Genomic DNA, 143,490 nt, shown 5'->3' with positions numbered 1-143,490 from the left:
CTTTTCATTCCCACTCATTCCTTGGAGGGGTGCAGAGTGGCTGCAAAGAAAAGATAGCTGGCAAGGTGCAATCAAGCTCATGCCTTCAACGTGAGCACTGTCAGCCAGGCACAGCAGTATGTGTGGTACAGGCCATGCAAGCCTGGGACACTCAGCTGGAAAACTCAAGAGATGATGCCAACACACTGCTGTAGAGTAGTGGGGCTTAGAGTTTTCCCCAAGCTGCGCTTCAAAAAAAACCCCAAACACACACAAGCCCTCAACATACAGCAAAGACAATTCAGATGATTTCAAAAGAGACGGGGGGCAGGGGGAAGAAAATGAGGTTCAGAAATATAGCTTCCAATTATCTTTGATCTTGATTAGTAGTGTCATAGGATCAGTCAGTGCTGGAAGGGACCACAAGGATTATCTAGTTCCAAACCCCTGCCATGGGCAGGGACACCTCACACAAGAACAGTCTGGCCAGAGAACCATCCAGCCTGGTCTTAAACACGTGCAGGGACAGCGCTGCAACCACCTCCCTGGACAACCCATTCCATTACTTACATTACATACATTATGAATACACATTCCCAGAGTTTGAAACAATGAGAGATATGAGAAAAAATAAAGGCATTTAAAAAGTGGGTTTACCTCAACACTCTCTGCTCTGCAATAGGCCAGTCAATGTCTATATCAATATCCACGCTGTGCTCGGCACGCATTTCATAGTAGGCCATTTTCCCACCCTAAATAAAACAGAGACCATTAAAACTTCCTGCGTGGGTTCATAAAAATGCAACACTGCACCACTTAGTGCCATGTAATCATGAAAGCCAAGTATCTGGTTACACAGTGGTCACAAGGGCTTTTGTAACTGACGCCAACAGGACGGCAACTGGATGGCATTCAACAAATCCAAGTGCCGGATGCTGCACTTTAGCCTCAACAACCCCATGAAGTGCTACAGGCTGGGGTCAGAGTGGCTGGAGAGCTGCCAAACAGAAAGGGACCTAGGGGTGCTGATTGACAGCTGCCTAAACATGAGCCAGCAGTGTGCCCAGGTGGCCAAGAAGGCAAATGGCATCCTGGCCTGCATCAGAAGTAGTGTGGCCAGCAGGAGCAGGGAAGTCATTGTGCCCCTGTACTCTGCACTGGTTAGGCCACACCTTGAGTGCTGTGTCCAGTTCTGGGCCCCTCAATTTAAGAAGGACATCAAGACACTTGAACGTGTCCAGAGAAGGGCAACAAGGCTGGGCAGAGGCTTTGAGCACAGCCCTGTGAGGAGAGGCTGAGGGAGCTGGAGTTGCTTAGCCTGGAGCAGACGAGGCTCAGGGGAGACCTCATCGCTCTCTACAACTACCTGAAGGGGGATTGTAGCCATGAGGGAGTTGGTCTCTTCTCTCAGGCAACCAGCACCAGAACAAGAGGACACAGTCTCAAGCTGCACCAGGGGAAGTTGAGCCTCAAGGTGAGGAGAAAGTTCTTCACTGAGAGAGTCATTTGCCATTGGAATGTGCTGCCCAGGGAGGTGGTGGAGTCACCATCCCTGGAGGTGTTCAGAGGGGATTGGATGTGGCACTTGGTGCCATGGTTTAGTAGTCATGAGGTCTGTGGTGACAGGTTGGACTTGATGATCTTTGAGGTCTCTTCCAACCTTGGTGATACTGTGATGGTTCATTTATATAAAGTTTTTACCACTACCACAGTGAAGCATTTGAAACAACTTCCTACAAGCAACAGACAATGAGCATTTTTAGTTGTACAACTAGAAAAAGCATGCAAGAAACATATGATGAAATACAGCCCTTATGTCACACTTCGGTCTTTTCATACAGTAACATAGTAATAGCAATAGCATTTAATCAAGGGAAAGGGACCTGGGAGTCCTGGTGGATAGAAGGATGCTCATGGGCAAGAAATGTTCCCTTGTGGTCAGGAAGGCAAATGGCACCATGGGGTTGATTAGAAAGGGTGTGGTGAGTAGGTGGAGAAGTTCTCCTCCCGCTCTGCTCTGGTGAAGCCACATCTGGAATATTGTGTCCATTTCTGGGCCCCTCAGGGAACTGCTTGAAAGAGTCCAATGCTGAGCCACAAAGATGCTGAAGGCAGTGGAACATCTCCCTGGTGAGGAAAGGCTGAGGGAGCTGAGGCTCTTGAGCTTGGAGCAGAAGAGCCTGAGGGGTGACCTCATTCCTGTTGATAAAGATGTGAAGGGCAGTGTGGGGAGGACAGAGCCAGGCTCTGCTCAGGGATGTATTTACACTTGGTTTTTTTTATTCTGCAGACAAATACTGGAAGTGGTCTGCAAGATGGAGAGCCTGTCCCTGCTGGGAAAAGTGCAAGTCTCTACTTAGAGACAAACAAAATGAGAGCTGAAGAAAACACGTTTGTTCTGCATTACTACACTGGGATATCAACAGCAGCAAAGGGAAAAACAACTGTTTAAGTGACAATACAAAATTGGCATGGGACTAAATCTGTCGATAAGTTTACAGATTCTATGAGAAGCCTATGATACTGCATGACTCAGCTCTGGTGAGACCCCACCTGGAGTACTGCATCCACTTCTGGAGCCCCTATCACAAGAGGGATTATGGAGGTGCTGGAGCGTGTCCAGAGAAGGGCCATGGGGATGATCAGAGGGCTGGAGCACCTCTCCTGTGAGGACAGACTGAAGGAGTTGGGGCTGTTCAGTCTGGAGAAGAGAAGGCTCCAAGGTGACCTAATTGTGGCCTTCCAGTATCTGAAGGGGGCCTACAAGAAGGCTGGGGAGGGACTTCTCAGGATACCAGGTAGTGATAGGACTAGGGGGAATGGAATGAAGCTGGAGGTGGGGAGGAAGTTCTTCACCATGAGAGTGGTGAAGCCCTGGAATGGGTTGTCCAGGGAGGTGGTTGAGGCCCCATCCCTGGAGGTGTTTAAGCCAGCCACCCAGGCTGGATGAGGCTCTGGCCAGCCTGATCTAGCCTGGGGTGTCCCTGCCCATGGCTAGGGGGGTTGGAACTGGATGATCCCTGTGGTCACTTCCAACCCTGACTGATTCTATGACAGTCCATTTTACATCCTTAATAGCACTGAAATGAATTATACTCACATACTGGTGTAATGATGTGAAATTAACTATTGTACTGCTTTGGGTTTCTAACTATATATTCCCTAATATTTTTTGTACAGATGTATTTGCTGTGAAGGGTGCTGTTACTGGACCTGCCTTAGCTACAGCTAAGTTAAGTTAAACATAACAAGCAAAGTGGACCAAGTTGAAAGTGTCGTTACTGCATACTGCCTGCATCAGAAATACATTCTTGAACTCAGAACCCTCTAGAGCAAAGGATGTATTATTCTAAAGAGCATGAAAAACAGAAGCACTAACCTGCAAGTAGCCTTTCTCAATCAAATGTCTCTTAGCAAAATAAAATGAACCATTTTCATACAGCTCCCCAGGCCAATCTTGCCTCCGGTACCGTTTCGCTGGATTCAGGTTTTGGGGCTCTGTCATTTTGTTGTCTGTTAACAGAAAACAAGGATGCAATGATTCCAGGAAATAAGTTATCCAGAATCTCTGTTCAGTCACTTAACTTTATTGAAAGAGCTTTCTGCTGAAAAATTAAAGACACAACTCAGTTCACCAACTTCTCTTGTTACTGCCTCTCATTGTTTAGCTTCACAAACAATCACTGAAGCACTTCTCGTTCTTGGAACTGTGGATAACAAAGTGCAGAATGGCCTTCTAGTTCCAGTAAAGGAAAATTTTCATTCCAATTACCAAAAAGCCAACACAAAACAAAAAAAACCCAACAACACAGACCAGAAACCTGAGAGATCATCAGCTCCAAAATTAGTTACCAAAAGGAGTAGGGTCGACATTCTTCTGGACTCTCTTGCCAGTGTCAAAGAAAGACTCTACCCTCTCTATAGTCTATCTCCCAGTACACAACAGGAAGGGGCTTCACTCACAATGAAGGTAAACACAAAATCCTCATTCAGCTACCTAGACCTAAAACCAGGAATGTCCTGAATGATCTTTGAGAGCTGAGAGGTCCAGCCTGGAATGTGAAAAGAGTCCACAGAAGAAGTAGTTTTGTCTGTGAAAACATCTTGACACTTAGCCAAAACACATCCTTTGTAAGGACACACCTTATGGTAACTTTTCATCAATGTCCACAAATGAACAAACATCTTTGAGCCACTCTGACCCCATCAGAACCAGTCAATGCCAGGAGTGCATGCAGCAGAAACTAGAGAGACTTCTCTCCTAAGGCCATCCAAATTCACACACACGAAGTAGCTAAAATTCAGCAGGTCTCATGATCTAATAACCAGGGGAAAAGCTAGAGGGCATTCTCAAATACCCAAAACATGCTGAGGCTTTAGGATATATACACACCTTGTGTTTCCTAAATACACTACAGCTCTGTGTCTCAATGAAGTAAACATTTGCAGAGAGAGACACCTTTCTCTTTCAGCCTGCATCAATACTAAACCTTAAAGCACAAAGAACAACAGAAACACACAAGAAAAGTGTACATAATCAGTACTTTAGAGCCATCTAGGGGGAACAAAATAAAGCAAAGGATGGAAAAAGAGCACGATGCTAAGCTGTATAATGCTCCCAGGAACCACTGTCACCTGAACCACCACAGTCCTGAAAGGCCATTTGCTTTTAGCCTTAAGATGATCATGTTTGCACAGTGTATTCCGTGATCTGCTTGCATACACTCCTTGCAACTGAATGACATCTTAACCCTTGCCACATGAAGAGTCTTTATATGTTGCATTATATTAAACAGCAATTTGCTCTCACATGTAGGCCTTGAAGCTTTTTAGTTTCAATAACCTACCTACAGGGATAAGGAGGCACACTGTCACTTCACAAAGCCACATGGTAGATCCAAACGAGATTTAGTCTTTCATAGATATCCACTCTAGCCACATCTCAAGGTGTGAAGTGGACTTTCACTTGGCTGCCCAGAGTGCAATCCACAGAATCCTAAACTGCCACCCACTTGTTTGATACTCCTCTTATACTTTATGAACAAACTGTGTCACGTTGTTTTTCCTCTTGCAAGGAACAACGAAAACGTTCCAGTTAGCTGTTTATCCTAAACCAAGGCCCAACTCCTATTCCAACTTAACTCTAACACCAGGCTTCATTCATTTTGCCTGCTTTTTGACAGCATGCTTTGCAAACTCACCAACAGAATTTTCATCAGAGGCAATTCACTCTCCACAGAGTAATTGTAATGTCTGAGGAACACATTAATGTTACAAAAATAACGACGACGACGTGACAGCATCTGAATTAACTGGGTTGAGGGGAAAAAAAAAGCAGCAAATGTTTCTGCTTTAATCACACACACACAAACCCCACCACCTACATGGCTAATGTGTGGAATAATTCTTTGTATGAGGACAAGCTACAAGTAGTAAAGAGTTCAGCCTTTAGTCATCTTGGCAACTGTACCTGGGAGGCATATTTTTGCTGGGAAAACCAGTCATGTTCTTTTGTATGAGCTAACCAACGTGAGTTCAGTCCTCGTGACTCAAAAGCACTTTGCAATTTGCCAGAAGTCAGCAGCCAAATTAGCAGGCTGAAATGAAGCCTGTGTCTCCAGGCTAAAAAGTTCCCATCCCATATTCACTAAGGCTATACCTGGCATTAGCTGTCATTTGCTAGCTACTGCATAGTAAGAGCAAGCAGCTTCCTAGTTAAGACAGGGCCTCAGGGTCATGTTTACAAACACATGGACACCTGCCAAGAGGAAGGCTGGAGCAGTGGACACAAGCCAATCTCATGAGGTTCAACAAGATCAAGTGCAGGGTCCTGCATCTGGGTCGAGATAATCCCAAGCACAAATACAGGCTGGGGAGTGACTGGCCAGAAAGCAGCCCAGAGGAGAGCGACTTGGGGGTGCTGGTGGACAAGAAGCTCCACATGAGCTCTCAATGTGCACTTGCAGCCCAGAAAGCAAATCAGATCCTGGGCTGCATCAAGAGAAATGTGGCCAGCAGGTCAAGGGAGGCGATTCTCCCCCTCTACTCAGCTCTGGTGAGACCCCACCTGGAGTCCCTGGAGCTCCTATTACAAGAGGGATCTGGAGGTGCTGGAACATGTCCAGAGAAGGGCCATGAGGATGATCAGAGGGCTGGAGCACCTCTCCTGTGAGGACAGACTGAAGGAGTTGGGGCTGTTCAGTCTGGAGAAGAGAAGGCTCCAAGGTGACCTAATTGTGGCCTTCCAGCATCTGAAGGGGGCTACAAGAAGGCTGGGGAGGGACGTCTCAGGATGTCAGGTAGTGATAGGACTAGGGGGAATGGAATGAAGCTGGAGGTGCGGAGATTCAGGCTGGAGGTGAGGAGGAAGTTCTTCACCATGAGAGTGGTGAAGCCCTGGAATGGGTTGTCCAGGGAGGTGGTTGAGGCCCCATTCCTGGAGGTGTTTAAGACCAGGCTGGATGAGGCTCTGACCAGCCTGATCTAGTGTGGGGTGTCCCTGCCCATGGCAGGGGGGTTGGAACTAGATGATTCTTGTGGTCCCTTCCAACCCTGACTGATTACTGATACTAAGTTAACATGTAAAGCTCTGGGGAGCTATAATTTGAGCTCAGACAAGTTAAAAATATTGTGATTTTCAACATCTTATCACTCCTACAACACAATTACAGGAAGGTAAAACAATGATCAGTAGTATCAAACCAGCACTACTTAAAAGGAATTTCTAGGCCATCTCACATGTCTTCAAGAACTCAGCCTCTGATATGAGCTCTTAATGTAAAAACCACAGGTAAGAAAATAAACCAGTTGAAAAATGAAGCAAGTTATTAAGTACAACTGTAACCAGAAACAGCTGAACATTGTACTAAACATTGTAAACATTACCTCCTTTTTTCACCTCGCTCCATCTGAATTGATGCCGTCTCACAACAGAGAAGACAGAATCAAATCCCTCCTTCTGGATCATATCTGCTACTTTTATCAGATCACTGGGATGTAAACAAGGAGATGTGGCTTGAATATTTCCTACAATATCAACTTCTAAAGCAAAACAAAGAAACATTTGTGAAACAAGGAATGCCTTTAATACACAGAACTGCAAAGCATGGTATGAGTGGATGCCACACAGACAAAAGGAGAAACTTTCTTGCTTTTATTTGCCAAGGCCTTCACTTATTTTTCTAAGTAAGAAGTGCATCATCCCTTTGGGGCTACAGAATAAAAGCTCAGCAAATTAATTACTGATTTACCATGATGATGATTAAGAAACTCTCTGATAGCTTCTAGAGAAGTTGAGGAGTCTTGAGAAACTTCGGGGCTTCTGCGATGGACTCGAGCACCAAACTGCTTCGCAACCTTCTCGATTTCATCATGGTCTGTAGAAACCCAGATACTGTTGGCAAACAGTGACAGTGATTAATAGAAATAGTAATTCCCAGCTTTGTTGATTTGCCTCCCATAATCTAAAAAGAGCACCCTGACCTTATGTGTGTACTACACCTTGTATTGAAAGGAACCAGTTTTTATTCATGCTAGTAAAACCAGCTCTGTGAGGCCGATACGCAGTTTTTAACAGGGATAAAATACATAAAGAAGCATTGAATCCAAGTGTAACCCAGCTACCATGACCACTAAAACATATCCTGAAGCACCATACCTACACTTCCCTCATGACTCCACCACCTCCCTGGGCCTGTTCCAACCCCTCACCACTCTCTCAGTAAAGAAGTTTCTCCCAACGTCCAACCTATACCTCCCCTGGCACAACCCAAACCCACTTCCTCTGGTCCTGTGGCTGGTTACTCAGAATAGACCAACACCAGCCTCACTCCAACATCCTTTCACAGAGTTGTGGAGGGCAGTAAGATCTCCCCTCAGCCTTTTCTTCTCCAGACTGAACAACCTCAGCTCTCTCCAGACCCCCACCAGCACTGTTGCACTTCTCTGGACACCTTCCAGATCCTCAATGTCCTTCTTATCCTGTGACCTCACCAGGGCTAAGTACAGGGGCACCATCACTGCTGGACACACTGGTTTTGATCCAAGCCAGGATGCCTTTGGCCTTCTTGGTCACCTGGGCACACTGCTGGCTCATGTTCAGCTGTCCACCAGCATCCCCAGATCCTTTTCCACCTTTCCAGCTACTCTGCCCCAAGCCTGCAGCACTGGTTGGGGTTACTGACTAGACCACAAAGTCTCAAGCTTGGGTTGCATTTCAGTTTAATACTGTTGGGTGTTTGCTCTTGCTTCCACATAGAAAGCTTAGGCAACATAAATCATAGAATTGTTAGGGTTGGAAGAGACCTCAAGGATCATCCAGTTCCAACCCCCTGCCATGGGCAGGGATACCTCACACTACAGCAGGTTGCTCACAGCCACATCTAACCTGGCCTTAAAAACCTCCAGGGATGAGGCTTCTACCACATGCCTGGGCAACCTGTTCCAAGTGTCTCACCACCCTCATGGGGAAGAACTTCTCCCTAACACCCAATCTGAATCTAGCCATGTCTATTTTTGCTCCATTCCCCCATGTCCTATAATTACCTGACACCCAAAAAGTCCCTCCCCAGCTTTCTTGTAGGCCCCCTTCAGATACTGGAAGGCCACACTCAGAGCCTTTTTTTCTTCAGACTGAATAGCCCAAACTCTCTCAGTATGTCCTCATAGGAGAGGCCCTCTAATCATCCTCATGGCCCTTCTCTGGACACATTCCAGCACCTCCAGATCCTTCCTGTAATAGGAGCTCCAGAACTGGACACAGTACTGCAGATGGGGTCTCACCAGAGCAGAGTAGAGGGGGAGAATCACCTCCCTCAACCTGCTGGCTATGCTTCTCTTGATGCAGCCCAGGATGTGATTGGCTTTCTGGGCTGCAAGTGCACACTGATGGCTCATGTTGAGCTTCTCATCCACCAACACCCCTAGGTCCTTTTCTTCAGGGCTGCTCTCAAGCCAGTTGCTGCCTGTATCAGCACCTGGGATTGCCCCAACCCAGATGCAGAACCTTGCATTTGGTCTCTGAACCTCATGAGGTTGTCATGGGCCCACCTCTCCAGCCTGCCAAGGTCCCTCTGGATGGCCTCCCTTCCCTCCCAGAAAAATCTCATGTCAGCATACCACCATACGTTAGGCATGCTAACAGATCAATGAATGGTTTGAATGATGCATCTGAAGTAATTTAAGAGTTCAGAAAGAAGGCTGACAAGCAAAACTGCCAAATAGTTTGAAGATCAGCTTATCCTGCAAGTTTTCAATTGTGTTAATTAGGCTCCACACATTTGCAGAGAAAGGGCTGTTCAAATTACCATCCCATATGTTTTTTGGCACAGAAAACCTTCAATACTGGTAAAGCAAGATTACCATTGTTCAGGGATAATAAACATTGACAAAAGGCAGGGCTCAGCCTGAATATTATGTGATGACAATAAACACTGGCTTGAACACTGAGAGGCCATTGTTGCCATCCCTGTGAAAAAAAAAACCCACATGTGAGATACCACTCCAGAATGTATGAAAAATAACCCTTCCCACAGCCATTCTCTAAGCACTACACATAGCAAGTGGTGCTTCAGGGTTTTTCACCCAAAGACATCACAGGATCATCAGAAGAAATGTGACAGTGACAGCAATGTGAGATCACACCCATACAAACAAGTGCAGAAGAGGTATTTTTCCAACAACTGCTTCAGGCTAATTAGATTACATATACCCTCCCCATTCACAGAATGGGTTGGAAAGCACCCTAAAAGTCACATAGTTCCAAACCCCACTGCCACAGGCAGGGACACCTTCCACTAGCCCAGGTTGCTCAAAACCTCATCGAACCTGGCCTTGAACACCTCCACAACCTCCCTGTGCAACCTGTTCCAGTGTCTCACCACCATCACTGTAACAAATGTCTTCCTAACCTCCAATACATTCCCTCTCATGATGTTACCACAAGCCCTTGTAAAAAGTCCCTTGTTGACTTTTTTGCAGCCACCCTTCAGATATTGGGAGGCTGCTCTAAACTCTCCCCAGAGCCTTCTCTTCTCCAGGCTGAACAGCCCCAACTCTCTTAGTCTGTCCCTGTAGGGGAGGTTCTAGAGCCCTCTGATGATCTTCGTGGCCGTCCTCCAGACCTGCTCCAGCAGTTTGATGTCCCTCTTATGCTGGGGGCAGCAGAACTGGACACTGTGCTCCAGGTGGGATGTCATGAAAGCAGAGTAGCGGGGGGGGGGAAATCACCTCCATCATCCTGCTGGTGACACTTCTCTTGGTGCAGCCCAGCACACAGCTGCCTTCTGGGCTGCCAGCAGCCATGGCTGGCTCATGTTGAATTTTCCATCAGCTGACACACCCAAATCAACTAAGAGAGTTTTGCTGTGTAACATGTACCCTGTCAGAGCTGTTTCAGAAGTGACTACAAGATCTAGCACCCTTCATCTAATGCACCTCAAAGTTAGTCTACATAAACCCTAACTGGCTTCCTGTTGGGCAAATTCAAATGGCAATTAGGAAATGAGGTAGGTAGGTTGGTCAAACCACCACATCCATCACAGGTCATTAAGCAATATGGGGGTCACATGCATGAAAATATTATTAGTAATCTAGCTCAGAAGCAGTTTTGATTGTTTCTGTGTTAAAAATAAAACCAAGTCAGTGATGCTTCCTCTACTTTTCAGATACAGTGAAAAGATTTTTTGAGGGTAGATAGTGGTATAGCAGCTATGAGATACTGAAGGCTCATGCTGATTTCCAGCTCTGAATCTAGCTGAGCGACATTTCCACTGGACTATATCAAGTTCCTGCTCTAAACATAATGCAGGAGGTTTGCATTTAGAACCTGCACCTAGGATGCACTTGATGTGTGGCATTCCTAAGCATACACTGGTTCTAATTAATTTCTCCAGTATGTGTGGAAAAAATTCTGTTTTCCCAGGACAAAAGAATAGACAGTTGTAATGCCCAATTTCCTAAAGCAAACAACATGCTTGTTCCAAGCTAGCTCTAATGATTGCTACCAAAGTTTTGTGAACTTTGCCATAAAGTAAGCTTCTGTTCTGTGCCACATGGGCACACATGATTATTTCCTTCCACTCAGCATCTACAAGATTGCCTCTGGCACGCTGCATCCAGCTGTGAGCTCCCTGATACGAGAAAGAAAAACTGAAGCAAGCTCCACAGAGAGCCAGCAGGATGGCTCAGGGCTGGGAGCATTTGTACACCAGGGGATGCTGAAAGAGCTACCTTGATTCATCTTACGAAGAGAAGGCAAAGAATTGACTTTTTTGCTGTCTTCCAGTACCTAGCAGGCAGGTTGAGAGAAAACAGAGCAGCTTTGCCTGGATGAGCACAGCAAAAGGACACAGACACATACTGCAGGAACAGAAGTGCCAATTACATAATTGCAAAACAACTTTTCAACCATGAGAGCTATCAGTTACTGCAGTCAGTGCCCAGAAAGGCTGTGGAAACATCCAACCTCAGCTGCACATGGCCCCAAGGAACCCTAACCAGGCCAGCTTCACACCGTGGGTGTGACCAGATGATCACCAACCAAAGTCATCCTATGATTCATGGGACATTACCCATCACTGGGCAGTTTCATTTAATGCAGCCATCTTAATAAAGTAAAAATGTCAATAATTACTGGCAAACACAAGTAGTGGCTCCTAACCACAAATTGGAGCAACTGTTGCAAGACACTCATTCCTTCATTCCCTCACAGCTCACCGAAAAGGGGACAGCACAATTCATGGCAGGGTGCAGCCTGCTTGCCCTGTGCCATGCCCTGCCTGATCCATAACCTGGGTGCCACACTGACTGCATCCCCTTGTCTTCAGCGAGGATCCCACAGCACACATCTCGCTCAACCACCAACCTGAAGGGGCTAAAGCCAGGCTAAAGACAGCACAGGGGAGACCTGGTGCCCCACTGCTGGCCCACGAGTCAGCTGGACATCTGGCACCATGCCTCGGAGCCTGCCAGGGTGAAGCCAGTTAAGAATCATAGAATCGTTTAGGTTGGAAAAGCCCCTTACGACCATCGAGTCCCATCATTAGCCTCGCACAGCCAAGTCCACCACCAAGCCACATCCCCTGGTGCCACATCGACACATCTTTTAAATACCTTCGCGGATGGCGATTCAACCACTTCCTGGCAGCCTGCTCCAATGGCTAACAACCCCTGCAGGGAAGAAAGTCTTCCCAACAGCTAATCTAAACCTGCCCTGACACAACTTCAGGTAGTTCCCTCTTGCCCTGTCTGTTACTTGGCAGGAGACCGACATCCACTTTTACTGCAACCACCTTTCCAGTCACTTGCAGAGAGGGAGAAGGTCTCCCTCCCCCGCCTCCTCCACTTCCCTCAGCCGCTTCTCCTAAGATTTGTGCTCCAGACCCCCTCGCCAGCTTTACTGGAAAGGGAAGGCTGCCACGGGAGTTAGGACTCCCTCATCCCACTACCCCTGCCCCCGGCTGCGCCTTCCCCCCCTCCCGCAAGGGACGGGAAGGGAGTCGGGGCGCCGATGCAGGGGGAAGCCGATGCAGGGGGAGGCGCATGCGCACCTGTGGAAGACGCCGGCATCGGTGGCGGCGCGCAGCACCCAGCCGATGAGCGGCACCCCCGCCAGCAGCTTGATGTTCTTCAGCGGGATCCCCTTGCTGCCGCCGCGGGCCAGCACCAGCGCGGCCAGATGGGCGCGCGAGCCCCCCGCGCCCGCCTCCATTCTCTGCCCCGCGCCCAGCCTGCACGCCGGGAAGTGTAGTCCCGGCCGCGCCTGCGCGCCGGAGAGGAGAGGCGGGGCGGGAGGCCCTGGAGGGGGCGTGGCGTAAGGCGAGAGTAGCGGTGCAGAGGTGGTGGGTGCGGGTCTAGCAGCGAGCAGCTGTTAGTCTGGGGGAGGTATGGAACCATAGACTCATTCAGCTTGGAAAAGGCGCCTAGAATCATCAAGCCCAGCTGTCAACCCAACACTACGATGGCCATTAAACAATGTCCCGAAGTGCCATCTCTACATGCTTTTGAACACCTTCAGGGACAGTGCTACTTCTCTGGGCAGCCTGACCCAATGCATGACCAGTATTTCAGTAAATTAATATCTAATTTAAACCTATTCTAGTGCAACTTGAGGTCATTTCCTCCTGTTCTATCGTTTGCAGCTTGGGAGAAGAGACCAGCGCCCACCTCTATGGCCTCCTTTCAGGTAGCTGTAGAGAGCAATGAGGTCTCTCCTCTCCAGACTGAACAACCCCAGTTTCTTCAGCTGCTTCTCATAAGACTTTTTCTCCAGACCCTTCACCAGCTTCCTTCCCCTTTTCTGGACATGCTCCACCATGCAGTGAGAAAGCTGAGGGTGATGCCCATCCCTGTGTCTTCACAGGGGTGTGTTACCCCTTTCGGCATGGGGTGCCCTGTCCTGGGGGAGGGGTGTGCTCAGCATCCTCACAGATAACAATTTCGAGACGGCGTGGAGGTTTCCTAGCTTTCTGCAGCACAAGTGTAGCCCGGTATCTCTGCATGTAAAAAACAAATGCTAGTCAAAGGTGTGGCTGTGTTTCCTGTCTGCACAGAGAAGGTTGCTTTAAGGTGGTTATCAGCTCTGGTAATGGCTAGCCCTCACAGCTGGGAGGAGCATGCACCGCAGCTTTTGTCTGCAAAGCTGCATAAGCATCGGGCGACTGGATTCAGGAGATTTTTCATCAGCCACTGTTGTCTGAAAAACAAATTCTTTCCCCCTGTGTGCAGTAATCCAACATGGCATACTGAGACAGGATACTGATTCATTAGAGTGCTGTGCAGGTTTGGGTGTTGGGGAGTATCCCCACTAATCTAGCACACCAGGTGAGATTTGTGGGTATATTTGTACAGTAAAATGTATTTGCTACACCTGATGTTAACACCTATTAATTAGACATTGGTTAGTCTCTATCTTGCTTAATCTTAAAGATACAGCTTCTTTTAAATTCACTATGCAAGCTCAGAGGGTGAGGGGTTTATTTGGGGGGGAGGGTTTCTAGCTAGGAGGTGTGGGTTTTCACATTCGGAGGGTGGGTTAAAGAAAGGGTACCTTTAAGCTTTGTTTTCTTGCCAGAGTCCTGCTTAATGACACATTATGGCAATTTATATTCGGATGTTCCCCATAATATACAAACCCAAGGAGTCTCCTCCAACTAAGAGCTCCTCTTGATATCGTTGATGTTTTACTTTGTTGGGAACTTCCAGCAGAAGCTATCATCAATCCTTTGGCTACTTTTCAAGGACTTAGTTGCTAGCAGGGCATGCTTTGTTTGTTCCAAGTGAGCAGCTTTACACCCTGATCAATCATTCTTAGAAGACCGATGCGGTACATTTAACCCTAACTTCACCAGTGTCACTATAACGCCAAACATTTTCACTTGGCAAATAACATCCTTGCAGACTTCAGTGGTTTCTCCTGCCCGAGGAATCCCGGCAGAGGGCAGAAGAGTCACAGCGGAGCCTTTTCATCTGTAAGGGAAACATCCCCTCTGCCTCTCTTCTGTTCTCCACCTCCCACAAAGTGTATTAAAGCATAAAAGCGCCGGATGTGAAGTTATACGAACTTACTTGTACAATCTGAATGCACAAAATACCGTAGTACACTTCCCATATAAAGCTGCATAGGAAGCTGGGGTTTAACGTGATTTGAAGAATGGCAAGCAGCAGCATCATAAAGCAACTCCTGGAGACTCGAGGTCTCAGTTTCTAATGGCAGTGTATTATGCCCAGTTGACTGAAGTCATCCTCAGGTTGTTTAATGTATTGTGAAGGAGCAGTACCTCACCTACCGCTGCCAAAGGAAACACTCCAAGTTATGTTCATCCAGAGGCAGGCATTTAAGAAGAATCACTGCAAGAGGAGTGTTTTTTTTCTTTCTGAAGTGGATATCTGTTAAAAAAAATCCAGCAGAGATAGGCAGCTTGCTATGCAGACCAATGCAGTACCTTTCAGGCCTCATTTTTTTTCCAGACAAGATTGAAACTACTAGCCATAACTTGCTATGTACCTTAGCCTGGACATGTTCCTGTGTGACCTTCCCTAAGTGATCCTGTTTTGCAAGGGGCTTGGACTCAATGATTTCTGGAGGTCACTTCCAATCCCTAGCATTGTATGATTCTATGATTTTCTGCTTTTCTCAGGAAGTGTCTTTAAAGTTGCCAGAATTGACCCTTTTATAGCATATTATGTTAGAAAGAAAATATACAAGGCTTTGACAAATTAAGAATGAGAAATCTTATCACAGAATCACCAAGGTTGGAAGAGACCTCAAAGATCGTCAAGTCCAACCCGTCACCACAGACCTCATGACTACTAAACCATGGCACCAAGTGCCACATCCAATCACCTCTTGAACACCTCCAGGGATGGTGACTCCACCACCTCCCTGGGCAGCACATTCCAGTGGCTAACGACTCTCTCTCTGTGAAGAACTTTCTCCTCACGTCGAGCCTAAACTTCCCCTGGCACAGCTTGAGACTGTGTCCTCTTGTTCTGGTGCTGGTTGCCTGAGAAGAGACCAACCCCCACCTGGCCACAAACCACCCTTCAGGTAGTTGTAGAGAGCAATAAGGTCTCCCCTGAGCCTCCTTTTCTCCAGGCTCCCTCAGCCTCTCCTCGCAGGGCTTGTGCTTGAGACCTCTCCCCAGCCTCATTGCCCTTCTCTGGAGACATTCAAGTGTCTTGATGTCCTTCTTAAATCGAGGGGCCCAGAACTGGACACAGTACTCAAGATGTGACCTAACCAGTATGGAGTACAGGGGCACAATGACCTCCCTTCTCCTGCTTATGCTGTATTAAACCTCTTTCAGAGTTTCTTAATTGCTACAGTATCAAAATACCTACATGTTTAGAAGCAATGGGTTAAAAATATCTGTATTTTGGTTCATGATATTGTGAAAATTGGATGATTTATCAAAAAGATTGTTTCAACTACATAATTTGGTTCAGTTCTTTCCCATAGTCCAGGAATATCCCAGTGGAGGAACTGGGTCTGGTTTCAAGTTTCATTTACAGAGAAAAGATATGACATTAGAAGATCTGGCATACATAATAAACCTTGGGGGGGGGGATTCATCTTGTAATAATTTTTTACAAGTCTGTACATAATTAAATCCTGCTTAATTGTTTTAGTTTGTTAGAGTACACTTCTGAACTGAGTCTCCCAGTGCGTAAACTGTTACTATGTCTCATAAAGCTAAAGCTTCCTTTCCCCCTAATTTTAACCCAGGGAGTATTTTGTGCTGCCTAGTCTGGGTAACTCTACCTGGTTCTGGGATTTCATCAGCCAGCTGCTTCAGTATCCAAGGATGAAGCTCAGCTCTGAGCTAGATTGAGTACATATTACTCACCTAAATACATTCTGACTCATTTCTTCCATATTTGTACTGATGTCTTGCTTCTGAAGGGACTGTGTGGGGAGCAGTGCTCGGTGAGATAAGAACATTTGCCATTCTAATAATAGAGCGGCAGAGAACAAAACGCAGAATACAATGCTCTCTGCTTCTTTGGAACATGTACACTGCTTTATGGGACCGTGGAGTGGCCTGCAGGCACAGGCTTGCCAGCGTGGAGGAAGGGGTTTCAGCTCTCTCATCCTCACTAGCTAATGCAGCACACATTCCACATCTCATAATGTGGTCAAGGTCTCGTGACTGTGTAGCCTGCCTGTCCTTGGTCTTGTCATGCCTGACTTCCCCTCAACAAACAGGGCCAAACTGGCTCATTTCAAGGAAATAGCAGTATACTGATAAAATTAGTGGGAATAAATCTATATAAAAACCATATTCCATGCCATATTATTCCCCTGGGGATAATAAAATCTGTGAATTTCCTTTCCGGTCACAGCTCAGTTGCTATAAAGTTTCACATTGCAGTTGCTCTCAAGAAAGAAGTCCATTCATTCAAGCCTGTGTATAAGAGCAGATGAACAAAACTGGAGGCATCCAGTAGGTCTGTGCTGAGGTGTTACCCTGAACACTGTTCAAAGGTTATAATCTACTAACAGGGAGCACATTATGGAAGTTAAACTATTAATTTGGGAAATGTTTTGTTACACAGTGTGTAACTGTACTTAATGTGTATCAGGCAAGGCTGAACAAGAAACCTCAGTGGTAATGGTGGCTGGGCTCTGTTTTCAAACTAACACCCTCTGAATTGCCATTCTTGAGAGCTGCTCTGCCCTTCCATCTTCTGAGCTGCCAGTCTTGAGAGTCTCCCTTTCTAACATTCACACTGGTCACAACACTCTTTGTAGGCTTCAAGACAGGAAAACTAAGCAAACTCTTTGAAGCTCACAGTGGAGCTTCAAGAGCAGAGCTTTATGGTGTGTTGGTCAAAGGCAAATGCCTTTAAAAAAACAGTGGTAAAACTGCTGTTGACCTCACTGGGGCCAGGATTTTTTGTGTTCATGGAGTCTAATTACGTTAGTTGGGCTCCATAAGTATCCATGCAAATGGGTGCAGTGTCAGAATCCTGCCTTTTTATCTGTTTATGAAATCTTGATGTAAGTTGATGTTATGCACTAAGATTCCTTCAAACACTGTATTCACTCACATTCCCATACCACAGTTCCAAGCACCTACATGTGTCTCCCTCGCAAGAATCACTTGTGGACAACACAGACAGCAAAGGGCACTGTCATGTGCTCATCATTTCCCTGGAGTTCTTGACTAGCAACAATTAACTTGTTTTTTGACAGATCTTTGCCACCCTTTAGGAATCAATGTTTGTTATAAGGCAGTCCTTTGTTTCGGGCTCTTGTTCACTTCAGCCCCTACAAACCTTAGGTTGTGTTACTGGTTTTGCTCAGCTTTTTCTTGTTTGAAGTGTATGTCTGGTTTTCCAACAAGCCAATGGGAAAAGAAATGCTCTGTGTCATGTGCTGCAGCCTTGTTGTCATCGTCCTGTTGTGAGGATGCAGCATCTTCTGCTGGCAAGTCGTATTGTCCACAGTGCTGGCTGTGTTGCTTTGAGTGCAGGCTTTTGGGCTTGCCCTAATCATATTATGTAATTTTACTGATGAGAACAATGGTCTGGAAAGAGTGTCAAGGGAATGTCTGCCATTATCAATACAGCCTACCTGCTCTGTGTGGTCCTGGTCTGGCAGGAGGTTTTTAATCTTTCCAGTTCCTTTCCAGCCCCTAATATTCTGTGATTCTTTTACAGCTTGTTCTGCTGTCTCATCTGGTGCTTTCATAAATATTTCCATTCATATTGTGTTCATAACACTCTTAATATTTGTTTTTGTTTGTTTTGTTGCGAATGCCTACAACTTTAGCAGCCAGCTTGCTCATTTTATCTGTGTGCTGGGTGATTAAACACTGTATCTGCCTGAGTCCATAAACATCCTCAATCTGCTGCCACTGTTTGCCATCGGTACATGTCAGAACTATTTATGAAAGGCATGTTTCTTTTACACATTACCAAATTCTTTCACAGGAATGTGTATATAGTACCTCCTTTTTGCCTGACACTGAAAATTGCTGACTGCTGCTGATGGTTTTGGTCTGCTGAGTGCAAGGCTTTGCAGGTTGCTCCTCAGTAGCAAAGAAATCCACATTTTGAAATGATGGCCTAATCAGAAGAGAGCTTGCTTTATTTGTACCTAGTCTAAAGCAGTTTATAACATCTGCTGTCTGCAGTAGTAGATTTAATTATAGATTCATACACCTCATAGTCTGCTATGTCTTCTGAAACCACTGCTGGAATACAGCCTGGTATAACCCTCCATAAATCAGCAACCCAATGCAGCATTGGCATGGTGTTTTGGCAGCTGGTGGGAGCAGTGCCATGTAGGGCCATTACTATAGCAGCATTAACACCATGTGGTGCAGAAGCAAGTAATAATCAACTGAGAAAATCCTCATCAGAGGTGCAATAAGAACTGAGCTTAAATTATCCTTCTTATTCAGAGAATGATGCCAAAATGTGTCCATGGAGAGCCCATTAAAATCACCAGCTGTATGTGCTGTAGACAGATTTCCAGGGAGTTACCTGTAATTATTGCACACCAAATACTTTCTGCAGATGCTGGTATGCCACTACTGCTTGCAGGGTTTAATCACTTTATTTTTTGCATCTTTGACAGGATGGATTAGACTAGTTATGGATTTGGATTGGATGTTAGGAACAAGTTCTTTACCATAAGAGTGGTGGAACACTGGAACAGGTTGCCCAGGAAGGTACTTGAGGCCCTATCCCTGCAGATATTCAAGGCTGGGCTCAACAAGGTGCTGAGCAACCTGATCTAGTGAAGTCTGTCCTTGCTCACTGCAGGGGGGTTGGATTAGAGCTTTGGAAGTCCTTTACAACCCAAATGATTCTCTGATTCTACATTGTATTGGAATTCCTATTTCTCACAGAGCAAGACTTGCAGGTATAGAGAAGTTGGTGGTTTCCCTTTAAGTGAGATTAATTCCTTGTGCAGTCATGTTGCTCCTCTTCCTTTCAATGTAAACACCCTTCATTTCTCTAGGCCTCAAGCTGGATGGGAAACGAGTACAGTAGAGTGTTGTTGTTTGGATTGGTTCCTACTTCCAGTCTCATTGCTGGCTGATGACCCACAGAGCAAGCCCTACACAGAAAGCACGTGTGCAGCCTGAACATAAATTGGCAGGGTCAGACAAATAGTCCTCTTAATAATTTCTCTGTGAGCATATGAATTACAGAAGACTCTATGAAAGATCAGGCAGGGATCAGAGTGTCCTGATACTACCTTTAATCATTCACACTGTTGGGAAGTCTACACCCTGCTCCTCGTTGCTTACGCAGCAACTGGCCAACAGAGTCAGAAAGTTCTTGCTGCTCTCGTGGCCCCTTGTTTGGCTAACCATCTTCTCAGACCCAGAAATATTCTGTGTCACGTTCCCCTAGGGTCAGTTGCCTCAGTGAAGCCACTGAGATCATTACAGAGCTCAGGTTTGCACGTACAATCTTCGTGCTTCACTACAATGGCAACTTCTGGAAGATGGTTGTCACGCTCTAGGCAATCAGTTTGCATATGGTTATTCTGGACTCCCCATACTAGAGTATGAGCCACTTCTCACTCATAATTGCTGCTGGGAAGGCAATAATAGGATTTTCTAGGTTATTTTTTAAACTGCTTCAGTCATGCAATTTTGATTGCTTTAAGCCTGAGTTGTGATGATGAGCTTCAACCATGCCTGCTGAGGGGAAATAAGTAACTGAGGTGGCCATATAGCCAAGAGGTGACTAAAAGGAAAAGAGTTGGATACAGAAACCTCTGCTCTATTGAGACAGATATTATCTAGTCATTTTATTCATACCTTTACCCTTGCCTTTCAACCCCTCTGCCATGGGTAGGGACTCCTTCCACTACACCAGGTTGCTCCAGGCCTTATTCAGCCTGGCCTCAAACACCTCCAGGGAAGGGGCATCCACGACCTCCATGGGCAACCTGTTCTGGTGTCAGACCACCCTCACTGGAAATAATGTCTTTTTAATCTCCAGTCTCAATATGCCCTGCTCAAGCTGCAATCCATTCCCTCTTGTGCTATCACTACAGGTCCTTGTAAAGAGTCCTTTCCCAGCTTTCTTATTGGCCCCCTTCAAGTACTGTAAGGCTACCCCAAGGTCTCCCCAGAATCTTGTTTTCTCCAGTCTGAGTGTTTTGCTACTAAAAAGATGGATGACTTAAAAGAGGGAGAAAATGGTAGAAATAATAATAAAAGGCTGTGGGTTTTTTTCATAAGTAAAAATTAAAAACCTTCTAAAAAATACTACACCTTCTAAAAATACAAGTCCTTGTAAAAAGTCCCTTCTTGGCTTTCTCCCTGGATGTTAGGAGCAAGCTCTTTATCATGAGGGTAGTGGAACACTGGAACAAGTAGCCCAGGGAGACAGTTGAGTCTCCTTCTCTAGAAACATTCCAAACCCACTGGATGTGTTCCTCTGAGACCTCCTCTAGGTGATCCTGCTCTGGCAGGGGGGTTGGACTGGATGATCTTTGGAGGTCCCTTCTAACCCCTAACATTCTGTGATTCTGTGACATGGAAGTATTGTGGTGTTCCTGACAGCCTTGAGGAGCAATACTCATGTTTTGTCTGCTTTTGGAAATGAAACACAAGAGTGTAATACAAAGCATTTGTATTTTGTTACCGGTGTGACTGATTCAAGAAAACAAAAAATCCTTGATCAAATAGAACATATAAAACTGGAGACCTGAAAAGTTATATGGTGTTTAGCATCTAAGCTGCAATGCTGCATGCAGATTCAGCCAACATTAAGAAGCCATAACACTGAGTTTGGTGCCTCTGAGTCCACTTAGGCACAGTTGTCCATCAAAGACCAGAAGGTTTGCAAATCCCTGCTCAAGTCTTGTGACACCTTTTATAGCAATGGGGTCTTCTTCTACTCCTCCATATAGAGTTCTTGTCTACTTAGGTTGCCCTGTTGAACTTTTGCTGTATATATTTTCCACAGCAGTTTTCCCCATAGAAACCAGGAACAATAACTTTAAAAAAAAAAAAAAGACATGGAAAATATTTCAGATAATGCTAAGCTTCTACTGCTTCCTCCCTGCCCCCTGCCCCTGCAAGCTCCATCACAATAAATGTTTAAAAGGGACAGAGAAGTTATTCAAAGACCAGGCTGCATTTTCCATTACATTAAAAAAGAAAATGGAGTCATGGAATCAACAAGGCTGGAAAAGACCTCAAAGATCATCAAGTCCAACCTGTCACCCAGCACCTCATGCCTACTAGACCATGGCACCAAGTGCCACGTCCAATCCCCTCTTGAACACCTCCAGGGATGGTGACTCCACCACCTCCCTGGGCAGCACATTCCAATGGCCAACATCTCTCTCTGTGAAGAACTTTCTCCTCACCTCAAGCCTAAACTTGAGGTGAGGAGACTGTGGCACAGCTTGAGACTGTGTCTTCTTGTTCTGGTGCTGGTTGCCTGGGAGAAGAGACCAACCCCCACCTGGCTACAACCTCCCTTCAGGTAGGCACAGTCGTCTGTCAAAGACCAGAAGGTTTGCAAATCCTATTCACGTCTTGTGAGACCTTTTATAGCAATAGGGTTTTCTTCTACTCCTCCATATAGAGTTCTTCTCTACTTAGGTTGCTCTTTGAACTTTTGCTGTATCTGTTTTCCACAACAGTTTTCCCCATAGAAACCAGGAATAATAACTAAAAAAGAATAAAAGACATGGAAAGTAGTCTTTGCTACTTCATTAACATCTTCCCGGTAGATCCATTTCTTTTAGATAAAATGGGCAGCATGTAATTAAACCAAACACAGCAAACCTTTTATTATTAAATAGGGCTGTAAACATAAATAAAATTGATTCATAGAATGGTTTAAGTTGGAAGGTACCTTAAAGATCAACCAGATCCAACAACCCTGCCATGGGCAGGGACACCTTCCACTAGACCAATTCGCTCAAGGCCTCATCCAGCCTGGCCCTGAACGCCACCAAGGAGGGGGCATCCACAACCTCCCTGGGCAATCTGTTCCAGTGTCTCACCACCCTCACTCTAAGGAATTTCCTCCTAATATCCAGTTTAAATCTGCTCTCCTCAAGCTTCAATCTGTTCCCTCTCATCATGTCACCACAAGTCCTTGTAAAAAGTTCCTCCCAGGCTTTGTCCTAGCCCCCTTCAGGCACTGGAAGGCTGCTCTAAGGTCTCCCCGGAGCCTTCTTTTCTCTATGCTGAACAGCCCCAACTCTCACAGCCTGACCCCATAGGGGAGGTTCTCCAACCCTCTGACCATCTTCATGGCCCTCCTCTGGACCAACTCCAGCAATTTGATGTCCCTCTTGATCTTGAAGCTGTGTCAGTTTGACCTTTTCATATAATGGCACAAGTGCTGACATAGAACGAGAGTTCTGTCGCTGTGACAAATTTAGATGTAAAATAAAGACTTGACAGAGTGCATCTTATATAATGTACTTCCAGCATTTGTTTACATTTCTGTATTAGGAAAGAGCACTGATATAAATTCACAGATTCACAGATGGCATTGGGTTGGAAGGGACCCTCAAAGGTCATCTTCTCCAACCCCTCTGCACTCAGCAAGGACACCTCCAACTGGATCAGGCTGCCCAGGACCACATTGAATATGATCTTGAATGTCTCTAGGGATGAGGCTTCAACAACATCCCTGGGCAGCCTGTTCCAGTATTTCACCACTCTTATTGTAAGGAACTTCTTCCTCATGTCCAACCTAAATTTACCCTGCTCCAGTTTCAAACCACCACCCTTTGTCCTATTGCTACATGCACATAAGTTTGTAATGAGCCAAGTGATTTATCTCCACTTGCTCATCACAGTACCCTTGAGAGGTTTTCCCCAAAACAAAAATCAATCAAAGTAACCTGCACCCTTGGGTGAAATTATGGTGAATTCAGGTCATCACCTGAGAAATGGAAAAGACTAGGAGCCTGTATGCAGCTCCCTGAGTGTGGCTAATGACTGGGAGCTTATTATGGGCCAGTAAGTTGATTGTTAGTGTTGGTGTGCCATAAAGTGCACTTAGAGGGTGACCTATAGACTGCTCTGCAATATGGAAAATATGAAAGCAAGCTGTCATCAGCTGAAACCACTATTTAGGTTCCTTTGGGTTCGGCCAGTCAAGCTGATGGAATAATACCACAGCATGGAAATCACTGCCAGAGCTGGGCAGCCCATTTCACCTGCCTTGGAGTGAGGGGCCAAAACTCAGAGCTTTTGTTGAGGTCTGCTTAGAATTTTGTGCCAAACAGGGGAGCAGCAGGGGCCAGGACCTTGGTGGGTAGCAGGGCAGCAACACATCCCTCCCTAGGTGATTGGCAGGGGGCAGCACATGCCTCCCCACACCCCACTGTTGGGGGCTGATCCATTGTGCCTGCCACCCACAATCACTGCCCAGCTGCTGCACCTGGCTCAGGAGGTGCTGGAACCCAGTGTTGGTTCTCAGCCAAGGTAGCTTGAGCTTTGGGAGATGGTGGTAACAGCTCTTGTCTTCTGGGGGCTAAAACTGGAGAACTGGTGACAGATTGCATAGGGGGATACCTGAAAATGGGATCATGACTTCTTCCATTCATTTACAGGTCCAAACACAACCAAGACCATCTTGGATTCCCACTATTGCTGCTTTTTAATTCCCCCTCTCTGTCCAGCAAATTGAAAAGCCTGGACACAAATCCTCATTTCCCACCAGAGCAGAATATTTTCTGACATTTAAGAGCTTCTTGTGTTTCTTCTTCCTTTTAAAAATGCATTTCAAAACATTTTAGCTGGTCACATAGAGGAATGAACGCGCTTCGTTTTGAAGCAGCAAAATGAAACAGGCTGGCTTCTTCCATGGTTTTGGGGGGGGGGTTGTTTGTTTGGTTTTCTTTGTTTGGTTGGTTTGAGGTTTTTTCCTTTTAAAACAATTTGGTAGAAATGACACAGCTGAATGACAGTGAACCCAACTGTCATGTTTTGTTAAAGAAAATTGTGACCACAAATGCTGCTCACCTCTGTCTGAAACGCTCAGAAATGCCACGTGACAACGCTGCTGTACGTGATGATTAAATGGGTCAAAGATTCTATTTTGATATTCTTTAGTAAAACACAGATATACAGGAGGACCAAGAAGCTTTCTATCCAGTCTCTTTTTTTCTACAGTTTTGAACTTCAATGCATAAAAGGGATGGGAAAAAAGCCCTACCACCACCATCCCCCCAAAATAAAAAGGGCAAGTGCCTTGGAAGCATGTTGAGGAATCACAGAATCACAGAATCAACAAGGTTGGAAAAGACCTCAAAGATCAAGTCCAACCTGTCACCCAAGACCTCATGCCTACTAGACCATGGCACAGAATGTCTCAGTTGCTCAGCGTAAGGCTGTGTTGAGGTTTCCACTGAGGTTTCCCCTTTGTTATCCCCACAATCATAAGGTAAGAAACATCAGAGGAAAAGGAGCAAACAGCTTCATTTGGTTCTAACTGAGATAGTCTGGCTAGAAGTTAATGCTGGGGGAAACTTCAACCCACCACAGTTTGCTAAGATTTTGGTGAGTACTGACAGTGTTTGGCTTCAGCCATCCAACTACATTCTCAGCTCAGAGCTCATTGTAATCCCTTTCATAACAAGAAAACATCTTTGACCTCAATCCGTTGAAAACCTTTTGCTCTCTAGTGATCTAGATGCAACCCCTGGATTCTGCAAGATCTAAGCAAATTCTGCCCCAAGGGCCTCCCCTTCTGGTACCTAATGACTGAATAGCTGTGCTCAAAAACACCTTCCAAGCACTCTACATTACACCACCTAGTCCCAGATCTTTGCTATTAGTGGCCTCAAGTTGTAGGGCTTAATCGAAATGGTCATGATGGACATTCTCAACTTTGGTATATCTTGGCTCACTAGCAGTGAAAGAAAAGGAGCAAAGAAATCAAGTGAGGATCCCTTGAAAATAAAGGCTATTGGATTGAAAACTGTATTCCTGGTAGGAGCATCAGACTTTTTCAGAGTTTTATTTCAAGCCTTAAAAATTCTATTTCAAAAGAAACAGCTCTGTGTGATCAAAAAGTGGGATTTGATCTGTATTTTAAGCAGAAGAGCCTGGAGGGATCCAGGGTTAAGTAAAATATTGGAGTAGACGTCTCCTTTCTCATCCAATCAGGATGATAAAAGATGTGCAAAACTGTGCTGTCAAATTCAAATTATCCAAGATTAATTCAAAAGAAATCAAAAGCTGAATCCCTGCACCCCTGCCAAAAGTGGGACTACCTTGTCTAAATCAATTACTTCAGGATCTGCTAATAGAATAGCCCGTGTGCTGTAACACAGCCTCTTGGAATCTTACTAGTCCAGTGAGGGAAAAACGAAAATAAAAGCAAGCAGAAGTCCCAGGGGACTGCAGCTCCAGAAGACAAAAAATTGGTGCTTTTTGCTTGCCTGTCTCTTCCCAGTTTCCTGCCCCCTTCAGTGTATGAGAAAGGCAAGAAGAGTTTGTGCACTTTGGAAACTCGATAGGAGGCAGCAGCTGATCTTCCCATCACCAGCCTAAAAATAATCCACTCCAGGGCTTGGAGCAGCTTCACTAAGTGGAGGAAAATCCTGCCATCGGGATGATATTGATCACATAGCACTACCGAGTGACTGGGTTGGTATTTGGGGGTTTGTGTTTACAAAGGTAAGCTACAGAGTTTGATCTAACATTCAGCAACCAAACGGGGCATGCGGTGACCCTCCCCCATTATTTCCCACTAACCACCTCCTCCTCCTTCCCTTTATATCTGTGGGACAGGGCTGCTCCTCGCTCTTTGCTGGGATTACAACCTCAATCTCTTTTTCCTTTTCCATTCACAGGCATCCTCAGCCTTTACCGCTCCCCTCCTGCTGTTTTCTTTGCTGCTGCTCACAAGGTTCTGTTTCTTTTTTTAAACTGTCCTGTCTTGGCATGTGAAGCCGAAGGGTTTACAGCAGGCAGTGCAGCACGCTGGGGCTGGGAATTGCATTGTGTTAAGAAGCTTACCAAAACCGGGGGGGGGAAAAAACCAAACCCAAACCCCAACGTATTAGATGTGTGAGACCACTGCAGATGCTTGTGTGAAATGCTTTTCAGAGCCAGCAGCCTGTTTAGCACCAGTGCTGTCGTGACTTTTTTTTTTGTGGTGTGTTTGGAGCCTGTACCAAAAACCTGAGACTCTTTGCATTGGCTTCAGTGACACTTGGAGCAGGCTGCTGCTCTATGGCAGTTAACGGTGTGAGTGCTGACAAGTATCAGGTAATTCATCACCTTAAGGCCCAGGGTAACTGGGGCAGTGATTATCAAGGAAATGGGGTCTTTCTAGAATAGGTGGTCACAGCTGAAATAGGGATAAAAAGGGGAAATGCTATTTTGTGCAGATAAAACAGATTTTTAAAGGGGCAGCACATTCTGCCACTACCTCTCTGCAAATCATGCACAGATGGTAGATCAGATCAAATGCATTAGGTCCTGTGCTTTTAGGAAAGTAAGAAGAATGAGCTGGTTAGGTTTGTACTTAGAAAGGAAAAAGATTCAGAGCACTGATCTAAAAATCTATGGGGAAACTCAGAGTTAGGCCTTTCAGCTGTGCTTATCCAGACCTAGAAATTCATAATCGGTCCTTGGCTAAAGTTTTCTCTGTGAAAGTAAAGAAGTAAAGCTAAATTCTTGCTTTTGTAATGACTCAGTTATTCAGAAGATGAGAAGTAATTACTTTTGTAAGTCTCTGAGTGCTTCCAGCAGCCTGTATCTATATGTGTACACATACCTATCTCTATGTATCTATATACATAAGTGGGCATTTAATGCAAATTATATGTAAGACCAAAAAAACCCAATCTGGATTGAGACCCCAGTGTGCTCTGTAAGATGGTATATTCTAATTAAGAAGTGCAGCCATTAGTTTTTGGTTGGTTTTTGGTTGATTTGGTAGATTTTTTGTTTGGTAGCTGGTGGAAGCCCCATCCCTGGAGGTTTCTAAGGCCAGGCTGGATGTGGCTCTGGGCAACCTGATCTAGTGGAAAGCGTCCCTGCCTGTGGCAGGGGGGTTGAAGCTGGATGATCCTTAAGGTCCCTTCCAACCCTGACAATTCTGTGATTCTGTGGTTAGTGTTTGGGTTTTTAATGGCTAATGAATATTTTCCCAGAATTTTTATATTTCCCCTGAAAAAAATCCACCTGAGGACTTTTTTATCCTCTTTATAGTTCTAAATGTCTTGCAGAGCATGCCAAACAGAGCGATAACCCAGGTAAGATGGAACTCTTGTATATCAAGACTTTTAAGTCCACTTTTAAAAGGCCCCAAGGTAGTCAGGCTGTCTTTAAATGGAATTCTTGCAGTTTTGCTCTTGGTGAAGGTAGTCTCACAGTTTAAATGGAAATTTAGATTTTAATGGAAATTTAGATCACCTGCTATTTTCTCATTGTCTTCTTTGCAGCTGCTTATGGAAATTTTATCTCAGGAGCCGGCTTAGTGCTCTGAGAATCCTCATTTATGTTTGTTAAAGTGGAATTTCTAAGTATTTGGACTCAATGCTACATCATAGCAATGTTTACAATTATGTCTTATTTTCTTCCCCAAATCTTTTTCTTCTTTGTGGTGCACATTTATTCCTGAATCTCTTTTGCACTGTTTTCCCTTTATTGTATCATGATTATGTCTGTACACTTCAGCCCCAAACAAGAAAGTCTTAACTTGCCAGTGATGGGGATTTTAGCATGAAAATGTAACTCTTTAAGGGACTTCAGTTTCTTTAGCTCTTTCATTGCAGTGTGAGCTGCTGTTCTCATTAAAATATACCAGCAGGGAATTAGATTCTCAAATGATGCACAGAAGAGCTGGAACTGGCCTCTCATTGGTGCCATCATGGGCCCATCCTTCTGATTGTTCTTCCCGTTCCTCTCCTTTATGAGCTTGTGGCTTCAGCTTGTAGTTGACCCCTCAGCAAAGGCCATTTTCAAAGGGAGAAAGGAAAAAATGCCTCTGAAAATTTCTGGCCAGTTCTAGAGTTTGGGAATTCTGAAGTTAAAGGTTTGTGATGGGCCTAGAGCATATGACCTATGAGGATTTTCTGAGGGAGCTGAGGTCGTTTGGTCTGGAGAAAAGGAGGCTGAGGGGAGACCTCATTGCTCTCTACAACTACCTGAAGGGAGGTTGGAGCAATGAGGGGGTCAGACTCTTCTCCTTGACAGAACCAGAGGAAATTGCTAGCAGTTGCACCAGGGGAGGTTCAGGCTGGATGTTAGGAAATATTTCTTCACTGAAAGGGTTCTCAAACTTTGGAATGGTCTGCCCAGAGCAGTGCTGGAGTCACCATCCCTGGGGGTGTTCAAGCGGATGTGTGGACCTGGCACTTTCGGACATGGTTTAGTGTTGACCCTTCAGTGCTGGGTCAAGGCTTGGACTGGATGATCTTGGAGGTCTCTTCCAACCAGATACATTCTGTAATTCCACAAAGTGAACAATTTGTCAGTAACACTGAAGGACAAAGGTCTTCCAGCCTACAAGTGTTGAAACAAAGCATTTCCTGTTTCTTGGTACCCTTTTTGGGGTGCTGAATGTAGCTGGTATCACCAGAGATCACATGCTTGTTATTCACCTATGAATGGTTCTAGGGAGCCCAGTTTTGTGCTGCTGATGGTGTTACCAAGGAAGGTGTCTTGGCAGGTGTAGAAGGGCAGCTGCCACTATGGAATGTGATAGACTCTCTGAGTTGCAGCAATAGCTGCTTTTATCACTTCCATCCCTTGACAACAGTGGTCTCTTCCAATTTAGACTCATGTGGCTCTGCAGCCAAGTTTTTCCTCTTTGATCTCTCCCTGCATACTCACCATAGTCTAAAAGGTCTATCTTCTCATCTTCAGTGAGGAGAAAGCCACCTTTGACTCCACTGTGGAAAATCTTGAGTCATCTCTTTGTTCTGACTTGCCTAGGATGAATTCAAAGATCTTCAGCATGGCTGATGCCACATTTTCATTTCATTTAATGAAGTCTTATGGGTTTTCTAGAAGAGAAGGGAATAGTGCCCTTCCACTCTCCATTTCATTGCTTATCTACAGTCAAGATCTTCCAAACCCTTCATTTCCAGGCTCAGTTTTTGGAGAGAAAATTGTCAAACCTGATACTCAGGTCAGTATAGATAAGGTCTTTTAAAAGTCTAGACAATTTTTAGAATCATTACAGATCTCTTTAGTTTTAACTCCAAATACTCTTTGAAAACCCAGCCTGGATTCCCAAATTAATCTGAAGCTTTTGAACATGCTACCTGCATTCTTTGCAATCATAAGGATGTGTCCATCTATAGCTACAATGAACTTTACAAGCATGAGATCTGAGTGTGGGCAAGAGAAATTTTGCTCTTACATTGTCAAATATTTCTCTGAAGAAAACTGAAGGTTACACTGTTTCCTTGCAAGAGCAATTTGCATCTGGAAGCCTGTCATGGTCCAGCTCCTATTAACTTGTTGGAGCTATGCAAGCATTGTTTCGAGATGCCCTATACTGTGTAGAGAAATCAAGAACTAGTTGTTCTGCCTTGGGAACTTTTCTGTCCTGTCCTTTGGAAATGAGCATAGTTTGTTAAACCCTGAGGCCAAGGAAAATGAGCTCTAGAGGTATGCCCTGGTGCAGCAGAAAGTAAGGGCTAATTTCAGCTTTGAACCAGACGGGAACCTCACTCACACTCCCTGTAAATGCAAAGTGTCCTCCCTTACATGTCAGTAAAATGCCAACCAATGTATTTCCAATGTCTGTAAAACTTGACTGAAGAAGCAGAAAGTGGATTAACTGCTTTATGCCTAAGGTGATAAACCTGTGCATCAGCACATCTCCAGAGCCTCCTGTCTAAGCTGCCCAAAACAACAAGCTGAACAAACAACAGAGCAAGGTCCTGTGATTTGAGTCACGTGAGCAACAGTGTGGAGGGTATATTGGATTTACCTTCCACACCAGAAATGGATGAGAAGGGAATGGTGGAGTGGTTTCTTGCTCCTTGTGAGGCACACTGGAGATAAAGTTATTTCTTAGAGCTCTAAAGTGATGCAGCATATTTTCATGTGCCACTCTTGAAGTCACAAAGGACCACTACAGCCTGCCTGGGTAACCTCCAGAATGTGTCTATGAAAGCTAATATATGTCAACAGATGCAGAACGTGAGTCCCCCACTACCAGTCACAGTTAATTTCTAGCACAGTGGTGATAAAGAATTGGATTGATGGATGGAATGGAGGCTGATGGATCATGGGACTATTAATGCTCTTCTCTATTCCCTATTAGTGCCATATGGTATTAGATGTGTGTCCTGAAGCTGCTAAAAAGGGAAGCTGTACCTGGTGAGCATTTTATGAGGCCAAATCGTGAGCTGCATTGTGTCAGCACAGCATTATGACACTGATCAGAATGTTTTGATAAAGTTTAAGGCTGTGGAGTTTTCATGGACATGGTCACTGTTTGTGCTGATTAATGAGGAAGTGTGGCCTAATTTAGAAACGTGGCAATGCATTGCCAGTTGCCCTATCTCATTCTATTGGCAATGCAATATTTTTTTACTTTCTGTGGTGCTTTCAACAAACTGACTGACACAGACTCTTTGATGTGCTACCTCATTTTACAAGACAAATATTGCCTCTTTTTTGAAACAAACCTTTAACAGAAGTATTCTAAATATCGTTTATACCTGCTCTTGAAAAGTACCTTGGTATGGTGGAGACTGTTTCTATACATCAGTCTTAACAGGAGGGCCAGATTCTCCCCTCCACCCTGCCAGTGTGCAAAGCAGAGTTGGTTTTAAGAGTGTGTTATTGGACACACCCTATCACAAAATGAGGCACAGCACGGATTCTTGTGAAGATGCAGATGGGATTCTTGAAGAATATCCTGGTCTTGAAAGCTTTTAGGGACTATTGTTTGAGGTGTGATATGAAACCTCTACTAATTGATGGTAGGCCCTAGCTAGCAGATGGGACTCTCCAGTTAATAGTTCTTTCTTCCATGGGAATGTCTACTCCCAATATTCCATTTCCCTTCCAGAAAAAAATGGACAAAACCCAGCATCTCCCTTAGCTTCTCTAGCACATGCTTTTAGTCCTTTCTCCCAAATTCATTTTTGACCACAATCCAAAAGCTACACTGGAAGACAGTGATTCAGTGCTCATTTGAACCCAGCATCCTCCTGCCTTTCACTACCAGTCCAACCACTAGACCACAACAGCTTCTTGTGCTGTCTCAGAAAATATGTCTATTTGTGGGAATGGGAGGAAAATTCCCAGCAGAACTCCCTTGGACTTCTGACCTTTGATAAAAATGAGGAAAAACCACTTCTGATTTTCAAGAGATTATCATTACCATTATGTTTGTTTTTTCCTTAAAGGAAACATGTCAAGCTTTTACAATTTAAACCAAAAGAATCTCTCTGTAGTGTTTTGTTTTTTTCTTCTCAAGTTAAATGTTTGTTTTGCTAATAACTCCCCAGTATTTCTCCTCCAGTGTTTTAAGACAGAACTCATCTTAATATAATGTTTCTTTTTTGTTACTCCTCATATGCACTGATGAACAGGGGTTTTATACACAAATAAAAGATAGTGCTGATATCACTCTGCTCATTGTAGAGCATGGGCCAAGCTCTCCATCAGGTTGTGTTTTACTGAGGAGTAAGGGGGTTGCCTGTCAGGTATTGCACCATAGAAAGTACATGCTTGCATTTGTGGTCCACCATATGACTCCAAGTTATGCTTAACTTCCGGCAAATCTCAGACCATAAATTGCTGATGCATTTGGAAGAGGGGCTGCAGCTGTGTCCAGTTCTGGGCCCCTCAGTTTAGGAAAGATGTTGAGTTGCTGGAAGGTGTCCAGAGAAGGGCAACAAGGCTGGGGAGGGGTTTGGAGCACAAGCCATGTGAGGACAGGCTGAGGGAGCTGGGGTTGCTTAGCCTGGAGAAGAGGAGGCTCAGAGGAGACCTTATTGCTGTCTACAACTACCTGAAGGGAGGTTGTAGCCAGACGGATGTTGGTCTCTTCTCCCAGGCAGCCAGTACCAGAACAAGAGGACACAGTCTCAGGCTGTGCCAGGGGAGGTTTAGGCTGGATGTTAGGAAGAAGTTCTTCACAGAATGAAAGACTGGTCATTGGAATGTGCTGCCCAGGGAGGTGGTGGAGTCACCATCACTGGAGGTGTTTAGGAAGAGACTGGATGGGGCACTTTTTGCCATGGTTTAGTTGATTAGATAGTGTTGGATGATAGGTTGGACTCAGTGATCTCAAAGGTCTCTTCCAACTTGGTTAAGTCTATTCTATTCTATTCTATTCTATTCTATTCTATTCTATTCTATTCTATTCTATTCCATTTACCACTTTCTTTTCAATGAAACTCCTTTACAAACTTCACTGATGTATTTTAGTATGGATTGTGTTTTTCAGATCCAGCATAAAGGGAGCTGAAGGCAAAAAAGGGTTTCTTTGCAAAGGATTAAAATTGGTTTGGTGATCTACACATTTCTGTTCTGTCTAAGAGAGTGGTTTAGTAGTTTATGCTTACCATGTTACGCTTACAACTGGGCTCAGAGAACTAATCTGAACTATTTGAGGAAAAGAAGAAAACCTTTGGTTTTTTAACAGTGATTATGCTCTTCTTTTTTGTTATTAATTATATTGTTATATTATGCAAGGCTCATTACCACCAATGTTGTAGCAGAAAGGTGCATTCACCAAAGCATACAAAGATGTGCTGAATTAAAGATACTATTTCCCTTTCAAGAATGTAAAATCTGGGCTAAAGGATGCGAGGAAATGAGTTTATACAAACTATTCCCCAGCATTATGTTGCTGTGTGTAAGTCTAGGAGAAGGAAACCATCAAGGAAACATTTTGTTTGCAATTTTGTTTCATCTGCCTTTAAAGAACGATTAAATAAACTGTGCACAGGTTGATAAAAGCCAGAAGCTGGTCATAACTCTAAGCCCTACTATGGCCCATACTCTGCAAGCACGAATGCTTGAGTTTATCTTGGTGTACAAAGATAATCTCATAAGAAATCACAGAAGTCAGAGAACTGCTTAGATGAGGCTAAGCACATGCATAAGGGTTTGCAGGATCAAGCACAAATCCTGGCTTTTTCTGCCAATGCAATCTTGAATCCAACCTACTTCAATTCTGAGTTACTGGTGGTGACTGCTGTGCAGGAACATTGGCCTTCTATGGGACAATGAAGAAATGAAAAATACCAGTGAATGCAAAGCTGCCAAATTACACATATCAAAGGTTCAGAGCTTGCACTGAAAATCTAGTGCAAAAGAGAAACATTGCTCAGAGGACATCGGGTCATCAAAGTGCAAAACTGCCAAATTACAAATATTGAGGGTTCAGAGCTTGCACTAAAAATTTGGTGCAACAAAAGATGTTGCACAGAGAACATTGGATCATCAAAGAAGCAGTAACGAACAGGAGCCAGCTTATACGCTCTTGACTTTTCTTATGGGAAAAGAAAATCATCTTTTCAAGTTTTTCTTGTCCTTCTTCCTGCAGCAAAACACTTGAGCATGAAAAGAACAGCAGAAGGCATTGTGTAGTGTGTTTAATGAGTATGTACAGTATAACCACAGCCTTCGTTCTAATGTGTTTCTACCTGACTGGGTTCAAAAGCATTTGCAACACACAACTAAATATTTCTCTACGGGCTGTTCAGTGTGTTCCTTCTGTATCTCCTTGTTTCATTCACTTTGTGTTTAGCTAAAGGGAATGCTGGCAGTTTAGGTAGTCAACTATTCTCTGGGTTTTTTTTGTAGCAATCAGAACTCCTGGAAGCGATGAGGCTCGCGTTCTGTGGTAATGACAATGCTTCAGCCTATAACATCAGTGCTGGTGTGCTAAGGAATGTCTGCTTTGTGGATGCTCTCAACTTGGTCCCTCATGTCTTCTTGCTGTTTATCACCTTCCCAATTTTGTTCATTGGTGAGTGACTCCATGGAGCTGTGCAACCCTATAAACACTGAAACCATGGGCCAGGATAGGCTAGAGACTGACCTGTGGGAGAGCAACATAGGGTAAAAAGACCTGGGGGTCCTGGTGGACAGAAGGATGCACATAAGCCAGCTATGTGCCCTTGTGGCCAAGAAGGCCAAGGGCATCCTGGGGTAGATTAGAAAGGATGTGGTGAGTATAGCAAGAGAGGTTCTCCTGCCCCTTTACTCTGCCCTGGTGAGGCTGCATCTACAATATTGTGTCCAGTTCTGGATCCCTCATTTCAAGAAGGACCTCAGAGAACAGCTTGAGAGAGTCCAGCACAGAGCCTCGAAGATGCTGAAGGCAGTGGAACATCTCCCTGCTGAGGAAAGGCTGAGGGAGCTGGGGCTCTTGAGCTTGGAGCAGAGGAGCCTGAGGTGTGACCTCATTCATGTTTATCAAGATGTGAAGGGCAGTGTGGGGAGGATGGAGCCAGGCTCTGCTCAGGGATGTCCAATGACAGGAGAAGGGGCAATGGGTGCAGGCTGGAGCAGAGGAGGTTCCATGTGAACAGGAGGAGAAACTTTTTCCCTGTGAGGGTGCCAGAGCCCTGGAGCAGGCTGCCCAGAGAGGTTGTGGAGGCTCTGCAGGCTTTGTATCTAATAGTTTTCAAACGGGAGAGAGAGGTTGACCCAGAGGTCTGAAACCAACCTGCTTGAAATGATGACAGTTTTAGATGCAAATCTGAACTAAGATGCACAAAAAGATAGATGAAGAACATCAACAACAAAATAATAATTCCCGAATGCTTTGAAATGTCTCTCTTGAGAACTTTTCTTCAGATTTGAAATTAGCAAGTTATGGTTTGTGCATCATGCTGGAGCAGGCTGCTTTAATATTTTTGCAGGTATTAACCAATTATTTTTGCAATAATGCTGCAGCCACTGCAAAGTCCCTCTGTTGCCCAATGATGCCAGGAAAAAAAACAGATTAAACTGGATGTTATGTGTATGCGTACCCAAGTTGTGTTATGCCTGAGACAGAGGTAACCAGTTTTACTGGTTCAAAGTAAATATTGGTTCAAAGTCTCTTTGAGGTCTCATGGGAGAACACAACTTTTCTACACATTGGAACCTTTGCCTGCTCATGTCTGTGACTGGGAAAACCACAATGATACCTTCTCTTGAGAGCTGTCAGTCCCTATTGTGTGAGGGTAAAACTTTGAGGTGTTTCTTTCTCTTCTCCGGTGGCCTCTTCTCCTAGGGAAGTCTATTGTCCCGCTGTTTATGTGGGCAGATCTAAATTATGGGGAGCTACCTGGCAACCCAGATGCACCTGCGTCATCTTAACAACAGCCCCTATAGTCTCATGGAATTTTTATGTTGATTATATAGTACTAAGAGTGACCTATGGATTAGAAGAAGGAATTGATAACTGCATCATTCACTGGCTGGCTGTATGATAACTTTCTTCTTTCTTTACTATTATTTCCCAGGCTGGGGAAGCCAAAGTTCCAAAGTCCAGATTCACCACAATACCTGGCTGCACTTCCCCGGGCACAACCTGCGGTGGATCCTGACATTCACCCTCCTGTTCGTACACGTGTGTGAAATAGCAGAGGGCATCGTTTCTGATACGTAAGTGATGGTGTTCAGTAGATAACCAAGCTAACTGCATTCATTAATGTATGCTGTTAATGAGTGGTGGGCTGCCTAGGAAGTTTTTCCTACAAAAAAAAAATGATGGAGCATAATCTCATGAACCATCTGGGGCATAATTTCATGAACTCTCTGGATTTTAATGGGATGAAGGTAAGACAATTATTCTTAGCACTTTGTTACTCTTCTCTCAAGCTATAATGGCAAGTAAATACTGGCAAAAGTTAAGGCATTCACATGAAAATAATATTTTTCATAGATTCACAGAATGGTTTAGGTTGGAAGGCACCTGAAAGATCATCCAGTTCCAACACCGCTGCCATGGGCAGGGACACTTCCAACTAGACCAGGTCACTCAAGGCCCCATCCAACCTGGCCTTGAACCCCTCCAGGGAAGGGACATCATCCACACAACCTCCCTGGGCAACCTGTTCCAGTGTCTCACCACCCTCACTGGCAAGAATTTCTTCCTAATCTCCAGTCTCAATCTGCCCTCCTCAAGCTTCAATCCATTGCCTCTCATCGTATCACTACAAGCCCTTGGAAAAAGCCTCTCCCCAGCTTTCTCGTAGGCCCCCTTCAGGCACTGGAAGGCTGCTCTAAGGTTTCCCTGGAGCCTTCACTTCTCCAGGGTGAACAGCCCCAACTCTCTCGGCCTGTCCTCATAGGGGAGGTTCTCCAGGTCTCTGATCATCTTCATGGCTCACTCTGTACCTGTTCCATCAGTTCCATGTCCTTCATCCTGCTGGTCACACTTCTTTTGACGCAGCCCAGGACACCATTTTCTTCTGGGCTGCAAGCAACCTTTGCTGGCTCGTTTTTGTCCCTGTGAAAGGCATATTTATGAAAGTCATATTTGTCCTCTTAAATAGATTACCAAAACATCTAGGAATGTAATAATGGTGGGAAAGACACCAAAATGAATAATTTGTGCCTTATTTACTTTCAGACAAATGAAATCTCGACATCTGCATCTCTTTCTACCAGCTATAATGGGATTTGTGGCTGCCACGGTATCCATAGTCTATTATCATAATATTGAAACATCTAACTTTCCAAAGTTGCTGCTGGGTAAGTCTAAGTGTGGTATGAATGTACTCTTACAAAACCCAGTAGTTTAGCCAAAGGCAGCTTGTGTATATATGTGGTGAAAAGTGTGAGAATATTCAAAGAGGGAGGAATAATCCTCTGCTCTTTGAACCAGTAGTTGTTGCACCTTCTTTAAAGTACACCCTGGAAACTTGTGTTTTAAAGGATGATCACAGGAGGAAAAGCATTGTGTGCCTATTGCCTTTCTAGCATGATTTTTGGGGATGTTTTGTAACACTGATCATTTTGACAAGAGACAAAAACTTGTCTTCCTTCAAAAGGGCTGTTTTAAAAGGCCACTTTTAATAGCAGCCTAATCACAAACCACCCTGTGCAGATCACTCTTCCTCAGCACCCTTGGTCATTGATTCTGAAGTTATGCAGTCTATTGTGTCTGTCAGGAGATGGTCAGGAGAATTTACTAGACGTTAGGGGATAATGTTTCATACATGTATGAACATGTTCCATAACTCAACTACCTGAAGAAGCCCCTGACAGGATGCAAGATATATGAATTCTTTTCCAAAATGAGCATGTTTCCATATGCTCACCTGTCATGCCCTCTGCTTTTTCAAAGAGGTAATATGACATTTGCCAGGTCTCACAGGATCACAGGATGTTATGGGTTGGAAGGGACCTCCAGAGATCATCAAGTCCAACCCCCCTGCCAGAGCAGGACCGTAGAAGCTAGCACAGGTCACACAGGAACACATCCAGATGTGCCCTGAAAGTCTCCAGAGAAGGAGACTCTACAACTCTCTGGGGAGCCTGTACCAGTGCTCTTGTGACCCTCACAGTGAAGAAATTCCTCATCACATTGAGGTGGAACCTCCTGTGCTGTAGTTTATATCCATTACCCCTTGTCCTATCACAGGGTGCAATTGAGAAGAGCCTGTCCCCTCCCTCTTGACACCCAGTCCTCAGGTATTTGTAAACATTTATTAAATCCCCTCTCAGCCTTCTCTTCTCCAGACTAAAAAAGCCCCAGGGCTCTCAGTCTCTCACAGGTTTCACAGTGACTTTTACCTCACTTTAATTACAAAGTACCCTTTCAGATTACCTTCAGTGGACTTTTGTAATTGTATGAAGACCCACCACTGTGGATGTATTTGAAGAGTATTGGTCCAGGAAAGAAAAGAGTGAGTTGGGAAAAGGTAATGCAAAGCCAACCTCTTGAACCCAAGTTGCTGACTTTGGCTGACATCACACACCACCGACCTGCAGGCTGAGGATACAGATGACCACTGTGCTGCATGGGACTAAAGCACAGAATGAGAGAGCTAAAACTCCTGCAGCACTGGTGTAGTTAATTTTTTCTTGATTTAGTTAGTTAAATTATGCATGTGCACCTGTTTTACAGCTCTCTTTCTTTACTGGATAATGGCCTTTGTGACCAAAACTATCAAGCTTGTCAGATACTGCCAGGATGGTGTGCCTTTTTCTCAGCTGCGCTTCTGCATCACTGGAATTATGGTCATCCTCTACGGGCTGCTGATGGCTGTGGAGATCAATGTCATTCGAGTTAGGGTATGTGGTTTCTTTATCAGCATCTGAACAGGTATCAACAGTACCTTGGGGATGAAAAGGAGTCTTTAGTCTCAGTAATTCTGGCTTGCGGCACATTTAGACCCAAGTTTAGCTTAGCAGTAAATGTCTGGTTGATTCTATATGAGTCGATAGGAGATGGCATCCTTGATGTGTCCCCTGGGCATGGTATTTATGTGTCTCTTTGTATGCACACAGAGACTGCTTATTTCACATGCAGTTAGGGTTGGAAGGGACCTCAAGGATCAACCAGTTCCAAATCCCTGTCCATGGGCAGAGACACCTTACACTAGATCAGGTTGCTCAGAGCCCCCATCCAGGGACATCCCTCAAGGGATGAGGCTTCTACCACTTCCCTGGGTAACCTGTTCCAGTGCCTCACAACCCTCATGGGGAGGAACTTCTTCCTAACATCCAGTCTGAATCTACCCATTTCTATTTTTGATCCATTCCCCCTAGTCCTGTCATTACCTGACACCCTAAAAAGTCCCTCCCTAGCTTTTGTGTAGGCCCCCTTCAGATACTGGAAGGCCACAATAAGGTGACCTCAGAGCATTCTCTTCTTCAGACTGAATAGCCCCAACTCTTTCAGTCTGTCCTCATAGGACAGGGGGGTGTGTGTGTACATATATATATATATATGTGTGTGTATATATATGTATGTGTGTATATATATGAATCTTCATGCATGTAAGGGTACATGTGTATGTAATCTACACAGTATATGCTATGTTAAACTCTATGATAAACTATATTCACAGAGAATGTGTAAGTTAGCCTATGTTCTTACCCATGATAATTTAAAATTTGATTATAAGCCATCAATTCTTTTTGTTGGTGTTCAGACAGAGATAGGTAGTACCGGTAGGCTCCATAGCTATGTACACAACCCATAGTCACAGAATCACAGAATGGTTTGGGTTGGAAGTGACTTCCAAAGGTCATCCAGTCCAACTCCCCTGCAGTCTGCAGAGACATCCTCCACTAGATCAGGTTGCTCAGAGCCTTGTCCAGCCTGACCTTGAATATCTCCAGGGATGGAGCCTCATCTTCCTGGGCAACCTGTTGCAGTGTTCCAGCACTCTCATGGTACAGAACTTGTTCCTAACATCCAATCTAAATCTGCTCTTCACTAATTTCAAACTGTTGTCCCTTGTCCTTTCACTGCAGGCCTTTGCAAACAGTCCCTCTGCAACCTTCTTGTGAGTTACTGGGTGGCTGCTAGTAGGTCTCCCTGGAGCTTTCTCTTCTCCAGGCTGAACAACCCCAGCTCCCTCAGCCTGTCCTCATAGCAGAGGTGCCCCAGCCCCCTGATCATCTGTTCAAGTTCTTGACAGCTGTGCTGTCAAAATGTAAATGCTTCTCTTTCCATGCAAATTTATATTTAATCTCAATCTCAACCTTCAAATGCAGATTTGACACTCTAGTTGTATCATACATCATTTTAACTAGAAACATTTCTATTGATAAGGTAACTCCTAAGCATGTGCTGCCTATTTTCTCCTTTCCAGAGGTATGTATTTTTCATGAACCCTCAGAAAGTAAAGCCACCAGAAGATCTACAGGACCTGGGGGTGAGGTTTCTGCAGCCATTTGTCAATTTGCTCTCAAAGGCAACTTACTGGTGGATGAACACTCTCATCATATCTGCTCACAAGAAACCTGTGGACCTGAAGGCCATTGGGAAGCTTCCAATTGCAATGAGAGCTCTGACAAATTATGTTTGCCTCAAAGAAGCATATGAGGAACAAAAGGTAACCAACGATGTCCATGCCACTGGCCTTAGAAATTCTACTGACCTTTTTGTGCTTTAATGAGAGCCTAATTTTAGGAATTTTTAACTTAGGACTGTTTGTTCCAAGGTGAAGCTTGTCCTAGGAAGTTCCAGTCCAACGGATACTGTTTGGTTTTAGGTGAATTTACAGCAGAGGAGAGTTGCCAGACTGAGAGCAACTGGAAACCAAAACCATAACAGACTGGTCACTTGCTGGATTTCATTTTGAAAGGGAAAGCTGTGTTCAAATCTTAGCTAGTTGTGAAAGCATCTTAAATTAGAAAACAGTTTCATCTGGAAACACTCATCTTCACTTTTTTATTTCCTTCAGAAAGAACCAAAAGAACATATCAAGAATAGCCAAAACACTGGTGCCTTGTCAACAGTGTTTTAGTCACCAATCCAGGACACAGCACCACATGGGCTGCTATGAAGAAAATTAACTCCAGTGTAGGCAGACCCAGTACAAAACCATGTTGGACAAACACACTGTGTAGGGCAGGAGTTTCCAGAGAAATTTCTCTATGTATCTGGGGGGTGGGGGAAAGAAAGAAGATTTTGTTCTGCAGAAGGGAGGAAGGGTTTGAGAGCTTATCTCCCTGATTTGTCCATACATATCAATTCTTAAGCATAAACAGAGGGAATGCAAGCACTCGGAAGCAAGCACTTTGGAAAATGCATCATATAGGACAGAAGCATATAAACCCCATCCCTGCACACACCATGTATAGATGTTTCCACTCAGTTTAAAGTTTAGAACTGCAAGGCAAGGAGAAGTTAGGAGGAGCAGCTCTCTGCTCCCAGCAAAGGATGGAGCTGCAGGATCTTTTCTGTGCCCTGTGAAATGAAACCTAGGCAGTACAATTATTTCTGGTTTAATAGATTTAGGTTGCTCCTCCTTCCTTTTGTAATTGCTGCTTACAGAGACTAGAGACCTGCTTTAAGCAGAAAATGGAGTCATTGGAACCGGGCTTTTCACAGCAAAGAAGTGTATCCTTTAGGCCACCTACTTAAAGAAGCATTTGGTGCCTAAATCCTACTTAATCCAAAGACTCTACATGCCCCAAGGATCTGTGTCTCTATGCCATTCTTAATGACAGGCATGATGAGTGGGTGCAAGCATTTATCTGTAGCTCATTTACATGTGCAGATACCTTGTGTGCCTGCACAAAGATGTGGCTCTGCTGCCAAAAGGCAACCCAAAGGGGCTATTGCTCATGTGTGTGAACTTCTCTCAGCATGCCATGCATGTATGAAGACTTGCAGAAATGTTACTCATAGTTATATGTGCCTACATTTATGAAGCTCTTTTACAACAGATTTTGACGCAGTCTCAAGCTGCACCAAGGGAAGTTTAGGCTCGAGGTGAGGAGAAAGTTCTTCATGGAGAAAGTCATTCACCATTGGAATGGGCTTCCCAGGGAGGTGGTGGAGGTGTTCAAGAGGGGATTGGACGTGGCACTTGGTGCCATGGTTTAGTCATGGGGTCTGTGGTGACAGGTTGGACTTGATGATCTTTGAGGTCTCTTCCAACCTTGGTGATTCTGTGATTGTTTGAAGTCTTGAGATTACCACAGCCTGTAGCACATTTGTGCTGATATTTGAAAACAAGCTGTAACCCTGGAGTAAACTGATACTTCATAGACAAGGCGAACCAAAGGGCTAAAGCCAATTCAAAGAGCCAGGCAGTGGAATTCACTGCAGTTCACTCCCATAGAAAAACATGTTGGTTTGTGCATGGTCAGATCAGAAAACAGCCCCAGAATTAGGGAAATTCTTCAGGTTGGAGCACAGTCTGCGATACAGATGAGATGATCCATCACCATCTCTGCTGCCAGGGTGTATTTTACACTAATCTTCTGGAGCTAGCAAGAGGAGGCCCCCCAGCTCCCTTCAGATTAAGTTGAGTTACCCCTGCCTGTGTCTGGAGATAGCTGAGCTGAGCTGTGCTCCATGCCCCTGCAGAAAGAAGGCTTCTGGTCCTTTCCAAACCCTTCTTATCACATGCCTTGAGGAAAGATGCTGAATGTGACCATGAATGTTCTCTATTGTAAAATATCTTTTGGACAGCTCATGTGATGCCTTTCTATCCCTTCTGCACGCCATGAAAACTGAAACCTGTTGAACTTCTCCACAAATAACAGCATGAGAGAAGTGAGTCAGGTGACATTTTGCTGACTGTTTTCTCTAAATCCCTGCTTTCCAAACCCGTGTCCCAAGCACACAGGACTGTAAACTGGCAGGTCTGAGATGAACTTTTTATGGCTGCTGTTCCCTGCTAAAATAGCATAGTGCCACTTGTGTAACCATGGAGTCTGTGAACACTGAGTTCAACCTTTTCTTGTTTTCTTCGATGTCAGTGAAGAACTCCTGAAAATCAAATTCAACTAGAGAGAATTCTGCTGGCTTCTACCGTGTGAAGGTTTGCCTGCTGACACAAGTATGTGTCATTTTATTCCAAAAGACAACAGATGTGTTTCCTAATAAGTGAGCTTAGCCCCTATCAAGCTGTTAAAGTGCAGAGCATTCATTTGAGAAGTATTACAGAAGCCTCCACAGTGCAAGTCTAGCTCACAACCTATTAGGCAACAATTTCAGAGCCTTTTGTCTGGGAAACTCACCTGAGGCCCTTGTACCCTTTCCCTCATCAGAAGCAGCAGCTTCATTCTTTCATTGCACTCACTGGAATGTTAGCTCAAATTTGTCCCCATGCTGCTTATTTCTGTGTACTAAGCTTCTTGGCATTGGGTATGACCATTCTGGTCTAGTCTCTAGAAGCCAGAGGGCCATCTGGCCCTTCTGTACACTTGTACATTTTTGGCACCATGCACATATTCTATCTTACTGCTGAAGTGACATAAAAGGAAAGGCAGACAGGAGTCAAAAAGACAAGGCAGCCAGGCAGGGTACAGGCAAACTTGCTTTTCTTTGGTTAATTTGCTGAGGCAAGGGCTTGTTATTTCTGGGCTGTACTTGAATGTATCTGTGAACACTCAAGAGGGCTTGGCTTGGGTTACAATTTGCAGGCATCCATGCTGCTTGAAAAATGACAGAAGCTTTTTTAAAGTGTCAAAAGCCTGAAGCACAAGGAAACACTCTGCAGACCACAAGTCTGTTAAGCAAAACTCTTTCTTCTTTAGATTGAAAGGACCTCAGAAATATCAGAGCTCTTCTGGCTAGATACAGAGATATCTGCTTGGTGGTTTAGAGTAAGCATTGTGATATTTCATAAATTCCATGAACTGAAGGCTAGAAAGGAGCCTTAGCTGATTTAATCTTACCTACCAACATAGCCTGTTACTTTCACCTCCTTGAGCAAAGTAATTAGTGGTCAACTGAAGTGTGTTTTCCTGGAAGGCATCCAAAAGATGGGGGGGGAACCAAAAACAAACAAACAAACAGAAACCCCAGATAAATGAAATTAAACTATGTTCCTGTAGGTGTCTGTTTGTTTGGGTTTTTTTCTTTAATCCTTTTCTCACATGGGAAGCCCTCACTGGTTCAAGTAGCTTCACACCTACAGTGAAAGCCAAGATTTCCCATGTCAGCAAGGGCTTGATAGGTCAGATCTTTTCCTCAGCGCACATATGACAAGGAGCAATGGCTCCCTGCTGGCACGATTACTCTGCATTTGCATTCCTGTGTTCACAGGTTTAGAAAAGAGTTAGCATTTGGAGGAGAGGAGCCTTGGTTGCTAAGAAGAGGCAGAGTTTGAATTTGCTGCGAAGGTTTTCTGCAATCAGTTGAAATCTACAGCACGTTTGCTACGTCATCTACTCCAAAGCAGCCTTCAGGGACCATGTGGCACCCAGACAGGAATGAAATGAAATGAAATTGGCCATACACAGCCAGGAAGGCCTCTTCCTGGTGCACTGACAGCTGTCTATCTGTTTTCCAGAAAAAGGTAGCAGAGCAGCCCAACAGGAGCCCCTCCATATGGCTGGCCATGTACAGCGCTTTTGGACGCCCGATTCTTCTCAGCAGCACCTTCCGTTACTTGGCCGACCTGCTGGGCTTTGCTGGGCCATTGTGCATTTCTGGCATTGTCCAAGGCTTCCAGAACACAACCAATAACACAAATACAACAGAAAAGGTAACCTGACAGCCTGGGCTGAGATGTTGTTTGGTAGTATGCACCTATTAAACATGTCTGACTGCGTGCCTTTGTCTGTTTGTGATGGCGCTGGCCTCTTCTCACAGGTAGTTAGTGATGGAACAAAAGGGAATGGCCTCAAGCTACAATTGGGTAGGTTTAGACTGGACATTAGGAAACATTTTTTCACAGAAAGAGTGGTCAGGCATTGGAATGGGTTGCCCAGGGAGGAGGTTGAGTCACCAACCCTATGTGTGTTTAAAGGTGGTTTGGATGTGGTGCTTGGAGCTATGGTTTAGAGGTGAACCTTGTAGAGTAGGGTTCTGGGTTGTACTTGGTGGTCCTGAGGGTCTTTTCCAACTTGAATGCTTCTGTGATTTCTGTGATCTTTGTAGTATTTAATTGTTTCTTTCAAGCAAACTGTGTAATTTTTTTGGTAAGAGAGAGTCAGTCAAGTTAGAAAGTAGTGGAAGTCTTTGGTATGACTGCACTACAGGTAATGCAGGCTTCCCCCAGCTGCCCAACTGCCTGCCTCCTGGTGGAGTCACCCCTGCAGCTCTGGGGAGAAGGAAGAGCTTTTCTGCTCCTCTTCAACTGTGCCTACTTGTGCCTCAGGGGCGCACGCAGCAAAGAGGAGTGGTGATTTTGCTTCACTTCTGTCCATCTGTCAGTTTGTAGTTCGTTGACAGATTTGAGCTCTCTGAAATCTGCTTTCCCTCTTGGTGACTGATTGTGCTGCTTGTTGCTGTGACGAAATGCACTGGTGCATGTGAGGTGAAAAGCACACGCATTGTTCAATGGAATTCTTCATGCAGCAGCATTCTTGGTGGATGAAAAGATGGATGTGAGCCAGCAATGTGCACTTGCAGCCCAGATGGCTGTATCCTGGCCTGCATCAAAAGAAGGGTGGCCAGCAGGTCAGGGAAGGCAAATCGTTACAGTGAGGCCCTACCTGGTGTATTGTGTCCAGCTCTGGAGCCCTCCAACACAAGAAGGACATGGAACTGTTAGAGCAGGTCCAAACCAAAGGAGGGCTGTAGAAACTACCTGGGGGCTGGAGCACGTCTCCTGCTATAAATAAAGGCTGAAAAGATTGGGGTTGTTCAGCCTGAAGAAGAGAAGCTCCAGTGCAAACTTATTGCAGTCTGTCAATAATTGAAGTGGCTTGTAAGAAAGATGAGGACAATCTTTTTAGTAGGGTTTGTTGTAAAAAGACAAGGGGTAATGGTTTTAGACTAAAGGAGGATAGATTCAGACTAAATACAAGGGAGAAATGTTATACTATGAGGGTGGTGAAACACAGGAACTTGTTGCTCAGAGAGGTGGTAGATGCACCATCCTTGGAAACATTCAGGGTCAGGTTGGATAGGGTTCTGAGGAAGCTGATCTAGTTGAAGATGTACCTGCTCACTGCCAGGGGGTTGGACTAGATGACCTTTAAATATGCCTTCCAAGCCAAACCATTCTATGATTCTATACTGGAGATGCACAAAAGATGCCAGTTCACAGCTCATTTCAAGTTTCACCAAGACTGAACCTTCAAATCCCAGCTCTAAGCATTGATCCTAAGAGGAAGAATTTACCAGTAACTAGTGAAACCATACAGGTAGAATTATTTTACTAGCTGACAACAGGGAGGAAGAAATGTTCCTAACATCTGCCTTCTGATATGGAAATAGCTCCACAGGCTTTATAAAGTGAGTGTTTTGTATTTGAATGAGCAGATAGGTATGTAATGGAATAACATTTTCCCCTCCAGAAAAAGCATTTGACTATCATCACTATCCAAATATCTTCTCTTTGGCTGCTCACTCCTCGCATTCATTTTCTGGACTGATGGCCTGAATTTGGCTTTAGACTCTCATTCAGCCATTCCACTGAAGAATGAGACTTTAATTGTACAGCTTATCAAATAAAGCTCTTTATCATCCCTGAACCTCCACATGTTGGATTTGAGCCACAGAGTTAAAAGGCAAAGGGCATATTTTATCACAGTATCACCAAGGTTGGAAGAGACCTTTAGGATCATCGAGTCCAACCTGTCACCACAGACCTCATGACTAGACCACTGCACCAAGTGCCACATCCAATCCCCTCTTGAACACCTCCAGGGATGGTGACTCCACCACCTCCCTGGGCAGCACATTCCAATGGCTAACAACTCTCTCTGTGAACAACTTTCTCCTCACCTCCAGCCTAAACTTCCCCTGGCACAGCTTGAGACTGTGTCCCCTTGTTCTGGTGCTGGTTGCCTGGGAGAAGAGACCAACCCCCTCCTGGCTACAACCACCCTTCAGGTAGTTGTAGAGAGCAATGAAGTCACCCCTGAGCCTCCTCTTCTCCAGGCTAAGCAGCCCCAGCTCCCTCAGCTTCTCCTCATAGGGCTTGTGCTCAAGGCTTCTCCCCAGCCTTGTTGCCCTTCTCTGGACACGTTCAAGTGTCTCGATGTCCTTAAACTGAGGGGCCCGGAACTGGAGCTGTTTCCAAAATGTTGGTTTGGGCTTTTTTGTTTGGTTGGTTTGGTTTGGCTTGGTTTTGTCTGTTGGTTTGGGGTGGAGGTTTTTTGTGCATATTGAACAAACCAGTTATTTTAGTTTGAGAAGTATCTATTTCTGGATCTAAAGCTTAAGAATCTGTACCTTGTACATTTCATTGTTCTTTTGTGCTCTTCAGTGTTGTGGGATTTTCTAAGTTTTAATCAACACTGGCTAAAGGGAGGATTAAAATCACTGGATAAATTCAAACTACTCCAAGGGCCTGGCTCACTGACAGTCACTGTTTCTCTTGGGTAAACTTCAGAATCCATTGGATTGGAATTTATGGATTTTGATAAACTTTCCTCTGGTTGTTCTTGCTATTATGTATTTCTCCAGTTTTAATTATCGTTAATTAATTGAAGTTTCTGCCTATTCCCCATTAATTCCTGAGAGCTCTAAGCACATTGATACAAATATATTATCATTAATATCCCCACCATGTAAAGATGGGGAAGTTAGATGCAGCAGAATGTGAAGAGAAGAGGTTTTGAACATATTTAGCTGACCAATCATGCACTTAACCAGCTTCTTGGGCTGGTTGAGCTACTTAGTCCCCTTATTTCAGTGGACCTTTGGAGAACACTTTTAGGGGATTGGTCTCTTCTCCCAGGCAACCAGCACCAGAACAAGAGGACACAGTCTCAAGGTGGGCCAGGGGAAGTTTAGGCTCGAGGTGAGGAGAAAGTTCTTCTCTGAGAGACTCATTGGCCATTGGACTGGGCTGCCCAGGGAGGTGGTGGAGTCACCATCCCTGGAGGTGTTCAAGAGGGGATTGCACATGGCACTTGGTGCCATGGTCTAGTCATGAGGTCTGTGGTGACAGGTTGGACTCGATGATCCTCAAGGTCTCTTCCAACCTTGGTGATTCTGTGATAAGGTTTCTCATTCTTAATTTGTCAAAGCCCTGTATATTTTCTTTCTCACATAATATGCTATAAAAGGGTCAATTCTGGCAACTTTAAAGACACTTCCTGAGAAAAGCACAAAATCATAGAATCATACAATGCTAGGGACTGGAAGCGACCTCCAGAACTCATTGAGTCCAAGCCCCTTGCAAAACAGGACCACTTAGGGCAGGTCACACCTTTTGGGTGCCAGCTGCCTGTGTGCAGTGTGGAGAGGCTGGGGTCACTGCAGCAAGGTGAGCCTGGATGGCTCAGAACATGTCTGTCCTGCATGCAGTCTCATGGCAGTTGACAGCAATCCAGAGTGATGAAGGAATCTTCCAGAGGGTAGGTGCATGGTTAGTTTCCAGTATTTCCCAAGCCTTTGCTCTCAGAGTCAGGCTGGGTGTTTCAGTAGAACAGGCTTTTTCCTTCTTTTTTTGGTTATTTTTTGGTTTTTTTTTTAATTGTGTTTTTTTATTCTATTTTTTTAAGAATTCAAACACATCCTGCTTCCAGCTGGGTCAGAAATACCAAGGGAACAGCCTTCCTTGCACTACTCTGGTACATTTGTTTCCTTTTCTGCCTGAAATAGAGCAGATCAGTGAAGATAAAAAACTAGAGAATGGAAAGAAAAGAAAAGAAAAAAAAAGTTGTTTCAGCAAGATTTTTTTCCCACCCTGATATGGCAAATAAACCTGGAGAATACTGGCATATAGATCCTTAATTTATTCAGAATTCACAGGTATCAGAGACTGTATTTCTGGAAGGAACTATTTCCATAATATGCAAATGCAACAGAAGTAACTAATCCCATATAATAAAAAATGCCTTCTTCCAGCTTCTTCGTGGTGCAGGTAGAATGAGCCTTACTTTTTATATCTTAGCATTTCTATCCCACAAATCATCAGAATGTGATGGAATGGAATGGAATGGAATGGAATAGAAATAGGATAGGATAGGATAGGAGGGAATCAAATCGAATCGAATGGAATGGAATGGAATAGAATAGAATAGAATAGAATAGAATAGAATAGAATAGAATAGAATAGAATAGAATTAACCAGATTGGAAAAGACCTTTGAGATCATCGAGTCCAACCTATCACCCAACACCATCTTATCAACTGAACCATGGCACCAAGTGCCTCATCCAGTCTCCTAAACACCTCCAGTGACAGTGATTCCACCACCTCACTGGGCAGCCCCTTCCAATGGCAAATCTCTCTTTCTGTGAAGAACTTCTTCCTAACATCCAGCTTAAACCTCCCCTGGTGCAGCTTGAGACTATGTCCTCTTGTTCTGGTGCTGGTTGCCTGGGAGAAGAGTCTAACAGTAAGGCAGATATGCTTCATGCTCATTGTATCTTTCCTGCTGAAACCCAAGTAATTATAAAACTGCTAGAAGGTAGGATCCTAAGTCTTTGGAGCAGAGTATTTGATTGCTATCCAAATGGTTTTGATACATTGGACAGTGACAAATGTGATTTATATCATTTTTGTATAATTCCATCAATATTCTTTATTCTAAGGCACTGACTGAATTTCATTCTTTCCAGTGTCCCAAGAACCTATGCCACTCTCTCCTATGCCACTTACATATTTTTTCCCTTTCTTTTTAGGTGAAAGATGCATCAAATTCATATCTTTCCTCAGAGGAATTCCTCAGGAATGTTTATGTTTTGGCAGTTCTTCTCTTCCTGGCTCTTATCTTGCAGAGGACATTCCTACAGGCATCCTACTATGTGACTACAGAAACTGGCATCAACTTACGAGGTGCTTTACTGGTGAGCAAAGACATTCCCATGTTCTGCCAAGATATTCACTGATAATTACTCCAGCTTGGTACTTTCCTTTGTCTTACTCTTTATCTGGAGAATCAGTTAACAACTGTTTGAGAGAAGATATGCACTGTATCTTTCTACAGAAAGCTGGAAAAAGTAGTACCACTGACACAGACAAGGTGATGGCAGCAGTTAAGGAAAGAAGTCAGAGCGGTCAACTAGTTGGAGGGAGGCCTGTATCTAGTGTGGTCCCTCAGGGTTTGGTACTGGGACCAGGGCTATTCAATATATCCATCAAGGACCTGGATGAGGGCACAGAGGGCACTGTCAGCAAGTTTGCTGATGACACCAAACTGGGACGAGTGGCTGACACCCCTCAGGCTGTGCTGTCACTCATCAAGACCTGGACAGGCTGGAGAGTTGTGTGGGGAGAAATGGAATGAAATCCAACAAGGACAAGGGTAGAGTCAGGGAAAGAACAACCCCATGGGCCAGGGAGGTTCCTTCCAACCCCTAACATTCTGTGATTCTGTGAATTCCTTTTGCTAAGAACTAAACCCATCACACTAGCATGTGAAAGTTTAACACTCACTTTGTGCGTGTCAGAACTTATCTTTGAATATGATGTTAGGTAAATGAAGACAAGCAGTGCTGTTCTGGCTATGCATCTGCTTTGTTCCTATGCTTATGAAGTCACTTCTGACTGTGAACAGAGTCACCTTCAGAGTATCTTTGGCTGAGGTATGTTCTGTGGGAACATTGTCCATGCCTCACCACGTGTGGTGATTCTGAATCTTTATGCCCTTTTGCACAGAGCACTCTGGGATGGGACAGAAGTGCTTAATCTGCAAAACTGCCTCTCTAAAACCAACATCCATTAACCCTCTGTGAAAGTCATCTTTATGAACTGGAGCCAGCAGCTCCAGCTCAGCACGTGGGTGGTTTGTAGCAGGAATCTCTCCAGACCAGACTCCACAAACAGCAGTAGAACTGTGCTCAAAACAGAAGGCAGATGTTTTGCTAGGGGTAACTAACTGTAGGACTGTCATATCAGCACAGAACCTTCTTTTTTTGTGACTGATCTAGCTGATTTAAACATTTTCTGCCTTCTCCCAGGAGAGATGGCACAGTCCTGTTGAAGAACTGTGTCCAGTTCTGGGCCCCTCAGTTTAAGAAGGACATTGAGACACTTGAACATGTCCAGAGAAGGGCAACAAGGCTGGGGAGAGGCCTCGAGCACAAGCCCTGTGAGGAGAGGCTGAGGGAGCTGGGATTGTTTAGCCTGGAGAAGAGGAGGCTCAGGGGAGACCTCATTGCTCTCTACAACTATCTGAAGGGTGGTTGTAGCCAGGAGGGGGTTGGTCTCTTCTCCCAGGCAACCAGCACCAGAATGAGAGGACACAGTCTCAAGCTGTGCCAGGGGAAGTTTAAGCTCGAGGTGAGGAGAAAGTTCTTCACAGAGAGAACTGTTAGCCGTTGGAATGTGCTGCCCAGGGAGGTGGTGGAGTCACCATCCCTGGAGGTGTTCAAGAGGAGATTGGATGTGACACTTGGTGCCATGGTCTAGTAGGCATGAGGTGTTGGGTGACAGGTTGGACTTGATGATCTTTGAGGTCTTTTCCAACCTTGTTGATTCTATGATTCTAAGAAAGAGTACCTGATAATTTCCTTGTCCTTCTGTGATTCTCACTTGCCAAAATGGGAACCCCTAGGACCATATACAGCTGCTGTAATTCACCAGGTATAATTCTGCAGGTTCTACCTTGCTTGCGGACAAAACAGAGCAGAGAGCATAAATTACTTTCAAAACTTCCTTGAAGCTGCAGTATTTGATATTTGGTCATATCTGCAAACTGGGCTCACAATATTTATCTTCAAAATTCTGGTAGATATAAGACCTGATTCACTTTGAGCCCTCTTAAGCTTCTACAAATTTTATGGGAAGAGATGACTGGGTGAAGGAAAGAAACCCAAAGGAATGTATACCCACCCTGAGCAAGAGTTTCTTATCAGAAGCAAGGATTTCTTGGGCAAAGGGTGTCATAGAAACCTACCAAATGTTTGTTAAAAAAATATATATTTGCCCAGACTCCTAAATTTGGATGGCTTCCTCTATTTTAGGTCTGTGTTAAGCAACAAACCTTTTGAAGAGGAATTGGGAGTTTTTTTTAAGTCTGTTCTCTCTCTTGTGCTCTCTCTCATTCTGTCTCCATCTCTCTCTGGCTTTCTTAGGCAAAGACTGACACCAGAGTCTGAAACATCCTGCTGCTACTGTTGCTCTATAATTTTATCATTTTAATATCTTCCTTTTTATTCCCTTCCTACAGGCAATGATTTATAATAAGATCCTGAGGCTTTCTACATCCAACTTGTCAATGGGAGAGATGACCTTGGGACAAATCAATAACTTGGTTGCCATAGAAACAAACCAATTGATGTGGTTCTTGTTCCTGTGCCCTAATCTGTGGGCAATGCCTGTTCAGGTAGAGTGTCAAACCAAGAGCCTGATGTCAGAGATCCTCCAGCCTGGTTGAAAAGTGTGTATGTCTGTGAGCCTATTACAAGATCCAGAGGGAATCTGGATTTCACACTCATTTACCAGGAAGACTAGCTAGAAGAAACATGGCCCATCATCTGCTGCCAGGGCTGGGAGCCTGTCTCTGCACTAAAGAGAGAGAGGGTTTTTGAGCAGGATTTCCACATTATGGATGTGGTCTGTGGCTTCGAAAATGTTGACCTGCCATCCCTTCCCTGCTCCTATTTCTGTTGTTAGTGGCACTCTTTTACTTCTGCCACATGGCAGCAGCACAGGCAACTTAACCAGTGCTGAATATTGCATCTGCAGTGTCCACTTGGAACGACATTTTGTGGCAGAAGCAAAAAGCAGTTGCATCCTGCTCAGTGGCTGACAGCAGCACTGACAGCACACTGCACAAAACGCTCAGAGGAGCTCTCATCTAAACAAGCTTAGCTACTGTAAACATCTGGGTTTTAACAGGCCTGGGAAAGACCTGTAGGGAGATCTGTAGGAAGGAAAGGTAAAATTTATTAGCCTGAAAGAAATCTTCAAAAGTGCTAAATGACTTAATTAGTCATGCTGATCTTGCATGAAGCTTGGACTCCTGTAGCACCTTCAAAACTTTAGCCTGGGGCAGGCCAGGCATGCTTCTTCCCTATAAATGATCCCACTGAGATTAAACAAGTTGAAAAAGAGATAAGAACCACTCCCACAGCAAAGCTGTGTTGTTGAAATTCCTGGAACAATGTGAATAATCTGTTCTAACAATATTAGTGTCAGCAATATTACTACTACTAATGAATCAGGTAGGCTTTATGGAGATGATTTATGGAGAAAAAGACAACAGAAAGGCAACAGAAATCAGAAATAATATGGAGGGTTTCATTTCAAGTCACTGTTTCACACCCAGGTGCTGTTGATACTGTGAATGTTATTAAAGGAATCGATGGTCTGATGTTTGTGGGCAGCCTAAATTAACCACCTGTTTGTCTCTTTATTAGAGATTCTGTCCCAGCCACTGTAGAAATGTAATGGCCTTCCTCACCAGCACTGTAAAAGGCTGGTTTAAGGAAGCTTCTGATGATTTTGCTGGTTCCTGGAGCTCACCATCAGACAACATGGAGATAGGGAACATAGAGGTAGCCTGACAGTAGCTTTGGCTGGGGATGAGTAAGCATCACACATGAATTAGCACCTGGCGAGTGCACTTGGTGAGTGAGCATCTGTGACCAAGGCTATACAGCTCTTAAGCTTACTCACCTCACCCCTCTGCTCCAAAATTAAAAGACAAATAGTTACTCTTTCCTCCTCAAAATATTATGCAGATGATGTCAGTGGCACTGGGTTTTGTGGTAATATTTCTTTCAGCCTGATAAACTGGAGTGGCTGTGTTTTGGAGAAAGCAGGAAGAAACTGACAGTTGGTTACTAGGAAGAAAGTCTTTACAGTGAGGGTGGTGAGACACTGGAACAGGTTGCCCAGGGAGATAGATTTTAAGACAGAACTGACTAGAGCTACAAAGTAGTGAACTAGTTGTGCATGCCCTGCTATCACTGACAACATCTCTGTACCATTAAGTGGAGCTTTTAATAAAAATGTTTCTGTAGTAGAGCTTGGAGTAACTACGGAACCAGAATCCTGGTACTTACATCACAGCCATTCCTGGGTAAACCTTTGTGGGAATTCTCCCCAAACTGTTTGTAGGGCTAAGGTTGCTATTTTCCTACAGAACCCCATGATATTGATGCACTAGCTCAGCTTTGTGTCACTCCCAGCACATCTGCTCCATGCTTCAGTGCTTGTCATTATGTGCCTCTGTCTGCAGTTGCAAGAGGACCACAACACAATGCATCTGTGATTCATGACAGTATTAGGACCTTCAAATAGTTCCAGGGTGATGTAAGGAGCCCTAGTGTAAATAAGACTTGAAGCCAGGAACTCTGCAAAATGCCTTGGGGAAAGCACTATCCATTTACTGCTCCTCTCGTTCTGTGGAAGCCTCATCTGGAGCTAGAGCTGCCAGGCAGTAACACAAACTGTGCAGCTCATTGTCAAAAAGAAAGGCTGCTGGGTTCATTTCCCACACCTTACAAACACAACCTGCTGAAGTATGAGCTCAGCAGATTCCTAGGAACCATTTCACTGTTTCTTAGAAAATCCAAGTATTTATTTTTCCTTGCTATTATTCTGACACATTTAAAGCTACTTTTTTCTTCTTTTTCTTCTTCTTTGTTGCATGTTTCTTCACAGATAATAATGGGTGTGATCCTACTCTACAATTTGCTGGGAGTGAGTGCCTTGGTTGGTGCCGCTGTCATTGTCCTGTTAGCTCCCATACAGTACTTCATAGCTACGAAGCTGGCTGAGGCTCAGAAGAGCACTCTTGTAAGTAAATTCTTTCAGTGACATTTGTGATCCAGAAATGAGAACAAGGAACCAGGGACTCTGGATTCTGTTCTCGTTGTCAGTGAACGTTCATTGCAAAGGTTTGAGCGAGCCATCCCTTCATTTCATCGTTCCCTCCCTTTCTGGTTTGCTGTGGCTTAGCATCTCCTCCTTCCTACCATTTGTCAGACAAGACTCTGAAAATAGTATGTGGGCCTTGACCTGTCTTCTCTGCAGAGTATTTTTCACCCTGCAGCACAGTTTCATCTGAATTCAATTCCATGAAAGGGTGTTGGACGTTGTATTTCATGGCATGTCAGCGAAGGGAACAAATGTCTGATAAATTACAGCAGGAAAACAGGATAAAAGAATGTGTCCTACCCCTCTCTGCAATGCCTGCAGACTTTATGCTGTCATTCCAACCTTTGGTTTTCTCTCAAACCCAGCTAGCATTGCTGGATCTATTCTGCCTTAGATTCTTTTTCTTTTCTCAGTGCTGCAAATTTATTTTGCTGTCTGCTTTAGCTTACCAATTTCAAATGTTCTCTGATACTTTTGTCTAATTTTTAACTTTATCCTCGTGAGCCTTGAACTTTTTCAACCAACCTTTGATGTTGCTTTGTTAAATATTTAAAGATCTTCCTTATCTTCATATTTAAAGCCAATTACACTGCAGGGCTCTAATGGTCAGCACACTTCAGGGCTGTTGAGTGGTGCCAATTTATACCAGCAGAGAAAGGAACTTTGCATCCTTTCAGAAATGGGGTGGATGTTTCGTGGGTTTGTTGCTCTTTTCTGAGTTCTTCTGACACAAAACATCTTCTGGATTATCACTTTACAAATATCTCTCATTACTCTTTTTTTTTTTTGGCAAGAGACAATTAGCTAAATATATCAATAAACATCTCATTTTCATGGCTGGTCTGCATGAATCACAGAATTAATTTTGTATCAGCAATTGCACACACAGAGTCTTCTGTTTATTGTTACGGGCACCACCGACCTACTAATCCACCCCCACCCCCTCCACGTTTCCCCTCTCTTTGAAGGATTTGGATGTTTTGGTTTATTTTTGTTTTCAGAACAGGATCACTTAATTTATTTCCCCTCCTGATGGTAAATATTTTGATATCTCCAAAGAACACAGGTCTAACAAGGCCAAGTGCTGGGTCCTGCACTTTGGTCACAACCACCCCAAGCAATGCTACAGGCTTGGGACAGAGTGGATAGAAAGCAGCCCAGTGCAAAGGATCTGGGGCTGAACATCAGCCAGCAGTGTGCTCAGGTGGCCAAGAAGGCCAAAGGCATCCTGGCCTGGATCAAAACCAGTGTGTCCAGCAGGAGTAGAGCACAGATGGTGCTCCTGTACTTGGCCCTGGTGACACCACAGCTTTTGTGCTGGGTTCAATTCTGGGTGCCACAGGGTAGGAAAGACATTGAGGGGTTGGAGAGTGTCCAGAAAAGAGCAGTGAGGCTGGTGGGGGTTTGGAGGGCATCGTGCAAGGAGGGGCTGAGGGAGCTGGGGATGTTCAGTCTGGATAAGAGAAAGCTGAGGGGAGATCTTACTGCACTCTACAACTCCCTGAAAGGAGGTTGGAGTGAGGCTGGTGTTGCTCTCTTCTCTCAAGTAACCAGCCACAGGACCAGAGGAAATGGGTTTGAGTTGTGCCAGGGGAGGTTTAGGTTGGACATTAAGAAAAACTTCTTTAATGAGAGTTGTGAGGGATTGGAACAGGCTGCCCAGGGAGATGGTGAAGTCACCATCCCTAGAGGTGTTCAAGAAGCTGTGTTCAGATGTGATGCTTCAGGATATAGTTTAGTGGGCATGGTAAGTGGGTTACAGTTGGACTTGATGATCATAAAGGTCTTTTCCAACCTTAATGATTCTATGATAGTGCTCTATTCAGTATGAAAGCCTGCAAAAGCTATAAATCTTTCATGAATTTTACAAGGGAAGTAAAGGGAGAAGAGCACTCTTGTTAAAGCTACAAACCATTAGCCATTTCTTATCCTTATTTTCTTTTGACATGAAGGACTATTCTACCGAGAGATTAAAGAAAACCAATGAGATACTAAAAGGCATTAAGTTATTAAAGCTGTATGCCTGGGAGCACATATTTTGTACGAGCGTGGAAGAAACAAGAATGAAGGAGCTCACCAGTCTCAAAACCTTTGCACTTCATACCTCTCTTTCCAGTAAGTAACTATGTTTTAGTGCTCGGAAATGACTCCTGCTCTTCATGTCAGCATTCCTCCTGACTTCCACTAAAGCAAGACACAGCTGTGCCTATGATGCTTTCTCACAAAAACAGGATGAGGGAGGTGATTCTGCCCCTCTGCTCTGCTCTGCTCTGATCTCATGAGGCCCCACCTGGAGCACAGCATCCAGTTCTGGTGCCCCCAGCATAAGAGGGATATGGAGCTGCTGGAGCAGGTCCAGAGGAGGACCACAAAGATCAGAGGTCTGGAGAAGCTCCCCTATGGGGCAGGCTGAGAGAGCTGGGGCTGTTCACCCTGGAGAACAGAAGGCTCCAGGGAGATCATGGAGCAACCTTCCACTACCTGAAGGAGACTACAAGAAAGCTGGGAAGGGACTTTTACCATGGCTTGTAGTGACATGATGAGAGGAAATGGACTGATGCTTGAGCAGGGCAGATTGAGACTGGAGATTAGGAAAAAGTTCCTGACAGTGAGGGTGGTGAGACACTGGAACAGGTTGCCCAGGGAGGTTGTGGATGCCCCCTCCGTGGAGGTGTTCAAAGCCAAGCTGCATGAGGCCTTGAGCAGTCTGGTCTAGTGGAAGGTGTCCTTGCCCATGCCTGTGGGGTTGGAACAACATGATCTTTAAGGTTTCTTCCCACCTAAACCATCCTATGAATTTATAAACAACAAAGAAGCTTGAAAATCTAAAGCATATCTTGTTGATGTTTTTTTTTCCCCCCCATGGTACATTTTAGAATAGAGTAGAGTAGCGTAGCGTAGCGTAGCGTAGAACAGAATAGAATAGAATAGAATAGAGTAAACCAGGTTGGAAGAGACCTTTGAGATCATTGCATCCAACCCATCATCCAACACCACCTAATCAACTAAACCATGCAGCCAAGCACCCTATCAAGTCTCCTCCTGAACACCTCCAATGATGGTGACCCCACCACCTCCCTGGGCAGCCCATTCCAATGGGCAATCACTCTCTCTGTATAGAACTTCTTCCTAACATCCAGCCTAAACCTCCCCTGGCACAGCTTGAGACTGTGTCCTCTTGTTCTGGTGCTGGTTGCCTGGAAGAAGAGACCAACCTCCACATGTCTACAACCTCCCTTCAGGTAGTTGTAGAGAGCAATGAGGTCACCCCTGAGTGTCCTCTTCTCCAGGCTGAGCAACCCCAGCTCCCTCAGCCTCTCCTCACAGGGCTTGTGCTCCAAACCCCTCACCAACTTTGTTGCCCTTTCCTGTCACTGTCATTATGACATTACAGTTATGAGTTGCTTCACAGTAAGAAGGGTCCACATCATATTAGCAGCTCTGATTACAGCAAAGATAAAGTACTGTCTGAAATAAATTGTGTTTCCCGTGCTGCAGAAGGGCTGAGAGGGCAATGTTTCACTTGTGTGGAATAATAATTGTGCACATAAAACTTTTTGTCCCAGGCCACTAAAGCATACAAACAAGATCATTCCTTGTCCTATTTGTTTGTGTGTTTAAGATCCCCTCTGTCACGGAAGGAAATTTCTTCCTGCAGAAGGAATTTTCCTTTGGGAGTTTCAAGTGCTTGAATTAGAAATAATTGGATTCCTCTAGTACCATGCAGCTACTTGTATAAATGTTGAGGGTTTTTTTTCCCCCTTATTTCCTGTAATCTGATGCCTATTTTATTTCTCTTTCACAGTTTTTATGAATGCAGCCATACCAATAGCAGCTGTTCTTGCAGTAAGATCTTTTATTCTTATTTTTTTTCCACCTTTCCTTATAACAAGAGAGAGGAAAAGAGAAGGGGAGAAAGCAATAAAAGGCATTGTTATTGTAGGGCATACTCCTCATAAAATCAGTAGATGGGTCAATGTGTCCCTGCTAACTGCAGGACAGCATGACAGCGTAAGTGCCCACCCCCAGAGCTGGTGTTTCACCAGTGGTTTGAATTGGTAAAACAAAAGCAAACCCAAAAAGAAATCAAATTTTTTTTTGCTGGAAGAAATAAAGAGAAATATCATTGCCCCTTGAAAGAAGACCCATCTTGAGAGGTTCTTATTTTGAAGGGCTGCCTTTGCTTTTCTTGTTGTCTAGCAGTGAAAATCATTCCTGTTTCGAAGGGCATCAGAAGCCACTATTTCAATATTTAGGAAAGGGTACTCTACAGTTTGAGGAGACAGCAATTTTGCCCAACCTCTGGCCAGGTTTAAATCTCAGCCTAATGGCCCAGAGGAGCTGTGGCACGTCAGTAAGGAGTCTTTATAGACCAAACTCTGAGGGCATTAATCAGAGCATGCTAACAGTATGTACCAGTGTTGTCTGAAATATGACTACAGCTCTGTATCTGTGGAAAAAATAAGATAAGATTTATTAGAGTCTTACTGACTTTTCTGGTTGTGTGTTTCCTCTAAACCCTGGAGTCCATTGCAAAACTTAAAAACCCTAGATGCTTTGATTTTACAAAGAAAGCCTCTTTATTCTTAAATGTGCCAAGCTCTTTAAATCACTGGCAAGTTACACAAATCCTTTGCACTCTAACAGAAGGCACCTTTTTCTTCTGCTCCCTGGGATTCCAAATAAATTGAGGTGTACAGTTATTGACCTCAGTTGAGCAAAGTGTTTTATTGTCCTTGTCCACCTTTTTCCAAGAGCCTTCCACTATCTTAAGCCTGGCCTTCCAGTGTCTTAAGGGGGCCTACAAGAAAGCTGTGGAGGGACTTTTTAGGGTGTCAGGTAGGGCTAGGGGGAATGGAAAAAAACTAAAAGTGTATAGATTTGGATTGGATGTTAGGCAGAAGTTCTTCCTCATGAGGGTGGTGAGGCACTGGAACAGGTTGCCCAGGGAGGTGGTGGAAGCCTCATCCCTGGAGGTTTTTAAGGCCAGGCTGGATGTGGCTCTGAGCAACTTGATCTAGTGTGAGGTGTCCCTGCCCATAGGACGGGGGTTGGAGCTAGATGATCCTTGAGGTTCTTCCAATCCTAACAATTCTATGATTCTGTGATTCTAAGAGTCCTTATGGTGACATGCTCTTTTCCTGCTGTGACAGACCTTCGTGACCTATGCATATACCAGTGAAAGGCCACTGCAGCCTGCCCAGGCCTTTGCCTCGCTCTCCTTGTTTCACATCCTTGTCACCCCACTGTTCCTGCTCTCCACTGTGGTTCGTTTTGCAGTCAAGGCTATCATAAGGTACGTGGACCTCCTAGTTTCCCTCACTCTAAACACCTATGTTCAGTAACACAACAGCAAAAGTGCTGAAGAAAAAGGTTGTTTCTGCCTGCTCATGTGCAAGAGGATTTCGAGGTGAGCCTCCAATGTTCAAAAACCTGAGAGAAACCAGAGGAAGCATTTCTTTGTACTGCACAATACAGAGACAAGGAAATGTTGCACTCTTTTTATCATTTCACAAAGTTTGGCAGTCCAGAATCAGAGCTGAGCTGTCTTTCACAGAATCAACCGGGTTGGAAGAGACCTCCAAGATCAATCAAAGTCCAACCATTCACTCAACCCTATCTAATCAACTAGACCACGGCACTAAGTGTCTCATCCAGTCTTTTCTTAAACACCTCCAGGGACCTCAACCCCACCACCTCCCAGGGCAGCCCACTCCAATGGGCCATCTCTCTTTCTGTGAAGAACTTCTTTCCAAGATCAAGCAGGTTGAGACTGTGTCCTCTATGCTCTTCTTCTTATACTATCATCATTCCCCCTAGTACTTTTCTGGGCTCTTGTCAACACAGAGGGAGATGAGAAGTGGTGTGAAGCTATTGCACCTCGAGTACTGTGTCCAGTCCTGGGCCCCTCAGTTTAGAAAGGATGTTGACTTGCTGGAGCGTATCCAGAGAAGTTGGTGAGGGGCTTGGAACACAAGCCCTATGAGGAGAGACTGAGGGAGCTGGGGTTGCTTAGCCTGGAGAAGAGGAGACCTTATTGCTCTCTACAACTTCCTGAAGGGGGGTTGTAGTCAGGCAGAGGTAGGTCTCTTCTCCCAGGCAACCAGTACCAGAACAAGAGGACACAGTCTCAAGCTGCACCAGGGGAGGTTTAGGCTGGAGGTTAGGAGGAAGTTTTACACAGAGAGAGTGATTGCCCACTGGAATGGGCTGCCTGAGGAGGTGGTGGGGTCACCATCACTGGGGGTGTTCAGGATGAGGCTTGACAGGATGCTTGGTTGCATGGTTTAGTTGGTTAGGTGGTGTTGGATGATAGGCTGGACACGATGATCTTGAAGGTCTCTTCCAACCTGGTTTATTCTACTCTACTCTACTCTACTCTATTCTATTCTGTTCTATTCTATTGTATGTATTTGGCAAGACTGGCCATGCTGATGCCAGGAAGAGAAACTGGCTGAACTGTAACCTCTCAAGGGGTGCTTTGGGGCTTTACATGAGAATTTGGGGTTGCCTTGCCTGTCATTGCCTAGCATCATATGGAATCTCAAGAGAGTGGATGGGGGAACATTGGACACTGAAGAAGTAGTTGTTCAAGGGAAACGGAGTCCTACAGGACTTTTCTTATAGAGGAATTGCTGTTTCCATGAACGGCAGTAAAAAGACGCCGGTGAGGAAGCATGGCAAGGTGGATATTTGCAGGTTTCATCTGTGAGGGTGAGGGATCTGCATGGCAGGACGCTGAGGAGGTTGGCATGTAGTGGAAAGACTGGAAAAAAAAAAAAAGAAGAAGAAGAAAAAGGAAAAGAAACTCATAAAATGTGTTGCTTCATCAGAAACCTCTATGTTCCAGGCATCTGTTTTGGCAACGAGCCCAGCAAAACAACTTCCTTTGTGCTGGGCTGTAAAGCACTTAATCCCAAGGGAGCTGGTTGGTAGTGAGTCAAATTGCAGACTTTGAGCTGTTGCATGGTCTGTATGGAGTCGTGGTCATGGGGCAGTTATGCAGACATATGCACTACCAAGATGTCCCATAAAGCACAAACTGACACCTGACTGGCAATAACAAGCCAGATGCTGAGCACTAGAAAGATGTGCAGACCAAACTGGCCTTCCCACCCAGAAGCAGAGTTACTCCTTGCCAAAAAGGAGGCGCATTGGCAAGGTATTGCATTGCTGCTTCCACTGCCTCTGGTGGTTAATGATAACAACAGAGAGCAGTCAAGGGGACTTCAGGCTTCACAGCCACCATTTGCCAGCACCACAATCACTTCAAAAAGGACAACTCTCAAACAGGGTTTATTTTTATGAAAGAAGCAGCAGGGCTACATGAACAATTTTCCCTAGGATGAAAACGATTTCTGACTGGTGGAAAATCTCAAGTCTCCTTTATAAATCATCCCAGGCTCTACATCCCTGCACTGTGTTTTTCACAGCACTAATATCAAAATGGTGTGTACCGTTTCCTCAGCACTGCTGGCCACCACTCAGGGTATTATTTAAAGACCATATTTGCCAAAACAAACTTTAACCTTTGGCAAACTTATTTCCTGACGTCTCTCTCCCATGCACATCATGTCCCCCAAGTGAAGAATGAAGAATGAGTGCTTGGCCACTCCGTGGCTTTATCATCAATCAAACCTGTTGCATCAAGTGGCTGTGTTACAGGAAACTCTAACGGAGCTGTGCAGCATCAGAGCAGCAGAGGCAGAGATCGATAGGTGGTTTCACGACAAAGTCCCAGCAGCAGACACCACAGCTCAAAATCAGGCAGAAGCAAGAGGCTGCCCAGGGCAGTGGTGGAGTCACCATCCCTGGAGGTATTTAAAAGATGCATAGATGTGGCGCTTCGCGGTAGCGGTGGGATTGCAAGCTTAAGGTGAGCAGTTGGACTTCATCATCTCAAAGGCCTCTTCCTGCCTTAACAGTTCTATGATTCTATGGCTGTATTCTGTGTGATGTAACACAGCTTCACTGTGACCAGTGGCTGCTTTTACTCATCCCTTACTCAGAACAAGAGAGACACAGGTGCTTATGGCACTCTGAAAGGAAGTGGAGCAGAAACAGAACCAAGTCCTTGCGTTGAATGAATGGAACCTGGGTGCTGTACTTCCCTGTGGACAGTTTGAAGCAGGCAAAGAGAGGTCATGCCCTCTTTCTCCAAAGCTGGCTGTGGCTGTGCTGATTAGTGCAGTATACAGCCCTGCTTGCATGTAGTGTTTCCAAAAGCTGTGCTCAGGACACACCTCTTGCCTTGGCCCTTTCAGAGAATGTAGGTGTCTGAATGACTCATTTATGCATCCCAGCATTGTTGTAGGCACGAGAAAGGCACAGGAAACATAAGCCTGGCAAGATGGAAACCGTTCTTACAGAGCTCTAGTGGCACTCGCATGACTAGATCTCTTCATTCCCAGCTCTCACTATGTTGTCTAATTATTTTTATCTGTCCTTCTTCCACATAAACAATTTTTCACCTGCCATCAGGGTGGCAGGCAGTCCAGCAGGAACCCAAAAGTCTCCCATAAAACAACTTCTGGGACATTTCTGCTACATCCTGCTGGCTGGGCTGCCTGAAAGTGAAAATACACTCACGGAACCTGGGGTTTATTTAACTCACTGCCCTGTTTTCTTTCAAGTGTACAGAAGCTGAATGAGTTTCTCCTAAGTGATGAGATTGGAGATGACAGCTGGAGAAGTGGGGACGGTTCTGTTGCTTATGAATCCTGTAAGAAGCACACAGGACTTGTAAGTTCTGTTTTATGAGACTGAATTTCAGTCAAAGAGGCCATATAGCCCTACAGTAGATAGGGCTCAGGAGTTTTGCTTCCAGCCTGACTCTGACATTGCCCAGATTTACCTCTCCTATGTCAGAATCCCTGTGTTTCTATGACATGAAGGGTCCCTAAACACATTTAAGCTCTGCTGAAGTACCTGTGGTGATAAAATGGACACATTTACACATGGTTCAGATTTGTCCTTCTCAGCTGTCACGGAAGGCCCGGGTGCATTTCCTGTGGTTGTGGGGTTTGCAATGTGTATTGCCAGTGCCTCCTGCCATATGTGAATATCTTTAGGTAGGACTGATTCCTACCCCATGAAATTCAGAGTTAGAGGTGGAGAAACCAACACCAAACATTATGAAATAAGAACTCCAAAAGACTGTTTCAGGAGTGCTAAGCATATAGTGAATTTAAGTACAATTTGGGGGTGGGGGTGGGGAAAGAACCCTAAGGAAGATAAAGATTTTTTTGGGCCTTCATTTTGATGGTATTTTTTTCTAAAGCTGGGTATTTCAACTGTTTCAAATGGATTATGCCATCTGAAAATGTGACTACAACTTGAAGATGGCAGCAGAGAGAAAGGATTAGCACAAAGTAAGTTTTCTTTGGAGCCGAATCAAATCAGTTTGCCAACCCAAAGCAACATTTCTTGCTTTTCTGGCTTAACTGTTACAATAAAGGAAACAAACATGGAATTGTTTCATCATTGGTTTTGTTTCTGTTGTCCATCTGTTGCCCACAGAGAGAGACAAAGCCTAGATGATGAGGAGAGGGAAAAATAAAGGTAGTATCTCTAAAGGGAAATCATTCACTGTAGGCAGCTCAGGTGTAGGAAATCACTAAGCTTATGCTGAGTCACTTCAGTAGAGTGGTGCTCACAAACACCACAGGCAGCTCTGAATGAGCTGACTTCACAATCACTATTTTGCCTTAGGGGGGTCTGTACAAGCTAATTTGATATGCTTCTTGCTCCTGTGGCTATTCAGCTTCCAAGAACCAAACTGGTAACTCTGCATGTCATTACACTTTTACTGGCACAGCCTTGTTTGGAGCTACCTCAGGTAGGGCAATCTGATCTCATGGTTGGAAGAGGGTGACAGAGCTGAACTTCAGGAGGATTGTGCATGGGAAACCAAAATTAGAAAGATACTCCACATGCTTCAGCTGAGGGTGTTTGAAACATTACAATATGTGCATCACAGCTGTGCCTCTCTACTATCAGAGACACTGTAAAGCACTGCTTTCTTCCTGTGACCTAGAATGGTGGTAAGAAAGGGAATGGCTTGTCTGTTTTATAAGGAAACAAATACTGTCCTCTCTTGAGAACTCCAACTGTTCTCCTTTCTTCATTTCACTGTGTAGCACACCAAAGCCATCAACAGGAGGCAGCCCTTGAGGTATCAGCTTGAAAGCTATGAACAGCCAACTAGGAAGCAAACACGTCCTGTGGAAATGGATGATGTTGCAATCAAGGTAGGTTGGAAGGTGTCTCTTTCTTCACAAGGACTATGTCCTCCTGCAACAGTACCAGACAGTAACCAACTTCTGCTGGTCTTTCAGAGGCAAATTGTCCACTGCAAGAGCAAGCCCATAAATTAATCAATACTTTAGCCAAATATAAAGTGAGAATAATTATTTACTAACCAACTCTTTATAAATTCTCTGTATTCTCAGGACACAGAGGCATTGAGGGAGGTAGATTGGTGGAGCCACACTCTGAGGCAAAGGCAACAGACAGAGGCTCCACAAGAAGCAGAGGATTCCCCTCTCCTCTTGCCACCAGGCAGAAGAAGGGGACCCAAGAGATGGGGGAGAATTGAAAGAGATTCCTGCTTATGGAGGCAGGCAGATCCCCTCTCAGTCTCCCTTCCCCTCCCAGTTGCCCTTACAAAAAACAGTAACAAGGCTTTAGATCTTGAGGGTCAGACAAATAAGGATATAGATGAAGGTCCATCCAGGGAGTTGCCTGGGGTGACTCAGCCAGCCCTACGTGTTAGGATAGCTTGTACTAAATACAAAAGGAAGGTCATTGTCATAAGTGATTCCCTTCTGAGGGGAACAGAAGGTCTCATATGCTGACCAGATACATCCCACAGGGAAATCTGCTGCCTCCCTGGGGCTCAGGTTAGAGATATCACCAGGAAACTCCCTGGATATGGTGCTCAAGGCTATGGAGTAGTGGTCATGGTAGAGTTACATAATGGTTGGACTTGATGGTCTTAAAGGTCTTTTCCAGCCACAGTGATTCTGTGACTCTATGGTCATGAGTAAAGAAACAAAAACTAGATAATCTGATAAACAGAAATGAATATAGAGTTCTTTAAATTTCCTTTCATGCACTCTTAGAACTGAGGAAACAAAACCACTTTTAAATAACTCTTCTAAATTAATTAGAACATTATTTTAAGTTATGTTGGCTACATTTTCCCTACATAGGTTCTTCTGCTCTGGGCAAAGAATATTTCAGGGACCTGTCAGCTTTAAAGGAAGTACAAAGAGGGTGGCATACACTGGGAAACCTTTTGTCTCATGTCCAGCATAAACCTTGTGAATATTCAATTGGCACTTGGGGAACCCATTCACAAGAGACAATATATCACAATCCACAGGATGATTCACTCCTTGAGAAGCTTTACTATTTAGATTGTCACCTGTGGCTCTTGCAATCATTCTTCACAGTCTTTATTCTTACAATTGACAGAATTAAAATGTTTGGTGGAGTTCAACTCCAGATCATCCCTTGCATTTCATACAGTGCATGCATTTGTGTATAGGACTTTCCTTATTCACAACCTTTTCTTAATTTGACAATCTTTGCTTTTATTTCTTGTGTATGAGGATACCTCACCCTGTCTATTAACCACAGGTTTATTTCACTGTCATATTTTGAATCCAGACTAGGCCTTCTACTTTTATTTTCTTAATGTGTTTAATTATCTGACACGTGGTAATTGGGTTTTTTTAGGTGACCAATGGATACTTTTCATGGGGAAGTGGTTTAGCAACATTGTCCAACATAAACATCAGAATCCCAACAGGTAGGATAAATGCACATGTTAAACACTAAACAGATGATAGCAAATGGCTACTAATTCCATTTCTTGGTATTGGGTAAAGCAGAAATCCACACATGCAGATTTTTATCAGGAGAAGTGAAGGCTCAAACTGTGTGCAATGCTGTGAGCTGTACTGGTCACATAGCTACATCACTAACCTAAAGTACTATAAATAAACCAGAAATTACAAGGGTTTGTACACACAGCATCACAGAAGGTTAGGGGTTGGAAGAGTACACAATGGCACACAATGTATGAGGTCTAGGGGGAACGGAATGAAGCTGGAGGTGGGCAAATTCAGGCTGGATGTGAGGAGGAAGTTCTTCCCCATGAGAGTGGTGAAGCCCTGGAATGGGTTGTCCAGGGAGGTGGTTGAGGCCCTGTCCCTGAAGGTGTTTAAGACCACGCTGGATGAGGCTCTGACCAGCCTGATCTAGTGTGGGGTGTCCCTGCCCATGGCAGGGGGGTTGGAACTAGCTGATCCTTGTGGTCCCTTCCAACCCTGACTGATACTATGATGATGATTCTATGATTCTGTAATCTTTGTCAAAGCAATAGTTCTCATTCCTTTGGAGCTTATTGTGTGCTTGTACTGTCCATTAATGTCTGCTTCCACAGATGGATCCATGCAATATTGCCCATTTACATTGTGGATGCTAAAAAATTTAACCAAGTAGTTTGAGTGCCCTGGAAGTGGATCTAGTTGGGCCTGGTGGACTCAAGTAGAATCCTTGGATTATTAATATTTTTTTTAATGTTTTTGTTGCTACTATTATCATAGGTCAGATGACAATGATTGTGGGCCAGGTTGGCTGTGGCAAGTCATCACTTCTCCTTGCTATACTGGGAGAGATGCAGACCCTGGAAGGCAAAGTCCACTGGAGCAAGTATGTTTTATATAGCTGTTAATTGCTGCATTTATGCAAGCAGGTAGCAGTTAGGATTTGCTGTGAGAAAGGTAAATTTCACATCTTAGAAATTGGAGGTTGAATGATTAGCAACATCCAGATCCTCTCTGTAAGGCATCACTGGCAAACCCACAAAAGATTTTTATTGCTCTTTTGTCATGGTTCAAGCAGGCAGAGGAAGTGGCACAGGATGGGAAAGAGACTAGCCTGGCAATTAGTATCTAAAATGTTAGCCCCAGCAAAGGACCTGAATAGAATACAGACATTATTCCTGTTATCAAATAGGCTTCAATCCTCACTATGACGGAAGTCAGCACTGTTATGGTGCTGCTGTACACAGGCTGGAGCTTCTTCAGTCAAGTGGGGTATGTGCCAGCACACAGGCAAGGCTGGCTTTCCCACTCAGTGCTGCTGCTGGCAGGAAAAAGAAAATAGGTGATATAATAGCACAGGAGAGATGCTTCTCCCCCTCCCTGGTATCTGGTTTCAGGATCCACATATATTCAGACTCAGTGAATGAGAACTCAGTAATAACCAAGTGGGGCAGAAACCAGTCTTGAAGCCTAGGCAAAGCAGAGGCTGTGAAAGGGATGTGCTGTCAACCCCAGACTTCTCCTTTGATTTAAAAGATCAGTTCTGGTTCCTTGAAACTACTATGCCAAACTCTCCTTAATCAGCTATTTGAGGAGAAAAGGTGGATTTTGTGACAGAGAGCAGTACAACCAGCACCAGAACAAGAGGACACAGTCTCAAGCTGGGTCAGGGCAAGTTTAGGCTCAAGGTGAGGAGAAAGTTCTTCGCAGAGTTGTTAGCCATTGGAATGTGCTGCGCAGGGAGGTGGTGGAGTCATTGTCCCTGGAGGTGTTCAAGAGGGGATTGGATGTGGCACTTGGTGCCATGGTCTGGTAGGCATGAGGTGTTGGGTGACAGGTTGGACCTGATGATCTTTGAGGTCTTTTCCAACCTTGTTGATTCTATGACTCTATGTTGTTGCCCCATCCCTTGACTAGTAACCTCCTTTGTCATTTATTTTTTTACAGCAGGGTTGCAGGCTGGAGATTTTTGCTTTTCCTGTGCTAGTATGTGTGGCATTTTTTGTTCTCTAGCCATATTTCACTGTCTGCTATTCTAGATGATCTCATTGTAGTAGCAGGTATAGTTGAAGCCAAGGCTAAGGCTCATTTCATGTGAGCTTAGGCTTTGAAGGAAGAGGAATATGTGACTTTACACCATTAATTTCTTGAAGACATATAATGAAGGGTTTGACTTCACAATCAGGTGTTTTGGGGAGTTTTTTGTCTGTGTAGTTTAAGAAAGTACAAAGAGTAGTGTACCTGAAAATTATTAGCACAGCTGTTTTCAAAGCTGTACTTGAGAAGGAATCAGATTGGTCCAAGAGAAAGATAGGGAAGTCTTAGGAAGATCAGACAGGAAGAGAAATCTTAGAACGATACTAGAGAAAGATTTGAAGTATTAAGAGAGGAAGATCATATTGCCAGTTGGTTAGCAGCCCATGCATAATCACACGGGTACCTCAGGTTTTAGCAAGCACCTCAGGCTTCACTGAGTGACTTTTCTCTTTGAAAACTGTAATTTAGTACTGTGGTATAGCTGATGCAAAAATGGTTATGTTTTGCTGATGATTTCAGACTGCCTGACAGACAGATGGATACAGAAGGAAGCGTCAGGTATTTAACTAAGTGGATCCCATACAAAACCATAATCAAGGTCCTATTTGCTCTCTTAAATCCCTTTCCATGCATGACTAACGTAGTTACTGACTCAGGCATAACACCACAGTAATAATAATGGTTCTGATTTCATCCTCAGTTATATTGGGGTAATCCTGCAATGCATCACTGTGAAAGCTCATGATGGGACTCAAATTCCCTGTTGCTGTTGTGATTGACTGCAGTGAGAGCTTTGTGTCCTGCTGCCAAGGTGACCATTGGTTTGGGATCTTAGGAAAGAAAGCCTGTTAGCGTATCTTACTGTAAGAGATCTTGGCCAGGGAAAATCTTATGGGTAATATCAGCCCACTCATACAAGACATACCTTACATAAATGACAAACCTTAGACAAGGAGCTGGCCTTTTGTTTTCCCATCGAGAAATCAGCTAGACAGACTTCTTAGGCACTGAAGCAGGAGGTTGTCTGGATGCAATGATTTAACTGAGCCTGTTTCTGAGTTCTTAAGTCTATGCAGACACAAATGTGGGGGAGCGTGCAGAATGATGGATTCCTTCCACCCATGCTGTAACACTTAGAAACCTCTTATCAGACTGCCAGGGTGGCTAAGTGGAAGCCCTTCCCTTGGTATACAATCTCTGTACATCGAGTTGGTTTCTTTGCAACAAAGAAGTTGTTATGCACTAAGTGAAAAGCATGGGGAACACAAGAATTATAAAACAGATCCTGACAAATGGCCTGTTCTGCCCTTGAGCTATGGAAGGCTTCGAGGAAAGTGAGAAAAAGTCATAAGGACTGCCAAGCACAGCTGCTAACCAAAAGGTTGCAACCACAGTAGCTCACAGAAAACACTGAAGAGTATTATGGGCCCTGAAGAGAGAAATAATTGGCCAGAAAATCATCAGCATACCTACTAGCGCTGCTGTGCTGCTGCAGCTGGTTGCAGAGATGGTAACAAATCCCCACAAACTGCTGGGCAGGATTTGTGTAGATGCTCAGCCTTTCTCTGGCCTTGAAGCTCCAACCCACACTGCTAGAGGGATCTTAGGAAAGAAAGTCTGTTAGTGTATCTTTCCGTAAGAGATCCTGTTCGCTCTGCCATGGCATCCTAGAGATCTTGCATGCCTTTTTTCTCCTCCATATTCATTATTCCTTACAACTTTCATTTAAATACATTGCTGACAGATCAGCTTGGACACTCAAAAATCTTATGCAAGTTATTGTCTAATTAATTTGGTCTTTCCTCCCATTTCAGCCTCGAACTCCCCATGTTCCTTTTTTCTTTTTTTTTTTGAATGTGTTCTGTTTTTTAGTACAGAATAAAAAGCAGTAGAAATAGCCACAGACATAAAGAATTTAGAGCAAAGATTAATAAATCCCCGCAGGCAAATAAAATATTATTTTCAAACATCTCAGGAGCTTCATTTCCAGCCCCACTCTCATGCCCTTCATTTGCATCCCCCTTTCAGATCCAGCAGGGTAATCCCCTTATTTGTGAAGGCTCAGTGAAAGGTCTTACATGTGTTTATAAAGGAGATGACTAATGAATGTTGACTCTCACAGAAATCTCCCTCAGAATATGGAAGACTTAAAGTGTGTTTGTCAAGCTAAGCATGGAATGGAATTTCTAGCTAAGGAAGGAGAGTTTAATAAATGGGATCCTAAAATTAGTCCTGGATGGTTCAGCTAATGTGTTTGATTCTAATGGTGACTGTATTAAATCTGCAAGGGGTCTTGTAAGGCTTGTGCCCAGTTTCTGTTAAATTGTACTTCAGAGAGCAGTCCCAAATCTATATATGAAAGCTTTATCCCTTTCTCTACCATTGCAATGCTCTGCTGATAAAAGTTTGGAGGTTTGTTATAAAGGAAATTTAGATTTCCTTTCTTTTTCTTTGGTTTGACCTGATTTCTGACTTCTTAATCTCTCGTTAGATTCTGTCTGTTGCTTCCTTGTAACTTTCTTCCATTGCAGAGAAGGCTGAAAGCTTCTGCTGCATAAAGGACCAGATCTGGTGAAGCAGTGTCTGGTCTGAGTCTCAACTTATGGCTCTCTGCTCCCCTTCTGGGGTAACCAAGAGGGCTTATTCACTTCTGATGTAAAAAATTCTCTGGTGATAGGTGCATGAAGAAACCACAATAACTGTGCACTTTAGGAGAGGTGAACTATCACAGTTGCAAGAGAGATGATGTGCAGCACAGAAAGCAACATGTCTCAGCTCTGGCGTTTTGAGAAGATGCTCGTTATGTGTGTCTGGAACTATGAGGGCTCTCCTATTGGAATGTTAATGCCCTTTGCCAGACTTGGATCCTCTGCTTACAAGTGCAGCTGCAATTACTGGTGTCCTGGAAGAAAGCAGACATTTCTCACAAGTGAAATATTTCACCTAGAGCGTGCATAGGCTTGGGAGGGGAGATTTTGTCTCTTAAGTCAGGCAAATAACACATTCCTATCATTTTCTAGTCCCTTCTACTGCCTGTTCCATTTCCCTGGCACAAACTTACTCTCTCAGGTTTTGCACCACACCTGGACGCAGTCATCACTGATGATCCAGAATGGCTTTGACTGCCATTCCATGCCCTTGACACTGCTGATAAGTCAATAGAGAAGCAAAGCCATTCACATCATTACTGCCATTGCAAAATACAGTCTGCCAGGCTTATCTTTACTCCAGGAGAAATCTGACATTAGAGTAATTACCAGATTTTGCATGTCACTGGTGGAACTGTGTGGAGAAGCTAGCTTGATGCTTGACAACCTTTTATATATCCAGGCCATATTAATAATTTCATTAGTGATTAGATTTTACAATGCCTTTTTCAATGTTAATACATCTTCTAACAACATAGCTTGCCTCTTTAGCCACTATGCACTACAGATATGAAACTGGTTTATTTAGAAAAGTTGTTTTGACTGAGAACTTTTTTCTTACCCCCTTGAAGACCAAAAAAAGATGTTGAATTCTTAAAACATGTACTGAACCCCAGTTTCCCTGTATATAAAACTTGCTCAAAGTGTAATTCTCTGTGTTTCCTGCTTACTAAATGTCATTTGAGGGGAATGAGTCAATCATCAGCAAATTTGCAGATGACACCAAGCTGGGAGCAGATGTTGGTCAGTTAGAGGGCAGAAGGGCTCTGCAGAGGGACCTTGACTGACTGGACAGATGGGCAGAGTCCAGTGGGATGGCATTCAACAAGTCCAAGTGCCGGGTGCTGCACTTTGGCCAGAGCAACCCCATGCAGAGCTACAGGCTGGGGTCAGAATGGCTGGAGAGCTCCCAAACAGAGAAGGACCTGGGGATGCTGATTGACAGCTGTCTAAACATGAGCCAGCAGTGTGCCCAGGTGGCCAAGAAGGCCAACGGCATCCTGGCCTGCATTAGGAATAGTGTGGCCAGCAGGAGCAGGGAAGTCATTGTACCCCTGTACTCTGCATTGGTTAGGCCACACCTTGTCTACTGTGTCCAGTTCTGGGCCCCTCAGTTTAAGAAGGACATCGAGACACTTGAATGTGTCCAGAGAAGGGCAACGAGGCTGGGGAGAGGCCTTGAGCACAAGCCCTATGAGGAGAGGCTGAGGGAGCTGGGATTGTTTAGCCTGGAGAAGAGGAGGCTCAGGGGTGATCTCATTGCCCTCTACAACTACCTGAAAGGCAGTTGTAGCCAGGAAGGGGTTGGTCTCTTCTCCCAGGCAACCAGCACCAGAACAAGGGGACACAGTCTCAAGCTGCACCAGGGGAAGTTTAGGCTCAAGGTGAGGAGAAAATTCTTCACAGAGTGAGTCGTTCGTCATTGGAATGTGCTGCCCAGGGAGGTGGTGGAGTCACCATCCCTGGAGGTGTTCAAGAGGGGATTGGACGTGGCACTTGGTGCCATGGTCTAGTCATGAGGTCTGTGGTGACAGGTTGGACTCGATGATCCTAAAGGTCTCTTCCAACCTTAGTGATACTGTGATACTGTGATTTACCATAACTTACAGTGTAAATGAAACAGAACCTTCTTTTGAAGCATCCAGAAGGTATTAATTGTGGTTGTGGTGTATCATAATGCACTCATTCATTTCTGCAGAATTTGCTCAGACCTTCCATCTTTGTCCCCTTCAGCCATCTCTGTGTTTCCTTACCACCTTGCTAACAATTTACTGACAGATTCTGTTAAATCCAGTGGAGCCCAATCCTCTCCAGCCATGGTACCACTACCTCAGTCTTGTCTGAATGATATGATGTACTCCCAGCTCCCTTTTGTCATTACTGGTAGTTTAGTGTGTTCACTACCTTGCAAGTCAGGGCCTCTAGGTGTAAGGCATCATTTGTACCCTCCCATGTGCTTGCATGTTTTCTGATCACTGATGGGTGTTACTGGTAACCCAACTTGACAACTGTGTGATAGAGCAGGGCACACAGCCTGCAAAGGAAGCCAGCTGTGCTCCAGCTGCAGCAAAGCAGTGACTCCACCCCTGGCTTCAGGGAAAGGGTCTGCAGGTCAGAAGAAGGACAAGCTAAGCTAAAAACATGTCATAAGTGATGGAGAAGCAGTGGCACACATAGCTGCGAGTGGGAGCTACCCCATGATCTCCCTCCCTGACAATCCCAAGGACATATTTCATGTCAGCGCATACTGAACTCCTACATCTCCCAAAATTCTGGGGATAACACTGACTGCTTCTAACTGGCTATGTCTCATATCCCATCACCCTCTCCCTCTAGATGCTCACATACAAAGCAGTATCAAATGTTTGGTTTGAAGCAATACCATCAAAGAGACTGAGAAAGAAGATAAATGTTCACACTGGTTCATGCCTTCTTCCTCACACATCTCGTTCATCTCAGAAGAATGTCTGAAATTATGTGACCCTTTTTGATGCTGTGCAGTCAAACCAGACAGAATAAAAACCATTCATACCCCTGCTGTGCACATGTCATTGGGTTTTTAGATACATTTAAAGTTTGTCTAAGTACTTGGGAGATCGTAGGGAGTCCTTCTCAATCTGCATTAAACTGCCCTCTTTTCCTGTGTCATGTCAGTCCACTAAGGATCTAAGAGACTTAGAAAAGAAACAAAAGGGACTGAGAAAGAAGCATTTTGTGTGCATGGCCACATAAAATAAACTAAAACTTGGTAAAGCAGCAAGCCAAGTGATGCCACTTGAACAGTGCCTTTTCACTCCCTGTTCTGATGCTAGAGAAAAAAAATACCAAATAACTATCCCTGTGAGAATTTAAGACTTTTGATTAATTAGAATTTGCCTGTGGATTGAAGTGGCCATTACTAGATTGAGGCAGGTACCAGCCATTTGTAGTAGAATAGAATACAACCTAGAGTGTGGATTTTTGCCACTACAGAGGAGAGAGTGGGTGCTGTTCTAACAATAGCATCTAATTTTAGAGCTCATCCCTTCACTTTTGTAACGGTTGCTGTGCTCTTGTCTTTCTCTGTATTTTTAATGAATGCACATTCATAACATTAAATTAAAAACAACCCTGATTCAGAGACAATTCATAATGTGAGTGCTTTGCTTTTATCCTAATGCTCTTTATCTGTCAACAGTAGAAACAGATACTCCGTGGCTTACGCAGCTCAGAAGCCGTGGCTGCTGAATGCTACTGTGGAGGAGAACATTATCTTTGGGAGCCCATTCAATAAACAGAGGTAAATAAGAACCCCCTTGCAAAAACATCTCACAACATCTTTGGAAGAGGTTTCTGGCTTCTCTTTCTGGAGGAAGTTTCTAGATTCTGAAAAATATCAATACTCACCACTCCCTTTCTGATACGCCTCAGGATGTCCTTGGTCTTCTTGCCACATTGCTGGCTCATGAGCATCCAGGACCCCCAGGTCCCTTTCCCCTACGCTGCTCTCCAATAGGTCAGTCCCCAGCCTATACTGGTCCATGGGGTTGTTCTTCCCCAGATGCCAGACTCCACCCTTGGCCTTGTTGGATTTCATTCAATTTCTCTCCACCCAACTCTCCAGCCTGTCCAGGTCTGGCTGAATGATAGCACAGCCTGAGGGGTGTCAGCCACTCGTCCCAGTTTGGTGTCATCAGCAAACTTGCTGACAGTGCACCACAGAGTCCTACAGAACACCTTTGTGACAGGGAGAAACATACCAAATAATTTATGTAATTGAACCTTTAAAAAGTAGACTTTCCAAACAGGATCTATAATGAAGAAGTACATTTTTGCAATGCTTAGTTTCCAACACTCCATGAGTAGCTGCTGGATAATCCTTTTGCCCTTCCTCTTTTTTCCAGCTATCTGTGATGACAGAGCCATAATTGCAGTGAATTCACTCTACAGGTTTTTGTGTTCGCAAACAAGTGGCTTGTTAAATAATTGCAACCCCCACATTGTTTTAACAGGTACAAAGCTGTCACAGATGCCTGCTCTCTCCAGCCTGACATTGACTTACTACCATTTGGTGATCAGACAGAAATTGGAGAAAGGGTAAATAATATGCATGCTTATATGTCTGCTTAGCCTATGTGTTAAGAAAGCACTCTCTGATGGCACTAATCTGTATTGGGCTTCAAGCCTGCTTAATAATTGGAATTCTCCAGGTGTTGAACATTTTTTCATCTTCTTCAGCTGTTTCTAGAATGTGATATTTTGATCAAAGTTTCCTATGCTTTGCTTGCAGGATTTGATGCTAGTGTTGGGTGAATTTTTCAATCTGCAAATCATAGAATCACTCGGGTTGGAAGGGACCTCCAAAGGTCATCTAGTGCAACCCTCCTGCAGTCAGCAGGGACATCCTCTGCTAGATCAGGTTCCCCAGAGCCCCTTCAAGCCTCACCTTGAATATCTCCAGGGATGGGACCTAAATCACCTCTCTGGAAACCTGTTCCAGTGTTCCACCAAGCTCATGGTGCAGAACTTGTTCATAACATCCAATTTAAATCTGCTCTTCTCTTTTCAAACCAGTGCTGCTCATCCTATGACTGCAGGCCTTTGTAAACAGTCCCTCTATGCTTGGAGAAGCTCCTCATAATTCACACTGACCCATGATTAGTTGCTGAATAATAATTTTCCCTCTCATATTACATGAGGATTATGCTTGTTTATCAACAGGATTAGCATCTTAACAAAGCTTTATATTGCTATTTCAACTCTGTACAATTGTACAAAGTCCTATCATGATGTTTACTCAAAGATGCACGTTTCTGATCCGTTATCCTCATTAGGGGATTAATTTAAGCGGCGGCCAACGACAACGAATCTGTGTAGCTCGAGCACTCTATCAGAACACCAACATTGTCTTCTTGGTAAGATTCTTTCCTGTTGCACATGGAGCATGGAAAGTCAGTAATACAACTGCCATTCCTTATATTTAGCTTCAGAAAAAATGTGTGGGACATTTAGAAAGCTGTAAGGACTTTCCTTCAGCCCCAAACACAAGTTAAGGGGGTAGAAAACAAACATTCACCAGAGGCAGAAGCAAAACTGAGTCCATTGTTAATTGAGTCTGTTGTTATGAACTGAAGGGCAATAGATGCTGGCTCACTGCTCCATAGTGCAGCCCTCTGACTGGGTTTCAGAGATTAGAGATGAAATGTTAGTAATCATAGTATCATAGTATCAGTCAGGGTTGGAAGGGACCACAAGGATCAGCTAGTTCCAACCCCCCTGCCATGGGCAGGGACACCCCACACTAGATCAGCCTGGCCAGAGCTTCATCCAGCCTGGGCTTAAACACCTCCAGGGATGGGGCCTCAACCATCTCCCTGGACAACCCATTCCAGGGCTTCACCACTCTCATGGTGAAGAACTTCCTCCTCACATCCAGCCTGGATTTCCCCACCTCCAGCTTCATTCCATTCCCCCTAGTCCTATCACTACCTGGTATCCTGAGAAGTCCCTCCCCAGCCTTCTTGTAGGCCCCCTTCAGATACTGGAAGGCCACAATAAGGTCACCTTGGAGCCTTCTCTTCTCGAGACTGAACAGCCCCAACTCTTTCATAATGGCAGATGCTTTCTGCTGGGAAAAAAATAAATCTCTAAAGAAATAAAACCAATTTGTTGGTGGTAGTGGTGGTCCTGTTCTAATTTTTTTTTGTTGTTGGGTTTGGTTGTAGGATGACCCATTCTCTGCACTGGACATTCACTTAAGTGACCATTTAATGCAGGAAGGGATTTTGAAGTTCCTGCAAGAAGACAAGAGGACTCTTGTTCTGGTGACACATAAATTACAATATTTGCCACATGCTGACTGGGTAAGAGAAGAGACACTCTGATGCAGATTTGCTAACCAAGAACCTACACTTGAAGTTAGCACCATAACAATTAATGAGATCAATATTTTTCTCTGTAACAGAGCCCCTTCTTAATTCCATGTGTCATGTGGCTAACTAACACTTTGCATGCTGCAAATCTCACAGTAGAAGGAAAAATTTTATTTTTACATTATTCATAGAATGGTTTAAATTAGAAGGACCTTAAAGATTATCTACTTCCAACCCCCATGCCATGGGCAGGGACACCTTCCACTAGACCAAGTTGCTCAAGGTCTCATCCAATCCGGCCATAAAGACCTCCAAGCAGGAGGCATCCAAAACCTCCCTGGGCAATCTATTCCAGCGTCTCACCACCCTCACTGCAATGAATTTCTTCCTATTTTCCAGTCTCAATCTGCCCTCCTCAAGCTTGAGTCCATTCCCTCTCATCCTGTTACTACAAACCCTTGCAAAAAGTCTCTCCCCAGCTTTCTTGTAGCCCCCTTCAGGTATTGGAAGGCTCCTCTAAGGTCTCTCTGGAGCCTACTCTTCTTCAGGCTGAACAGCCCCAACTCTCTCATCTTGCCACCATAAGGGAGGTTGTCCAGCCCTCTCATCTCTGTGGCAGTCCTCAGGACCACCTCCACATTTTAATGTCCCTCTATGCTGGGGGCCCCAGAACTGGAGGCAGTGCTCTTGGTAGAGTCTCATGAGAACAGAGCAGAGTGACAGAATCACCTCCTGCATCCTGCTGGTTACACTTCTCTTGGGTGCAGCCCAGCACATCGCTGACTTCTGGACTGCAAGCAACCACTTCTGACTCCTGTTGAGGGTATTTGTGTAGGGTTTTCTGATTGAAAGCCACTAGAGAATTATGACTTAATTGCAAATATGACTATTCCTTATTATGTCTTGTTCATTCTTTTAGAAGACTGTTAAGCATATCTTATAGAAGCTTCAATTTATAAACTGTGTCAACAAAGAAGTAATTAGTGAAATACTGAATAAAATTAACACAGAAATGTGCATGATGATAATCTCCCCAATACTGAGAAATGTCTTGTAGGACTGAGGTCTGTGATTATGGCATCTGTGTTGCTGAGTAGAACTATTGGATGCTTTCTTCCCTAGATCATAGCAATGAAGGATGGAATGGTGCTCAGAGAAGGGACACTAAAGGATATCCAAAACAAGGATATTGAGCTATATGAACACTGGAAAACTTTGATGAATCGCCAAGATCAAGAGCTGGAAAAGGTAAAGAGGAGAGTAGAATAGAATAGAATAGAATAGAATAGAATAGAATAGAATAGAATAGAATAGACCAGGTTGGAAGAGACCTTCAAGATCATCGCGTCCAACCTATTATCCAACCCACCTAATCAACTAAACCATGCAACCAAGCACCCTATCAAGTCTCTTCCTGAACACCTCCAATGATGGTGACTCCAAGACCTCCCTGGGCAGCCCATTCCAATGGGCAATCACTCTCTCTGTGTAGAGCTTCTTCCTAACATCCAGCCTAAACCTGCCCTGGCACAGCTTGAGACTGTGTCCTCTTGTTCTGGTGCTGGTTGCCTGGGAGAAGAGACCAACATCCACCTGTCTACAACCTCCCTTCAGGTAGTTGTAGAGAGCAACTGAGCCTCCTCTTCTCCAGACTGAGCAACCCCAGGTCCCTCAGCCTCTCCTCATAGGGCTTGTGTTCCAAGCCCCTCACCAACTTTGTTGCCCTTCTCGGGACCTGCTCCAGCAAGTCAACATCCTTCCTAAACTGAGGGGCCCAGAACTGGACACAGTACTCAAGGTGTGGCCTAACCAGTGCAGTGTACAGGGGGAGAATCACCTCCCTGCTCCTGCTGGCCACATTGTTCCTGATACAGGCCAGGCCCTTTTGGCCACCTGGGCACACTGCAGGCTCATGTTCAGCCTACCATCGACCAGCACCCCCAGGTCCCTCTCTGCCTGGCCACTCTCCAGCCACTCTGACCCCAGCCTGTAGCTCTGCCTGGGGTTGTTGTGGCCAATGTGCAGAACCCGGCACTTGGATGTGTTCAATCTCATGCCCTTGGACTCTGCCCATCTGTCCAGCCTGTTGAGGTCCCTCTGCAGAGCCTCTCTACCCTCCAGCAGATCAACTCCTGCCCCCAGCTTGGTGTCATCTGCAAATTTACTGATGATGGACTCAATGCCCTCATCCAGATCATCAATAAAGATGTTGAAGAGCATGGGGCCCAATGCATGGGAGCATTTGGTTAAGGATGACTTTTCTGAAAAGAAATATTTTTCAGTTCATTTCTGAAAAGCACAGAAAGTAAGTTTTAAACTAGAAATTAGGAGAAGGGGGGAAACCACATGAAATGTAAGGAACATTAAGGACTGGAATAGGTCATGTAGGAATTGTACGTCTGCCATGAGTGGTTTGAAAGGACGCAGTAGGCAAACGTCCTTTTGAAACAGGGTGCACAACTGATCCTTGTATTCTGTGAGCTAAATTGGTTTTACCATAGTGGCAGACAGCCAAGTTCTCAAACTAATAACTAATTTTCCTTATTATAGGATATGGAAGCTGACCAGGCTACTCTTGAGAGAAAAACCCTTAGAAGGGCCATGTACCCCAGAGAATCTAAAGCACAACTGGAAGATGAAGATGAAGGTATGTTTTATTATTTCACTTTATTTACTCTAGTACCATACTCATTGTCATTCCACCTGAATGGCTGCCAATTCTTAGCAATGGAGCATGAATATGTTGGTGATGCTTGGTAACACTAGTGGAAAGTCCAATCCACAGACCTGTTCACAATACTACTATTTTAAGAGATTCTCCACAGATTTCTCTAAACATTGTGCATGGATAAGAGTGTACCAAAATGAGGTTAGGGGTTTTTTTGCTAAGTCACACTACCTGGAGATCTTGAAAGGCAAGACAGAAGTAAAATAGTGATAATAGTAGTAAGTAAAGCAAACTGAGGTAGCTCTGCAAGGAGGAACTCATCATCTGTAGCTCTGTCCCTCACGATTTGTCTCTGAAGGGTCTGTTCTGGGCTTGATCATGTGATCAAACTTGAAGCAATTTCCAGTTCCTTTTTGAATGTAACCTGCTATTTTTCTAGCTGAGAGTATTTGTGGGAGAACCTTTAGGCTTTGTTCTCAAGCTTAGCTTCATGTTCCCCCAAGTTCTTGATGCTTTTAGAAGGGTAGATTCAGGTTCACATCACTTTTAAAGGAGGGTGGGAGGCAGAATGGTTAGATATGAGCAGCTGGCAACAAGACCCATCAAGAACATCTCTGGGATGCTAGACTAAGCCTAAAGGGAGTAGTCAGCCCCGGTAAGCAGTAAGTTTGGGCCAGGGAATAGAAGTGGACTACAGGCTTCACCTTAACTCAAGAGAAGCAGTAATTGCAGGAATTATCACAGTGATGTTGGTTGGAGTGATGGCAGAATTAACAGGTTCTTTCTGCCTTGTGTTTCATCTGGCAATGCTCATGAGGGATTGTCATCTTAACTAATGGGTCTGTAGGTCCTGGATTGCTCCATTTTAGAAAGGTGCCCAGTCAGTGTATGATAGACAGAGCTGGATGCCAAAGCCCTCAAGGTGGAAATGCTCTGGCTTCAGACTTCTTTGGAGGAGCTGAGCAGAACACCTCTTACTATGTGCAGTCATTACTATGCTTCATCAGTTCAGTTCTTGGAGGAGATTAAATTGAGATCATTCCCAAGCTCCTCCTTTTGGTCTGTGCAAGAAAGCCTTGCCAAAAACCCATATCTTTTTTTGTAGGTAAGACTGGATAAAAAGGACGTATCCATATAGCCCATAGAATGCCTGCAAAAAAAATCCCCGAACAACAACAGCAGACATCATTCAGATCAAAACCAGAAATCAGTAGCTTCAGGACAGAAATATAACCTAACATTGCATTCTAGGTCATCCACACTTATTATGTGACCTAGAGAATGTACACAAGCTCTCTGTCTCCCAAACAGTGTAGAATTTCAAGTGATAAGCAATTGCTTCCTAACTCATTTTTAACATTCAACATCAGAAATTAGTGGAATTGTGGTTAATCCAGGGTAGTCAAGAGTAGGTCAGCATTCTTCTTCCCCAAGGATTTCTAGCCATGAAGGCTGTTTTTAAGTGACAATTTGAACTTTGCCCTTAAAATTAAAATCTGAACCAGGCAGAAAGGGACCTGGGGGTAGTGGCTGACAGTAGGCTAAACATGAGCCAGCAGTGTGCCCAGGTGGCCAAGAAGGCCAGTGTCATCCTGGTTTATATCAGGAACAGTGTGGCCAGCAGGAGCAGGTCATTGTGCCCCTGTACTCAGCACTGGTTAGGCCACACCTTGAGTACTGTGTCCAGTTCTGGGCCCCTCAGTTTAGGAAAGCTGTTGAGTTGCTGGAATGTGTCCAGAGAAGGGCAACAAAGCTGGGCAGGGGTTTGGAGCACAGCCCAATGAGGAGAGGCTGAGGGAGCTGGGGTTGCTTAGCCTGGAGAAGAGGAGGCTCAGTTGCTCTCTACAACTACCTGAAGGGAGGTTGTAGACAGGCGGAGGTTGGTGTCTTCTCCCAGGCAACCAGCACCAGAACAAGAGGACACAGTCTCAAGCTGTGCCAGGGGAGGTTTAGGCTGGAGGTTAGGAAGAAGTTCTTCATAGAAAGAGAGATTGGCCATTGGAATGGGCTGCCCAGGGAGGTGGTGGAGTCACTATCACTGGAGGTGTTTAGGAAGAGACTTGATGGGGTGCTCGGTGCCATTGATTAGATAGTGTTGGGTGATAGGTTGGACTTGATGATCTGAAAGGTCTCTTCCAACCTGGTTAATTCTATTCTATTCTAGTCTAGTCTAGTCCATCCCATCCCATCCCATCCCATCCCATCCCATCCCATCCCATCCCATCCCATCCCATCCCATTCCATTCCAAAACCCAGTCAACCAGAGACAGTAAACCTAAATACAATTCTTAGTACTGAATCCAAGCTAACTTGATAAAATGTCTGAGTCACAGAGGAAGAAGAAGAAGAAGAGGAAGATGATAACATGTCAACTGTACTGAGGCTCAGGACAAAGATGCCATGGAAAACCTGCTGGAGATATCTAACATCTGGAGGATTTTTCTTGCTCTTTCTGATGATTTTCTCAAAGCTGCTGAAACATTCAGTTATAGTGGCCATAGATTACTGGCTTGCCACGTGGACATCTAAGGACAATGCAAATGAAGTCAGGAATGTTGATGATGCTAAGAGCACAAATAAGGTGAGCCATATTTTGGAACTTGACAGGCAAAAGGAAATATATCTATCCCAAAGTCATCGTTTGTTGTTCAGATGAACATGAGCATCTAGGATTCTCTAAAGATTTGTGAGGCTTTTATCATTCCAGAAGAGAGGGAATAAAAAACTCGGGGGGAAAAGGGAAAGAGGGAAGGAAGTGGACAAAGAAGCCAGCTAGATTAGAAAGACAGACAGATAAAGATTGATTGTTCTATAAAATAGATTAATTGCTCATGCTAAACCATTACATAATCCAGATTGCAAAACTGGAACAGAAGCATGTTTGAGGTTAGAAAAATGATTGACCTTTCCAAGGAGGGAATCTCATACTAAACTTTCTGAGCTGGGTTTTTTTAACACCTAAGTCAATGACCCCTTTTTCCTAAGTACTGACTGTCCAGTAATGTCCTGCCAGGAAAAAATAAGCCCTCCAATGTCTTACTTCAATACAACCTGCTTGTAGCTGTAAATTTGACTCAGATACAAATTTCTCACTGATCTCCACTTCAGAATGCTTGAATGTGTTGCAGCCCTGGCAGATTAGTTTAGGATTTGCTCTGGGAATTTTAGGGGTGCTTGAACTTAATAAAGTGGAGCTGTCCAACATCTCTCAAATGACTCAGTTCTCGAGAGGTTCTACTTCGGTTGCTTGAGGTTCTTGGCTAACAATTTGCCTATTTTTCTATTGCCCATTTAGTCTATCTTTACAGTTCTAAGTACTCTCTCTTGAGGGTCTTGAAGGGATCTTAGAACTTCCAGCTCTTCTTTTTCTGTGAATTTAATGTAGTTCCATCATAGTTCTTTTCTTTCCCAAAGATTATGTTAATGTACTGATATAAGTGATGTGACACACTAGGTAACTGATCCCAGGTACCTTGGGAACCTCCTAGCAGAAAAGAGAAATGAGTGCTTGTTTCTAGCATTGACACATTTGTTATTTTATTAGACTTATCACGTAGCTGTCTTCAGCATCCTCTCTGGAGCAGGGATCGTCCTTTGCCTCATCACATCTCTGACTGTGGAGTGGATGGGCCTCACAGCAGCCAAGAACCTACACCATAATCTCCTCAACAAGATCATCCTTGGACCAATCAGGTACAATTATCTTCAAAATATTCCTCCTGAAAAGCTACATGGCCAAAATCTCTCCTCTTTGTAACTGAAAAGCTCCTGCATTTGCCTAGTTTCCTTCAAGGCCTCAAAAAGTAAAAATAAGTAGGGAGGCAATCAGGGAAAACAATAATTCCATGTCAGAACAGATGAAGTTCTGCCTCCTGTATTATCTCTCTGATGTGTCAGATAGCTGGCACCTCCTTCAAGGCTGGGGGTGTCAAGGACAGTTCTGAGCACAGTTCTTGCTCCAGGGCACTCAGCTCAAACTCTGAGAATATGATGTGGACAGCAGGCTTCTGATAGGATAGGATAGAATAGAATAGAATAGAATAGAATAGAATAGAATAGAATAGAATAGAATAGAATAGAATAGAATAGAATAGAATAGAATAGACCAGGTTGGAAGAGACCTTCAAGATCATCATGTCCAACCTATTATCAAACACCACCTAATCAACTAAACCATGCAACCAAACACCCTAGCAAGTCTCCTCCTGAACACCTCCAGTGATGGCAACCCAAAGAGACGGGTTCTGTCTATGATAACCATAGTGCCTCACAGGCAACAGGATGGCTGGACAGGTTGCTACATAACACATGCAGTTATCATGCTGCTTTCATGAAACAGCTGAATCCTGGTGCCCTGTACTATGAAGTTCAGTAGTAGCCAGGGTACTGGGATGCTTGGAAGAGGTCTTAAATGTTGAGAGAGCATAGATGAAAGAGCAGGAGACAAGGCAGCAGGTTTTTGGGAGAGGAGGGGAAATGCTGAGAGAAGCATCTGTCACGTCATTCATATTTACTGCTTGGTTTCGGAGAAAACAGCTGGCCACAGCTCTGTGTTCTGTCTGAGCTGGCTTTTGATCCCAAACTGGAAACCCTTCTCAGGTAACTCTTGTGTTTAATTTGTTAAACAGGTTCTTCGATATGACTCCATTGGGGCTAATTCTAAATCGCTTCTCAGCTGACACAAATATCATTGATCAGGTACTAAAGTACTGTGGTTTGCTATGTCTTGTCTTTGCTTATTGTCACTTAGCTACTGATGAAGATGGTGAATTAAAACGTTCATTAGAGAAAGGCATTGCACAGGCTCTGGGAATAAGAACAGAGCAAACAGAAAGTACACACATTTGCAGTAACGAGGGAAGGTAATTGTCAGAATAGACACAGTGGGAGATGGTGGCTCTTGCTTCATATGCAGACTGGCTGCTTCCCTTGGATGAGCAAACCACCAGACCTTGGCTCAAAAAGAGGAAACAGGGTAGAATATAACAACTTTAACTATATGGCAGTACACATGACAGCTGCATGTTCCATCCTGGCACATGTGGCACATGTGAATGTGCAGTATTCAGGGAGTAGAAAGGATGGTTTCATTACGGCCGTGAATCAAAATATTTGGATGAGCAATCATCCTGAGTGAAAGCCTGATGGAAACATGAAAGGACAATTAGGAGGCTCTGAGCAAAATAGCATGCTCTCTCTAAATATTTGAGATACCAAGAACAATTTTCTCTTTCTTGCTTGTTATATAAACAAGGTGGAAATGGCTCCTATTTCCCCCTGATCTTTGAAATATTGACCTTTAGAAATAAAACTCTAGTGACTCATTTGGTAACCGCTGCACATCTGAGTAGCAGACCCACATGAAGGCTCCTAAAGAGAAAATCAATGAGTGCACACTCAGATTGTCCCACTTTCCCTAGGAAATGGCCTGTACTGGTACTGCAGGTGATTTTGGCATTATGTATGATTTTTTGTTTCACTCCAGCACATTCCTCCTACGCTGGAGTCTCTCACCCGTTCCACCTTACTCTGCCTCTCAGCCATTGGAATGATCTCCTATGCCACCCCATGGTTCCTTGTTGCCCTCGTGCCTCTTGGGATAGCATTTTATTTCATCCAGAAATACTTCAGAGTTGCTTCCAAGTATGTATGATAAACCTGTCCTGAAAATGTCTTCTAAAAGGGGAAAAACAATTGTACATAGGGATTGTGATGGAATGTGAGGTTATAGGAGCTAGGATAAGGAGCAAATCACAGTATCACAGTATCACAAAGGTTGGAAGAGACCTCAAAGATCATCGAGTCCAACCTGTTACTACAGACCTCATGACTACACTATGGCACCAAGTGCCACGTCCAATCTCATCTTGAACACCTAATGGTCAGGTGTCCTGCTTTTGATCCTGAGGTATGAGCTTGAGACATACATTGGAGGAGGTTTCCAGCTAACAGACTACAAACATGGTATTTGGGGAAGTAGCTGTAGTTGCATCAGTTTTGTGCACTGTTGGCTATAGAGTCAGATAAACATGAAGTTGGTGAAGCAACTGAGCCAGCTTGCATCTGCTCAAAGATTCTCTTTGACCTTTTGAGGGCTAGTAGAGAATGGAAAATAACTTCCTGGATGGCCAGGTGTCCTGCTTTTGATCCTGAGGTATAAACTTGAGACATACATTGGAGGAGGTTTCCAGCTAGCAGCCTACAAATGGGGTACTTGGGGGAGTAGCTGTAGTTGCATCAGTTTTGTGCACTGTTGGCTATAGAGTCAGACAAACATGAAGTTGGTGAAGCAACTGAGCCAGCTTGCATCTGCTCAAAGATCCTCTGACCTTTTGAGGGCTAGTAGAGAATGGAAAACAGCTTCCTGGATTAGTGTCAGTCAAAGGCTTTTTCTTCATATTGGATAAAAAAATTCTGCAGAAAGTAAGAGTGTGCAGCCACATTTCATATTACAAACTATTTGTCTGCTTATAAAGAGCACAAATTTTCAGCAAAATGGGTGTCAGAATTTCTTAGAGTCATTGCAGCATATTTTTTTCTTCCATTTTTTTTAATATCTATTTAAACTGAACTCTCTTTAATCACTTGTGAGGCAGTCAGGCTTGGCTTGTGCCCTTTCAATCTATAATTGGAGTTAATATACCCAATGTATTTCTAGACAAAATAATACTAGGAAATGCAGGATGGAGGGGTAGCTTTGGCCAATATTTATAACTCACATGCAGTAGTTTTCAGGCATATAAGCTCCACTAATGTTCAGAAATGCAAATATTTACAGTATTCCTTGCAGCACTTTGACCCTCTGTTGTATTTTCCATTACATCTCTCAAAAACTTGTGTGCATTTTCCATCATTAATTTGAAAGAGCACATATTCATCATCAAGACATCAGCAGCAAATTCAATCCTGTAGAGTGCAACATTCAGCATCATGGAGCAGTTATTTCTCCTGGCCTATCTATTACAGTGTGCAAACACAGCAGGATTTTAGTAAAGAGTTTAAATATCTGATGATCTGGCCTTTCTTCTGTTTATACAAGTGGCTTCTAAGTCCAGGGCAGAGTGTTACAGGAAGATGTATTTGTCTCTGTGGTTTGGAAAATGTTCTTGCTTCAAAGCACTGGAGCTTTTTAGACTTAAGTGTCATTGCTCCATGCAGGTCTCTGATGGATAATTGAGGAACTATCTCATTCATATTATTTCTCTCTCAGTGCTGTCTCTATTTCAACTGGAGATACTATGTTAGCACTACAAACAGAAGGTGCTTTATGGTCAGTTACAGTCTACATTCAGCATCTTACAGCACACACACAGACACACAAAACAAAGCAGGGTTTATATGGAAAGTCAGAGAATCACAGAATGGCTTGAGTTGAAGGGACCTCCAAAGGTCTTCTGGTCCAACACCCCTGCAGTCAGCATGGACATCCTCCACTAGATCAGATTGCTCAAAGCCTTCTCAAGCCTGACCTTGAATATCTCCAGGGATGGGCCTCAATTCCCTCCCTGGGCAACCTGTTGCAGTGTTCCAGCATCCTCATGGTGCAGAACTTGTTCCTAACATCTAATTTAAATCTCTTCTAATTTCAAACCATTGCCCTGTGTTCTATTGTTAGGCCAGCTGGTACAGTTGCAATAAAACAGATAAACTTGCAGATGTATAAACTATTTTACACCTGATATAAAAGCCACAAATAACATGCTTATAGCATGTTCTGAATGTATTATATTAATAAATAAGAATGTTTGAGGATAAAAGTAATTAGAACCTGGCTAAAATGGATGGCAGGTTTTAATCCAGGAGAGATGTGATGATGTCATTATCACTGTGGGACAAAGAGAAGCTTACCTGTGAGCAAAACCTAGACAGTGGAGGTAGCTGAGAGGTGATTCAAAGCTTCCTGTGGCAAAAGTAAAATAAGATGAGTCTATGTCGGTGTCTTTCTATGCTATATAAATACTATTTTGTGTGATCCTGCAAAGAATATGTGCAACAGATAAAATGCCTGCCCTTGTCTGTAATGCAGTTAACAAGGATGAGAGGGAATGAATTGAAGCTTGAGGAGGGCAGAATGAGACAGATCAGGATGACATTCTTGACAGTGAGGATGGTGAGACACCGGAACAGGCTGCCCAGGGAAGTTGTGGATGCCCTGTTCCTAGAGGTGTTCAAGGCTAGGTTGGATGAGGCCTTGAGCAACATGGTCTAATCAAAAGTAGAGTTGGAACTAGATGATCTTCAAAGTCTCTTCTAACCTAAGCCATTCTGTGAATCTATGCATCTAAAATTTCTACAGACAGAGAAGTTTACACTGTGATGGCTGGCTGTTGTTTTTGCTACTCCCAGGGACCTCCAGGAACTTGATGACAGCACTCAGCTACCTTTACTCTGCCACTTCTCTGAGACAGCTGAAGGTCTTACCACCATTAGAGCATTTGGGTAAGTAAAGCAAATGCTTGGAGGTAGGCTTGGGTTTTGGTCCAGTCCAGTTTGCTTGGAGCATGTCTGAGGGCAAATTGTGGATTTGGTGGACTTTAACTAAGCTATGTCAACAAAAAAGAGAAGAACTTTTGGGTTTGTGTTACTCTGCCATGCCTCTGACACTTGTGCATATTTTCAGTAACACACACATGGATGAGGCCTTGAGCAACCTGGTCTAGTGGAAGGTGTCCCTGCCCATGGCAGGGGGTTTGGAACTGGATGGTCTTTAAGATCCCTTCCAACCTAAACCTTTCAAAGAATTTATGAATCTATGAAAGTGCCAGCTTGATCTTGCTTCCCAGTAAGTGTAACATTTACACAGTCTGTACAATATAGAATTTTGACCCAGTGCAAATCTCACTGCAATGCTGTTTACACACTTATCTCATATCTTTAAGATTGTGCCACCACTCCAAGCTAGCTTTAGGACCTAGGCTATTAGTAGAGTGCTGCAGTAAGGACTGTGGCAGGACAAGCAAAAATGTTGCTGTCTTGAAGAGGTGTGAGCCAGGGGTCAACAAGAAATGTTTTAACAAGCCTTATCAACTGGAAGGATGTATTGAAGCAGCAAGTCATAATATTAAGGCCTGATGTTGATGTATGCTGAGTGCTTTTTGAGAGGTTCAGAATGGCTTTTCATCATATTATCTCCTGATGAAGGGGTTTCATTCTTCATGGGAGTGGTTCAACTAGGGAAGCACTGGGCATTGTAAATCACTTGAGTTCTCCAGGATCTCTGGTGCTAATCGAAGCCATTTCATATCTCTATCTGTCAACCAGCTCTCCACTGCCAGCAAAACCTGAAGTCTCCAGCAGTTTTTGTCAGCAAATTCATATTTACTAACAGTCCTATTAGTCATTCCCTGAAGTCTGAGTCCAGTATGTTCCAGGATAAAATAGAGCCGCTCTTCCCATAACTCACCACAAAGTAGTACAGTTGGATCAGAAAGCAATTTGAGTGACCTTTGCTGTTTGTCATCTGACAGGATAAAAGTCTAAAACTGCCCAGAGGATGAGCTGGATGGGGATGAAAAGATACAGATAGAGCATGTCAGATTTTCCATTAGAAACCCAGGGGTTCTGCTGCCAGAAAGGCTGCCCAGCAGAATAGTCACTGCACCTTTGGTTCTCGCTGCATCACGTCTCTTACCAGTTGTTGTTTTGAGGAGGTTGCTTGCCATGTTTACAAGCTGTGCAGAGAGAAATAAAGCGTCCGTGGGAATAGGCAGGAAAAACAGAAAGTTTCTGGCCAGAGAGGGATTACAGGTGCTTCACAGCAGGGCCCTGAGACTTCAAAGGGGAAGAGCTTGCCATGCTAAAACGGAAAATAAACTACTGGAAAAGTTCAGCTAGTGAGGGTGTTTAACAGACAGTAGAACATGAAACAATGAAATGGTTTCCATCTGGCTGCAGGTCATAACTAAAGTACTGCAAGGTGCCATGAAAGAATTGGGGCTCCTCAGCCTGGAGAAGAGAAGGCTCCAGGTAGACCTTAGAGCTACATTTCAATATCTGAAGAGGACCTACAGGAAGGCTGGGGAGGAACTGTTTAGAAAGGCTTGTAGAGATAGGATGAAAAGCAATGGTTTGAAACTGCCACAGGGTAGATTTAGGTTGGGCATCAGGAAGAAGTTCTTCACAAGGAGAGTGGTGAAATCCTGGAACAGGCTCCCAGGCCCCATCCCTGGAGACATTCAGGACCAAACTGGATGTGGCCCTGGCAGCCTTATCTGGTTGGAGATGTCTGGTGACTGCAGGGGGTCGGACAAGATGACTTTTGATGGTCCCTTCCAACCCAAAGCAACCTGTGAATCTGTAATATATCAACAGAGTTTTCTCCCCTTCCAATGTGTACCTTGGCTCTTGACATCCTTGCACTTTTTTTAAGTGGGATGGGCATTACATGGGGAAGAGAGAAGCAGGAGGCAGTGAAGGTAACACTGCTCATTTTTGTTATTCAGAAATTATCTGCAGTTCTCCCTCACTGCTTTTTCCCACATTGCTCAGGCAGTTGTAACTGGATGAGAAAACAGCAGAGCTGAGTAGCTGCAGATGCTGATCATTTTCTAGACTACCTGAGTTGAGCCTTAGAAATGTCACTTGTGCCAATGTCTCTTGCAGGTGCCCAGGTCACTTCTGAAAGCAGGTTTTAAACTGACAATGGCTTGTGAGAAAGAAGTGAGGGGGCCAAGGCAGCGCTTGCCTGTGAGAGGGCTGGAGGGCAGCAGCAGCCACAAAATCAGATATGCCCTGGAAAGTAAAATCTCTGCCTAGCACCTGGACATTGCAGGCTCTCTTAATCAACACCATCTTAAACATAATTGCTTGCTGAAGAAATTTCTCCCCATTCTACATCCAGCTCTGTCTGGTTAAGGAGAGCCCTGGCAGCAGGAGTGGATCTTGAGGGTCAAGTTTTTAACCCAAGGTTTGGCAAAAGCGGAAAAGGAGAAAGTTCTATTTTGGGGAGAGAGGAGGGAGAGCAGAGTTTACTGTTTGGTTCTTTTGAGTGTGTAATGTGTTGTAACAGCACAAGCTTGGTCTTGGCAGGCATGAAGCCAGATTTAAACAACGCATGCTGGAACTGACGGACACGAACAACATTGCCTACTTATTTCTGTCGGCTGCCAACAGATGGCTGGAGGTCAGGACGGTACGTTCAGTTTTGTCCAAGCCGTGGTTTTGAAACCTTGGATGCAAACAGAGACTTTGTCTGATGCAAAGAAGATAATAATGTGAATTAATCTCACTATCAGATTATACACACTCTTCCTTAAAATAGATCAGGGTGGTTTATGTTAAACCCATACAGCTTTTGCAGCTTTCTTGGCCAGGAGTAGGAAAAGACAAGTCTGCCTCATCTTTCGCTGTTGTAATGTCTAGCAGCTGAAGAGAGTGCAAGGACAAACATTAACATAACTTGAAATAAAGCTTTCTCTACTACTGTGCAGCATCTCCAGACCTGCTGAGCAGGAGCTATTTCAAAGCAGGGCATGGCTTCTTAGTAGTTTTGTGAACTGTGCCATCCTTCTGCCAAGGCAGTTTCAGACATTGCTGAGCTTCCAGGTCCTGAGATCTCTCTCCAGCAACAGGTTTAACCCCTCAGCTGTAGTTTAAATGCCTCCTTTGCAGTGCACTTTCTGCAGTTGTGCTGTCTGTGAGCTCACTGGTCAACATCACAAAAGTCAGCAGAACTAGACTCTAACTGCAAAGCAAATGTCAGTATGGCACAACACAGCTGCACCAGTGAGACAGAGACAGGCTCCTGGCTTCTATGGAAGCTCTTCAGTGACAGCACTTGAGGAATCTTCCTGCTCTGCAAGGCAAAACAAGGCAAGCAAAGTCACTGTAACTTCCTTATTCATCTGACACTGAAAGAGCAGTGACCTTCCTCTGCTAGACACAAATGGATGGAAAATACTAAACCTGTAATCCAAAGTAAATATATGCAGGGAGCAGTGGGAGAGCGGGAATACCAGAAGTCTCATGAATCAGGCACCCTGACAGCTAGAAGTGATCACATGTGACATTCACTTCAAAACCAAGGTACAAATCAACAAGATAAGTTCAAGCTGCTGCAAGGCTGGTGAGAAGTCAGAGCCTTCTAATACAGCTGCACAAGTCCTCACCACACAACACATCTGAAATCTTTTGGGTATCTACCATGGAACCATTCTGAAACAAAGTGCTGTGGCAGAGGCGAGGCTTAGCAGCCCATTTGCAGCACCACAATACACAGCTGTACTGCTTAGAGTCCACACTGCCAGCATCCCCATAGTGCTTCACTGCAGGCTGTGAGCATAGAGCAGGTTTAGGGATGCCCTGACCATGCACAGTATCCTATTGCATGATGTCAGTCTGCCCACCTGTGCCAATAAAACATGTGCATGGCCTCCATAAAGTCTACCAAAATTCTTCATGGGCTTTGCAAAATGGCTGATGCTTCTCTGTTTTAGGGAAGGAAACCCCAGCTTTGAGAAGACCTAAAAGGGAATGGAGGCAGTGGAATTTGTTTTAGTGGTAGGAATTAGGGGTGTCATTGTTATGCCATTCTTATTACTTTAAGTGCTCTTTGGATGCATTTGACACATGCTGCCCACAACAAAAGCCCCTAGCCCAAATAGATTTGTAGATAACAATGACCTGTTGCACTTGGGTTCAGCAAGTTCCTTTACAGTGTTTCAGGTTAGGCACCACAACCCCTCATAGAATGGTTTGGGTTGGAAGGGACCTCCAAAGGTCATCTGGTCCAACCCCTCTGCAATAAGCAGGGACATCCTCCACTAGATCAGGTTGCCCAGAGCCTTGTTTAACTTCAGTTTGAGTATCTCCAGGGATGGGGCCTCAACTACCTCCCTGGGCAACCTGTGCCAGCACCCCCATGGTAAAGAACTTGTTCCTAACATCCAGTCTAAATCTCCTCTTCTCTAGTTTGAAACCCCTGACGTTTGCCAGGAAAGAACAGATCAGAATTAATGACTAGGTGTCATATAGAGAAATCACACTCATTACAGCCAATCTACTGTGCAACTAAAGAAAGGGTTTTGCTGCCTAGAATGCCTCTCTCCCTTTCTCATTCCAGGATTACCTCGGTGCTTGCATAGTTCTGACCGCAGCCGTCACTTCCATCACTGAAGGGCCTAACTCGGGCTTTGTTGGGCTGGGTCTCCTGTATGCCCTGACTGTAAGTATCAAGGCAAAGCTTCCACACCAAAGTATTAATTCTACAATTATGTTAAAAAAGAAAATAATACATACACATGGTGATCTTCTAGCTTTCTTCATCTTGGGAGAGAAAAAAAACCAGCAACTAATCTTGCAAATAATGGATCTGAGCCAAAGCTGAGAGAGTTCAGGGCAACTTGGACTTGCTTCAGGTTTTGTGAGCCAGTTAAAAAAACCCACAATGTTCCCAGGCCCTGTGGTGCTCCCAGGCAGAGCAGGGAAGCTACAAATGCGTAAGAGGACCTGCTGTGCACTCTGGTTTGAACATTGTGTTGGTTCTGCCTGGGTATGACAAAACCTGCCAAAAAATAGTATTCTATGGACTGTCAGAACCTGGCTAATCTTTAACCAAAGACCACATCACAGTATCAGAGTATCACCAAGGTTGGAAGAGAACTCAAAGATCATCAAGTCCAACCTGTCACCACAGACCTCATGACTAAACCATGGCACCAAGTGCCATGTCCAGTCCCCTCTTGAACACCTCCAGGGACGGTGACTCCACCACCTCCCTGGGCAGCACATGCCAATGGCGAATGACTCACTCTGTGAAGAACTTTCTCCTCACCTCCAGCCTAAACTTCCCCTGGCACAGCTTGAGACGGTGTCCTCTTGTTCTGGTACTGGTTGCTTGAGAGAAGAGACCAACTCCCTCCTGGCTATGACCTCCCTTCAGGTAGTTGTAGACAGCAATGAGGTCTCCCCTGAGCCTCCTCTTCTCCAGGCTAAACAATCCCAGCTCCCTCAGCCTCTCTTTGGAGGGCTTGTGCTCAAGGCCTCTCACTACCAGAAACACCTGTTCTGCCTTTGGAGGGAAGCAATGCAGGTGCCCAGTATTGTCCATACAATTCTGAATGGATTTGATGATTGAGACCTTTGAGGCTAGTAGGTATGGCTCATCACACCAGGCAGGAAAGCAGAGGAGACAGGGTTGGAAACTATGAGATTTTTCACAGATTGGATCAGGTTGGAAGGGACTCTGAAAGGTCATCTTGTCCAACCCCCCTGCAATTACCAGGGATACCTCCAACTAGATCAGGCTGCCCAAGGCCACATCCAGTCTGATCTTGAATGTCTCCAGGGATAGGGTTCAACCACATCCCTGGGCAGCCTGTTCCAGTATTTCACCACTCTCATTTTAAAGAGGTTCCTCCAGATGTCCAACCTAAATCTACCCTGCTCCAGTTCCAAACCATTCTCCCTCCTCCTATCACTACAAGCCCTTCCAAACAATCCTTCTCTAGCCTGCCTGTAGCTCCATTTCAGGTATTGAAATGTCTCCTACATAGGTCTAGGAGGTCTCCCAAAAGCCTTTTCTTCTCCAGGCTGAACAGCCTTAATTCTTTCAACCTGACTTCATAGAGGGTGCTCCAGCCCTCTGATCATCTTGGTGGTCCTCCTCTGGACCCTCTCCATCAGGTCCATGTCCTTCCTGTGTGGAGGGCTCTAGATCTGAATACAGCACTGCAGGTGAAGTGTCACAAGAGCAGAGTGGCAGAATCACCTCACTCCATCCCTGGCCACACTTTTTTTTGATGCAGCCCAGGCTGCCATTGGCCTTCTGGGCTGGAAGTGCCCATTGCTGGCTCATGTCCAGCTTCTCATCCATCAGCACTCCAAGTTCTTTCCTGCAGGACTGCTCTCAATGTCATCATCCTTCTGCCTGGATGGATAGCTAGGATTGTCCTGACCTAGGTGCAGGACCTTACACTTGGGCTTATTGAACCTCATGAGATTCTCCTCAGTGCACTTCACCAGCTTGACCAGGTCCCTCTGAATGGCACCCATCCTGTCCTTCAGCCTTATTAACCACACCACTCAGGTTGGTATCATCTGCTCTATTACCCAGTAACCCCTCCCTAGCAGAGAAGGGGAGGATCAGGAAAAGGAGACTCACAGGTTGACATGAAAACAGGCTTCATCAGATATGCAAACTCACGGCCACACAAAGGATACAAAGCTATACTCAGCCCTGCAACAGGCTGTCACAACACCCATGAAGACAGTCCTCAAGACTAGGGGAAGGAAGGTGAGTGGGAGAAGGCAGGCACACTTCCTCCTTTATACTGAGTGTGATGCTCATGGTATGGGATACACCTGTTAGCAAACTCAAGCCAGCTGTCCTGGCCGACTCAGAACTGCTAATAGCTTGCAGCCCTTGTCAGGCCCATGAATCTGTCCCAGCAAAACCTGGGCATACCTTTACTCTTGATCCAATCTTTTTCATTACAATAGGAGTTAAAAGAAAGGAAATACCACTGAGCTGCTCATACCTTTTCTTTTTTTCTCATTTATTTCTATGCTAAAAGCCCTTGTATTTTCCACAGAGAGAAATGAATTCTCTGAATATGCACAGATAGCAGCAGAATTTAAATGCCCCTCCAATCATTTGGCTATATTTGCAAACAGTGAACTTTCTTAATCCTCATCAGTCTTCAAAAGATTAGAAAATGTCATATTTCCAAACAGCACTTCCAGGTTTTGTTTTATTTCTGTGTTTGTGTGCTTAAAGAAGTTGTCTTTCAGTACTGATTACCAGGTTCTGAAAAGAAGACATTCCCTTGATCATTCACATGTTCAGACCCTAGGTACAACCTTTCCATACAGCTTCAAAAAACAAAGGTGAGAATACTGAGCACTAGATTGCTATGTCAGGGATCTGCTGGAGAGAGTCCAATGGAGATCTATGAGGATGATTGCAGGACTTAAACATTTTCCTATGAAGAAAGACTGAGACAGCTGGAGCTGTTTAGTCTGGAGAAGAGAAGGCTTAGAGGGGACCTTACCAACATCTATAAATATCTGAGGGGTGGGTGTCAAGATGAAGGTGCCAGGCTCTTTTCAGTGGTGTCTAGTGATAGGACAATGCTGATAGGTACAAGCTGAAACACAGGAGGTTTCACTGCAACACAAGGAGACACTTCTGTATGGTGAGGGTGCTGGAGCCCTGGAGCAGGCTGCCCAGAGAGGTTGTCAAGTCTTCTTCTCTGGAGACTTTCCAGATGGGCCTGGATGTGTTGCTGTGCGACCTGGCCTAGGTGATCCTACTCTGGCAGGAGGGTTGTACTGGGTAATCTCTGGAGGTGCCTTCCAATCCCTGACATTCTATGATTCTGTGATGTTGTGACATTTAGTCTTGAGCTACTGTAATGCTAATAAGAGCCCCACTGTGCTGAGTCAGGCTCAAAGCTTTCACAATTTGTCCAACCTTTATCTACAGGTAGATAACTAGAAGGCTGAACCATGTTCTTGTTCTCATTTTGTGATGCAGATAACCAACTATTTGAACTGGGTGGTGAGGAATCTGGCTGATCTGGAGGTGCAGATGGGTGCAGTAAAAAAAGTACACAGCTTGCTGAACATGGAGTCGGAGAACTATGATGGCTACTTGGGTATTGTACTCTAAACTTTGGGGATCTTAACATGGTGATGGGAAAGCATGGTAGACTTGGTCATGCAAAATGTATAGGCCTCTTTGGCCAAAACCTGTTCTCATTGATATACAGGAGCTGCCACTGACCTGAGAAAGACAATCAAAACCTATGAGATATGCAGGCCAAGTTAGTCACCATGAAAGAAAACAACCCTGGCAAGTTCCAGGGAGACAGAGCATGGGCCTGTAGTGCAATCAGAAAGTACCAGGGCACAGTTATAGATAGGATGAACAAAACATCCAGCTAGCTATTTAGAAAACAATGGTATGGATAAAAACTAGAAATGCACCATCAGTCCTATGCTTCCAAATCTCTGATCTTTGCAGCAAATGGGGACTACAGGATGGGGGTCACACTGGCAGGCAACTCTTCCCTGAACTACAGTTCATTGGTGTTTGTGCTCCACATACTTCATGTTAGCATGGATTGGCACTCCAGAAGTGCTCAAAGTGAAAGACCAAAAAGTGTTCCAGATCAGCAAGCTTCCCTGGAAAACCAAGCCCCTTAGTATGGAGAAAAAAACCTGTCTGCTCCTTTGCAAATCAGAACAAAACACGAGCTATGATAAAGTCAACAGCTGATGTTGCATGGCGGTGACAACATCCTCGCGCTGCCCTTCCTGTGCCGGTCACTGACCGTAGAGCCTGTTAGCACTGCACTGACACCACATTCCTCTCTGCTCCTGCAGCTTCTTCCCACTTCACTGCCAAGAGCCACTTTAGCATCTGCCCTCTCTCCTTAAGTGTCAAGATCTGGAAGCTAAATGCTAATGCGCCTGCCAGGCAGCTCCCAGCTCCGCCTTGGCAGGGAACTGGGACTCCCATTTCTTGAGTGGCCTCAGGGAGTGCCCAGGCAGGAGAGAGGTGAAAAGAGAAGTATCATAAAGGGTAACCCTCTGACAGTGTGTGTTTGGGTTTATTTTTCTGTAATTGTTTCAGATCCTTCTCAAGTCCCCAAAGACTGGCCTCAGGAGGGGGAAATAAAGATTGAGAACTTGTGTGTTCGATATGAGAACAACTTGAAGCCTGTTCTGAAGCACGTTAAGGCATATATCAAACCAGGACAAAAGGTACTGTGCCAGGCAGCTGCTTCTTGTCCTCACTCTGCAGCACACCTTTCCTTCCTGCCTTTTCTTTTCTAGGATGGTAGAAGAGTAAGAATAACAACAGCTTGCAATGACAGCTGTGCACATTGGTGGTCCTCTCTGAGGTCCCTGGGCATGGATCAAGAAACTTTAACTGATGAGACCTTGTTCTTGCCTGGGATCAGTTTTCCTTCTGAGAGTCCTACTTCTTCCTAAGTCCATCTGCCTTGCACAGAGTGAGCCTAGGTGGCCAGATGAGATTAGGTGAACACCAGATTGGAAATGAGTAAAAATGCATTATCTCACATTTGAGCAAATAATGTCTCTGGAGTCTGGGTCAAAATGCTGAAGGTTTAAAAATGTTCACAGGACAAGGCTTTACTGCTGAGAGGTAGAAAAGAGGAGTGCTCTTGCTGTGCTGTTGGGTTTTTAACCCCAGAGTCTGCCACCTTTCTCCTCACCTGTAGGGCAATCCAGTCTAGCTTTCCCAAAAGGACTGCAAGCCTGATTTACAGCTTCCCTCTATAAGCAGGTGACATCTTGCTTTCCCTTGCAGGTTGGGATCTGTGGTCGTACTGGCAGTGGCAAGTCGTCCCTGTCTCTGGCGTTCTTCAGGATGGTGGACATATTTGATGGTTAGTTTTCACTAGACTAGGCTGTCACTCCTGACCTGCTCCCTCTTTATACCTTCAGAAGGATACAGGAGACATGTTGCTAGTTTATATCTTGGCTCTCTGGCTCAGAAGATACTTGATTAGAATGGGGCTTGCTGTGCCTGATCCTTCAAAGTACAAAGTGTCCTACTGTGAGTAGCACTTGGCTCTTCCAGGAAATGTTATGCAGAGTTTATACTTGTAATGTTTAAAATATGTTTGCATATGCCCTGACAAAACAATATCCCATCTTTGAGATAGGAGTTACACCCCTAGATTTGTCCCTAAAGAATAACTGCATTAATTTTATGATAGCTGTCAAAATATTAGCAGAAGAGGAAAGAAACTAGAGCTCAACAAGTCCAGTCCCTTGATATTTATTTCACTGTGGTTTCCTACAAAGACAGCAGAAACTTTGGCTTGCATGAATAGCCTTCACATTAGACACCACTGAAATCCCCCAGGCTTTTTACTGAGGACTGCAGGATGAGGCCCTGAATGAAAGACTGCTGTGCAAGGATAGTCTCAACCAGGGCAGTCTCATCAGGCATCTCTCACAGGGAGAGCATTGTTTTTGATGGGCTTCCTGGCTACTGGGAATGTCATCCCCTCTGCTGAGGCACAGCAACTCAATGAGCTCTCATTTTCTGAAGCCCAAAGAAGAGCCACATATTTACTTCATATTCATGAATTGGTGGAGCCAGTCCAGAGGAGGGCCACAAGGATGATCACAGGGCTGAAATACCTCTGCTATGAAGACAGGCTGAGGGAGCTGGGGTTATTCAACCTGGAGAAGACTCTGGGGAGATTTTATAACTGGCTTCCAATACCTGAAGGGATCCTACAGGAAGACTGCAGAGGGACTTTTCATAAGGGTGTCTAGCAACAGGACCAGGGGGAATGGTTTGAAGCTGAAGGAGAGTAAGACTGGATCTTAGGAAGATGCTCTTCAGTACAAAGGTGGTGAGACTCTGGAATGGGTTGCCCAGAGTGGTTGTGAATGCCCTGTCCCTGGAGGTGTTTAAGGCCCGGTTGAATGAGGCCTTGGGCAACCAAGGCTAGTTGTGAAGTGTCCCTGCCCATGGCTGGGGGGATGCAGTAGATGATCTCACAGGTCCCTTCCAACCTAAACCATTCTATGATTCTATGAAATTGACTAAAGAGCTTGGAAACATTTGCCTACGTTTTCACTTCTGCAGCATTTCACTCTCCAGCTAATTGGCACAAGCTGGCAGGCAGCAATGTGCAGTGTGGCATTCATAATACACACATATGTGGGCTGTTGTGGGGATGTGGAAACCCACTGGAAAGTCACCTTTTGGTTTCAAAGACATCCATGTTTCTAACTTACCCACTGCACTCAGAGCATTTGCTAGGGGAACCCTAGTAGAATGTGGAAGGGAGGAGGATAAGTAAATTTGATGCAGCTGATGCTTGCTTTTGTTGTGGTTCTGTGCCTTTATGTATCTATGGTAATAGGCTTCTGATTCATGACCCAGCTTCCAGGATGTATAAATAATGAGGACAAATAATAATTATGTTTATGGCCAGCTTTAAGTTTCAACTATTTTCATCTCCTTTCTGTATCATTTCTTTGTCTGTTCCTTCTGTATCTCTAATTTTTCCCAGTGGAAATGCCTGAGTCTTTTCTAATCAAGCTCTGTTTATCCTTTGTGCACATCTCTTTCTCAGCTAGACCCATATCTGGCCTCTGTACTGCTCCACTTCTGAGTAAAGACCTGGATCTGTTAAAAATTACATAACAAGATTTTGAGTAACTTTGCTAGAGCAAAGACTTCATTCCTGTTGTCCATCTTGGATCCTTATGTCTCTGTTGTTTCACCTTTTGTCTGTGCTTCACATTATTCCCCTGCTCTCACTTCTTTCTTTGTTCTTCAGGGTTTCCATTTGCTTCCTCTCTGTTCAAACTACCTCTCATTACTCCTCTGTCTTGCTTAGCCACCACTCATTACTTTCCTGGTTTCCCAGATCCTCTCTAATCTACTTTTTCCCTTAAATCTGTCTCCTCATCTGCTCTTTTCTTTTCCTTGAGCACCCTGGCTTCTATCAGAAATGCATTCCTCTATTCCCAAGGCATGCCATATTACTCTTTCTCTCATTAGCCCACCTCATCTTCTGCTAAACCTCACTCACATCCCCACTTGTGAAGAAAAGGAATTGCTTAAATTTATGCAACCACAGATGTCTCATGTTGGATCTTATGATCTGATTCAGACTTTGTGAAAGTCTGAAAACAACTGGACTTTGCACCCTACAGATGAAATCTTGGCTCCTCTGACCATCTAATAAAGAGCATAAAACTATTGGTAATCCAGCTAGATGGGGATGAAGTCTTTTGCTGGACCATACAGAGTAACCTACAAAATGCAGTATCATGGTAACTGGGAATGACAGAAGAGGCATATGTGCACAGCTTTGAATAGCCATGCATTTTCCAATTCACAAGTAGGTTCTCACTGTTGGAAGGGAGAATTGATGACTTTAATGTCATCTTCCCAGGGAGAAGTGCATCTTCCTAGTGAAGTAATCCATAGAGAAACTGCTGAAGTGAGCCTGATAAAAATACTCCTTAACAGATCTGTGTTCAGTTTGCCCTGGCCCATCCCTTCCCCATAACCTGGAGGGAGTTCCTGTGTCCAGGGAATGCCTGTGAAATCAGTAGTTCCTGGCTTTTGTTTGAGGATTCAAAGGAAGACATTGCTTCTGTCCTTCTCACCCTCCTCTCTTACAGAGTAGCCAACCAGTTTCTCCTGTGCATTTCACCCATCTCCCTCCCCTAAATATCAGCATTTGCCATATCCAGTGTATCATAAATCCATATGCTCATTGACCTGCAGTGTTGACTAGAAAAGGAAAAATCCCCTTAACTTTACCAAGCATCTCAGCTGTTGCAGCAAATTCTTATCAGGGAGTGAACTACTACATTAAGCAGTGATGCATGTGGCTGCTTCCAGTAACCTTATGCTAGCAGAACAGTATGTGGCTAATTCACAACCAAACACTCAAATCAAACTGAGCTGTAGGAACCAGCATAAATGATAATAACATTCCTTGGAGTAGGACATCCTTTTTTGTAGTGGTGTTGTTTTTTTTCTGATCTGCCTCTTGTTTAAAAGTTAATCCTACCCCATGCCTTCTAGAGTTCAAGGGATAGCTTGGGCTCCTGATGTATGGATTGCAGATACAAATATTACACAAAAGAAATTGTGCACAATCTCAAACATAGCCCACACATGATAAAATCACAGGACAGGGCTAATTACCTAAGTTGCTCTTGTTCTTGTTATGTTTGGCTGTAAAGCCAAAGGTTACCTCATCATAAATTACACTTCTGGTGTTATCATTAATCACATAGCATGGAAGCCATGCCATGTATTTCCTTTAAGGGATGGTGGGGAGAGGGAGGTGGGGGAAGAAAAAGAGCAAGGCAACAGTGTCATTAATAAGCTGGGCTCCCTCTTGCTTGTGTTACTACACACATTCACCTTCCTTGTGTTTATGTGACAGTGCTGAGAGGTGGCAGGCACACATTGCCTTATTGTCTGGAGTCCAGCCCAAATGAGCTGGTTTATCCTTCTGTCCACTACCTGCTGATCCCATGCTTTGTGCAGCTCCTTCACATGTCTTCTGTGTGTTGTTTTACACAGGAAGGATAGTGATTGATGGAATAGACATCAGCAAATTGCCTCTTCATACCCTTCGCTCTCGACTCTCCATTATTCTCCAGGATCCAATACTGTTCAGTGGCTCCATCCGGTAGGTGCCATGCCACAGGGGAGTAACAAGCAGCATTGACTGACATGTTTGTGATGGGCATTGTGGCACAGGAAGGGATGGGAAAGCTCAGTCCCTTCTATCTACACAGTCTGTCCAAGGGAAATCAAATGACATACACATGTCCCCTTGCAGAAGACCACAATGCACTTACACTGACAAGATTCCTGTTATGGTTTTCTTTGCAGCTTTAACTTGGATCCAGAATGCAAGTGCACTGATGATAGGCTCTGGGAAGCTTTGGAGATTGCTCAGTTGAAGAACATGGTCAAATCATTGCCAGGAGGCCTTGGTATGTCTGAATCAAGTCTCTGGGAACACAGGCCAACAATGAAATTATGCATGTGTGAGCATGCATACACATAAACAGATACATGGGATCTTACACTTTGAGCCATCATGTAGGAGTCTGTGGGCAACACATGAATATTCTAACTCTGTGTTAGAGAGAATATTTTTACTAAAAAGCTGGAGAGTATCACAGAATAAAAGAATGTTAGGGGTTAGGAGGGACAGTCTGGTTTTCCATTCATTGCATAATAGTTCTGCATCATTTCAGCATCAAAGTGGGGCAACTAGTCAGGAAAGAGTTAAAAAAGAAGAGTTTTGCCTCTGCTCCTCCATCAGAATCTGTCTCTGCCAGCAGAGCTGTAGCTCTTGTCCAGAACACTGAGAGATCATTTTCCTTATCATTTCAGATCTGATTCATGAAGGAAACTCACATATTTCTTTCCACATTAAGTTTATTTCTATTGCCAAGATATTATTCTGCAGCCTAGTTGATTTGCTATTTGTGCCAACTATTTGCTTTGTGATATATCGTTCCTTTCCCAAGATGCTGTGCTCACTTTTCTTTCTATCACTCCACTCCAGTGCTCAGCCAAGATTCATAGATTCATAGAATGGTTTAGGTTGGAAGGGACCTTAAAGATCATCTAATTCCAACAACCCTGCCATGGGCAGGGACACATTCCACTAGATCAGGTCTCTTGAGGCCTCATCCAACCTGGCCTTGAATACCTCCAGGGAGGGGACATCCACAACCTCCCTGGACAATGTGTTCCAGTGTCTCACCACCCTCACTGTCAAGAATTTCTTCCTGATCTCCTGTCTCATTCTGCCCTCCTCAAGCTTCAATCCACTCCCCCTCATTCTATCACTATAAGCCCTTGCCAAAAGTCCCTCCCCTGCTATCTTGTAGGCCCCCTTCAGGTACTGGAAGGCTGATGATGCTTACTGGTTTTTACAAGCAGAGCTTTCACGGTGCCCACTCGCAAGTACTGCGTCTTGACTGCATTTCAGCTGCGTAATTTTCAAAGTAACTGATTTTATTACAGATGCAATGGTCACAGAAGGAGGAGAGAACTTCAGCGTCGGGCAAAGGCAGCTGTTCTGCCTGGCCCGAGCCTTTGTCCGCAAAAGCAGCATTCTCATCATGGATGAAGCCACAGCATCCATTGACATGGCCACAGTAAGTACAGCAACTGGCCCCGTCCGTGTACGTACGGATCTGCTAGGAGAGGCAGCTTCCCTAAGTGTCAGCCATGAGACCTCCTGAGCAGAAAAATCTGACAGGCTGTTGCTTTTCTCCTGTGCTTGGTTTCGGTTGTTGCTGTCGATGTGTTTTGGGAATTGAGGCCAATGGTGAGGAGAAAAAAAAGACAACATGGCTTGTTATAGCAAATCCCTGCTTTCACGGGGACTGAGAGTGTGGTGGGCATGGCAGAGATACTGTGGATTATGGTCCCCTCTCTTGTGCCTGAAGAGACAGGAATTGAAATGTACAAAGCTTAATTAACTAAAGCAAGCTTTTTCCTTTGGTAGGAAAACATTCTGCAGAAGGTTGTGATGACTGCCTTTGCAGACCGCACGGTTGTGACCATAGCGGTAAGTACTGATGCCAGCAAATGTCCTCTTCCCTCGTCCCTCAGGCAGTTCCTCTTGCCTTTCACCAGTTAAACACCACCATATAAAATTAAAAACATCACAAAATAAAACACAAACTCAGAATAGTCCCAGATACTAGAGTCCAGACACATGCTATCAACCTAAAAACGTTGCAGTAGATGCTATTGTCCTATAAAGCAGGCCAGACTAAAACACTTAGATCCAAAGAAGGACTTCACAGGGAGCTTCAGCATCTCCATTTTCTCCAAGAAACTTTGGAATCATTCTCATTTTAAAAAGTGAAACTGAACCAATAGCTAAACTGCTATTGAAAGTAGTATCAAACTCTGTGTTTGAATTTTGCCTCTGAAGTCCATGCATGTAGTGTCCATGATCAGAGCACAGATGTATAAAAGGAGATTCATAATTCATACAATGGTTTGGGTTTGGTCTGGACCTGCTGCAACAGCACCAGGTCCCTTTTATGCTGGGGGCCCCGCAACAGTGCTCCAGGTTGGGTCTTAGCAGAGCACAGGGCAGAATCCCCACCCTGTGCTGCTGCTCTCCCTGCTTTGGATGCAGCCCAGCACACAGCTGCCTCCTGGGCTGCCAGTGACCATTGCTGGCTCCTGGGGAGTTTATCACCAACTGACACCACTACGTCTTTCTCCTCAAGGCTGCTCTTGAGCCACTCCTCACCCAGCCTGAATTTGTGTTTGGGATTGCCTCGAACCAGGTGCAGGACCTTGCACTTGGCCTTGTTGAACTCGATGAGGTTGGCTTGGGCCCACCTCTCCAGCCTGTCCAAGTCCCTCTGGATGGATCCCTTCCCTTCTGTGTGTCAGCCACACCACACAGCTTGGCGTTGCCCACAAATGTGCTGAGGATGCCGCAATGCCACTGTCCATGTCACTGACAAAGATTTTAAACAGCACTGGTCCTACTACTAACCTCTGAGGGATGCCACTAGTTACTGGTCTCATTTAGACATGAGATTTCAAAATCTTTTTGATGTGGTTTCTGAAGCTGCATTGTCTTTTCTGAATTTCAGAATAAAAATCTGGGTTTATGATAAAGGGTTTTTTTAAATTCCCTCAGTGGGTATTGCTCAAAATTGATTTTACATTCAAACAGGTTTATGATTTTTCTTTTCTCATTTTGTTGACACTTCTATTGCTCAATTTGCTACTTTTCCATGTATCTGTGCAGGTATGCAGTGTAACTGCAGACACATACATGTATGCACATGCACACCCCCTTGAAAGAGTCCAGCACAGAACCTCAAAGATGCTGAAGGCAGCAGAACATCTTTAGCTTGAAGCAGAGGAGCCTGAGGGGTGACTTCATTCACGTTTAGAAAGATGTGAATGGAGCCAGTCTCTGCTCAGAGATGCCCAGTGGTAGGACAAGGGGCAATAGGTACAAGCAGGAGCAGAGAAGGTTGCATGTGAACATAATGAGAAAGTTGGGTTACGGTGCCAGAGCCCTGGAGCAGGCTACCCAGAGCGGTTGTGGAGTCTCCTTCTCTGGAGGCATTACAAACATACCTGGATGTGTTCCTGGGTGACCTACTCTAGGTGATCCTGCTAGAATCCAGTTCTCCTAGACTCTGGTTTCAAGTCCATCAGTAACCAGTTTGTGTCAGGCAAACCACTTAGCCTGGTTCATTACAACAGGCCCTAAGGTGCTGGGATGTGCAAATGCTGAAGATGCTAGCAGTAAAACAGTCCATCAGTTACATGCCATTCAAGTGTTCACCACTGTTGCTCTGACTGGAATCTCACTTTTCTTTTGCTTTGCCTTTCCAAACCTGGTGTCTCAAGCCAAATAACACACATTAATATTTAGCTTTCTTCACAGAGTTGACGTCATGTCCTTCCTCTCTTCATTCATGGCTGATCCTTCCTTCACCCACCTGTTTTTCTTTTCTTCTTTTCCAGCACCGTGTATCTCACATCTTGGATGCCAATATTGTCCTAGTCCTTTCTGAGGGCTTTCTAGTTGAGTGTGACACTGCTTCAAACTTACTCCTCAAAGAGGACGGCCTGTTCACCACTTTGGTGAAGACTCACAAGTAGACTCTCTCAGTCCACATTGTTCACCAGACTTCTGGCTCTTTGGTAGTTACTTTTACCTCTTTCATTTCCTTTCACTCTGCTTCTTTTCTACTGTACATCTTCCGAGACAAGAGTGCAAGAAGGTGTTTATTGTGTTGTTCCTGGATTTGTTTTAACTTCATGACTGTTTATGCTAGTCATATTTAACTAAAGCTTAGGCATGCAGCTAACACTGAATCTATGAAGTCAAAGGAATCCACCCCATCAAGTAATCCCTGAACTTCAGGCTGTATGGTGAAACACCACACTCTTAGAGCTCATCTTGCCTATACTCGACTGGCTGAATTCATAAGGCACTGAAATCAAACTCAGCCTGGTTTCATTCCTGTTGCCTGTGGGGATAAACCATTGCCTGTAGCACACTCAAATTTATTTGTCTCAGAGGGAGCTAATGCATTTACAGAAGAAGACAACCCAAGAGTGCCCTTAGACAGGTGCAGAGTGAACAGTTGGGGTACAGAGGCCAAGTTGCGGAGCAGGAGGCTAAGCCACCTGACAGCGTAGGCACAGCCAGGATGTTTCTCACTCATATTTCCTAAAAGGTGTGTCAGTGGTGCCATAGATTCCATTCCAACAGCTGTGCTGTCCAGAGTAGCAATTAGCAGACCAAAACCAAAGTGCATGCTTCGGTACCTCTGGGCTTGGAAGCAGAGGCTGTGAAGCAGTTGGAGAACTCTTCCGGCTGAAAGTACCCCGGAAGGGCCTACTCCAGGCCAGGCTTTCGCCATCCGTGTAGGCCTCACGTTAGGCCAATTAATAAACTGCCCGGAGAATTAGCACGACGACAAAAAAACTTCTCTGTGCTTCCCCTTATGGCAGCATCGGGTTCACACCATCCTGACTGCAGACCTGGTCATCGTGATGAAGAGAGGGAACATTCTCGAGTACGACACACCTGAGAACCTGCTTTCCCAAGAAGACGGCATCTTCGCTTCCTTCGTCAGGGCTGACATGTGAAGAACTGCAGCGTACACTTAAAGAGCTTCTTTTTGAAACATACGGAACGCAAATAATTTTTACTCAATGTAACATCATTTTTAGCTTTTCTTTTTGGTTGGTTATTTTTTTTAAGAGACGCTTTCTTGACACTTCCATCTTCCAAAACAATAAAACCTATTGCGACAGATGGATGCCTCAAAGCCATCAAAAAATGTCACCTGGTTCAAAAGCTCTTCAGCTTCACGCGCATCGCATATGAACACACAGAGGCAGAAGTGTTTTCTTTCCTGGGAATGTGGCATTCCCCTTTGACTCCTTAGTGACTTCATTTTCTTTTACAGAAAGCAAAGGAATGCACTGCTCTCAAGATACTTCGTGTGTTATGCTGGACCCAGCAACCAAATTGTGAAGTCTGTCACGGAAATGAGATTCCCCAGAGGGGAGAAATTGGAAAAATAATAATAAAAGATATTCCAAACCCATAGCACTTGGGGCAATTTGCTGCATTCCAAAGGCATGCACTTCACTCTTCATATTGTAGTGGAGCAGTGAATGGGGGAAAGGAATTTTAGCAGAAATAAGGAAATTCTTCCTATTCACTTAAGTTCTCACACTGTAGTTATCACAGCACTGTTCTTCAGTGCAGTGATGGCTGAACCCTGCAGTCAGCTCCCAAATCCATATGTGTTCTGCAAGCATATTGGTCATGCATGCTTCGATAGGCTGCTAGAGGAATTTTGTACAGTATTTTTAAGACTTTGTATTACAGTTAATTTGAATTTATCAACTTGATATTAGCCAAGCTTTTAAACACACCCACTAAAAGAGTCTACTTAAAATGGCATATCATTGGCCAGCCACTAATTGTTTTGCATATCTTCAGTCCTTCACATTATTTTTTTTATCCTGGGCCAATCCTGTTTTCTTCCTTTGCACATTTCCTGCACACCTCTAAATCAGATCTAGTCCAAGAAGACATCAGTTTTGAGTTATTGCTATATGTTCAAGAATTTGGGTGGATTTAAACGCATAATAACACCACACAACTTTGAAAAGGTTCCCTGCACTTTGCTAATGTATGTGGCTAGATTCTGAACCATGACAACTGCACAATAAACCTCCAGGAGGAGTTTCACAGACATTTGAAGGCACAGGTTGAGACATCAGCTTCCCTGATGTCTCAATGTGTTGAGACATGTATTCAATGTGATTCTTATTCACCTGTTTTTATAAGATTTAGGAAGAACACAAGGTGAGCTTAAGCCTATTTCTGGTGTAATTAAAAGAACACAAGAAAGTACACATGGTGGGGGGGCGGGGAAATATGTATTTTGGAAAAGCTGTAGGAGTTAAATATGGTCTGGTAGTGTGAAACTGATTTAGTCACTTATCTTCTTGGTTGGTTGTTTTTTTTCCATCTTGATTATTGGAAATAAAAGCTATGTGATACAACTAAACAAAAAAGCCCCCTTAGTCTTGACAATTTTATGAGAGGAAGTACTTCTGTGATTTTCCTGCCTACTTTCCCTGCTCTTTTGGGACTGATTCCCTCTGTTAACCTCTGTCATACAAGGAAATGAAAGGAAAAAAAACCAAAACAAGAAAAGCAGATGTTGACAGTAGACGCACATGTTGTTACACAGATTTCAGAGTCAAAATCAGTCCTGGGTTAATGTCACTGTCCTCAGTGAAAAGCTAATTGAATTCCTTGATGTCAGACTCAGACAGTATGAAGAACAAATAAGTTTAACTGCCTGTCTTTGATGACAGTGTAGGTCTGATTCAAGCGGTGCCAGCTAGCTCAGTGAGATCCCAGTTCCCACTACATTAAAGGGTTGCTTCGGGCCTGGGACTGTCCCTTCCCGTATGAGGCCTTTCGTGAAACTCCTAACAGCTAGCTACTCATTACTGTTTCTCCTAAACTAGAACTATCCCATGCAACCTTTGTGTTTATTACTGAGTGAAAACTTAACTGTGCTGGGAAACACAATGTAGAGGCTTTAAGTAGTTCTTGAAGCAGGGCCTTAAGTCTCTGCCATAAAGCACCACATGTAGCAAGGGGACAATTTCCCTCCTGAAGATCCAGTATTTAAAACAGATCTCTTCACCTACTCACTGTTCTGGGCATCTACAGCAGCAGAGTGAATGCTAGGATTCATCTAAGGTGAATTATTTTGACTATATTTTCCAGGCAATCGAAGCTTGAAAGACAATAAGAATCTCCTTAAGAGCAGCTTTGCCTGAACCACTTCTGTTCTGTTAATTGTTGCTTGTGCTTCAGGGATTTGGGGAGCATGATGATTATTTAGACTTGACATTACAAACAATACAGTTACCAAACAGGAAAGTTATTTTTGTCTTTGGGGTTTTGTTTACTGTTTTTTTAGTTTGTTTGTTTGTGGTTTGGGTTGTGGGGTTTTTTTGAAGGACATAAGTCAATGGGTGTGATGATTCCCAATTCTGAGCTGGCTTAGTTGCTGCACTTTTGTAACTTCATAGAATGGTTTAGATTGGAAGGGACCTTAAAGATCATCTCATTCCAACCCCCTGCCACAGGCAGGGACACTTTCCACTAGACCAGGTTGCTCAAGGCCTCATCCCACCTGGCTTTGAACACCTCCAAGGAGGGGGCATCCATGACTTCCCTGGGCAATCTGTTCCTGCTTCCCCTAAATTCGTTTTGTACCAACATGAAAATAGCCCAAATAATAGGGCATCATTACATCTCAAACCACTGCCAGCAAAAAGTAATTCCAATGAATTATGTTTTCTTAAAACACAGATTATCCAGGTTTTATCTAGTCAGGTAAGTCTCTTCAAAATTAGCCTGGAGAAGAAAAAGCTCCAGAGAGACCAAGCAGCAGCCTTCCAGTACCTGAAGGGGGCTACAAAAGGCTGCAGAGGGACTGTTTTGCAAAGGCCTGCAGGGATAGGATGAGGAGCATCTAGTTTCACCCCTCTGCCATGGGCAGGGACATCTCCAGCTAGACCAGGTTGCTCAAAGCCATATCCAGCCCAGTCTTAAACTCTTCCATAACTTCTCTGGGCAACCCACTCCGGTGTCTCACCATCCTTCTAGTAAAGAACTTATTTCTAATACCTGATCTATATATACCCTCCTCTAGTTTAAAACCATTGCCCCTTGTATAATCATCACACACCCTTCTAAAAAGTCCTTTTCCAGCCTTCCTGTGGGCTGGAAGGTTGAAGGCCACTATAAGGTCTCCCTGAAAACCTTCTCTTCTCCAGGCTGACAGATCCAACTCCCTTCGCCTGTTACCATGTTGCACATTCCACTGCCCATACATTCCTTCATTCCCATGTACCTATCTTAGTCTGTTTTATACATAAATACATTCCAAGGCTGTCTATGCTCTGGCTAACAGGTATGAATAAGTAATGAACCATGCCAGCTAGCTCTGCTCAGAAGAGTGTCTTGACATTACTTCTATCACATTGCTTAGCTCTCCCTTTCATTTACTTCAGGGGTTTCTGACTGTACCAGCTTACATCTGTGATGCAATTACATCCATAAGCTTAAATGTCTGGTCAAATATTTAACCATGTAACTAAGGAACTAATGTAGCTTGGTGTAAATGACATGGTCCAGAACCACCACCCTTCCATGTCACAGCTGCAGATGCCTCCTAGCAGCATATTCTTTGAAAAGCAGAAAATTAGAGATTCACATTTAGTGGTTACATGTGGGGTTTCATTAGTATCTTGCTCACTACTCTTTCAGCAATACCAGCTGTGACCATTAGACTGCTCTGCTCCATCAGAGGCAGGAATGTGACAGCAAGCCCTCTGACAGCAAGCTCACTGAACATCTCCAAACCTCAATGTGTGCCTTAGTAACACTGGATGAGCAGCAGTAGTTACACATATTTTTATGAGCAAGACTATATTTCTCCTGCTGCTTTTGCCAGAAACAAGGTGGGGGGGTGGGGGGAGGGAGTAAAAGGCTGGTTTGGGGTAAGAGATATCCTTAGTTTGCAGTTTCTGCTCTTTCATGTTTGATGGATCTCCTGTCAGGTCAGCTGGGGAAAGGTTCATCCACGAGATCCAAATATGGCTTATCAGCTTTGTGTCTTTGTGGAAGCCTTGCGCTGAGTGCATGACATCTCTGGATGCCTGCAGAGTCATCCTATCTCTAAGCTAAGATTAGAATTTCAAACAAAGCTTATTACAAAGCAGGATTTTCTGAAAGGGCTGGACACAGCTATGATGTGGAAATTTCAGCTTCATGTCTAAGCATGTCATTTAATCCCTGTTTAGATAGGCATAATTGTCAAGTGGTATTTACCATAGTATCAGTGACTCCCGTAGGTGGAGGGGAAATGAAACAGCAAAGGGGGAGACGCATGCTGGACTTGAACAAAACTGGACCCACACTCTCCATCAATTCTGAGCATTTTTTTGCCTGAAAAGGCTGTGTTCACAGCACTCAGACACCCTGTTCCTTATAAAATGGGTTAGAAGACATTTGGGGAGATTTACCCAGCTATTACTTACATCTCAGACTTAAATGTGTATGTGGCAACCAAGCAAGTATTTAAAAGGGCAAAGGGGAACATTTTTAGTAGCTGTCACTCTCCAGAGCACGTTCACATGCTGCAACTTGGGGAAGTGGATGTTGTGCACGTCTCAGAATGTTTAGCCAGGAAAAGGGAATAGATCTGCTCCTGATCTTCACATCCCAGCGGTCATGGTCCAGCAGGCTTCCTCAAAGCAAATGTCAAGTGTAGGAGAGGAGAAAGGCATCCCCTCTGGTGACAGGGAAACTCTTTCAGTATTGAATAGGCAGAGAGGGAAAGAGAGACTTTAATGAGCACTTTTCTTCCAGTGTATGATGGCAGGTAAAACAACCAATAACTTCTGTTTAGGCACACTTAGGGTTGTGCCAAGTGTGCTAGGTGGAAACCCCCTCCCCCACCTCAGCTACAAAAAACCAAAAAAATTGGCTTCTGCATGGTGCCCAATTAAGGGGGAGGAACCTCCAGCACATTAGCAGTAGAAACACAAGGAGCTGAGGGGTCTCTGATAGAACTGGCACTGACAGCAGTTTCTGCTCCACCTGAACAGCTTGAGGAAGGCCCCTTCTTTCTCCCACCTGCCTTCAAAGGTAATTTTGATCTGTTTTGCCAAACCAGCAGTTAATCCACACACTAACCTTGTGTCACAAGGTCCCAGCCACTGCTAGCAGAGATGTGGCAAGGAGCACACTGGCAGCTGGGGTCCTTGGCGTGGTGAGAAGAGGCTGAGACTGAGTACAGCCACAGTGGTGGCTTATGCTCTGAAGTGGCAAGTAAATAAAAGTGACATTCCTGGGTGTATCAGTGTCCCTGTTTATAAAGCTCTGGAGGAAACTGTGCCATTAGGCATGTGACATGAGAAAATCTGTGTCAGAAGCAAAATTATACAATCCAAGGTCCTTATGAAAAAGGAGAGAGATTTACACAGAATCACAGAATGATTAAGGTTGGAAAAGCCCCCTAAGATTATCAAGTCCAACTGTCAACCTAACACCCCCACTAAACCATGTCCTGAAGTGCCACGTCTACAGGTCTTTTGAATGCCTCCAGGGATGGTGACTCCACCACCTCCCTGGGCAGCCTGTTCCAATGCCTGACCACTCTTTCAGTAAAGAATTTTTTCCTAATATCCAATCTAAACCTCCCCTTGTGCAACTTGAGGCCATTTTCTCTCATCCTATTGAACTAGGCATTGACCAATGCCTAGTTCACTTCAACCTGCTTTTGGGGAGTTGTAGAGAGCCAGAAGGTCTCTCCTCGGCCCATTTTTCTCCAAATTAAACAACCCCAGTTCCCTCAGCTACTCCTCACTCTGTTCTCCAGACCCTCCACCAGCCTTGTTGTCCTTCTCTGGACGTGCTCCAGCCCCTCAATGTCTTTTTTGCAGAGAGGGGCCCAAAACTGAACCCAGTATTTGAAGGATGGTTTCACCAGTGCCAAGTATAGAGGCAAAATCCCTTCCCTACTCCTACTGGCTACACTGTTCCTGATACAGGCCAGGATGCTGTTGGCCTTCTTGGCCACCTGAGCACACTTCTGGAACATGTCGTTCCCTGACAGTTCTTTGTCTTTTGAGATGCAGCTAGCAGCCATACTGGGGAACACCAGCACAGAACAAATACTTCACAGAAGATAAAAAGGAGAAAGAAGGAGGAAAAGATAAGGAAAAGGTAAAAAGAACAGGTTTGGTGGTTTCTTCTTTTCTTATGTGTATTAAATCACTCATTTCCAATAGTTACAATCAAGTGAGAGGTACGTTTGAAGGCTGCATCAAAAAGGTAAGTCAGCCCCCTAAGACCAGTCTCTGCCACTCCATTTGTAGCAGGGTAACGTCCCAAGTCCTCCAGCCCAAGCCCATGAAGTGCCATAGATGGCACCAATTGCACTGGTCCTGCAGATACCCGTCCAAGTGATTTTATGTAGGTGTTCTCAGAGCCTGCTTAGAATCTAAAGGTAATAGTTTGAGATTCTGATTTGTCAGACTGGAGCTGGTCATCTGCCTACAGTTATTCTTCATACATAAATGTTTGGTTAATTACCTAAAATGACTGGGGGGATTGAGTCTGTTTCTTTCCTGACTATTGGATATGTGTTATTACAAAAGGAAATTGGTTATCTAGTATCAGAAAAGGATAGTGGGTATCTGGTATCACAAAAGGCCAGTGCTAGAAAAGTTTGCAGGAATCACTCGTCTGTTTAAAGACTGAGCACATGCATGCGTTCAGCAGGGTGGATAGCTTCAAGCTGAGGATTACACTGCCTGTCAAATGTGCACTCTCAATTTTTCCAAGCCTGAACACACTTAAAGCCTTCCTGATGGCAGCAGGCCTGACAAGTGTTTCTTTCTTTCTCTAGTTTACAGAGAGAAGTAAGCTATTTTACTCTGTGTAAATTTTGTGCTGCGTAGGTCATTCGCTTGACAGATACACAAAGAAGTTTAGAAACCTCCCTACTGTACACACACACATTCCTTGGGCATGGGGGAGTTAATCCCACACAATGAAAGCCCTGCTTCGTTAAAATCTAAATTTAGATCTTTTCATAAAGTTGATGTACTGTTTATTCTCCTTACTACAAACCCTAAGACTCTGGGGGGAAAAGAAAAAAGAAAAGGGAGGGGAAAAAACCAAACAGCTCCAGTTTCCAAGAATGCAAGTTTCCATTAAGCACAAAAGCCAAAACCTTGACCTGTGGGAAAAAGAATGAACTTCTGCAAGGTTACTGTAGCCACCCTGTGAAACTTCTCCAATCCCCACACCACATACAGCGTCTGTGACACCAAGTGAACCTGACTCTGTGCCCAACAAGAGCTGTGAAGCACAGGACAGAATCTCTTTTTGCTTTCTTGCAGAAACAGGTAATTCCGTTTGTCAAAAGCAGAGAAGTCCGTGAGGGTTTGGCTTTGGTCCTCCAAACGCTTACGCACATGATTCACTTTCTGCCCGCGGGTTGTCTCAGGAGGCGTCGAAGCAACGCAAAGTTAAAAAAGGCACAAAACTGTTGGCTGGCCATAGAGAGCGAGCAAGCGTGCCGCTGCCCAGCCGCAGCCAGGGACTGGCTTGGGGTGCCCAGAGCCAGCTCCCTGCAAAAAAGGCACAAGCAAATACTGCGAGCTCCTCGCTGCTCTGCTACATTTGCTGGACTCACCCTAAAACCACTTCCATCACCCTTCCAGCCGCATGTAGGGCTTCGCGCAGGGCGGGGTGTGCGGGGGTGCCTGTACCCCGCACCCGGACACTCTGGGCTACCCCGCTCCCCGCCCTCCCCCCAGCCCAGCCTGGCCCCAGCCCGCTCCAGCCTGCGGAGCCGAACCGGCCGTGCCCCGCGGCTCCGCTCGGGCCGGCCCGGCACGGCTGTGTCCCGCCGCGCTCTGGTAAGTGGGGGCCGGGGCCGGCGGCTGGGCGCGGGCGGGTGAAGCCCCCTGCCCCTGCGCAGAGGTGACCCTGCGAAGCGGTGGAGGGTCAGGCAGCCCCTGCCCTCCCCCGGTGGGACGGGCCAGCCGGCGGGGAGCTGCGGGGAGACGGGCTTGCCCTAGGCTTGTTCGGTCATCCGTTTGGGGACAAAGTTTGGAAATAAAGGGAGGGTTCCGCCGCCTAATCCCAGAAAGGAAGGCGAGCTGCCAAGGGGAAATGCGACCGCCTGCTCCGCGCAGTCCCCTTGCCTGCCTCCCGCAACTCCAGCGCAGCTGCTTCCTGTGATGTTTGCGGGGGACTGGAGAGGAGCTTTCGGCAGGGCTCCTGGCTGCGCTGCTACGCTAAAGCAGTCAGAAATGAGTCTTCGAGGTCTTTCCGCACACCAGCCTTGCTGCTAACCAGAGAAGTCCGATTCTTCGGGGCTTGAAGGATGTGAATAACTTAGTGCTCCGTGTTGCGGTACCCAGCAGGGCACTGCTGTCTCCCGGAGGAACAACCTGAGGAACCAACCTGTCGTACGTCATGTAACTTTACAACAAGTCTGCCAGACCCGTGTGCAGCTTCCCTTCTTGCAAGGAGTTTCAGGATAGCATCTTTCGTTTCTGTTATGAGCTGATACCAGCTGATTTCATTAAAATGATGGTCTGAAAGAGGGAGGGTGCTGCAGAACACATAGCTGTACAGTGACATTTACTGTAACGATCATTGGAAGGGGATACCTAATCGGGGCTTCTTCTTGTGGCACACAGGTGACATACCTGACCAGGTTCTCACTGTTTTGCAGGGTAGAGTGAGCCCTGCAGAGGGACCACACCCCCACCTTTTTGCATCTTGCTGAGTGGACTATGGTGGCAGGAAGATGTTGGCTCGGAAGAGTATCATCCCTGAAGAGTATGTGCTGGCACGGATCGCTGCCGAGAACCTGCGCAAGCCACGCATCCGAGACCGGCCGCGCAAAGCCCGCTTCATCGCCAAGAACGGGGCATGCAACCTGGCGCACAAGAACATCCGCGAGCAGGGGCGATTCCTGCAAGACATTTTCACCACCTTGGTGGACCTCAAGTGGCGTCACACGCTGGTCATCTTTACTATGTCCTTCCTGTGCAGCTGGCTGCTCTTTGCCATGATGTGGTGGCTGGTAGCTTTTGCCCATGGCGACATGGACCCAAGCACAGAGAGCACTACAAACAGCACCAAGTGGACGCCCTGTGTGACGTGTGTCAGGTAAAGTCTAGCCTGTGAGATGAAGAAAGGGGGGGAGTAGAGCTGCCTGCTGTCCTGCCAGTGCCTAAAATGCAGCTTTTGGGTTACATGAATGGTTGTGTTTGGTTGAGACAATTGAAAAGTGCGGTGTTTTCCTCTAGATTACATAAATTCAGCAAGCCTTCTGGGCTTGGAAAATACTGTACTGTAGATTTCTTTGATTCCTTACAGGATCTGAAAGAGAGGGAGACCTGCTGCTTTTCATGTGTCTCCACACTGTGGGTAACATACCTTGCCTGTCGAGCTAAGAGCCTGCTACAAGAGTGGGTATGTGTTATATGTGTTGTAACGTTTACAGCAGCAGGAGCATCCCCAGAGTGGTGCTCCAGAGAGAGGTGACCACCAGAGGCAGGGTACCAGACACCAGGCAGGGCACCATGCAGGGCTAGCAGGAAGAGTGGCATTTAGGGCAAAACTAGACATCTTTCAAGATGACTCATCAGAGAGCTAGATACGGAGTACTTCAAAATGTTTTGATGAAGCCATAGACCAGCACTTTGACAGAGGAACAGTTTCCACACAGCGTGCACGATGTGACAGACAGCGAAAGCTTAAGGGAGTGCTGGGTGAAATGTCACCTGTTGAAGTATTTTGCTTTCCATCCCCAAAGCCATGACAATTTTCCAGGCACTGAGAAACTGGCAGGCACATGGAAGAGAAGGGGTACCACACGCTGGTGGTAGAATAAGTGAGAAGAGTGCTTTGTCACCTCATTAGTAATACGTTTTTGGGTGGGGGGTTTTTATGCCACTAGGTTTTTAATTAGAAAAATCCGCGTTGGGTACCACCAGACTGCCACAGATCAGCTGCCTTTGTACACTGCAGTGCTGCAGGGTCAGCTGAGACATCAGGGTATCTCCTTCACTTTTCTCCTGCACTTAGTTTTGAGGCCCCTCAAAAAGTTTGGAGGGACATTGTATGTGGCTCATGGGGGAGCAGACACTGCACTCTCCCTTTGCTGTGATACTTTTCTGCTAAATGGTGGTTTTCCAAGCTAAAGGAAATGGGATTTTTTTCAAGCATGAGGTTGGAGGTTTGGGGGGGATGGGGTGCTGCCTATTTCTTTTCCAATAAACTGGTCACAAGCACTCACCTCTGAAATGAGATGCCATGATCCAGCTTGTGCCTGCTGAGATGTCACCTCAGATGTTTCTAGGACTTGTGGGATTTGTCCAACCCAAATTAGCTAGTAGCTACACACCTGTGGTCTTCAGGGTCAGCTGGGAGGACATCCACCCTGCAGAGCATGAGCCATCTGCCAAGGGCTTTGTGCTGCAGGGACAAGGGTATCATGGCCATGGCTCCCTCACCGTAGCCCCAGCTGCAGCAGCCCCACATCAGCAGCTCTTCCAGAAAGGCTGCTAACCTCTGCTGCGAGGACAGCCTGGAGGGGTGTGGGAAAGCAGGACAAGTGGATTGCTGGAACTTTCTGGCTTAGCCCATGACAAAACACCCATCGCTCCCTTGTGCAACTACCTGGGATGGCTCAGCCAACAGATGTTCATGTGTCCATGTCCAAGCCATGGGAAATTTTCCCTTCCTAGTGAATTACTTCATCTTCTTAATCTGGCTACTGCTTTGGACAAAGCAATGAAATAGCAATGTGATTGATGACGTTTTTAAGAATGATGAGTTGTTGGATGTAAAATGTATTTCATATTGCAATGGATGTAAAATATATTTCATATTGCAATGATATCTGTGCCAGACTAATGGCAAATACTTTTGAACTGGCTTTCCTGAGATTTAGGCCCACATAAATTTCAGGAGAGCTTCCTTGGGTAGGTGCCATTGCAGCTTTATGGGAAAGCTGCTTTTGGCTTTGGAAATTTTAACCAGTGCCTAGAACTTGAACAGGACTTGAATATTTCAAAATACTGTAGAAATTTCTAAGTCTCATAGCTCTTTACAACAGAAAGCAAACGTTATCCAAAGAGGAAAACTCTTACACAGCTCTGAGGGAAAAGACCTGGGAATAGTGTGGAGTTTGTGGCTTCTCGTGGTCAGAATGCTGTACAAACTTGCTGCTTCAGGAATTCAGTTGCAAAAAGGTGGATTCTCTTTTCTTGTTTGTTTTGTGTGTGTGTGTGTGTGTGTGTGTTTGGGGTTTCTTTAAGAGGAGAGCTGTTGAGATAAATCAGAACCTTTACTCCTGAGAGTTTTGAGTTGAATTAACTTGAAATCAATTTAAATCAGAAGCTTCATTCTGTGTGACAGTAAACATTCATGAACATAAGTAATCATCACATGGATTCTGTTAAGCACCTTTTTCATCCCTTGATTTCTTCAAAGGGAAATGCAAGTATGAAGCCCTCACTGCAAGAGAAATTGCCAAAGATTTAAAAAAATAATCTAGAGAAGAAAATAAATAATGGGGGGGAAAAAAAGGACAAATTTCTTTCAAAGAGATCTCTGCAGAGCCTGATTGGTTTTCTGAAAGATTAACTTTCTCATTCAACAGCAAACTATCTCTGATATTGCTTATGCTGTTTTAATGTCTCCTCATGGTCCCAGCTTTCACTGAAAATAGGAAAATGAAATAAAAGGCAGATTCATTGAAAAGAAAACAAACCCAACAAATGGTTTAGAACCATCTTCATGGACAGGACATTTTTTCCACAGGTAAAACCACTCTGAGCATGACAATGCATCAAATGACTGTGATCTTAGTTCATAAGAGAACTGGATAAACCCCAAGGTACTGATTTGAGACATATGAGACTTTGGTGAGGGTTAGAACTGGTTATAAAAGGACATTAAAGACCCTGGCATACACCCTATGGCATTGTGGATGTGGTGGGTTTAGGCTATGCCTTTAAAATGTAGTTACGGATTTTGAGCAGTGGATAATGCATTTTGGAAAGTTTGCAGGCAGCATCCTCTGATGTGCAGCACTATAGCATATTAGGGCCCTTTAAGTGAATCCTGCTAAAGGGGATCATGACTCAGGCAGCATGAGTGAAATGCTGCAGTTTCCCCCATTTTCCTTCCCTGCACAGGCTGGTGAAAGAATCTTGGGGTACCAGCTGATTGCTCACTGTTGCTAAAACCACTGCTTTCCACCAAGAGCTTCATGGGCTGGAGAAGGAAGAGAGCCTAGGTGCTACAGCACTGTTGACTAATACTGTGGGTTGGATGTGTTCCTGAACAGAGTCTAGTGAGCTTCTCAGCTAGTGGTACAGATGGTCTTTTAGGAACTCAGGTTCAGAGATCTTCCCTGCCACACCGTCAGACACACCAATCATAAAAAAACAGAGTCATCAGGCCTGCAGTGCTTTTGTTGGTGTTAATTGAAAGCTTACCTGTACCAGGACTGTACAAATAGCTCCTTACACTGCTTTCTAGAAAGTGAATCTCAATAGCTTCTCAGTTTGTGTTCAATGTCCTTACAGTTAACTTTGTACAATCTTCTTCTCCAGGTCTTTCACCTCTGCTTTCCTCTTCTCCATTGAAGTTCAGGTGACCATTGGTTTTGGGGGCAGGATGATGACAGAGGAATGTCCCCTGGCCATCACAGTCTTGATCCTGCAGAACATCGTGGGTCTGATCATCAACGCTGTGATGCTGGGCTGCATATTCATGAAAACTGCGCAGGCCCACCGGCGGGCAGAGACCTTGATCTTCAGCCGGCAGGCCGTCATCGCCGTGCGGAACGGCAAGCTCTGCTTTATGTTTCGAGTGGGAGACCTGAGGAAGAGCATGATCATCAGCGCCTCGGTGAGGATCCAGGTGGTGAGGAAGACCACCACCCCTGAAGGAGAAGTCATACCCATCCACCAAGTAGACATCCCTGTGGATAACCCCATTGAAAGCAACAACATTTTTCTCGTGGCTCCTCTAATCATTTGCCACGTCATAGACAAGCGGAGTCCTCTTTACGATATCTCCGCCGCTGACCTGGCGCTCCAGGACCTGGAGCTCATCGTGATCCTTGAAGGAGTTGTGGAAACAACTGGCATCACCACACAGGCCAGAACCTCCTACGTAGCAGAGGAGATCCTGTGGGGTCACCGCTTCGTGCCCATCGTCACGGAAGAGGAAGGCGTGTACGCAGTTGACTACTCCAAGTTTGGCAACACGGTGAAAGTGGCAGCGCCACGCTGTAGCGCTCGGGAGCTGGACGAGAAGCCATCCATCCTCATCCAGACCCTGCAGAAGAGCGAGCTGTCGCACCAGAACTCCCTGCGGAAACGCAACTCCATGAGGAGGAACAACTCCATCCGGAGGAGCAACTCCGTGCGGAGAACCAACCCCTCCCTCATCGTGCCCAAAGTGCAGTTCATCACGCCCGAGGGGAGTCAAAGTGCCTCAGAAACGTGACATACAGCTTGGTGGGAGGTGGGTGAGCTTCAGGAGGAGGAGCAGGAACAGGAGGCACCTGTGTGGTTTTGCTAGAATGCTCTTTCACTTCAGGAAATGAGCTGCGCAAGAGCTATTGATGCTGTTACCGAAAGCACCACCTCATGGCATTAGGACACACTTGAGCACGTAGTGTATGGGTTAATAAAAAGTGGCACACACACACTGCAGAGAACACAGATCACTCGTGTAAGATAATGTCTACTGATGCTTGCTTTAACGGCATGCGATGTTTTGCCCTATGTATTTTTCCTGTCAAGGGTTTCTTGCATATCTTCTCCTGCTGGCTGTCACAAAATGCATTGGTTTTTTCCTGTGTAGGTTACCCACCTGCAGGCAGAAGTGAGTGCTTTTCCCAAATTGCTGCATACAGCAGCTCCCACAGGTTTTTTGTTTGGTTGGGTTTTGAGCAGGATATTTGGATATCAACCCTTGGGGGTGAATTCCTTGATCTCCCAAAAAGGAGCAGCTGTTCAGCCTGGAGAAGAGAAGGCTCTGGGGAGGCTTCAATACCTGAAGGGGACCTACAGGAAGGCTGGGGAAAGGACTGTTTACAAGGTCTTGTAGCAATAGGATGAGGGGCAATGGTTTGAAACTGGAGCAGGATAAATTTAGGTTGGGCGTCAAGAAGAAGTTCTTTACAGTGAGAGTGGTGAAATACTGGAACAGGCTGCCCAGGGATGTGGTTGAGGCCCTGTCCCTGGAGACATTCAAGATCTGACTGGATGTGGCCCTGGGCAGCTTGATGGACTTGGAGGTACCCCTGCTGAGTGCAGGGGGGATTGGGCAAGATGACCTTCAAGGGTCTCTTCCCTCCCAATACAATCTGTGAATCTGTGAATTCCTCAATGATTTGACTAGAGAAAAGCCAGTCTTTTACCTGCAGTTTCCCAGGTCTTTTCTTTCCATTGGTTTACGGCAAAGGCATTTTTGAGAGCAAATTCAGTTCACATTCACAACCTCCCTGGGCAACCTGTTCCAGTGTCTCCCCACCCTTACTGCAAAGAATTTCTTCCTAACCTCCAGTCTCAATCTGCCCTCCTCAAGCTTGAATCCATTCCCCCTCATCCTATCACCACAGATGCAAAAAGTCCCTTCCTACACCGAATAATTTTCAGAGGGACTTGGGTGCTGCTGCTAAATGACTGTTTTTAAGCAGTGTATCACCAATGGGTTTTTTTGTAATACAGCCTGGAGAATTGGTGGTACACAGCTTTTCTCTTCAAATTTAAAAGGGCATTTCCTATCTAGAGCCTTCCCAAAAATGTCATCACAATTTTTTTCTGCAGGAACAAATAAATGTGTGACAGCTGATTGTATCACCGTTGGTAGTGCTGAACTGATGTGTCCTTTTTTTCCTCTCTGAATAAGAAATATAGTTACAGAGAAATTCCTGTTCAAATTTCTTACAGAGATTGCCCTGCTATGTGTGTGGCTCATGTGCTATCTTTCTCCTGACTTTCCAAGCCACTCAGCCATTTAAATACTTTTGTATTTGCTTATTCTTATCAGGTAAAATAGTCCAAAGCACTGCTGAATTCTCACTCGCTTTGGAAGTCAGTTCCTCGCTTTGTGTGGTGTTGAGTTGTGACACAAAGGGGCATTGCTCTGTAGTGTAGGCTCTCCAGAACATAAACATTCACAAAATACTTCATCTGAAGCAGCAGTGGAAACTGAAATTTCTGCTAAAAGCATTCATTCCCTTGCCTACCCACTAATGTTGTGGGAGGATGGATGGTGAACATCTGGAGACACTAATCTGTCTATTGTGTGTCCGAACAATGAACATCTGTAGCTTCCAAGAAGAGTCAGAGCAAAGCATATACAATTTGTCTCTGGCCTCTGTTTTCAGGGCTGTGAGCTTCTCTGTGGCTGTCTGTTTAATACATGGTTAAGTCAGATGCTGTACAAAAGCAGCTTTTCTACAAAATAAAGTGTCAGTAATGATTTCTTCCATCTCTGATTTTTTCCCTATTCATGTCATTTTTTCCCTTTGTATTCTCCACTCACTCTTCTATACTTTTAGTCCTTCTTGTAACCCAGCCTTTCCTGTGGTACTGTAAAGGAGTGACTGCTTGGCTCCATCCCCAGAAGGCTTAACTCCAGCATTCTGGGATGCTGAAGACATCCTACAGCAGGAAAGCCAGAAATATATTCAGGTTTAGTTAATACCTCATCTATGCACTAGGCCTATACCCTAACACCACATCCTGCTGTAGTCCATTGGGTCACTTCAGAGGCATAGACCTTGACTGAGCCCTCTTAAATGTATTTCCCAAAACCATGTGCCTTTATCTGCATTGCCCAAAGTTCAGCCAAGGAATCACTCTTTCACTTTTCCATCTGGAAAGGGACATGCACACAGCAATCTCATTGACTAGAAAAACACGGCTAGTTCTGCTTGTCTTGTCTTCCTTCACAATTAAGATTGAGGACACGTTGTGAAACCAATTTCCAAGCTCTCCTCTGATTATTATTAGCAAATGCTTGTTGCTGCAAGCTAAGAAAGTATTTAGACCAAGACCAGAAAGGAAGTTTGACTAGAGAAAAAGACATTAGCTATTATATAATGAAAGTAACAAAGCCTTCATTATTTTTGACAAATTATATTCTCTGTGGAGCCTGACAGTTTCAAAACACCAGCAGGGGTTTGGAAAGCATCATCAAGCAATAAATCATGTCCTGCTAGACTCTTTATTTTGTGCTTTGCCACTATTAGCAGCAGAGTTTTGTAGCCCCAGCATGGCATCTGTGTGTTAGTCTGGTGCTCAGATGCTTGCGGTCACCAAACATGATGCTGGGGACTTGTGATAAGCTGGGTGGCAGCTGACTCCAGGAGCTGTGGTCACCAGACTCTAAGGGCTGGGGCTCAGGGGTGTGGGGTTGGGGCTGGAGTCAGCAAGAACCCTGGTGTCAGTGCCCTGGGTTGGTGAGTTATTCCCATGAGCAAGCTAGGAAGCGCTGTGGCTCCCCAAGTGCTTTAGACAGTGTCCTTCGTAGGACTGTATTGGTTTTCATGGCAAGCTGATGGGGGGAACAGTTTCTGTGTGTGACAGGTGGCAGTGAAATAGACAAAGATAAATTCCCACTACTCCAAACCAGATTTCCTACTTGTGGTGGGTTGAAATTACCCCCCAGCATAAAATTGCCAGACCAGCTCAGTTAGAGGCAAAGCTACAATCTAAAATATGGAATGCAATGAATATGTACAAAATAATCAATATTTACATGTAGTCACAATTTATAAACAACACAGGAACCCCCTGGACAAACCAGGGGGCTACCAACAGCTTCTCCCTCCCTGCTCCCTTCTCTCCTCCCTACACACAGGACAAGAGAAGAAAGGAGAAACGCAGAGAGAGCTATTTGTTAATACTTAGCCACAACAAAGTGATGCAGCCAAGGCCAGCAAAGGCAGCAGGAGCCAGAGCTAGTATCTGCTAGAGAGAAGCAGTCAAAAAGAGAGAAAGTTAGTGTACAAAGCTAACTTTTATGTTAGGTATCTGTCCAATGGGATTATTTAGACCTTAGACCTTCCAGAGAAGGACCATGAGGATGATCAGAGGGCTGGAGCACCTCTCCTATGAGGACAGACTGAAAGAGTTGGGGCTGTTCAGTCTGGAGAAGAAAAGGCTCCGAGGTGACCTTATTGTGGCTTTCCAGTATCTGAGGGGGCCTACAAGAAGGCTGGGGAGGGACTTCTCAGGATATCAGGTAGTGATAGGACTAGGGGGGATGGAATGAAGCTGGAGGTGGGGAGATTCCGGCTGGACATGAGGAGGAAGTTACAGTATCACAGTATCACTAAGGTTGGAAGAGACCTCGAGGATCATCGAGTCCAACCTGTCTCCACAGACCTCACGACTAGACCATGGCACCAAGTGCCACATCCAATCTCCTCTTGAGCACCTTCACCATGAGAGTGGTGAAGCCCTGGAATGGGTTGTCCAGGGAGGTGGTTGAGGCTCCATCCCTGGAGGTGTTTAAGCCCAGGCTGGATGAGGCTCTGGCCAGCCTGATCTAGCGTGAGGTGTCCCTGCCCATGGCAGGAGAGTTGGAACTAGATGATCCTTGTGGTCCCTTCCAACCCTGACTGATACTATGATACTTATTTCCCTTTTTACATCCAATAGTAATTTCTTTACATTCTACTACTTTCTGTTCAAGATCTGTGGAAAATTATCTAGGCACAGCCTGAAACTACCACACAAGTGTGGGTTGATTGCATAGGCAGGTAAGAGTTAACTTTTTCTCCACAAAATGCTTATGTCAGAAGATATTTCCCATATATGTGTGTTTAGATCATAAACAGACTAAGCTAAGCTGATAGGTAAGAATTTCTTATACCCCTAGCCTATTATCAATCATTCTTGCCTCTATCTCTCTGAATTATGTTTCCTACTTCCCCTAAAGAATTCCATAAATTTTGGGGGGAAAAAAAGATTTCTCATGTGATAACTGGACAGTAAAGATAAAATATGTTCCCATATTCCTTTATTGGATGGTGTAGAGATTTAGCCTGCAGAGACAAGATCAGTGCTGTCCAAGAGAGATAGGCACGGAGGCTGGGGCACTCACAGTCAGCACACATCGCCAGGGGGCTTGGATTAAAAGAAAGGTTTTAAAGCAGAAGTATTCCCTAAGTTTCTGGCTGAGAACTCTCCTTACAGACCACGGATGAGTTATCTGGTAACAGTGATGGGAATATGCTAAGACCATCAAGACAGGGGTGCTAGTGGGTGAGAAGCTGGGTGTGAGCCAGCAATAGGCACTTGAAGCCCAGAAGGCAAATGGCAGCCTGGGCTGCACCAAAAGCAGCATGGCCAGAGATGGAGAGAGGTGATTCTGCCTCTCTGCTCTGCTGAGACCTCACCTCCAGGTCTGGAGCCCTCAACACAGCAAGGACATGGACCTGATGAAGAGGGTCCTGAAGAGGGTGTCTGTTATGAGGACAGGCTGAGGGAGCTAGAGTCCTTCAGCCTGGAGAAGAGAAGGCTGACCTAATAGCAGCCTGCCAGTACCTGAAGGGGGCTACAAGCAGGCTGCAGAGGGACTGTTTGCAAAGGCCTGCAGTGATAGGACAAGGGACAATGGTTTGAAATGAGAGAAGAGCAGATTTAGATTGGATGTTAGGAACAAGTTCTGCATCATGAGAGTGGTGGAACACTTCAACAGGCTGAGGCTCCATCCCTGGAGATATTCAAGGTCCAGCTGGACAAGGCTCTGAGCAACTTGGTCTAGTGAAAAGTGTCCCTGCCCATGGCAGGGGGTTGAAATTAGGTGATCTTCAATGTCCCTTCCAACCTAAACTATTCTATGCACATATTCTAGTCTATGAACTTGTGATTAATTTTGAAGGACAGCTGTCCCATGACTGAGTATGTAAGGCTCTCTCCAATATTAAAACTGTATTTTTTGCTCGAATAACAAAGTTCCATCGGTTTCACTGAGGCCAGACAATCCCTGCAAAATCATTAATGTGAAATAAGAGGTTGCCACCCTTCCCTTAGGCTCATGGACATGATACTGTTGTCCCAGATGCGTGCTGTGTACCTACACCTTTGCTGTTAGGCCAGGGCTAACTTGAAGACACCTTCGAGTTAATGCCTGAGTGCTTTGTCCAGTCACAGCCTGAGTTATGAATGCCAAGATGACAGAGCAAACCTGCCTGTCATTCACAGAATTCAATCAGGAACAATGAGATTACCAGGTAAGGCCACAAAGCAGCTGCCACCTCTGACTGTTCCTTGTGCCCCTTCTGTCAGTAAAGGCACCAGCCGAAATGGGCCATCTTCTGAGGTTTGGGGTTTTCTTTCCTTGCTTCAGTCCTAACAAATGTTTCACCCCTGTTTCATTAAACTTGGAAACAGTACAACCCAAATCATACACAGATCCCTGAAAGGTTTCACCATGATATTTTTAAACCTCTTGTGTTTATAGCTAATGGAAAATCTTGAGTTTAAGGGCTATGCTGTACGTTGCTTTCAGGAGAAACTGGAGAAGTTCCAGGGCTGATGTACTTCAGCCACATCAATTCCTAGAGGTAAAGGCACAAAATCAAAGAAACTAGAATTGAAGATGACTGAAATAAAGACTTCCTGACCAGTCACTGAACAGTCAGTGGAACAATCTTCAAAGCAGGGGTGGCAGAAAGTTTGCTGATGGAGACATTTCAAGTGAGACCATACACAGACACGTATAATAATTGGGCATGGAAACTTGCTAAGTGACAAATTCAGCCACATCTGTCTCATTTCAAATGCCAACACATGAGCACCCATGCACTGAGAAGCTGCTAGTGATGTCCACAAAACAGAAAGGTCATCTTAAGTAGGTGGCCACCCCTTGTACAGTGCTTGCAATTCACTGCAAATCACACAGCTGGCTGCTAGTGATAATTCCTTGTGTTTTTTCCAACATAATACAGCTGTGTATATTAACACATTCTTTCCTGTTCCACTTCAAGCACTGGACTGTTAATGAATCAGCAAATTCCTTACATTTAATTAATCAGTAAATTCCTTAAAGTTAAGTTCTCCCTGTGTACATTACCAATTCAAAGGAGAAAATCTTGTTTAACTTGGCATTTCTATAAATAGGTATATGTACAGCTGCAAACTTACACAAAGAGCTACACGTTTGCACTGCCAGATATGACACTGAGGGTTGTCCAGGTTGGTGTTACTTTGCTTTTCCAGCCAAAAGATTCCACATGAAGCTTAGTCTCTGGCTGCACAGGCAAATTACAGATAAATGCTATGGATCCTCATGTCTCAGAGACCTCATCATGTGTTTTAGAGAGGGAAAGACCATCATTGTGGTGGACCTCCCTCCCATCCAAGGCCTTAACTAACCTCACAGACCTTTGAGCAACGCTAGCAGCTCCAGCTGTTCTGGCAGACATTAAGGAAGGTCCGACTCAGAAGATGCATTTTTTGTTTGTGAGAATCAGCTGTGAAGGGGGAATTTTCATCCTTATTAGGGCACCCTAGAAGAGATTAATGTGACATGATGTCACACGAGAAGCACTGGCTTTGAGACCAATTTTTGTTTGTGACTCTTCGCAATGTGTTGCTTTAGATTTATGTCAAGTGGCTCAGAAAGCTTCACACAACCACCTTCCTCTTTGCAGTTTTCAGCTTGACTTACATATGCATGGAAAGGTGGAGAAAGGCTGGTACAAGCAGCGTGCCACCTGGACAGAAAATGGGGTGGGATCATTGCAAAGCAAAACATAATTTTTTTCTCCCTGCATCAGGATTTCCAGACATGTCTTAGGGGCAATTCAGAAACGTGGTTTGGAGTCTCACAAAGGGGAAACAAACTGTGTGCATCTGCAAGTGTGCATGTGCACATACACGTGCAAAGGTTGTCTATGCTTTGTGCCTGCAGTTTGCTTTTCTTTTTAAAGGAAGGGCTGTTGTAGCAGAAAGAGGTTTGAGACCTCCCTTTGAAAACCTAGCCCACAGTAATTTGGTGCACAAAATCATCAAGAGGCTGGGGCCACTCAGCTCAGGAAAACTGCCGTGCCTGTGGATCCATCTACCCAAGAATGTCAGTCATGGCAGGCACAGAAAAGAGGGCACCGGTGAACCTTCCAAGGGGTGAGATATTCATTAGCAAAGACACGGCAGGCTTACCACACAGCTTCCTTCAGACAGCTGTGTTTTTCAAGGCTATCACTTACTCTCAGTACCAACTCGTGGCCCCAGGGAGCTCCACAAGTGCTCACAGCCTTGGACACGTGCTTTCAGTCATGAGAAATGGTGGTGGCCACACAGCTACGTGCCTCCCTGGTCACATCAGGCAGAGACTCACTTCCAGCTGTGGCCTTGCGAACTTCAGAGCGACAGCAGGGATCAGCCCTGCATCTTCTTGCTCTCCAAAGCACGTGCCTGATGTCCCCCCCGGGGAAGGCTCACTGGGAGCTACCAGAGCACAGTTCAAAAGACTGTCAGAGACACAACAGATTCCTGATTCTTTTACCCAGCTTTTGCTTTTCCTCTTGCTAAAGAATTGATTGTTGAATGTAAGGTTCTTGCACACTCTCTGAGCTGGACTTGTGCCTGAATTCTCTCTACTAAATAGTGCACAGCACAAGCTTAAACAGTTCCTGCAGCGTTAGCTGTGACACTGTGGTGAATCAGCTCAACAAAGGGTCACTGGGCAAAAAAAAAAAGATAAAAGCCAAGAATGGTAGGACAAGCCACCTTCAGCACACATGGAGGGTTGTAAAGAGACAATGACAGGGCAAGGAGGAGTACAGGGATACCAGAGACCAAACTACTGTAGCAGACTTGAAACAACACAGCAGCTAAGGTGGGAGACAGCTCCTCCAGGAAACCAGGCTGATGTGGGAATGCACTGAAGAAGTCAAGGCAGGGATGACTTCTAAGGAAGGTAGCTGTTCAGCTTGAAAAACATTTCCTACTAAATGCTTTTTTAGATCAAAGACTGCTGAAAGGGAGATCTGTAAGCACTAGTTACCAGTTGCTGTGCTGGGTAGGACACAATTAGACATAGGTACATAATAAGGTGTGAACAGAGCACTGGAGCAGGCTGCCCAGAGAGGTTGTGGAATCTCCTTCTCTGGAGGCTTTCAAAGCCAACCTGGATGTGTCCCTGTGTGACCTACTCTCGGTGATCCTGCTTCAGCAGAGGGGTTGGACCAAATGATCTCTGGAGGTCCCTTCCAACCCTTAACATTCTGTGATTCTGCCAGCTGTAGAGCATTGTCTGCTAACATGAATAAATTGAACATAATTAAACCACTGAGGATGCTGTCACCAGCGGAGACACACAGAAACACCTGACCACTTCTGAGACCCTAAGCAGTTCAGCAACCTTTGCTCTCCAAATTATGATAATTCTCAAGGAAGTCTCTAAAGTTAAAGATATGCTTCAGAGTCCAGAGTCCAGGCAGTAGAGCAAAGTGAAATGTGGCGGGATCTCCAGAGCATAAATCTGTGTAGCAGGGGAGCTTTCCTAATCCTGAAGCAGCCCTTCCCAGGCAGTGTGGGGGTTTGCCTTTCAGCCCTGGGCAGTTATTTAACCCTAAACTTAAAGACAAATGCAAGCATCCTTGTTTAGACATTTCAGTACAACTTCTGCTGGTGAAAACCAAACCAAACCAACAGCAGAGAGCTTCTAGCTTCCCTTTCTGTATGGCAGTTGTATACTTTTGTTTCATAGATTTCTGATGAAAAATTAAAGATTATCTTGTAATGAAACCTCAATTAATAATGAAAAAAATACACTGTTGTTCAATTAAATGAACAAGATTTGTTTGTCACAGATTCAGAGATTTACAGGTTGCATAGGGTTGGAAGGGACCCTCAAAGGTCATCTTGTCCAACCTCTCTGCACTCAGCAGGGACAACTCCAACTAGATCAGGCTGCCCAGGGCCACATCCAGTCTGATCTTGAATGTCTCCAGGGACAGGGCCTCAACCACATCCCTGGGCAGCCTGTTCCAGTATTTCACCACTCTCATTGTGAAGAACTTCCTGATGTCCAACCTAAACCTACCCTGCTCCAGTTTCAAACCATTGTCCCTGGTCCTATCACTCCAAGCCCTTCTAAACAGTCCCTCCCCAGCCTTCCTGTGGGTCCCTTTCAAGTATTGAAATGTAGCTCCACGGTCTCTGTGGAGCCTTCTCTTCTCCAGGTTGAAGAGCCCCAGTTCTTTCAGCCTGTCTTCATAGGAGAGGTCCCTAATATTCTGTGGTTCTGTAATTCTGTGACCCCTTATGACATGAGTACTGTCCTGATTTGCACTCTTTTGGCTTTGGCCCCAAAATTCCCTGTGGGAGTGATTATGAAAGTAGGGATGGACAATGGCCCAGTATTGAACTGAGATTTTGTGAGTCACCCTGCTACCTGCCACCAAAATGTAATCAAAGAAGCCCAGCCTAGCTCAGCTCTGCTCAGGAAAGCACTGAGAGGACAAATCCCTGTACATTCACTGTCATAAGGCAGCTTAGCCTTAAGCAGTCAGGAAAGAGCCTTACAATTACATAATTGCATGGACTGCTCGGAGTCAGGGCAAGAAAAATGACTTCTCTCATCTGAGCAAAGGCCCAGTAATCACGTGAGAAACAAAATGTCAAGCAACAAGCATCTCCAGGGTACTGAGCATTCCCAGAGGACAGAAGAGACACATTTCTTCTCAGGAGATTTTTTCCCACCGGCCAACAGCAAGGCCATCACGTAGCGTACGTCAGAAAATTTGAGTAATAGACCAATGGAGCTTGTCTGGTTTGGGATTCTTTTGGGTTTTATCTAGTTCATAATCTTAAAATTAAGTATCTACAAAGAGGATTTTATAGTAGTTTACTGGTGATATGGCTTTCTCTTTGCCATTTAAAAGAGAGGGCTCAAGAATGCCCTGCGAAATGTCATCAGGATCAAAATCAAACCTCAGTGCACACATCCCTTTCTAACAGACACTGTGACGTTGTATTGTCTGAAAGAAATTGGGAAGTGTGAGAAGATTGCAATAACTTAATTTACAGGAGTTGGGGTACTGCTGTATTCTCCCCTAGAACATGGAATCAGAGAATAGTTTGGGTTGGAAGGGACCTCCAAAGATCTTCTAGTCCAAGCCCCTTGCAGCGAGCAGGGACATTATCTTTAAGGTCCCTTCCAACATAAACCAGTCTATGAGACTATGAATCTAAGAGTCTATGAATGTAGATCAGGCTGCTCAGAGCGTTGTCAAGCCTGACCTTGAACATAGAATCATAGAATCAATAAGGTTGGAAAAGACCTCAAAGATCATCAAGTCCAACCTGTCACCACAGACCTCATGAGTACTAAACCATGGCACCAAGTGCCACATCCAATCCCCTCTTGAACACCTCCAGGGATGGTGATTCCACCACCTCCCTGGGCAGCTCATTCCAATGGCTAACAACTCTCTCTGTGAAGAACTTGCTCCTCACCTCGAGCCTAAACTTCCCCTGGCACACCTTGAGGCTGTGTCCTCTTGTTCTGGTGCTGGTTGCCTGCGAGAAGAGACCAACCCCCTCCTGGCTACAACCTCCCTTCAGGTAGTTGTAGACAGCAACAAGGTCTCCCCTGAGCCTCCTCTTCTCCAGGCTAAACAATCCCAGCTCCCTCAGCCTCTCCTCACAGGGCTGTGCTCAAGGCCTCTCCCCAGCCTCATTGCCCTTCTCTGGACACGTTCAAGTGTCTCGATGTCCTTCTTAAACTGAGGGGCCCAGAACAGGACACAGGACTCAAGGTGTGGCCTAACCAATGCAGAGTACAGGAGCACAATGACTTCCCTGCTCCTGCTGGCCACACTATTTCTGATGCAGGCCAGGATGCCATTGGCCTTCTTGGTCACCTGGGCACACTGCTGGCTCATGTTCAGCCAGCTGTCAATCAGTACCCCCAGGTCCCTTTCTCCCTGGCTGCTCTCCAGGCACTCTGACCCCAGCCTGTAGCACTGCATGGGGTTGCTGTGGCCAAAGTGCAGCACCCAGCACTTGGACTTGTTGAATGCCATCATGTTGGACTCTGCCCATCTGTCCAGTCGGTTAAGGTCCCTCTGCAGAGCCCTTCTGCCCTCTAACTGACCAACACCTGCTCCCAGCTTGCTGTTGTCTGCAAATTTATTGATGACTGACTCAATGCCCTCATCCAGATCATCAATAAAGATATTGAACAGGATGGGGCCCAGCACTGATCCCTGGGGCACACCACTAGTGCCTGGCTGCCAGCTGGATGTGGCACCATTCACCACCACTCTCTGGGCTCAGCCCTCCAGCCAGTTCCTAACCCAGCTCAGAGTGTTGCTGTCCAAGCCACAGGCTGACAGCTTGGCCAGCAGTTTGCTGTGGGGGACGGTGTCAAAGGCCTTGCTGAAGTCCAGGCAGACTACATCCACAGCCTGCCCTACATCCACCAGGCAGTCACCTGATCATAGAAGGAGATCAGGTTGGAGAGGCAGGACCTGCCCTTCCTAAATCCATGTTGGCTGGGCCTGAGCCCTTAGCCATCCTTCAGGTGCACTGTGATTGCCCCCAAGATGATCTGCTCCATAATCTTGCCTGGCACTGAGGTCAGGCTGACAGGCCTGGAGTTTGCAGGTTCCTCCATCCAGCCCTTCTTGTGGATATCTCCAGGAATGGGGCATTACCTACCTCCTTGAGCACCTGTTGCAGTGCTCTGCCACCCTCATGGTAAAGAACATTTTGCAGAGTACAGGAAAGGAAGGCTCTGTCCAGTCTTTCATACATCAGTCAAAACTGGATTTCTCACAGAAACAGAAAAACACCTAAACAACCAAAGCAGACACCAAAACCAGGTAACTCTTCTGAGTGCTAAACTCCAACATGCTAATGAGAAGGCTAATTCCTTGTTTTCTCTGTGTAATAAAGTGAAGCCCTGGATAATAACCTTTCTTTTCTCAGTTTGGGTTACTCACACATACTCATGCACACTTGCTTTTTCCCCTCTGATCAGTCTCATTCTATCCTCTCCCACTACTTGAGCCCACGCAGGCAACTCAGTGTCAGCATGGAGCTCCTGATTTGGAGCCACAACCTGTCTCGGTTCACCCTTCTTCTGAATGCAATGAGACCATGGTTCCACACAGTGATCCAGCACTGGCAGTCTTCTCTGGTGGCCCCCCTCCAGAAAAGAAAAGAAGAAAAAAAGAAAAAACACCTTTTTTTTTTGAAACAAAGGATGCAATTGAATCCCAAGAATTATTAAAAGCTGAATGCTATTCAAAAGCCATAGGTTGTGAGAAGACAGGGAGGCAAAGTTTAAATGCCATGTCTCCTCTCTTTCACTGTTCGGGTTTCCAGGATAAGGGGAGGGTTTGGGTTTATTCCTCTCTGGGATAGGAATGTGTGATTGCTGCCAGAATCATATTTGTGGCCTGAAATTTCACTGAAGAGGGCAGACTTTGTGGGGTTTGGGGGTTTTGGTTGGTTGGGTTGAGTTTTGGTTTGGGACTTTGGGGGTTTTTTGTTTCTTTGTTCTTTTTTGGTTGGTTGGTTTTGGTTTTGTTTGGGGTGGTGTGGGGGTTTTGTTTGTTTGTTTGGGTTTTCCTGTTGGTTTTTGGGGTTGTTTTTTTTAATCTAAAGATTTAACCCAGGTTTTAATGTCATGGTAAGATAGTGCTGTGAAACTTTTGATACTTTTGTTTCTATATGAAATCAAGGGATCACAGAATGTTAGGGGCTGGAAGGGACCTCCAAAGATCATTCAGTCCAAACCCTCTGCCAGAGCAGGATCACATAGAGCAGGTCCCACAGGAACACATCCAGGTGGGTTTTGAATCTCTCCAGAGAAGGAGACTCCACACATACCCCCTGTGCAGCCTGTTCCAGTGTTCCATCACCCTCACAGTGAAAAAAGTTTTCCTCATGTTTCCATGGAATTTCTTATGCCTCAGCTTCCACCATTGCCCCTTGTGCTGTCACTGGGCATCACTGAGCAGAGCCTGGCTCCATCCTCTTGGCACTCACCCTCTACATCTTTATAAACATGAATGAAGTCACCCCTTAGTCTCCTCCTCTCCAAACTAAAGAGATCCAGCTCCCTCAGTCTCTCCTCATAAGGAAGATGTTCCACTGTTCCAACAGAAGTTGGGAAAGAGATATTTGACATTTGTCAATACATTTATTGCACCAACTGAAACAGCAGAAATTACATCCTGTAAGATAGGATGAAATTATAGCCAAAAGAATCAGTTCTTATTGGTGATCAAGGCTGGAGGCCGTTTGTCAGACTTGAAGAAGAAACCAGACTTTACAAGAAACCAAACCATAGAAATCTAGATGCATTCATTGCTTTCCACACACTTGCAAAGCTGTGGGAGAATGGAAAATCAGAATACACACTCTTTGCTCTCTGTGCATATACCTACATAAACACAAGCACCTATGCAGCTGAAGGAACAACTCCAGCGGTGAGGATTAACAGATAAGCTCTGTTAGTTCTGCGTTGATGATCTAAAAACTGTGATGGATTTCTTCTGAATGCCTTTTAGAAGATGGATCCTGACCTCTCCTGCACCACTGCCTGGATGGAAGAGGATGCAGACAGAGAAGGTCACAATTCATGGGAGGTATACAATATATTGTCTCTGACAGAACAGTATTAAGAAATAAGCTACTGAGACAGTATGTCATCCTCCAGTGATAAGGAGCTATTAGATCATGCTTCAACCAGAAGAGAATGCACATTGCAGCACATTTCTTGTTGCACTCATTAGCAAGAAGGTCCAGTCATTTCCCACATATTTCTGCAACCCATTCTCTGAATTTCCCAGCAAATGTATTGTTCCATAACTTAGCAATGTCCTACATCAACAGTCATTTCTCTTCCTGAAAGCTATGGGAAGGCATTCCAATGGAACTCACTTGCCTTCCTTGTGCTTTTAGCCCTATTTTGACCAAGGCAGATAGAGCTAAGCAGGGACAGAGACACATATATTCAATTAACACAACTCTCTTTTTGTTGAATGATGAGAAAAATGGTAGATGGATGAACAAACTTCCCAGACTATTAAGGGTAGCTGGGAGCATTTCATTTTCCAGCATCGCTGGCCTGCCACCTTGGGGAGTTCGTTTCCACATAAATCAAACGTTAACCAGACAGGGGGAAACTGTTCTCACTGTTACAAAGGAGGCAGCTGTCCAGCTCCAAAGGACTAAATCTCTGTTCCTCAGGGACATATGGAAGTGGTCATTACAAGACAATATTTATTTATAAACACACTTGGCCCCATCAGCTGGGCTTGAATATATAGAAGAATGAGGCTTATTAGTAAGATAAAGCTTTCCCATGACCTATAGAGGACACTGCATAGGGACCACAGATGTTCTGTATTAGAAAAGCTGGAAAATTTATGTCAATGCCCATGAAAAGCTCCGTTTGGAAGTAAGTAAATAAATAAATAAGGAGGTCATCAGCAAAGACAAGGTTATGAACACTGGAAAATGGATCTTCCAGGATATTTAACCTTTATTTGTCTCATTAAATGGAACAGAACTTGGCCTCAACTGCTTGTGTCCCTCCTGAGCAGCTCCGCTGAGGTTACTGCTCAGGATTTGCTCCAGTGCAGAGCCAGGCAGATGCCAGCCTCCGTGGGGACTGGTGTGTCATGAAGGTGCAAACACACACACACAGAAGCTGCCTTGGCAGTACGGTTCACACAAGCACTGCCAAGAAAGGGGCAGGGAAGAAATGTATTTCTGAAGTCAATCTATGCCACTTTCTGATCCAGATGTGGAAAAGTCTCTGTCCCCATCATATAACCTCACAAGGACTCAGCTTCAACTGCGGAACTTAAATCATGGAGCTTCTTAACACCAAATTTGTCATCAGGTAGAAAAAGCTGTACAAAGACATCACAGGACCTGATTAAATTTTTGTTTAGCAAGGCTTAATTCTTCAGATTGTGCAAGTTGGCCTGTCTAAGCCCAGGGATCAACTCTCCATCTGGGTCTGGCCCTGACCTATTGCGAACTGTATGGTGTCCTGGCTGGCCTGAAGCCTTGAATCAAAGGGTTTGTGTATCTCTGCAGTCTGTGCTCAGTGAACACAAGCTGCTGCTCTTTGCACAGCTGGAGCCTCACTGTACACCTGTGCTCTGGCTCATAGCACCTCAGCTGCTTCTCCCTTCAGTGTCACATGGAACAATTAGACCATCATCTCCTCACCTATCTCTATTGCAGGGGACTTTTTGTCACACAATACTTCCTTGAGCAGTACTGGTCCCCCCATCTACCAGAGGGTGCTGACTAATTACTTTCCAGTAGAGCCTTCTGAGAGGTATGTAGCATGCCCTACACCTTTTTTTTTTCCTCTCTCTTTTGGTTTAAACCATCTCCCCTTGTCCTGTCACAACAGGCCCTACTCAAAAATCTGTCCCCAGATTTCTCATCAGCCCTTCAAGTACTGAAAAGCCACCAGAAGGTCTCCCTGAAGTGTTCTCTCCTCTAAACTCCAGCTCTCTCAGCCTGCCTCACAGCAGAGAGTTTGCAGTCCTTGTTGTAGCCTCCTGTGAACCTGCTGCAATAGGTTAATACCTTCTTGTGCTGAGGACCCCAGAGCTAGCTGTCTCTTGCTATTCTGTTTCTTCATACAATGTAGTATCATTTTCAACCATTAGAATGGCTTCTCATGTCCAGGTGTACTCACTGATGTAGCAGGAACTAGAGAAAAAATCTCTGTTTCTTTCTAGCTAGGACTGAGAGAAGCCCCATTAACCCATAGGAATGGGTGTAAGGCCTCAGAACACTTAGGGTCATGAGAGTATTAGTTCCTGGGATATATCACTAGTGACCAACCTCCACTGGACTTCATGTCACCCAGCACAACTGTTTGATCCTGGCAGGGTAGTGGGTTTGCAGTTCACCTCACTGTCCACCTATCTTAACCATACTTTCTTTGTCTGTGAGGATGTTCTGGGGGTGCATGTCAAATGCTTTGCTGAAGACAAGGAAAACAATGTCCACTATCTTCCCTCATTTTGGTCAGATGTGATTTCTCCTTTGTAAATCTGTGCTGGCTATTCCTAATCACCTTCTCACCCTTATTTCCAGGATTAGTTGCTCCATCACCTGCCCAGGAATCAAGGTGAGACTGGCTGGCCTGTAGTTCCCCAGATGGTCCTTCTTGTCCTTCCAGAAGATAGGGGTGACATTTGCTTTCTTCCAGTCCTCAGGAACCTCTGCTGATGACCACAACTTTTCAAAGGCAATTGAGAGTGGCCTCACAATGACACTGGCCAGTTCTTGTGGGAGCAACCCCTCAGGCCCTATGGACTTGTTTAAACAGAAGTATTTCTATTTAGAGAAGGAAAATATTGACACTTACTCATTTGTTTTCCTTGGTATTTTCCTCATGCCTCTGTTTTACTTCCCTGTGCTTTTGCTTGTAATGAGAGCCCAGAGCCTGTTTGTGTGCATTATTTACCCTTGCTCCCCACTTCAATCAACCAGCAATATTTCTAACACCAGCACCCCCCCATACTGACATTAACCTCTCCAGTTCTCAGAGAGGCTATTCTATGTAGAATTAGAAACACTGATTCATCCCAATTAGTCTGTGATCAGAGTCATTCCTCATCTTCCCATACAAGTTTCTGAGTAACCCACAAAGGGAAAATCACTATCACAATGCAACCTTTCTTTCCAAATCCTCTGCTGTCCCTGGATACCAGGGGAGCTCATTTCAGCCACAGCAGGGACAAAGATATTTATTTTGATTTATGCTTTCCTATCTTCTCCCTCTTAGCCACAAGAAGCCAATCTCCATCATCTCTGCGTATCTCGGCTCCTCAACCAGACAGTGACCTTGTTTCAGAAGTCAAACTGAGATCAAATGTTCGTGGGTAAAAAGCCTTTGACTCACAAGAGGAACTAGAGGAAAAAGCTGTTCATCCTGCACACTGCTGTGTTCACAGTGAGTACAGTTGTTTCCTTTCCCACACATCTTTGCTGTTTATTTGAGGGGGGGTTATTAAGCTAACATGCATTTCAACAGCTGCTTCCTTGAGAGTTTTAAAACATATCAAGGGCTAGGCCAACCTACTAAGAAGAAAAGAGGTCTAGGAGGAAGAGAAATTGTCAAGTGGCAGATGGTGAAGCTTGTTTTACCCTTAGTGGCTCCATGTATTCAAGGAAGTGCTAAGGTAAACGCACATGGCAAGAGTTAACGAAGCACACAAATGAGACAATGTAGTGTGTGCTGTTCTGGTTAAGAATTTGTTACATCTAGAGGGAAAAAGGAAAGGGAGAAGGCAAAGGGGATGGAGCAGTGAAAGGGAAAGGGGATAAGGCAAGGGAAGGGGAAGAAAGAAAGAGATAGAAGGCCCCAGTCATTAGTCAAAGTAGAACCACTGACCATGAATAGGCCACTTATATCTTTGAGTCTGGGCCCCAGAGTTCCTATTCATGAACTAGTGGCTCATGGTCAGACCAAGTCCTAGAAGTCAAGGAACAAAATTAGCACAGCAATAGAGCCTTTCTGTGTTTAAGGGTGCTGAGACCTGAACTTCATCACCTCAGGCTTCTTGCCACATCTCCCTTTCCCCTTCTGTGGCACCATTAAAGCTTCAAGTTTTGAATGTGTTTTGCTGTGTACAACATCTATGGAAAAAGAAGAAGGGGGGAAAAAAAGGATTCTCTGCACTTCAAAGACACTGCCTGAAATGAGCAAGCCATAAATTTGGTTTTGTTCAATATGTCATCAAAACATCCATTCAATAAACTTTCTGCTTCTTTTTATGTTCCTTATGGAAGTAAAGCAGAACTTTGCCTTAGCAAGGACAGTTTAACTGCAATACATCTGCAGTTTGTTGTTTGGATTACTTGTCTTTCTAAACCAGGTCTGCCAGTTATTTCTCTTAGATGAAACCAGTGAACCTTTAAAAATGGGTGGGGAAAAAAAGGAAAGATTTGGCTTAGAATTAAGCAGCTTTCTAGTACCTGCCCTAAGCTTGATGGGCCCAGATCTATGTTATTTTTTATGGCTACTCATATTCCTGGTACTGGAGCTATGAAGTCATTTGGTAAAAGGGGCTCAATCTGATTCCAACAGAAACAAAGTTAAAAGAGTGATTTCTCACATGTTGCCCTAGAAATAGGCAACACCACGTGAAAGGCTCTACTTCGTTATGAAACCCTGCACTAGCACAATCATTTGGCCACCGTTTGTTTAAAGAGCAGGGGAAATAGGGGGGCACCTAAAAGAAAACACAGTTTTACATCTATTCAGGATGGAGGCACAGTTATTTCCAAACAACCAAAAGATAACGTTGCTAAGAGCAGCTTCAAAGTTGACTGGCTTGTTCAGCACATCAAGCACTGAAGGAAAAAGAAAGCCATTTTTCAAAGGAAACAAGCAAGTGAAGCAGCTTTATAATTTCAAAAAGCAATGGTAATCACAAGTAAATGTTCCAAAAGCAATTTGTGTGTCAACTTTCACTAATTCCTAATACACACACAAATATTTTCTTCTAGGATATAGCATGCTAGAGGAAGAGCTCTGAAAATGGGCTCTGCAGTAGGCATGATGAAGGGTGCTGAGGGAGGTGGCTTTCTGAAGCTGTCCTGGTGTCCTGGGTTAAGACAGCCCACTCTCAAAAGCAAGCCCCTCACACAAAGATTGGGAGGGAAAGTAACACAAGCCCTGGGTTGAGTTTAATGAGATGATTCTGATGTACAATGGCCTTAGCCTCTGAGAAAAGCACAGCAAAAGCAGAAGCAGAAGCAGAAGCCAGTGATAAAATGACCGCTCCACTCTTCAAACCTGCAGCCAGCCCAGTGGAAAAAAACAGCCTCCCAAAACCCATAAACCAGAAGCAGCAACTGGAACAGGAAGCCTCTCATGTCACAATCTGAACGATGAGCCCAACAATGCTTTGCTACAGGCAGCACTTTCATTGTGAAGCTGGAATGACAGCAGCATGCTATGGAATTGCAGATTCAGTTGACTAACCCATGACACTTGGCCAGTCCTAATGCACCAGTCCTTTTTGTCCTATAACCCCAGGAAAACTGAGATTGGAGGGGATAAACCTAACTAGATCAGAACTAGTGATGCTTCCTGGAGAGACAGGAAAACAGAGATGGGAGGGGATAAACCACTAGATCAGAACAGACAGTGGTGAGCAGTCTGCAATGGAGCAGCCCAGGGAAGGTGAGATATTTGTTTTTAAAAATGACCATTCAACCTGATACAGAGAAATTTTGTAGTGTGCTCCAACTGTCCCATTCAGATCCTCTAAAAAAGGGTTAAGCCTGCACAGCTTCATCCAGTTCTTTGATCTTGTAAACTCAGACCTCCCTTATTAAAAAAACAGACCTTCCATTTAGCCTAAACTATGCAGAGCCTCACCAGCTGACCTTCTCATAGACATCAGGCCCTGAGCTGGTGTAACTGGCAAACTATGCATGCTGGTAAGAGCCTGCTGCTCTGGTGTCCTGCACCAAATAGAGTCAAAGAATCATAGAATGGTTTGGGTTGGAAGGGACCTTTAAAAGTCATCTAGTCCACTGCCCCTGCAGTAAGCAGGGACATCCCCAACTAGGTCAGGCTGCTCAGAGCCCCATCAGGCTTGGCAATGCAACAGGTGCTTGCCATGAGGACTTGCCATTAAAAGGTTCTGTTGATCTGGCAGATGGATCCACACTCTGCCCATTTCCTTGTAAAGCAGCAAGACAGATTTGAGGTTTTCTACCCTGCTCCAGTTTCAAACCATTGCCTCTCAACCTGTCACTACAAACCCCACACTGTCCACCCATACCCAGCTGCTGTGCTCCCACTCCCTCTCATCTCCCATGTACCTGCAGCATGTGGATAGCTCTCTATGGTTGCTGAACCTGCAAACTCTTTATCTGCTTGTAGAGCTGCTGTTGTTGAGCAAAACCCTAATTAGCCTGCCAAATGCAATGACAAATGATAAAGCTTCAGTGTACTCTGGCTTATTTGTTACTAGCTGTGGTGTAAATGTTCTGGGAAGACAAGGTTTAATACCACCATCAGCTGATGGAACAGCTTTTTTGGTGTTATTTCCAGGCAGGCCTCATTTCCTTTGAGTAAGTTTGCTTTGACGTTACTGGGAGATGGTTTGGGGCAGATATTTACACTCGGCTGAATTCCTGTGGCATCCTCCAAGCTCATTTGACACAGGCTTGGGGCCCAGGCTGCCAGAAGTCGAGAAAGCACTTTGCACAGCACCTTATCAATTTGTTGTGCTGACTGAGTGGTGTGATTACTTTGCCATGGCTGGGGAGGCTGACTAACCCTCCCTGAACCCTTAATCTCAGGACAGCTTGGACTAAGAGAAACTTCTGCAAAAACAGGCCGCAAAGAATGCATCAGCAAGGAAAAGCTTTGCATCTTTTACAGCTTCTTGACCTCTTCTGGGTGGACTTTTTTTTCCCTACCAGGAAGGATTCAACAGAATAAGCTGGGACCTCAGCACAATGCAGTGACTGATCTGCAGCTGGGCTTAGGCATGTCTCCAAACAGCATGGCTGCTTGGGCTTAGCTAGCAAGCACACAAGCCTGACTCATTGCTGCTTCAATTTGGTTTCTAACTAGCAGTTCAGATTGGTGGGTCTCAAATTCATCCCTGACTTATGCTAATTTCTTTATTTTTTTGAGGCTTGGTTTCACCGAGACCGAGATGGAAGGGGGAAAATGGAGGGAAAGAGCAACATAGGAAGACCTGAGAAGGCTTCTATTTCCCTAGCACATGTCTTTTGTCTAGTTGGTGACCAGCTGTGGTGGCAAGCCACCACCTGAGTCCAATAAATCACAACATTGAGTAACCATTGCACACACAGTAATGTGAGAGTCATGATAATAAAGTAATTGAGCACTAATGCAACATATCCTACAATTACAAAAACATGAAGTGCACAGGGCATGGAAAAATTTGCCTCAAACTGGAAAAAAATAAACAAATAGACTATTACTTTTTTATGCTCTATTAGTTACATGAGTTTATTTCTTTTGTCAGATATTTTATCTGATACTATAAAATAGAATATAGCTTACATGCAGTCACCTTACTAAGCAAGTCTCAGCTCCATAAATTTAAGAATTGGAGCAGTAAAGATTGCAGAATATGGAGGTGGTCCTTTTACCAAGACCCACTTTGTAGGGTGCCCATTGCAGTGCACACTTTGCAGTGTGCCCAGGTGGCCAAGAAAGCCAATGGCATCCTGGCCTGCATCAGAAATAGTGTGGCCAGCAGAAGCAGGAAAGTCATTGTGCCCCTGTACCCAGCACTGGTTAGGCCACAACTTGAGTACTGTGTCCAGTTCTGGGCCCCTCAATTTAAGAAGGACATTGAGACACTTGAACGTGTCCAGAGAAGGGCAATGAGGCTGGGGAGAGGTCTCAAGCACAAGCCCTACGAGGAGAGGCTGAGGGAGCTGGGGTTGTTTAGCCTGGAGAAGAGGAGGCTCAGGGGAGACCTCATTGCTGTCTACAACTACCTGAAAGGTGGTTGCAGCCAGGAGGGAGTTGTTCTCTTCTCCCAGGCAACCAGCACCAAAATGAGAAGACACAGCCTCAAGGTGTGCCAGGGGAAGTTTAGGCTGGAGGTGAGGAGCAAGTTCTTCACAGAGAGAGTTGTTGGCCATTGGAATGGGCTGCCCAGGGAGGTGGTGGAATCACTGTTCCTGGAGGTGTTCAAGAGGGGATTGGATGTGGCACTTGGTGCCATGGTTTAGTAGTCATGAGGTCTGTGGTGACAGGTTGGACTTGATGATCTTTGAGGTCTTTTCCAACCTTATTGATTCTATGATTCTATGTAACTGCATCCATAAGGATGCAGACAAGCTGGAGGTGGGGCCCAGGTGACCCTCATAAGGTTCAATAAGAGCACCTGGGTCAAAAGAATCCTCATTATCAATCCAGGCTGGGGATGAGCTGATAGAAAGCAGCCCTGCAGAAAAGGACCTGAGGGAGCTGGTGGATGAGAAGCTGGACACGAGCCAACAGTATGCACTTGCAGCCCAGAAGGCCAATGGCAGCCTGGGGCACATCAAAAGAAGTGTGGCCAGCAGATGGAGAGAAATGATTCTGCCCCTTTATTCTACTCTGGTAAGTCCTCACCTGGAGTGCTGTGTCCAGCTCTGGAGCCCTCAACACAGGAAGGGCATGGACCTGATGGAGAGGGTCCAGAGGTGAGCCATGAAAATGATCAGGGTGCTGGAGCACCTCTGCTATGGGGACAGGCTGAGGGAGCTCGGGTTGTTCATCCTGGAGAAGAGAAGGCTGTGG

General features: G+C 44.8%; 3 protein-coding genes across 7 annotated transcripts in view; 2 read left to right on the top strand and 1 right to left on the bottom strand.

Moving 5' to 3' along the window:
• The window catches only part of CMAS (cytidine monophosphate N-acetylneuraminic acid synthetase), an 18,384-nt gene extending 5,696 nt beyond the window's left edge, over positions 1 to 12,688 (bottom strand). The window contains exons 1-5 of the mRNA XM_054167823.1: positions 12,528 to 12,688; positions 7,230 to 7,372; positions 6,865 to 7,020; positions 3,359 to 3,492; positions 637 to 731 (exon numbers count right to left, since the gene is read on the bottom strand). Of these exons, the coding sequence (XP_054023798.1) occupies positions 637 to 731; positions 3,359 to 3,492; positions 6,865 to 7,020; positions 7,230 to 7,372; positions 12,528 to 12,688 (689 nt within the window). The remainder of the gene's footprint in view (positions 1 to 636; positions 732 to 3,358; positions 3,493 to 6,864; positions 7,021 to 7,229; positions 7,373 to 12,527) is intronic.
• A 21,541-nt stretch (positions 12,689 to 34,229) lies between these two features.
• ABCC9 (ATP binding cassette subfamily C member 9) lies at positions 34,230 to 107,188 on the top strand. 5 transcript variants are annotated; one of them, XM_054167577.1, is made up of 37 exons: positions 34,230 to 34,386; positions 35,873 to 36,014; positions 36,985 to 37,106; positions 38,485 to 38,651; positions 40,181 to 40,423; positions 44,342 to 44,536; positions 49,578 to 49,742; positions 52,067 to 52,222; positions 54,508 to 54,642; positions 56,676 to 56,838; positions 58,529 to 58,569; positions 59,877 to 60,019; positions 63,357 to 63,465; positions 64,863 to 64,973; positions 66,466 to 66,538; positions 67,338 to 67,443; positions 74,700 to 74,801; positions 75,514 to 75,598; positions 76,336 to 76,416; positions 77,227 to 77,364; positions 78,496 to 78,621; positions 79,924 to 80,020; positions 82,375 to 82,622; positions 83,586 to 83,734; positions 84,670 to 84,739; positions 85,527 to 85,684; positions 88,388 to 88,480; positions 91,070 to 91,172; positions 93,102 to 93,203; positions 96,516 to 96,636; positions 97,617 to 97,747; positions 98,319 to 98,397; positions 102,084 to 102,192; positions 102,399 to 102,502; positions 103,548 to 103,681; positions 104,035 to 104,097; positions 107,034 to 107,188. In XM_054167577.1, exons 1-37 carry the CDS (start codon positions 34,242 to 34,244, stop codon positions 107,169 to 107,171), a joined length of 4,647 nt encoding a protein of 1,548 aa, XP_054023552.1. In that variant the 5' UTR covers positions 34,230 to 34,241; the 3' UTR covers positions 107,172 to 107,188. The 5 variants fall into 5 exon arrangements, with proteins under 5 accessions (XP_054023552.1, XP_054023555.1, XP_054023553.1 ...); XM_054167580.1 differs by lacking the exon at positions 107,034 to 107,188 and adding an exon at positions 106,038 to 106,625 and having other exon boundaries at positions 74,703 to 74,801; XM_054167578.1 differs by lacking the exon at positions 107,034 to 107,188 and adding an exon at positions 106,038 to 106,625.
• An 8,086-nt stretch (positions 107,189 to 115,274) lies between these two features.
• On the top strand, positions 115,275 to 121,503 carry KCNJ8 (potassium inwardly rectifying channel subfamily J member 8). The gene is made up of 3 exons (XM_009899590.2): positions 115,275 to 115,616; positions 115,886 to 116,325; positions 119,784 to 121,503. The coding sequence occupies exons 2-3, from the start codon at positions 115,961 to 115,963 to the stop codon at positions 120,682 to 120,684; spliced, it is 1,266 nt and encodes a 421-aa protein (XP_009897892.1). The 5' UTR covers positions 115,275 to 115,616; positions 115,886 to 115,960; the 3' UTR covers positions 120,685 to 121,503.
• The last annotated feature ends 21,987 nt before the right edge of the window (positions 121,504 to 143,490 follow it).

Source organism: Dryobates pubescens, chromosome 15, assembly GCF_014839835.1.
Source record: "Dryobates pubescens isolate bDryPub1 chromosome 15, bDryPub1.pri, whole genome shotgun sequence".
NCBI classification, from domain to species: Eukaryota; Metazoa; Chordata; class Aves; order Piciformes; family Picidae; genus Dryobates; species Dryobates pubescens.
Note: the sequence above shows the minus strand (reverse complement) of the source record. Positions and strands in the feature narration are given on the sequence as shown.

Excerpts from the sequence above, each read along its gene's own strand:
- ABCC9 (XM_054167577.1), top strand. The coding sequence starts at position 34,242 with ATGAGGCTCGCGTTCTGTGGTAATGACAATGCTTCAGCCTATAACATC. Across the intron at positions 66,539-67,337 it reads AAACATCAGAATCCCAACAG|GTCAGATGACAATGATTGTG; the intron begins GTAGGATAAATG and ends CTATTATCATAG. Across the intron at positions 83,735-84,669 it reads ATCATCCTTGGACCAATCAG|GTTCTTCGATATGACTCCAT; the intron begins GTACAATTATCT and ends TTTGTTAAACAG.
- KCNJ8 (XM_009899590.2), top strand. The coding sequence starts at position 115,961 with ATGTTGGCTCGGAAGAGTATCATCCCTGAAGAGTATGTGCTGGCACGG. Across the intron at positions 116,326-119,783 it reads CCCTGTGTGACGTGTGTCAG|GTCTTTCACCTCTGCTTTCC; the intron begins GTAAAGTCTAGC and ends CTTCTTCTCCAG.